The sequence below is a fragment of the Sinohyriopsis cumingii genome, unplaced genomic scaffold, assembly GCF_028554795.1.
Source record: "Sinohyriopsis cumingii isolate HCF-2022 unplaced genomic scaffold, ASM2855479v2 utg002156l, whole genome shotgun sequence".
NCBI classification, from domain to species: Eukaryota; Metazoa; Mollusca; class Bivalvia; order Unionida; family Unionidae; genus Sinohyriopsis; species Sinohyriopsis cumingii.
The window spans coordinates 702,479-842,500 of record NW_028316142.1 but is presented as its reverse complement, the minus strand read 5'-3'; the positions used below and the strand labels follow the sequence as shown (position 1 = coordinate 842,500).

Sequence of the window (140,022 nt, the reverse complement as noted above, 5' to 3'; positions counted from 1 at the left end):
GAAGGTAGTATGAAATTTCACATCAGGGCCAACGCATCGGCTCACATTGTCAATTTTTCCATTTCCATGTCTTTACTGGCGCAAGTTCTTCATCATCTTCAATTTCTTCTTCTTCTGAATCCCTCTTCTATGTTTCGTCTTGTTTCTGTTTCTTCTCTTTTCTCGTAGGGCACTCCGAATTCCAGTGTCCTTTCTCCTGACAACGATATTAGGTATCTTGACTTTTGTCTCTCTTTCTTAGACGAAGCAGGTATTTTGGAGACAAATACCCATTTACCTTTGCAGATATAGCAAACTTCATTAGCACACACTTTCGTATGACTCTCATCAAATCAACGACCAAAAGAGTAAGTTTTGTTGCCACTTTCGCCTGTGAATTATGCTTTCGTATGACTTTTAGCAAATATTTGACCAGCAGGTCGATCTGTGCTGACTCTTCCATCTTCTTGATCGTTTGAGAGTGGGATGAATACTCTGACGCTCAGACACTCTCCTTATATACAGGGACCTGCTGCGTATGAAACCTAGTCAAATGTAATTTTGCAATAAGATGAAACGATTTCATTGAGGAAGTAAAAGGCAATGATGTACCGTATCGCCTCACACAAAACCTGAAGTGTTAGCTCAGATCCGTGTCAGCGATTTCGAAGACGACATAACTGAGCTTTCATCAATGCTCTCCATTTATGCAACAAAACCACGAGTCCTGATTCACGCCAAAAGAAATTTCGTTCGGTCCATAAAAAATAGTATCACATCTGAGAAACGCAAAAACGAACTTCCAGAAAACTGAGAACGACGGCTTACACCTACAATGTGAAATGTATGAGTTCAAGTAGTGCGTAAAACTTAGTCAAATTAAATTTTTATAGTCAAGACGAAACGATCTCTTTTCGAAGAAGAAAGCAGACACCAAGCGACAATGGCGATCTGTGTCACACAACACTTTTCAAAATGTATATGATCAGAGGTTTGTTCTAGCGATCTGCACGGTTAAATTAAATGTTGATGTATTTTGTAATAAGACGGACACAATTTCCATGGGATCGCCCATGGAACCATTGTTCGTGCATTAGTTTAATTTTTTAAAATATAAATCGCCTATAGGATAGACCCAGTAAAGCATGGCCATTCTCGTCACTGTGTGAATAGCTACTCAAGTCAATTCGAAGTGAACGCGGTAAGAAAATAAGTATAGCCAATGAAATGGCTTACAACGGGTGATGCATTGTTTTGTTCTAGGACTGTGGCATAATAATCCCTATGTTCTTGCGTTGTTACCATTACAGTGCAGACAGACTGAAATGTGAACTTACAAGCCCTCTTTGTGTGTGTTGTACCATTTCTTCTTACCACATCAGAATACTGAGCGTCACAGTATTGGTTCGCGTTTTCAAGCTGACCATTTTTTTATATCTCACTTAAACATTTTAACATAAACACTCACACTCACATCGGTAGAGTCAGAACAGACGTGTTACAGTACTGAGGGGCATGTTATCTTCTTTTTTTTTTTGTTTGTTTGTTTTTGTTTTTTTTAAACTAATAAATTTGGGGTTTGTATGAAGTAAAGAACCGAAAGTACAGTGAAACTCAAGGATGATGACCCAATCTGTCTGTCTATTGATGCGTGTATTTACTTAAGAAGAAATATGACCTCTAAAACACAAAGAGATACGGCAAGCATGATTAGAATGAACACAACGATGTTTTCCTTCACGCCCGTGTAATTTAGAGCTTCAATCCTCTTTGAAGACAAACTTGGTCTCCTTTTGTAGGGCTTGAAATAATAAAAAAACCTGAAAAAATCTTAAGCACTTTGCTATAGATAATTTCATCAACAGACTAAACAACATAAATACCGTTACAACACTAGAAAGCCTTAAATCTTCTATCAAAAAGAAATGCTTGAAAAAGTTAAAGATTAACGATAACTAACCAATGAAACCGAATTTAACAAAGGCAATGACATGTGAAGAAATGGCTCTCACTTTGGAAAGGTAGGCGAATATACTCTGTCATGCACCATCAACTTGAAAAAAAAAATTATAAACAGAGAGAAACCTGAATTCAAAATTCAGTTGTTTTTTTTTTTAAAATTATATCGTTTCTTTTTTTCTTTTTTGTTTGGAACAAATCTAAGCACTAATATAGAGTGGAAAAGGGAAAATGCACATACAAGCTTTGATATTTCTGAAAAAATGAGGGGATATTCCTAACGTTCATAACCACCTATGGACTTGTCTGTGACTTATCCACAAAACAAGATGTACATATTTCTGGTCCAGCTGCAAGTGTGTGCGTGTTTTTGAAAATGGTAAAAATTGGATATACAATTTTCTCGTGACACTTATAAAGTGCAGAGTCTGTGCAAGTGTCAAAAGCCAAAGTCATATAAGTTTTGTATTTTGTACGGCTTGTAAAGATTTCCACTTTAGAAAATGTGAAGTATCACAAGTTATTATCACAAACAGAAGTGGAACATAGGGGCTTGCAAGAAAGAAAATAACCCAGACAGTTGGTGTCATCAAGAGTGCTAGAGACGGTACCCGAACTTGCTTGCTTGCTTACTTGAATTAAAGTGATTTTCGCTCTAATGGAGCATATATTACTGGTTTAATAACGCACCGCGTGATTTTTAATTACTCCTGGGGAAGGAAAGAGAGCCTCATCCCCCAGGCTTTTATGTACTCACAGACTACTTTTAAATTTAGCCACTCAGGTGTAGGACTAACTAGTCCTTAACAACCTGACTGAAAGGCTTTAAACATGAGTGGGAATAGTCTCACCACACACTCATTTTTCTGTCCGAGCGTGGTAAAGGAGGAGAAAGGTGCTCAAAAAGACAGCCATGGGTGTTAAGTACTCAACAAAACGCTAGCCCGTACTTATTTCAAATCAAGTCGTGTCACCAAAAAAAAACGACGTGTACGACATCAAAGGCATTGTCAAACGCAGAAACCGTAAAGTGGGCAAACGACGTGTCAAAGAAGTCAAAGTACGTTGGAAAGGATATCCACCCAGTTTTGATTCTTGCATCGACGCTTCGCACTATAAAAAGAAGTGACCATCATGCCCTTTCACACAGATTCAGCTACTGCGATCACTCCTTCACCCAATTCTTCTCTGCAAGATTTACAAACACAAGCCTTGTGGGTGTGGTATGGAAAACGTGTGCCTAAAGCGCAAATCGTCTTTTTCTGCCAAACCTTCGTGGTGTATTGTGTCATCGGTGCATCCATTGCCAATTTGAGTTTGCAACAAGGAGACAAACACGTGTGAACCATTGTACTGAGCAGTTACATCGGTTACCTGCTTCCTAATCCCTCCCTGAAATTCTCCTCGAACGGGAACCACGGGAACCTAGTGTCCAGTGCCAGTGCCAGTCACCAGTCGAACAACAACAACCACAACAACAACAACAACCCCATTTTGGGCGGAGACACTCCTCTAACTTCCAGTATCGCCTCGGAGAGCCACAAAACTCTGGAATTATGAGCAATAACAACCAATTTTACTTAACCTTACCCAGTGACAGTTCCATGGAGGTGTTTCCCAACAACACGTTGTGCTGTTACACGGTCAAATTACCTCAGGCCATCCAGTTAGATCACGAAGCCCATTGGGAAGTGGCTTTAGTGGAAATCATTCACCCAACACAAATCAAAAACATCACCGAAAAGCAAAACACTTTCGAGGTGGAAATCCTGAATGCCCAATTGGAGGAAGAAATCAACAAAATCGGGTTTTTAGGGGACACAAGACCAGCCAGCAATCCAGCCTTCATTATCTACACCTTGAAAATTCCTTCAGGTTATTATTTTAGTGGTGAACATTTGGTGGACACTATTGCGGACAGGTTCAACTTAGCCTTTGGCAAAGCACTGAACAGAGCCAAAAAAAGTGTGAAGATTGAGTACCATAAAGTGGCTCATCGTCTCGTGATCAAATTTCAAGATACGGACACATTGTCCCTCAGGTTCAATGGTAGTTTGTTTGAAATTTTGGGTGGACATGCAGAAATGGTCGCAAACAATATGAGCCCCAAGATCAAAAGTAATATGGATTTTTACAGAGCTTTTGCAAACCCGGTAGAACTGAACCAAGGACTTAATTTGATCTTTGTGTATTCCGATGTGGTGGAGTACAACGTGGTGGGACACACCTCTGTTCCGTTACTGCGTGTCATTCCTTTCAAAGTGGATAGTACCACAAACAATGACCAGGAAGGTGCAAACACCTATCACGTACACCGTGAATTTGTACATCCTCACTATATGCCCGTCAGTAAGTCGTATTTAGACACTGTCAACATTGCTATAAAAGGAGATCTGGGACAAAATATTCCATTCTCCAAAGGGAAAGTTACAGTGAAACTCCATTTTCGAAAACGGTTCTCTAACGAATTGTAAGTCAAGACAGCGAGGAGGGACATTTTCACCCTATAAAATCCGGCCAGATGCGTGTGGAATTTCAGTTTGCAGAAAATCTACGCGCAGATAATACGGTGAACGTCATCCTCATTTATCGTGTTGAATTTGACTGGGATGATCGTTATGACATCCACAGCAACCTTTCTTGATCAATTCCTTAATTTTTTTCTGTCAAGACTATAGCATAACAGGAAACTAAATGTGATTCTTGTTCTGACCATCTAGACTTCATCATGATGACTTCTTCGTCTTTGTCTTGGGGTTCTCCTTCCTCAGGATCTTCACATTCCATGTCCAAAGTATCCCTACTATACAAACATTGATAAAAGTCTTCCATGACTTCTAATAGTCTAGAATGACTTCTCTCAAACTGTTGGTTTATATCGTATTGTCCAATTCAGCATACAGGATGACGTTCACCGCATTATCTGCGCGTAGATTTTCTGCAAACTGAAATTCCACACGCATCTGGCCGGATTTTATAGGGTGAAAATGTCCCTCCTCGCTGTCTTGACTTACAATTCGTTAGAGAACCGTTTTCGAAAATGGAGTTTCACTGTAACTTTCCCTTTGGAGAATGGAATATTTTGTCCCAGATCTCCTTTTATAGCAATGTTGACAGTGTCTAAATACGACTTACTGACGGGCATATAGTGAGGATGTACAAATTCACGGTGTACGTGATAGGTGTTTGCACCTTCCTGGTCATTGTTTGTGGTACTATCCACTTTGAAAGGAATGACACGCAGTAACGGAACAGAGGTGTGTCCCACCACGTTGTACTCCACCACATCGGAATACACAAAGATCAAATTAAGTCCTTGGTTCAGTTCTACCGGGTTTGCAAAAGCTCTGTAAAAATCCATATTACTTTTGATCTTGGGGCTCATATTGTTTGCGACCATTTCTGCATGTCCACCCAAAATTTCAAACAAACTACCATTGAACCTGAGGGACAATGTGTCCGTATCTTGAAATTTGATCACGAGACGATGAGCCACTTTATGGTACTCAATCTTCACACTTTTTTTGGCTCTGTTCAGTGCTTTGCCAAAGGCTAAGTTGAACCTGTCCGCAATAGTGTCCACCAAATGTTCACCACTAAAATAATAACCTGAAGGAATTTTCAAGGTGTAGATAATGAAGGCTGGATTGCTGGCTGGTCTTGTGTCCCCTAAAAACCCGATTTTGTTGATTTCTTCCTCCAATTGGGCATTCAGGATTTCCACCTCGAAAGTGTTTTGCTTTTCGGTGATGTTTTTGATTTGTGTTGGGTGAATGATTTCCACTAAAGCCACTTCCCAATGGGCTTCGTGATCTAACTGGATGGCCTGAGGTAATTTGACCGTGTAACAGCACAACGTGTTGTTGGGAAACACCTCCATGGAACTGTCACTGGGTAAGGTTAAGTAAAATTGGTTGTTATTGCTCATAATTCCAGAGTTTTGTGGCTCTCCGAGGCGATACTGGAAGTTAGAGGAGTGTCTCCGCCCAAAATGGGGTTGTTGTTGTTGTTGTGGTTGTTGTTGTTCGACTGGTGACTGGCACTGGCACTGGACACTAGGTTCCCGTGGTTCCCGTTCGAGGAGAATTTCAGGGAGGGATTAGGAAGCAGGTAACCGATGTAACTGCTCAGTACAATGGTTCACACGTGTTTGTCTCCTTGTTGCAAACTCAAATTGGCAATGGATGCACCGATGACACAATACACCACGAAGGTTTGGCAGAAAAAGACGATTTGCGCTTTAGGCACACGTTTTCCATACCACACCCACAAGGCTTGTGTTTGTAAATCTTGCAGAGAAGAATTGGGTGAAGGAGTGATCGCAGTAGCTGAATCTGTGTGAAAGGGCATGATGGTCACTTCTTTTTATAATGCGAAGCGTCGATGCAAGAATCAAAACTGGGTGGATATCCTTTCCAACGTACTTTGACTTCTTTGACACGTCGTTTGCCCACTTTACGGTTTCTGCGTTTGACATGCCTTTGATGTCGTACACGTCGTTTTTTTTTGGTGACACGACTTGATTTGAAATAAGTACGGGCTAGCGTTTTGTTGAGTACTTAACACCCATGGCTGTCTTTTTGAGCACCTTTCTCCTCCTTTACCACGCTCGGACAGAAAAATGAGTGTGTGGTGAGACTATTCCCACTCATGTTTAAAGCCTTTCAGTCAGGTTGTTAAGGACTAGTTAGTCCTACACCTGAGTGGCTAAATTTAAAAGTAGTCTGTGAGTACATAAAAGCCTGGGGGATGAGGCTCTCTTTCCTTCCCCAGGAGTAATTAAAAATCACGCGGTGCGTTATTAAACCAGTAATATATGCTCCATTAGAGCGAAAATCACTTTAATTCAAGTAAGCAAGCAAGCAAGTTCGGGTACCGTCTCTAGCACTCTTGATGACACCAACTGTCTGGGTTATTTTCTTTCTTGCAAGCCCCTATGTTCCACTTCTGTTTGTGATAATAACTTGTGATACTTCACATTTTCTAAAGTGGAAATCTTTACAAGCCGTACAAAATACAAAACTTATATGACTTTGGCTTTTGACACTTGCACAGACTCTGCACTTTATAAGTGTCACGAGAAAATTGTATATCCAATTTTTACCATTTTCAAAAACACGCACACACTTGCAGCTGGACCAGAAATATGTACATCTTGTTTTGTGGATAAGTCACAGACAAGTCCATAGGTGGTTATGAACGTTAGGAATATCCCCTCATTTTTTCAGAAATATCAAAGCTTGTATGTGCATTTTCCCTTTTCCACTCTATATTAGTGCTTAGATTTGTTCCAAAAAAAAAAAGAAAAAAAGAAACGAAATAATTTAAAAAAAACAAAAAAAACATGAATTTTGAATTCAGGTTTCTTTTTGTTTACAATTTTTTTTTCAAGTTGATGGTGCATGACAGACTACATTCGCCTACCTTTCCAAAGTGAGAGCAATTTCTTCACATGTCATTGCCTTTGTTAAATTCGGTTTCATTGGTTAGTTATCGTTAATCTTTAACTTTTTCATGCATTTCTTTTTGATAGAAGATTTAAGGCTTTCTAGTGTTGTAACGGTATTTATGTTGTTTAGTCTGTTGATGAAATTATCTATAGCAAAGTGCTTAAGATTTTTTCAGGTTTTTTTTATTATTTCAAGCCCTACAAAAGGAGACCAAGTTTGTCTTCAAAGAGGATTGAAGCTCTAAATTACACGGGCGTGAAGGAAAACATCGTTGTGTTCATTCTAATCATGCTTGCCGTATCTCTTTGTGTTTTAGAGGTCATATTTCTTCTTAAGTAAATACACGCATCAATAGACAGACAGATTGGGTCATCATCCTTGAGTTTCACTGTACTTTCGGTTCTTTACTTCATACAAACCCCAAATTTATTAGTTTAAAAAAAAAAAAACAAACAAACAAAAAAAAAAAAAGATAACATGCCCCTCAGTACTGTAACACGTCTGTTCTGACTCTACCGATGTGAGTGTGAGTGTTTATGTTAAAATGTTTAAGTGAGATATAAAAAAATGGTCAGCTTGAAAACGCGAACCAATACTGTGACGCTCAGTATTCTGATGTGGTAAGAAGAAATGGTACAACATACACAAAGAGGGCTTGTAAGTTTACATTTCAGTCTGTCTGCACTGTAATGGTAACAACGCAAGAACATAGGGATTATTATGCCACAGTCCTAGAACAAAACAATGCATCACCCGTTGTAAGCCATTTCATTGGCTATACTTATTTTCTTACCGCGCTCACTTCGAATTGACTTGAGTAGCTATTCACACAGTGACGAGAATGGCCATGCTTTACTGGGTCTATCCTATAGGCGATTTATATTAAAAAAAATATTTTAAAAAATTAAACTAATGCACGAACAATGGATCCATGGGCGATCCCATGGAAATTGTGTCCGTCTTATTACAAAATACATCAACATTTAATTTAACCGTGCAGATCGCTAGAACAAACCTCTGATCATATACATTTTGAAAAGTGTTGTGTGACACAGATCGCCATTGTCGCTTGGTGTCTGCTTTCTTCTTCGAAAAGAGATCGTTTCGTCTTGACTATAAAAATTTAATTTGACTAAGTTTTACGCACTACTTGAACTCATACATTTCACATTGTAGGTGTAAGCCGTCGTTCTCAGTTTTCTGGAAGTTCGTTTTTGCGTTTCTCAGATGTGATACTATTTTTTATGGACCGAACGAAATTTCTTTTGGCGTGAATCAGGACTCGTGGTTTTGTTGCATAAATGGAGAGCATTGATGAAAGCTCAGTTATGTCGTCTTCGAAATCGCTGACACGGATCTGAGCTAACACTTCAGGTTTTGTGTGAGGCGATACGGTACATCATTGCCTTTTACTTCCTCAATGAAATCGTTTCATCTTATTGCAAAATTACATTTGACTAGGTTTCATACGCAGCAGGTCCCTGTATATAAGGAGAGTGTCTGAGCGTCAGAGTATTCATCCCACTCTCAAACGATCAAGAAGATGGAAGAGTCAGCACAGATCGACCTGCTGGTCAAATATTTGCTAAAAGTCATACGAAAGCATAATTCACAGGCGAAAGTGGCAACAAAACTTACTCTTTTGGTCGTTGATTTGATGAGAGTCATACGAAAGTGTGTGCTAATGAAGTTTGCTATATCTGCAAAGGTAAATGGGTATTTGTCTCCAAAATACCTGCTTCGTCTAAGAAAGAGAGACAAAAGTCAAGATACCTAATATCGTTGTCAGGAGAAAGGACACTGGAATTCGGAGTGCCCTACGAGAAAAGAGAAGAAACAGAAACAAGACGAAACATAGAAGAGGGATTCAGAAGAAGAAGAAATTGAAGATGATGAAGAACTTGCGCCAGTAAAGACATGGAAATGGAAAAATTGACAATGTGAGCCGATGCGTTGGCCCTGATGTGAAATTTCATACTACCTTCTAAAAGAGAATAAACCAGAAAGAAAACGTAAGTGTCTCTTGGTCTTGACATTGTATAATAAGGATGGCGTGTTTTGTTTTTACTCACACTTTATGAAATTGTGCTCTTTCACCTTTCTCTATCCCTCTGGATCATGTTTTAGTTAGAATTGAAATGGAAGGATGTTTTCCTTCATGCACGCTCTTTAGGCATGCAAGTCCGTAAACAATAGTCAGTCTATTCGTCCATCATTTTGTGTCTTCATGTTTCCTAAAGCACACACTGATGCCATAAAATAACGGGTTAAATGGGTTTTGTAGTGTTGGGAGTGGGGGTGGGGTGGGGTGTAGGTGTTTGGCAGAGTTGGTCATTGCAGGTGAGGGCTTAGGTGCTTTCAAAAAACTTTTTCTTCTTCCCTCTGTGGTGTGCGTGTGTGTGTGTGTGTGTGTGTGTGTGTGTGTGTGTGTGTGTGTATTAGCGTAAGTTGTGTAGATCGTATATTTGGTTGTTTTTTTGTTTTTTTTTCTTCCTCCCGAGTGTGGATAGTATATTTGGGGTTTGTATGCGTTAGCGAGGTTGTGTGGATAGTATATTTGGGGTTTGCATGCGTTCCCGTACGTTTGTGTGGATAGTTCATTTGGTGTTTGTATTATCTTCCCTCTGTGTTGATAGTGTATTTGGGGTTTGTTTTCTTCCTCTTCCCTGTGTGTGTGTGTGTGTGTGTGTGTGTGTGTGTGTATTGGTCTCTGTTTGTCCCTATAAAACTCACTTTATCCCTATCAGATACACTCTACCTACCTACCTGCAGTAGCGTGCATTCAGGTCAGCCACTTGCAACACTGTTGATATTTATCCCTAGTGTTCAGTACAGTGACGTCACTGACGCTGGAAATTTCGAGACTATAAATATCGACTTGGGGATTTCCACATTTTGTAGCTATACATATATACTAGAATTCATAAACAGGAACGTCACTCAAGCTGAGGCTATAAAAAGATAGTGGGATTTTCCAAAGGAAAAACCCACAAGTTGGAGCTATAAATAGATAGTGGGATTTCATAGGAATTTCAGCTGATTATATATACATAGGTATTTATCCACGATCGTCACAGAAGTTGATATTGTAAGTAGTTACTAATTTTATCCATTTTATAGTGTGTGTGTGTGTGTGTGTGTGTTCGCGTACGTTGTGTAGATCGTATATTTGGTTGTTTTTTTTTCTCCCGAGTGTGGATAGTATATTTGGGGTTTGTTTTTTCCTCTTCCCTCTGTGTGTGTGTGTGTGTGTCTGTGAGTGTGTCTGCGCGCGTATGTTGTGTGTGTGTGTGTGTGTGTGTATTGGTCTCTGTTTGTCCCTATAAAACTCACTTTATCCCTATCAGATACACTTTACCTACCTACCTACAGTAGCGCGTATTCAGGTCAGCCTCTTGCAACACTGTTGCCATTTATCCCCTAGTGTTCAGTACAGTGACGTCACTGACGCTGGAAATTTTGAGACTATAAATATCGACTTGGGGATTTCCACATTTTGTAGCTATACATATATACTAGAATTCATAAACAGGAACGTCACTCAAGCTGAGGCTATGAAAAGATAGTGGGATTTTCCAAAGGAAAAACCCACAAGTTGGAGCTATAAATAGATAGTGGGATTTCATAGGAATTTCAGCTGATTATAGATACATAGGTATTTATCCACGATCGTCACAGAAGTTGATATTGTAAGTAGTTACTAATTTTATTCATTTTATAGTGTGTGTGTGTGTGTGTGTGTGTGTGTGTGTTCGCGTACGTTGTGTAGATCGTATATTTGGTTGTTTTTTTTCTCCCGAGTGTGGATAGTATATTTGGGGTTTGTTTTTTCCTCTTCCCTCTGTGTGTGTGTGTGTGTGTGTGTGTGTGTGTGTGAGTGTGTCTGCGCGCGTATGTTGTGTGTGTGTGTGTGTGTGTGTATTGGTCTCTGTTTGTCCCTATAAAACTCACTTTATCCCTATCAGATACACTCTACCTACCTACCTACAGTAGCGCGTATTCAGGTCAGCCACTTGCAACACTGTTGCCATTTATACCTTAGTGTTCAGTACAGTGACGTCACTGACGCTGGAAATTTTGAGACTATAAATATCGACTTGGGGATTTCCACATTTTGTAGCTATACATATATACTAGAATTCATAAACAGGAACGTCATTCAAGCTGAGGCTATAAAAAGATAGTGGGATTTTCCAAAGGAAAAACCCACAAGTTGGAGCTATAAATAGATAGTGGGATTTCATAGGAATTTCAGCTGATTATAGATACATAGGTATTTATCCACGATCGTCACAGAAGTTGATATTGTAAGTAGTTACTAATTTTATCCATTTTAGTCTAAACCATTGTAACTTAATTTTCGGGAATATGTTTATTTTCCTTTAAATTCTGGGACAATTTCGTCATTTTAACGTTACTTTTAGTCACATCCATTTTGTCGTTGAGCATTTCCTTGATTATAGCTATTTATAGCATCATTACAATTATGCAAATTTTTGAACACCCCAGCAAGATTTCAGGTCTTGGTAATGCTTTATATATAAATCCCACGCTTGTACTAGTGTATGTATGTTTCTGTCTCTGTTATGTTTGACCCTCTACCATCATTGTCCCTAGACAATCCCACCATGTTCAATTCCCCTTGACGCTATACAGATCCACCATGTTCAATTTCCATATGTTAAATTCCCTTGAGGCTATATCCCTCAGGGGTTTCCGTAATGTTAAATTTCCCATTGTCCCTAGACAGTCCCACGATCTATTCCCCATGTTAAATTTCCCATTGTCCCTAGACAGTCCCACGACCTATTCCCATTGTCCCTAGACAGACCCAAACTCTATGTTAAATTCCCATTGTCCCTAAAGTGGCCCAGCGTTTCTCTCCATGTTAAATTTCCATTGTCCCTAAAGTGGCCCAGGGGTGTTTTTAATGCTAAGTCCCATTGTCCCTAATGTGGCCCCATTTACTACTATTATATTTCCAGAGCAAATCATATGTTTGGTGACTTGTATATCCACGTATTTCGCTTCAGAGCCTTGGATATTGTCAGTTCTGACAAAACATCCCAATGTTTAGGTAAATGAGGAGAGAGTACTCTTCTTTTATCCCTCGTTTTGGAGGAAGGTTGTTTCTTGGGACGAGGAGGAGGGTGGTTTTCACTTCTTAGGTGACATCTTTGTTTATAGGAGTAAAACACAAAAGAGAAACGGATCTGGCACTTCCTTTCATACTGGAATTCGCCTCCACAGATTGTCGGCATGTTGTATCCACTTGACTATGGACACAAGTTGACGAGGTGTTTTCAATTGACTTAATCGTGACAGTTCTTGTTTGGATAATCTAGTAAACTGTGCAACACACCTGTTCAATTTGATATTTTTGCCCTAGGAGAGACCACCTTTTAAGCTGCACCTGCCCTCGCTAAAACAGTGGAAGATCCTGTCGCCGCCGTCAGAAAAGTATATGTTCCTTTACAAATGGGGTTCCCATTTTTGTATCAAATTAGAAACATTGAACTTAAATTATATAGAGCAGGCTTCATCACGAAAGAAAAAGAAGTAGAAATGGCAGGAAATAATGCCAGAGAGAGAGAGAGAGAGAGAGAGAGAGATTTTCTGGAGTGCATGAACAATACCTCTCTTTCCGCAGGAGAGGTTTCTTTCCTTGTGAATTTTCCTTATTAAGGATTTTCTTTTTCTTAGAGAACTGGCTTTCTGTCAAAAATAAACCATCGTAACATTTCTTTAAGCCTCGCTACAAATGAGCATGGACTTGTTCATTTGTTTCGTAGATGATGACATCAGTACGCGACTCAGTTGGGCAGGAAAATGAGATTGAAAAGATGTCATGATGAATACCTTTGCATACCGACCCCAAAGGTGATGTGTAAATGACAGAAACTCCTTCTTGGAAAACAAACGTGAAACAAATTTGTACGAAATCTCACCTAATCGGGAGTGGTAAATATTAAATCGATGAGCAAATACGCATGGTGTGTTTGAGTAGCATTGTTATGCGTACAATTGAGTCAATGCATTCCTAACTGTTGGCTAACACTTTAACTTGAAATTTCAAATTATTTTTAAATCACACCATTGATATTTTTGGTGTGACATGCTTTACTTTATTGAACAAATTTTATGTAAATGATATTAACATTACTGGTCTTTTTCATGTAAACCAAAATTTTATTTCTTTTTCGTCTTCTAATATGTCACGCAGGACACGCTGTGTATGATTCAATTCAGACACGATCCCATTGTCTTCGCGAGGAATGTCTTTTACAAATGAAATGGAGTATCTTTGGCTTTCTTGGAGTAATGTGGAAGCAAAATGAAACACTTTGAAACACCACACGATACGTTGTGGTGGATGATCAAACAATTGGGGTTTATGTTCAAAGAGACGATAGACAAATTCAATTTCGCGAAGACTATTCGTTCCAGCAATCAAAATGTTAAAAGTGAAGATACAATGTCTTCCAACTTTGGTGATCTAATATTTTGCCAATCGCTTTGAGAATGGAGGAGGATGTAATAATAACAATAGTCTTGAGAATTCAGAGATTAACGACATGAGAAATGGTATACATTTTATACACGTTTAATATTTTTCTCTTGTCATGGCAAATACAAAATTCTGTGTGCATTTCATATTCAGTGTCCAAAAGTAAAATCAGGAAAAACATAAGGCCTAAATGATTCTGTATACCAATATGGCACAAATTGAAATCAATGCAGCTACATATGAACAATAAAGTGTACAACATTCTCGATTTAGCAAACTTTACAATAGTATCTTCTAGGTGATCATCCGTTCTTAAACGGTCGTCTTCAATGTCTGATACAGCGAATTTCGTCCATCGATATTACTTTTCTGTTTCCTCTACCCTAGAAGATGAAACGTATATCACGTGAATACTGTATTTTCCATTGGTCATGCTAAACTCATCATCGGATTGTTGGAAGTGTTTAATATTGTCGAATTTTTGGACACTTAATTCTGCCGGTGTACTAATAAACTCGATGAAACGTAATCCGTTCCTTTCTCTGGTGGCATTTAAAACTTTTAGTCTCACCGTGTGCGTGTCGTTCTAACATTTCTAGAAGTGGTCTCTCGAATGTAAAGATAATCTTCGTGAGCTACAGAAAGATTTTGAGATACACTTGTGCTAACAATTCACTTAGTGTATGAGATGACAACGAAAGTCGTCAGTGACACCTGTTTATATATATCATTATATATATATATATATATATATATATATATATATATATATATATATATATATATATATATATATATATATATATATATGGAGAGAGAGAGAGATTCTCACTCTAAGATAATATATTTATAAGCATCCAGCTTAGCTTGTGAAGATGATGAGAGTCAAACAGATCGCCTTTCTCGTACGAGATTCACAGAGGGTCACTCGAAAGTATACTTCCAACAGAACTACGGATCATTTCACACAAGATAAAAGTCAAGATACTTGCTATACTACACTCGTGATAAAGTCAAGATACTTGCTGTGTCTGTCAACAGAAACGACATTAGGCTCCAGAATGTCCACATCCTCAAAGAAAACGAAATACAGGAGAAAGATACAAGTTATCGTTGCCAGGAAAGAGAACACTGGTCTCCAGAGTCTCCCAAGAAAAAGAGAGCAAGGGGACAGTGAAGATTCCTTCAGAAACAGAAAGAGAACCCATACTCATTAAGAATTTTAAGAAGGCAAGGTAACGGGAAGACAGTGAAGAGGAAGAACACATTCTACTTTTACCATTGTAGCATACACAGAGATATTGAAAAGAAGAAATGAAAGAGAGAGTAAGAAACTGGTCTTACTCCACGGATTGGCCTTGAGTCGAAGTTTGAAAAGAATAAGACCAGTGCCCCCCCCCCCCCCGTCCCATAAGTATAAATCTATGGGTTAATGTTAATTGCTCCTTATCCATCAGGTCTTTCATGCAACTACTGATGTTTCTAAGGTGCAGATTTTATGTTCTGTCTTTGCATGCGACGGTTGAGAGGCTTATTGAAACTGGGGCCTGATCATTTCCTCCATCCAGTATATACTTTTTTGTCGTTCAAAGACATTTAGGATTATATCACTGTGATACATAAAAACATCAAAGACTATTGAAATTCATTTGGAACATTCTTATGAAAGAACATTTAGATTTATTTGGTATTTAATTCACAATTCTGTAAGTTCCTCTTAAATATTCACTTTATAACTTAGAGAATTTAATAAGTTCTTAGTTCTACAAAGCTTGTTGATTTTGTTTCTTTATGTTACATAGTTTAAGACTACAGAACTGTAACAATACCTTTACATCAATAACAGCCCAAGAGACCGCTGTGTAAGTAGTAAAAAGGGGCGATCTAGGGACAATGGGACTTACCATTAAAAACAGGGTCCCGGCACTCTGGGGACTATGTAAATTTAACATGGGAAATATTGTCGCGGCACTCTAGGGACAAGGGGAATTTAACATGGGAATAGAGTGTGGGTCTGTCTAGGGACAAGGGGAATGGAACATGGAACTATAGTTTGGGTCTGTCTAGGGACAAGGGGAATTTAACATGGAATTGTTTTTTTTAAAAAAATAAAAAAATAAAGAAAGGGTAGGCAATTGAAAGTCAATCTCTTTTCGAGAAATGTGGGTGGCCCTGAAAAGGGCCTTTGGGTTTCTTCTTCTTCTTCTTCTAACTCCTCCACTTCTTTATCCATCCCCTTATTTTTTCCATCATTCCTTTCTTCTTCTTCTTTTCATTTTCCGGTATCCAGTCCGGGTGACCCATGGCTCGGAACTTCTGTTGGATTTTTATCCAGTTAGCGTTCAGTTTCTCTAGTTCTTCCTTTTTCTTTCTATTTTCTTCTTCTTTTCTATCTTTTGCCCACCTGTCCTTTATTTTCTCCACTTCTTCATCTATCACCTTTCTCATCTTTTCTTCCCCTTTTTTCAATCTTTCAACACTAGTTTTGACAAAGGGCCACTCTGACCTTTTTTCTATCTCTTCCAAAAACCGTCTTACTTCTTCTACCTTCTCCAGGGCCTCTTTTAATGTCCCCACTCTGACATAAGGGGGATTTATTAGCCCTCTCAGTCTCTTCACTTCTTCTTCAATTAATCCTTCTATCATCTCCCTGGCTAATTTTAGTTCGTTCACGTAGTGCGCACTGGTTCTTAACCTCCAATCTCTTTCAATCCTTTCAACTCCATATTCACCATCCACCATCCAAAAATAAACATGCCTTAAATCATTGAACAGTTGGGACACTTCCATCTTCTTTTTTATTCCTTAGAATGGTGCGAACGACGAATACTGTGGGTTCTTATAGTGAAAGCACGGACGTGATGGAAAACATCCCCTAAAACAAAATTGATCTTACCTAGATCATTACTTAAAACGCGCGTACGTGAGGGAAAACATCCCCTACTTTTCTCATTTCATATCATCTACTATTCACATACGCTAACCAACAATAAACTAACCCAAAATCTACCATCCACACACCCAAATCATTAAAATCAAATCCCAATAATCTACTATCCACACTAACCTATGCTAGCGCTTATTAACACACAATCATATACATAAACTTATACACTCACACTAGGAAAAAGAGTCCGTGTTTATATTTACACTACTCTACATTCACACATTGGCAAATCGATTACTATTTCTTTTCTAGAGTATTGGGTAGCCCTGAAAAGGGCTGTTTGTTTTTGAACTCAAGTGACACCTGGTTAATGATGGCACCTTCCAGGCCTGGCACAAAACACACATCTTCTTCCCCAGTCTCCTTTTACCTTTTTTCTTGGGAGTGCAGAGGTGGGATAAGTGGCTTCAGAATCCCAATTTTCTGTCTCTGGGATTCTGAAATTTCCTCTCTCCTTTTCCTCCTCTTCTTTTTTTCTTGTTTCCTCCTCCTCTTTCATCCTTCCCTTTTCGACAATGGCCTCCGCGGCCAGTTCATTTAGTATGCGCCTGGCATATTCCAGGTGCATCTGGAATTCTAGAAGCTTTACAATTCTGGTATTCATTGTCTTGTTAACGAATGAACAGGGTAGCTAGACTGCCGAGTGATTTTTAATTTATACTGAAAGCGCGGACGTGATGGAAAACATCCCCTAAACAAAATTGATCTTACCTAGATCATAACCAAACAACGCGCGGACCTAAAAGAAACACTCACTCACTTTTTATACTGCCCATCACTATTCTAAACATTTTATTAAACAAATAATATGCTATTCACATACTCAAAGCAATCCAATCAAACCCCAAATCTACTCTCCCCACACCTCAAACAGCACAAAAATATGATCTTAATCTACTATCCACACAAACGTACGTGAGCACTTACAAACACACACAATCATATACACAAACACATACACTCACACTATAAAAAAGAGTCAGTGTTTATATTCACACTACTCTACATACACACATTGGCAAATCGATTGTTATTTCTTTTCTAGAGTATTGGGTAGCCCTGAAAAGGGCTGTTTTTTTGTTTGCTATGGCAATCTTTTAGTTTCTAAGAATGCGACGTCCTCTGAGGATAGACTTTCTGACGATAGGTCTGCTTCTTCGGAAAGAGAAGAAGAACTCTTTGGTGTCGATACGACAATCGACAAAGCCTCTGTCAGGTTCAGGTTGCTGCTGCTGCTGCTGATGCTGTTGTTGTTGCTGTTGCTGCTGTCTCTGAAGTCTGTACTTCTCTGTCCATTCTTCTTTCTCCCTGTTCACTTCTTCTCTGAAGAGCTCTTCTATCAGGTCTTCAGTGACTTTTAACATTCTCACATTCTCTATCTCTTCTGGCTTCGGTATCAGACTGTGTCTGACCCTATGCAAATTCACGTAGGCTTCGTTTAGCTTAGCTAGTTTGGAGCACATCTTCGTAGGAGGATGAGTCGACAATTGATGGTTAAACTGGAAACTACCCCGGTTCTTAAAGTCAAAGCGCGGACGTGAAGGAAAACATCCCTCTACGGTTTTCGAGCCGCAACGTTCAATGAGTGTCTTGAGAGGGATAGAGAGAAGTCAAAGAGCATGAATCAACATTCTTATAGCCAAACAAAAGACAAAGGCATTGTTTTCAAAACACAACATTTTTTTTATTCAAAATCACTTAACACTAACCAACAACTCTAACATTTTTAACAATAATCCAACAATATAACATCAAACATTTTTTTCAAATCACAAACATTTTTTTTTCAATTTACACATTATTTTGGACAGGGCCGACAACGTTGTGAATGAAATTGTGATTTCCACTGTTGGAAGTCATTAGGCCATTGATGGACACTACGTTTCCTAGCTTGAGACAAAAGATAAACATAATGGTCACAGAACCATCGATCTACTTTCACATCGTTTCTTGAAGAAGAACGTGGATCAAAATGAGTCACTAAATGTTCTAAGGAATAGCCCAGGCTGCGATGATGCAGAAAATACACACAGTACTGTCCACACACCAAGGAATCTGTGCCTTGTAATTTCACATTATTGAATCGGGTGGTCTGAGCATTTCTTCTCATAAAGTCAATGATATCGTCTTCCAAAGGTGGCAATCCGTACGAATCGAAATATTCCACACATCCTTCTTGAGGAAAGTAGACGGCTACCCAGTGGGTTCCTGGGAGATGACTATCGTCCGTGTTGATCACATAAGCTAGATGGTCTTGAGGTTTGCGATGAGGGAGTTCATCTTTAGCACAGACGACAGGATTCCAAGAAGCCGTATACGAACTGTGATTCAAAAGGTAATAAAGTTCCCAGGTATCCATGTTTTTTTCTTCTTCACAGGTAATGATAAGTCATCAATTCGATCCTGACCTTTTGCTTGAAAATGTCTAACAAGTAAAAGGCGTTTGGCTCCGACTTCTTATTCTGGTCAAAGAGAGATTCGATGCGACGGCGCTCCAGAGACGTTAATGGAGTAGAAGAATGTTTATCCAAGCCTTTATACCACTCGTTCAACACGAATTCTATCTCGATGACGCCCATGCTTTGTCCAGATATTCGTCCAATTTTTCTTCTTGGCTCAACATCAGACATTTGTCGTGTTGAATTTGACTGGGATGATCGTTGTGACATCCATAGCACTCTTCCTTGATCAATTCTTTCATTACATCTGTCAGGAATGTAGCAAAACAGGAGACTAAATGGGCTTCTTGTTCTGGCCATCTTGACTTCATCATGATAACTTCTTCGTCTTGGGATTCTTCTTCTTCTTCTTCTTCTTCTTCTTCTTCTTCTTCCATGGTCTCCTCACATTTCATGTCCAAAGTTTCTTCACTAGGTAAAGAGGGATAAAAGTCTTCCATAGCTTCTAATAATTTAGAATGACTTCTCTCAAACTGTTGATTTCTATGGTATTATCGAATTCTACATACAGGAGGACGTTCACAGTCTCTGTTAGATTTGTAGTAAACTGAATTTCCACACAAATCTGGCCGGATTTTACAGGGTGGAAATGTCCCTCGTCGCTGCCTTGGTCTGGAGTGAAATCGAAAGCCCACAAAGCATAGCCTCCTGCGTAATCCTCGTACGAAATACCGTGACTGGTGTTGGTTCCTAACTGTCCGGTGGCTTCGTATAGGGACAAGTACGATCTCAAGTAATTCTTCTTGTCAAAGTTAGGTTCGAAAGGTCGGGTACACAAGGTCTTGCCATCGCGACTGACTTCGATCTTGGACACGTCAAAGTGTTTAAAGTGGAAAGGATTTTTAGCCAAAGCTCCGTTGAAGGCTGCATTCTCGACGATACCAATGATCAAACGTTTGGGTAACTGTCCTTGGAACAGATGATCTTCGATCATGGATCGCAGCCCCGTAGGAATGGTGAAGGTTTTCACTTCCACGCGTCGTATGGGATACTTGGCGGTCGTTCTGCTCAACGTCTGACTGATGTCGTTACCCACTTTAGGTAACACTTCCCCGCGTCGTACGTAGAGCCTGGCTTCCTCGATGACAGTTTTGCAAGCACTAGTACCTATCAAATGGAAAGCGGCACTACCACGATTCAGTCTCAGGCGGAGATTCACTCCGTTCAGCAAATACTTTTCTTGTAACCACATGTCCAAATGCAAACGATCCATCAGTTCTAAACTATCTCCACTTTTGATTCTGTCTCTTCGTTCTACAAATCCCGCATTGTGTTCTTTGGTTGTATTAATTTCGAATTCTTCAAACTGGCCTGCATCATCAGCTTCCCATACCACACAGGCATTGAGATGAGTGTTCTTGGCGTCTATTCCGTACGTCAAGAGATTTTCCAGGTACGCTCGATAAGGGTAAGTATCCATGCTGCTACTGACTAGTTTGTTATTCAAGTACAAGTCCACTCCACCGAACAAGGAATGCATGAAATTGTTGACGGGAGCTATTACCTCATCACCATCTAGGGGCGTATTATCCTCATCGACAACTTTGACTTTCAGGTACAAGTAACTGCTATTCAGATCGATGTAATCTTCGGGCTGTCCTTTGATTTCAAACTCGATGGGAGCTGAGGCTGTCAAAGAGGAGACGGGGTGAAATTGCACCCACTGGGATTCTTGCATGGTCATCATGGTGGGTGGCATGGCAAACAGATCCAGTTCCGACTTGGAACAAGCGCAAGATTCTCGGTGCATCATTTTTTGTTCTTTCTCAACAATCGAAAACGTCTAGGTCTCGAACGGTTTTTCTTTTCTTTGCCTTTCTAGAAGTGTGAAGTCTGGTGAAACGGTGTTTTCTTCGTCGTCTCTTTCTACCTTGTCCTTGCTGAATGCCTGACTCGGTAGCGTGCAGGGCATTTATAGGTGTTTCTCGTCGGCCCAAAAGGTCTTTACCCGTTTGCAACAAGACATTTTTGCCTGCCCTCAGGAAAGCTTCTTTGGGGTTTTGTTTGTCTTGATGACATTTTGGAGAAATTCTTTACCGTGTGTCAGTGCTGCATCTTTCAAGGCGTGCAATCCGCGTGTCACCATCGGTTTCAACACGGGGGCCACCGAACGAAAGGCTGATTTTAACATATCTCCTAAACCGTGTCCTCGCTGTCGAGCAACCCCTCGGTACACTGGATACATGACTTACGAATCGTGAGAGAACCGTTTTCGAAAATGGAGTTTCACCGTGACTTTTCCTTTGGTGAATGGAATATTTTGTCCCAAATCTCCTTTTATAGCAATGTTGACCGTGTCCAAATACGACTTGCTGACCGGCAAATAGTGAGGATGTACAAATTCGCGGTGGACGTGGTAAGTGTTTCCACCTTCCTCGTCAGCGACAGTGGCAGAATCCACTTTGAAAGGAATGACACGCAGTAACGGTACGGAGGTGTGTCCCACCACGTTATACTCCACCACATCGGAGTACACAAACATCAAATTCAGTCCTTGGTTCAGTTCTACCGAGGCACGAAAAAACTTGCTAAAAGAATCGTTGTCGTAAATAACTGCTGATTCGCCTTTTTGTTGTTCTACTTTCTTCCTCAGTTCCATGTCTCCGCCCAACATGTCAAACAATTCAGGACAAAATAAAATGGACACGATTTTACTCCCGTCAAATTTCATCAAGAAGCGACGAGCTGCTTTGTGGTATTCCATAGTGACACTTTTTCTGACACTTTCCAAAGCTTTCAGAAACACGACATTAAACCTGGAGGCAATGGTGCTCACCAAATGTTGACCACTAAAATAATAGCCTGGGGGAATGAACAAGTGATAGGTGGTCCACTTTTGATTTTTTGTGCTAGGGGTTTTCTTGTCATATTTGACATGGGTATCCAAGTACTGTTGCAATGAATCGTCATGAACTTCCACCGTAAAAAAAATTTTGATTGGGAAGGACATTGAGGACTTGGGTTGGGTGAATGATTTCTACTAAGCCACTTCCCAATGGGCTTCGTGATCTAATGGGATGGTCTGAGGTAATTTGGCCGTGTAACAGCACAACGTGTTGTTGGGAAACACCTCCATGGAACTGTCACTGGGTAAGGTTAAGTAAAATTGGTTTTGGTGACTCATAATTCCAGAGTTCTGTGGCTGTCCGAGGGGTTACTGGACGTCAGAGGCGTGTCTCCGCCCAAAATAGGGTTGTTGTTGTTGGAGTGGTGACTGACACTGGCACTGGACGCAAGGTTCCCGTTGTTCCCGTTCGAGGTGAATTTCAGGGAGGGATTAGGAAGCAGGTAACCGATGCAACTGCTCAATAAAATGGTCCACAATTGTTTGTCTCCTTGTTGCAAACTCAAATTGGCAATGGCTGCCCCGATGACACAATACGCCACGAAGATTTGGCAGAAAAAGACGATTTGCGTTTTAGGCACACGTTCTCCGCAGCACACCCACAAAGGTTGTTTTTGTAAATCTTGCAGAGAAGAACTGGGTGAAGGAGTGGTCGACGTAGCTGTGTCTGTGTAAAATGGCATGATGGTCACTTCTTTTTATAGTCGATGACTTGCGAAGCGTCGATACAAGAATCAAAACTGGGTGGATATCCTTTCCAACGTACTTTGACTTCTTTGACACGTCGTTTGCCCACTTTTCGGGTTCTGCGTTCGAGAATGCTTTCGATGTCGTACACGTCGTCTTCTTTTTTGGTGACACGTTGTAACTCGGGCAAATAAAACGTTCCTTTGAGCACTTCTCCGTTCATGCCTTCCAATTTATAGACGGCAGGATGACGGCCATGCACTCGTCCAGTGACACGAAACGATTCGGTCGTCCAGTTAGGTAAGTAACCTTTGTCGAAAGTGCGATTGGTTTTGCCAATGCGCACCCAATCTCCTACGGTCAACTCTCCACTTTTCTTGGGGACAGCCCTCGTCGGGGACGTACCAAACAGGTGCTCAAACACCAGCACTTCGTTGTTGGGAGTCACTTCTTGCGGTGCACGTCCAATGCTTCGATGGTAAGATTGGTTGTACGCTTGCACCAGGTGCGGTAAGATGTCGATGCACTTCAGAGTGTGGTGATGCGTAAAATATTTCCACATGCGTTCTTTCAAAGTGCGTTGAAAACGTTCCACGATGCTAGCTTTGGTTTCGGGATTCTCGCTGGTAAAAAAATGAATGTCACGTTTCTTTAATTCTTTTTGGAAAGCTTGGTTCAGAAATTCGGTACCTTTGTCCGTTTGCTATCGAAGAGGGTGACGACCGCTTTGTTTCAACACTCGTTGCAGGGCTCGCACTAATTCCTCGCACTAATTCGTTGCTGGATTTGGAAGTCAAGGGCACGACCCAGGCAAATTTGGAAAAGACGTCGATGACACAAAACAAATATTTGTAGCCACGATTGTAGCTGGCCAAATGAGAGACATCGGCTAAATCGGCTTGCCATTGATGATCGATGCCTTCCACTCGGGTGCGACTTCTGGCAAACTTGCGTCGAATGGGTTTGTGTAAAGTGTAGGTAGCTTGTTCTTGTAACCATCGTTGCACTTGAGGTAAACGGAGACTTTTCAGTCGAGTTTTGGCAGCACGATACAATTTTTAAACTCCTGCGTAACCTGCAGGATGGGAGGGATCGTAGTAAATGCTGGCTAAGATTTTTTTCCATTTTTTGTGTTTGTTTGTGTGTTAATAAGTCACCCGCTCTTCGGTGATGCTACTTTGGGTGGGTCGAAAGGGTGGTTTAGAAACGGATTTACGTGTAATATGGGCTACGGGAGTAGAAGTCGAAGGTAGTGGTAGTGGAGGTGGCAATGGAATGGCTTTGGTCTTCTTTTCTTTTTTCACTTCTGGTTTCCCTTCTTTCTTTTTCACTTCTGTCGAAGGAGGAGTGGACATCATCTTTTTAACCCAAGCTTTCATTTCTTCTCGTTGGGGTGTGGGGGACGGGGTCAACAAGGATGCTGCAGTCTTACTCGAAATGGGAGCTGCTGACGGTGTTTGAAACACTTCTCCCATCTCTTCTTCCTCAGGTCTTCGTGGGGTAGCATCTCTGGTGACCCCTGGGGATGGTAGTAGTGGTGGTGGTGGTAGTGATGATGGTGCTGGACTTTTCATCAAGGTCTTAAAATCTTTCAGAGTGGGTAGAGCTGTTTCGTCTAAAGCTTTCTGGTGAAAGAGTTGCAGTCGTTGCAAGAATTGACCTACTTTTGCGATTTTTCTGTTTCGGACAAATCTTGGCGATCCATCAAGGACTGCAATTCGTGTTGTAACTGGGACATCTCGCTCAAATGGGGATTAGGAGGTAAATGCGGGGTGCGTTGTTCTTGCCAACGATGGTATTCCATGCATCGTTTGTAAGGCACTAAAGCTAGTTTTCGTCCTTCCATGGGGTTGTCAGGGGTCGATTCTGAGATCTTGGGACTTCAGAGGACCTTTTAAACTTGCTCCCACCTGTCCTCCCAACATGGTTCCCAAGACTCCTTTCAGTAAGGGGCCTAACAAGAGGGTAAAATGCCTCCACGTTGGACCAACATCTTCTTCTTTTGACGAATGGGAATTTTCTTTTGAACCATTTGGCGAAGAACGTGACGATGTTTGCCTAAGCATTGTTTCTGGTGTTTGGACAAAGGGATCGTGCCTTTCAAGACCTTCAAACAACATTCGCACACGGTATCGATGACCTCTTTGGAGGCTGATTGAATTAGTTTTTTTCGTAGAGGTGGAGAAGCTTTGGACAGGACAGATAACATGTCCCTATGTTTGACTAAACGAGGAGGCAGTCCTTTTCTTTTCTTTCCTTGGGGCTGTTTAGAAGAGGGATGTTTTCTGAAGGGTGACATCTCTGAGTCTTCAGCACCAAAAACACTGATGCCCCGACTTGGTCACAGGCCTTTTTTATACTGGAACGCGTCGCCACTGATTGTCTTTACGTCGTATCAACTTCAGGACAGGCATGACACGTCGTGCAGGGGTACGCAACGGACTAAATCGAGCCAGTTCTTGCTTGGACAAATCCAGTAAACTTTGTAACATGCCCGATCTTTCTTGGACTTTGATTTTGGGAGAAGGTACTTTGTGAGCAGCAGCCACTGCCACTAAATTGGAGGGTCCTGCCACTGGGGAAGTTCTTGGGGTCATCAACGGAGAAGTTCTTGGTGTGATCAACGTCTCCAAGTACTCTTCAGTTCTTGGTGTCATCAACGGAGAAGTGGATGAACGTGAGGCTGCCGGAGACGCAGTTACCGTCGTGGCAGGTCGTGGTTTGCGAGTGTAAGGTTGCGTCCTGGCCGAAGTGCCTCTCTTGCGACTAGTTTTCTTCTGTGGACTTTTCTTTTTCTGGGGACTTTTTCTCTGTTTCTTTTTCTGGGGGCTTCTTTTCTTTTTCCGGGGTGGTGTCTGGTAAGAGGAGGGTCCCGCCACTGGAGAAGTTCTCCTTGGGGACCTGGTCTTTTTCCTCTTCTTGGAGCTTCGTCTGACTTTTTTCTTGGGGAGAAGTTTGGGGGCATTAGGATCCCATCTTAAGAGAGAGCGAATGATGACCCCTCCTAGAGTACCGCTCCCTCCAGGTTTCAAAATGATTTGTTTTTTGGTTTGAGTGTCGATGCGGGGATCGGCCAGTTGGGTCAAAGCGACTTTGTTTCGATCAAAAAAGCGTTTGGTTTGATGAGGAATCTGAATGATCCCTTGGAGTAATTGACGTGCTGTCACCGTGAACCATCGTAAGACTTCTTTGAGACTAGCTTCTAAGACACGAGCTCGTATTTGTGGATTTTTTTCTCGACTGATGCCATACAAGGCACGAATCGATTTGACGGGAAGATGCGACTGAAGGGACGTCATGTTGACGTTGTGTGAGACAGATGAAAAGGGTCTGAGGTTTTTATAGATTTTTTTGTGGAGTGAAATTAAGTCGAGGACGGAGACGTGTACAGGACAGGCCCTCCGTCTTGGCACCAGTGGTGAAACAAGTGGGTACGAAATCGCAAATCCTCGGGGGTCGTAGGTTTCAAATCGACGAGTAAATAGGCGTGTGGAGTTTGAGTGGCATCGTCGTACGCCTGAGTCAGCCAAGGCGTTCCTAACTGTTTGGCTAAGACTTGCACTTGCGATTTATCTCGAGGGCTTTTAAACAAGACTACGTAATGCGCATTGAGACTGATGGTGCGATGGGCTTTACTTTGTTGAAACAAATTTTGGGTGATGTAAACGACACTGGCATTACGGTGATGCCCTTAACGTGTGAACCACAGTTTAATTTCTTCTTCGTCTTCTCCTAACATGTCGTCAAAATTGACCAAATGGGTTTGACGGGAGTCAGAGACGATGCCGTCGTCTTCTTTAGGAATGCCTTCCACAAACACGATGGAATCGCCTTGACTTTCTCGCAAGAGGCTGTACGCCAATTGCCACTCTTTGTAACACCACACGATCCGCTGAGGTGGTCGATCGATCAAATGATGTTTATGTTCGATCAAACGTTTGACGAATTCGGTTTTGCCTGAACCGCTAGGTCCAGCAATGAGCATGTTAAAGGGATGGCGAAGATACAAAGCCTCCCAACTGGTACGATCTAAGTGTTCGTCGATGACTTTGACAGTGGAGGAAGAGGGAGCAGAGACAGCAGAAGTAGCCATAGTGTCAGGAATGTCACTTGTGACACGAAAACAAACAAGACTAGAATTTATATACTTTTTTTCAGAACACGTTTATTGAATGTTTTAAACATGAATACGAAAGACAAAAATACATAAAAGCCGAAAGCTTAAGTACAACGATAAAAGGCACATGAAAATCATTAACGTGCAATAAACACAAGTGTCTGTACAACATGTTTTGGGTAATGTTCTGACCAGTTCTATAGGGGGTAAGGTCACACAAGTGTCCTCCCGAAAGGGTCTTTCAGGGATGTCCACGACAGTCCTGTCCTGGGTGACGGGTTCTTCTGGCACCGTCACTAACACAGGTTGAAAAGTGACTTTTTTCCTTGAACAACTCTCGTGCATACTGGGCCACTTCTTGGGTCCAAGTCTCAAAATTCCATTTTTTTCCAGGCACGGACATCTGTCCAATGGGGGTGTAAGTCACAAGCTACACACACATCGTCATACACGTCTTCGGTAGCTAAATGTTGACGAATCTTTTTTTCCCGTAGAGGTCGAGAAGTATCCAGATGAAAACGTAAGGCTTTGAGCAAAAGGAGTCTCTCGTGAACATTTAAAGGCACCACTTTCATGTTGAATGGGGTGGTAAATACTGTTCGTAAAGAGTCCACAAGGAATCGGCTGGTAAACGAAATCCCAGAAAACAAGTCACTAAGACACACACCACTTGTCGACCCAAATTGAATGGATACAGTTCTTGTAATAATCGATGGTAATGATCCACGGTTTGAATATGGTCATTGAGTTCCTTCCACGGAATCTGTTCAATTACATGCGACATAAGTCGTGGCATGGCAGCCTGTTTTTATAGTCTCTTTGTTTCGGAAACAATACACGTACTTTCTAGCCAGAGATCTTCGTTCTCCAGTGGGGAATCTAAATCTTGCATACTGTAACCTAAACTTCAGAGTTTGTTTAGGAGTTTCCTCTTCCACTAAGTAGATTCCACGTAAAATATGTTGGTAATCCTTTAACTTGTCTTCCTCAATGCGTTGCACTAGGTGAATCTCGAAGTAACCAAAATGATCAATACGTGGATCATCGGGGCCCTGGATGTATTGAACAAGGTCTGACCACTGAAACAATTTCTGACGAATCAGTTCTCTTATACCATTCAGGTACCAGTGGTTCAAACACCGGTGACGTAACGGATGCAACTGTTCCTTACGTTTGACTTGTATTTTGACCAGCTCTCGGTAAATGCGTTCTCTCAACTCCACAGGCAATGCACGAATGTTCTCTTGTAAAGTATCCATGAATAGGTCAGTCCGTACAATTCACAATCTTCTCCTAGAGCAAAAATTAATCCACATAGTGAGTAATTTCTGACCACTGCCATTCAGGGTAACGTCCAAGAATGTCACTGAACTCTTTTGATGTAAACGGTCTAGAGTAATATAATAGGACGAATGCACGCTTGGCCCAAAGAAATCTAACACACTGGTTGACTTTTTTCACTTTCCTCTTGTGAATTTCTCGGCACAAAAGTTCTACAGTGACCCATTGAGATTTCACTCTGGCAAGTCCCTGCCAAACTTCTTTGTAAATCTTCTCTTGCAGTTCTTTAGGTAATGATTCAATATCGTTTTTGAAATGAAGTTTAAATACTGGTCTTGGTGATGTCCAACATTTGACTCATAGCCAATCTGGTTTCTTCTTCTTCGTCAACGACATGGTAAGTTACTTCAATGTCTCGGTCCCAGTAAGGGTAAGTAATGACAATTCGGTGACCAACGAGCATGTTCTAGGTAGGCCGAATCTTGTGGTTCCCAGTGGTGAAGTGACACACCGCAACTGAAGCACTTGACTTTATCTCCTTCTCCCAAGTAGAACAATCCGGCTCTGGCTAATTCTTCGGGGGTCGGTCCTCCCAGATACTTAGGCCATTTTCCTTTGAACGATTGAAGACGATTTTCAAAGTCGCAGTATTCCTACAAACGCACAGGAAACGAATATTCGTCTTTCACAGGTTCGTTTCGATGAGGGTTGGGTGACATGGACAGGAGTTTGCTCAGGGCTGGATGACATCCGTAGCGGGGTAGACGTGAAGGTGAACATTCACCTTTAAAACGAAATCCAGTAAAATGTCCAAGAGGACGAGCGGCATCGCTTTCGCATCCCTCAGGTTTGACACGCACAGCATCACTTTCCATGATAGGGGTAGTGAGAACAAAGTTCCCATGATGCTTTACGGCATCGCTAAGGTCACAGCGTGCAGCATCGTTCCCATCGCAAGGCTCACAATCGCATTCCACTTCAGAAGCCCCACACTTGAAATGTGCCTTTCTAAACTTGTTTTATGTTTCTCTGAAAGTATTCATCTTGTTCACTTGGTCCTGGTAGTCACAATGAACTATCGATCTTGCCTAGGGTTCCTTTTTATATACTGACCAATACCTACGTGTCCATATGGTAAAGTGAAATGATTGGGAAGTCGCACTCGCTTCTGGTACACGATTTGATAGACTTTTTCCAAGGGTCGACTGACGATGTGGTGAGTGGGTAAACGTACAATCTTGTTCGGTTGATAGGTGGTCACTTTAAAGTGTTGATCTTTTCCAGACTGCAAGGCTTCTTTCAGTATCCCGAAGTTGACAACTCGACTGGTACGATAATTCAGAGTCAATCCTTTCACTTTGCACTGCGTGTGCACTTCTCCTCGTTTGTCCCGGTATTCGTAACCGTAATTTTTAGGACCACCACTCGCGAAACTTAGAATCTTTCGTCGGGATGCTCGTCTGTCCAGGCTCCTAAACGGTCTCCTTCGATGTCAGGGTGCTGTTGACTCGGATGATGGATGTAAATGCAACTGTCCGTGTCAAGGTACAGGACGCGTTCCCCTAACAGTTCTAAAGCTTCGTACAATTTTAAGCGAGCATGGGCTGTCACGTAAGCCGCAATGATGACATTTCCAAAGGGGTCGTCTTGTACAAAGTCCAGATCTTCTTCGTAATTGACCAAGATCAAATTCTCTCGAACGACGTCCACGTGTTTCATGTATTTGGTTTTGTCGTGAATCATCTGGAAGTAGCGGGAAGGTTCTGTCAAATATTCCGTCTTGGGTAAACACGGTCGTTGTGCCATTTTACCCCACAAGCAATTTAACATCACTTTGGCAAACGATCGCCTGCCTTCGTTTTTCTCGATGTGGTCTAAAGTGATGCCTTCTTGTGCCCGGTATTTCTCTTTGAATGTCTTTTCGTCATCGGGAGTGTGACATCAGGAAGGATAGCCGCTGGCTTCTTGTTTCAGTTTCAAAAAGGCGTCCACGTAGTCTGCGAAAATGCCTTTCTGCGTGGGGTCACCCTTGTGGTTTTGTTGTGTCTTGGGAAGGTGACAAATTTCGGACACTTCTAACAGTTGGTATCCCATGTCCAGAGCTTTGAACAATTCTACGCTGACCCAGGTTCCCGTCAAGGCCCGTTCTTCCTGGGTGTGCTGGCAAGGTTGGTCTTGGTTGCACGTTTCGGCACAAGTACGGCACAAAGGAAACATCAGTTTGCCTTGGCAATGGTGAGGTAACACGGGATGGTACAAGTCCGTGGGAGGCAAAACTTTACACTTGATCAGACCTTCGTATTGTCGAATGTTTTTCAGGTCGATGTGTTCCGTGAACAATTGTGGGTGCCCTACAGGAAAGCGACAATATTTGCACACGTAGGGATACAGCGAACACACGTCCAAGTATTTGATTTCTTCTCCTTTCTCTTCGTCGGCTTGGTACAGCAAACAGGTGGCATTGGTCCTTCCTCCGTACAAACTATCCCTCGGGTTCAGCGGGTCCATGAACTGGTAACTTTCCACAAGGCGTTTAAACTCGGGATCGGTTTTCAAACGGTGATCGTACTCGTGTTCCCACATTTCCACCACTTGGTATTCTTCCTGTTCTAACTTTAGGCGTCGCTGACAAGTGGCCTGGTACAAGTCTTCCATGGTTCGTTGTAAAAACTGATTTTTAGTGTCGCGGTCAGGGTAACAGACGGGACATCCGTGAAATAAGCAACCGTTAAACTCGTACACAATCTTGGGGTTTTCTAAGTCCCAGCCATCGACCGAATGCGTTCCGATGGTCTTTTCACCTCCTCCGTTGCGGGCATGCTGAATCCATTTGTCTTCCTTGTCGCACAAGTAATGTAACCAGCGTAGGGCTTTGACCGAGTATTGACGTTTGACATAGTTGGTCGTTTGAGGACTGGTGACAGCCACGGTTTTTTCGGGCATCAATCGTTGCCTGTACACTAAGGAACGCGCTTTGGCAATGGTGCAAGCTTCTTTCAAAGGATCGACCCCTCCGTGTTCCATGAACAGTTCTCGAAATTTTCCACAGCATCGCCGTAAAATGTCCACGTCGGAACGACAATACTTTAGCATTTCTTCCTGAAAGTCGAAAGGGTCGGATGCGTGAGCCTGGTACCAAGCGTAGAAAGCTTCTCGTTGTTCGGTACGCATGTTGTCGGGGTTGTAACAGTGAGCCTCAGGCAAATGGGGTAGAACGGCGTGTTGATTGGCTTCCGTATTGAAAAAGTGTGGAAAGTACCCTTTAGCCATTTATGTCATTCCAAACGTTTTAGGCATTCGGCTCAAAGGCATGGCCAAGTAACTCATCGAATCTTTAAACTGTACTTGTCCCACTTGCATGAAATGATTTTGGCTCCGTTCAAAGTGACATTAGGACGCTCGGTGCCATGTTCCGTATAGTATCTGAAAAGAAACTGTCCATCGTATCCGGAAAAATTGTGAGCCATCACCGTGGCATAACGATGACAATCTCCGTAACGTTCGATGTCCTCTTGGCTCCACGTCTTGTCGATGGGGTCTAAGACCATCGGGCGAAATCGGCTAGCGTGTTCGGTCCTGGAAAGATTTTTTCACGCCCTCCAGGAATCTTGCTGCAGTGAGGGCAATGACTGAAGATAGGTTCTTGAATGCACTTCTCGCACGCTCGATGAGCCACGCAGAAATTAGGAATGTGAATGCCGGTCACTTGCATGCATTCGAAATGGAAAAAGATGAAATTGCCTTTCTTCTTGTGTCCATCCTCTTTCTCTGGTGGGGGTTGGTATTTTTGTACGTAGCATTCGTGTTCCAAGTCCACGATGTGGTGACAAATGTGACATTTTTTCTTTCCTGAACATACGTGTCCCTTGGCACTATTGGTACATAGGCCTTGTCCACACGTGGGGCACAATCACAGCAGTTGACAAAGCGCATTTCTTCTGTGAACCTTGCGTCTTCAAATGCTGTTGGTAACAGGCAGGGCTGACAAACGTGCGCAGACAAGTGAAACAGTGCACTGGTTTTTGTCCTTCGCTCTGACAGGGTGGAGAGGCCAAACATCCTGAGCATTTCGATCCGCAATGCTTGTGTTGCTCTCGATTGTTATAGCCATAGTCACATTTCTCACAGTAATAACTGTATCCCAGGAATCCAGTGATAGTGGTAATGGTATCGAAATGGTCATCGTGATGATAGACATAAATGTATTTTCCGTCCTTAAAGTCTTTCCCTCGAAACAACAGAGGTCCGCGCACTTCTTGAGGATGCACTTTCAAGGTGTAGAATGGAGCTAGGACATCTTGCAATTTTTGCATTTCAGGAATGCCGCAGGGTGTGTCTTTGGACAGGCCGGCTTGTTGCAACAGGAGTTCTGCTTCACTTCGTTGTTTGGCTCGGTTCGATTTTCGAATGTTCTCCCAGTCTCTTTTCCATTCTGCCGTGTCGTTCTTGTCGGCATAGGTTCGTCCGACCACGATGGCTCGGGCTAAACACATCTGGTCTTGAGAATTGTGAATTTGGACGAGACTCGTTTTGGTGCTGCGAAGGTCGTTCACCAATAACACCTTATTGCGTTGTCCGGTCCCTTGAGGAGGAGAGACGTGGGTCATGTCGAGTGTGGCTTTTCCATCGGTGATGTCAAACTGGTCATTGGATTGTTGCACGTGTTGAATCTTGTCCATGACTTTGGAAGCGGTCAATTCTGCAGGGGTGCTAAACTCGATCCAAACAGGGGATTTCAAACCGTCGTGTTGTATGGAGAGTCTCAAGCGACCGTCTTCTTTGGGTTGACATTGTCGCTTGAGTGTGGTGAGCAAAGAATCCCACACCCCAGTGATGAACCCTTCTGCTTTCTCTAACGGTACTTCGGACTTGAAATCTTTAAACTTCACCGTGTACTTGTAAGCCATGGTTCTAAATTTTCTAGAGGAGCGCTTTTCCGTCTCTCGAATGGAATAGTACTTTTCAGGGTTGACTAAGGGTAGTGAACTTGGTTTAGAGGGTTCGGATTCTGGTTCACTCATGTCCTCTTCAAAATCACTGGCATGAATTTGTGCCAAGACTTCAGCCCTGGTACGAGGCGATAGATCACGTTTCTGCCTCTTACTTTCTTCTTCTTTCTTCTCAAATGAATTGAATCGTTTCATCTTGAGTGAAAAACGTCAAATGACTCAAGTTTAAACAGCATGGACTAATTTATAGTCATGGCAAACCAGCGTATATAAAAGGGTGTGTGTCTTGTCCTTTCACTATTCATTTCACTCTCTAACCGAGCACAACGATGGAAGAGACTAACCAGATGGAACGTTTCATCAGAGCTTTGCGAGGGGTCATTAGAAAATTCTCTTCAGACCAGCCGACGGACTACTCTTCTTCCTTTCGAGATAAAAGTGAAGATACTTGCTATATCTGTCAGAAGAAAGGGCACTGGTCTTCAGACTGTCGAGACCGTCAAAAAAGAAAAACAGGGGTTAAAAGAGACAAAAGTCAAGATACCTGTTATTATTGTCAAGAAAAAGGACATTGGTCTCCAGATTGCCCAAAAAAGAAACAAGAGGAGTCAGAAGAAAAGAGGGATTCTTCAGAAGAAGAGAGGGATTCTTCAGAGGAAGAAAGCAGCCAGGTGAAGAAAAAGAAACAGGAGAAGAAAAGAAGAAGGGAAGAAAGTGAGGAGAAAGAGGAGGAGGAAAAGACTGTGACGGTGAAGAAATTTAAAAAACAGAGAGCGTAAAAAAAAAACAGAAGAAGTGAATGTACTTTTTAAAGTGCTCTGTCGTGAATTGTGAATTGGATTGTAACTATTGAGAAAAGAATAAATTAGGTATAAAAAAGGTAAGTGTCGTTGGGTTTTGATTTTAAAATAAGAACGTACACTCACGCACTCATATACACCTAATATAGGGGTAAAATGGTTTTTTTTTTTTTTTTTTTTTTTTTTTTTTTGAGTTATTGGCAATTGAAACGTGTATCTCTTTTCGAGAGACGTGGGTGGCCCTGAAAAGAGCCTTTTTTGGTGTAGGGGTGAGTTTAAGCAATCAACTTTAACTGTCTTAAGCCTTTGCCACGGCCGAGGCCTACTTCTGATGATGATGATTTGGTTGAAATCACTAAGGGTGGTACGGTAGGCTTAGTCACAGGGTTGGCGTGTTTAGCTCGGGAAGGTCGTATTCTCTTCGGTTGAGATAAAGAAGTCTGATACATTTGTTTCAGACTTCTTAACTCCGCTAAAATGTCCAACAGTACCGTGACGGTTTGACTTTCACCCTCTTGTTTCTTTGCTGCTACTTCTTGTTTTTGTTGTTTTTTTCTTACCTCTTCTTCTTGCTGCTGTTGCTGTAGGAGAAAAGCTTGTTCCGTTTCCTTTTGTCGTTGTATAAATTTCTCCAATTCTTCTTTCTGTCTCTGTCTACAATTCTACACTTGCGGTAATGAAGAAGGAGACGAAGGTTCCGGAACAAATTCTTGCGAGGTAAGAAAATCCACAAAATCCCAGTTTACCTCTTCTGAAAGTAAGTCCGGGTTCCCTTGGGTGGTCTCCACTACTGGTGCACCCCAATGGATCGTTTTCTGAGTTTCCGTCATGTTGAAAAACTGTCGCATGGATTGACTACACACAGGCGCTAGCGAATCTATATAGACCACGTGACGTCACAGACTGCTCTCTTCCGATTGGACGTGGGCTGACTGAATTTTGTAACGCGTATTTGGATTGGTCAATGAATTCAATCGGTTTCAATCCTTCCTCTACCTATAAATAAACGCAGTTCACTGCATTGATTCACCTGTTCTCGGCGCCTCAGGATGTGTACCGATGTGCAATCTTCTACGCTTGTGTCTTCAATGATGTTCCGGACGGACATACCCATGTATGTCCGGTCCAAGTGGACAGTTGTCCACAGGACAGACACCAGTCTGTGGATACGTAGGATCTACGTAGAAAGACAAGGATGCCTCAAAAGAGTCCTGATTTACGGTCCTACAGTGAGACGTAGCCTAAGGACAAGAAGAAGACCAATGCGGTGCCCTTTATGTTAATGGATACATTAACATAAACCCAAAAGCCCTTTTCAGGGCCACTCATAGGTCTCGAAAAGAGACTGACTTTCAATTGCCTACCCTTTTTTAAAATTTTTTTAAAAAAAATTCCATGTTAAATTCCCCTTGTCCCTAGACAGACCCAGACTATAGTTCCATGTTCCATTCCCCTTGTCCCTAGACAGACCCACACTCTATTCCCATGTTAAATTCCCCTTGCCCCTAGAGTGCCGCGACAATATTTCCATGTTAAATTCCCCTTGTCCCTAGAGTGCCGAGACAATTTTTCCCATGTTAAATTTACATAGTCCCCAGAGTGCCGGGACCCTGTTTTTAATGGTAAGTCCCATTGTCCCTAGATCGCCCCTATATACTACTTGTGTAGTAGTCTAATGCAAAACAGTGCAAAATAAATAAATAAATAAATAAATTAAAAAAATATATAAAAAATGCATAAAAGATATCAATATAAAAACAAATTGATCTTTGGTAAAAACTCCAATGCTCGTCATACATGCATTGAATAGCTAATTTTAACAACTTTACGTTGCCAAAAAGGATGAGATATATGGATGTTGTTTGTCGTTATGGATAGAGGAAATATCAAGATATTTGTGTACAAAGCCATTGACTTCAACAAAAAAATAATAGCAATAAGGACACAGTCATAATAATGTCATATAGCAGTCTTATTGTGTGCCCTACTTAGGCTGTTTGGGGTTCCCATGAATATTCATCCAGAAAAGCGAGTTCATCCCAAAATTTGGAATATTAATATCTTTGCCAAAGAGATAAAGACAGAGTTCATGGGAGGTAAAAGGAGAAATGTACGGGAGGTCTTCCTAGCCGTGGAATAACAGATTTTGTTTTTATCATGCATGATATCATTCACATATACACCCCCACCCCCACATATGATATATATACACATATAAATATATATTCAACACACACACACACACACACACACACACACACACACACATATATATATATATATATATATATATATATATATATATATATATATATATATATATATATATATATATATATATATATATCTATTTTGGTATGAAACTTAAAAACGTTATTTTATTTTAAACGTGAAATAAGGATCAACATGTTACCCAGAAATCTCTCTCTCTCTCTCTCTCTCACAGGGTGGCAGAAGCAGAGTACATGATCGAGACAAGTGGGGGGAACTGGTCAGATGTTCAGCAGCACAGCGTCTCGACGGCCACACCTGGTCAAGAGACTGATGATGATGATGATATTATATATATATATATATATATATATATATATATATATATATATATATATACACACACACAAACTATAGAGGATGTCCTTTGATATTACCCTCACAGTAAAAGTAGTAATTTCCACTCCCTCAACATTAGGTGTTGTATGTATCATCATATTCGGAAAACAATTTTTCAAAGATATCCGGGTGTTCCACTAAGCATTTAATTTTTTAATTAATCATATTTTTGTTTTGTTCAATCGTTATTTTGTCCTTTGTAATGGAAGCTTGAATGAAGTATCAGCAAGGTACAATTTATAATGGCTAGAGTCAATGAAAAAATTAAGAAGACGAATAAGGAAGTAGAGATGCTGATGACAATGACTATGACGACGATGATTTGTTTTGTTTTCCGTATTATTTCCTTGCAGTCAAACATTGCTGATACTTAATTCAGTTGGAACGTCTGATAAAATATAATCTAGTGCGTTATGGGAAGATGGCAGCGCTCTGTGAATTGATTTCCGCTGGATTGATAGGTGATTTTTGTCGCGATAAAGTTTGCTTGTTGAACGTTTATATTGTAATATCTGAATCTTTACAAATATTTGCTAACAGTACAATTTCACCAGTGACGTCTGGACCCTGCGTCTTGAGTAGTTCGTTCAAAAACTTACGTTAGTGGGAAAGGCAATAATAGATAGGTGACGCCCATCATTTTTAGACTAGCCCGGCAGTCGTAGTTTATTGTTATAGAAATAAAGCAAAAACGAAACAAAGCAAAACAAAACACACAGACTCCCCCACATAACAACAAACAAACGTAAAATGTAAAGTAAGAAGAAATGAAAACGTTTAATAAACTCTCTTGATCGATCGAATGGTAGCATTTCTATTATTGGAAAACGGATTCCTCTATTCCCAAAATTTTTAGTTCTGTTTTCCCATAAACTTTTTCTATGGTCTTAAACTAAGCAACAGAAATGAGTGTTAACTAACAGTTTAGTAAAATTCAGTAAGTAATTTATTTCTATAGAATACAAAGCAAAATTAAAAAGAGTTTAATGTATTGTGAATTAAATCCCAGATAATCATAAAAAGTGCTATCAAAATCCTAAAGTATGGGGGATTCTGATTGAATTCCAGTAGTGTTCTGAATGAAATTAGCCTTGAATGTAGTAGTGTGACAATAGCCATGATGAATTACAAAGATACAACGAATTCACAATAATTTTCAAAATATTAATTTAGTCCCAAAGTCAAAAAGAAATTTATAATTCCAGGGAATAAATCAAATAAATAAATCCTCTGCCAGGTATTTTTGTTTAAATTTTAAAAGAAGGTCAGACCTTTTTTCTTAAATTTTAGAAGCTACATGGGAAAGGGCAATTAGACCATGTTTTTCCCAGGCGAATACCATAGTCCTTAATTAAGATACAGGTAAACATGTTTCCCATCAAAATAATAATAATCTTAATACATGATCTAAAGTTATAGTCAAGAATTAGCTATGTAGTATGTTGTTTATAAAAGAAAAAGACATTAGTCATATGTGCCAAATTTCAAAGGTCAGTTACACAATACAAATTAAATATACATAGCATATGGTCATGGATAAAGCCAGCACACAATACAAATTAAATATACATAACATGTCCCTTCATAAAGAAAAAGAAAGATTAATACAATAAAGCTTTCTTTTATATATTAACAAAATATACACATGATACTATAATAATTAAAATTACATAAATGTCTTATGAATGGCACAAATTATACATAAAGCTATAGTCATGTGAAAGTGCATCTGCAATTGGATTATCTTTTCCCGTTTTTGCCTAAAGTCAATATTGTATTCCTGCATCATCAAACTTAACTGTAACAATCCCTCCAAGCCATCAGTATTCACAATACTTTGATTTTGGGATCATAGGGGCAACATTTTTTTCTTGTAACACTCATTTTGGGTAGGTCTTAAACAATTACTACAGCACCATATTAGATTACAATTGGTTCATATTATAATTTTTCCCAGAAACTTTGAGGTGTTTTGGTAAAGGCAGGGTACTCAATAGATTTCAAAACTGTGGTTCATTTGACTCTTGGCACCAAAATCTCAAGAGTCAAAATGAACATGTTGAGAGTAAAAACTGAACTTGCAGATGATTTGTTTTTGGGTCATGATCTCTTAGCTGGAATTGTTTGTTATTCATGGAGCAAACTGATGCTTTAGATTTCTTGTCTCATGTTAAATAAAGGGAAACACTTGTAGGTTATTTTGCCAATGATGCTGAAGATTTCTTACAGCTCTTGGAGATTTATTCTCCTCGTCATAATTGTTACTATCTTTATTTTTCTTTGGAATCTGAGGGTTGAAATGGATGGTCATATCTGAGACTGAGACATTAAAGAAAATATACTTCTGGAGCCATTGTGATTAATTGTATGACAGTTTGATGAAGAAGGAAGAGGTGTACAGTTATCAAGCATATTTAATTTCATTCACCAGATCACTGATTTCATTAATTGTGATTATCAAGTTTCACACTTAACAGGCCCACATTGGTTTTCTAATCCAGATTCCACCTTCAATAACTTTATTTTTGAGAAGAATGGAGAATGTCTTCTCTCTATCAGCATTAGAATGTGGCAATGAAAAAACAACCATGTTTAGCCTGCAAGAAACATCAAACTTCAGTTTTTCTATGGCTGAGTTTTTAAGTTATTGACTGCTCTGCAGTCATCTTCATTAGCCAAGATTCTCATATGTTAACTTATGTACATTGTTTGACATATCCAAACCTTGGCTAGCGTAGATGCTCTCCAGTATTCCTCCAAGTCAAGTTCATCCTAAGGAGAAAGTTTAAGTGTCGAAAAGGACATGAGATGTATGCTCACATTTCATATTCCTTTGCCAGTTTTCTAGTATGCGTATTTGGAGAAATCTTATGGTTTTGGCATTTTGACATGAACTGAACTGAAACTTATATCAGCTTCCCTTAAATATTCGTCTTTAAATGTCTTGAGCAATGCAAGAACAATTCAGCAATACAAAAATCTACGATCAGCAGATTTTTTTTAATTAATGTACTTAAAGGCCATCATGAACCACCTCAGATCCGTTTGTCACTTATAACACCTCACAAGACATCCAGCATTTGGCCTCATCTCTCCTGATTACAAGAGAAAGGTATTCAAGTAAAAGCTTGTTGCATACATGTCAGCATTTGTAACCTCATTACCACACATTTGATTTGCACTGGTATTACGTTTCCAGTTTCCATTAGACTGGTTCCCACTGGTTGTTGTAATGTGGGGATAATACACCTCTCCCTCGATAACTTGCACACAACAGGGTCCACAAACATAGACCGCACTATAAGCGAGGCATGAGTTACCAATGGACCTCCAAAAATTCAAAACAATTGCTTTGACGTCGAGAAAACCATTTGGGGGAGCGGGATAAGGGAACTGGGCTGTTTAATGACTGAATCCTCATTTTACAATCACGTTGATAATAATTTTTAATAATGCGCTTTTTCTAATAAAGTTGTTCATTATTCTGCTTAAATAACATTTTTTTCTCTTTAAATATACAACATATGAAAGATCGTTCCATCTGGTTTGAACAACCATCATGTGTACGTGAAAAATATGTGCATTGTGTCAATGCTTTTTGTTTTCTTGATGAGTCTGGTTCCCGTAGTGGTGTTTAATAGTATCCTGCCAAATTGGGAGTCCACAAGCAGGGAACTAGACTAACTGTTGATACACCACCAAACAAGATTCCTTTTTTTTCTCAAAAACACGCAACATTTATTTCGTGACACATCTACGTCGAAACTCAATTTTTTTTTGTTCAGTTAGTACAGTATTGATGTGATTTCATTGGAAGTAATAATTAAATTTCTTATCATTCCTGAGGATATCTCTAAGTGCCAGTTTTATTTTACGAAGTATTCATTTCGCTTGGCTGCCTTGTTATCTTTGATAACAGTTATGAAAGAGTCGGTTAATTAAGGTAGTTTATGTTACATACACAATAAAGTTTATAACAGCATTCGATTGATCAGATGAGATGAGTTCACCCGACATACGACCGAAACACCTAGATTTTAAGTTAGTAGTAGTTTCGTGCCTTTTAACTTTTCTTTTATTCCACTTCCCTTTTTTTTTGATTCAAAAGACATAATTAACGTGATAATACAAAGGAGGCCAGCTTTTAATTCAGTGCAACAATACAACAAATACTTCCGCAAGTCAGTTATCAAAACACGGTTGGCACTTAATTAGGTTCTCAGAAAAATGCTCGCTAACATAGCTGTTATGGTAGGTTGATGCATTTTACATTTAATTACAAGAGGACACATTGCATTTATGATAATTGCACTTTAAAGGAACTAAAAGATAGAACTAGAACACAGATTTCAGTTGATAAAAAAATTATTTAATTTGTATTTATTTATTAAAGCACTGCCTCCACTTGGCGTAAGTGACATTTTCATTTATCAAAATTTCCTTACATAACATTAATTGTGGTGTACTAGGAATGTCGTTTGGAAAGAAAATTTAAAAAAATTGTATGACCTATTTTTAAATTTGATATTTCATAGTGTTGATTAAATTTCCAGGTCCTATCTACCGTTTTCGACAATAAAATGAGCGATACATCACAGTTTCCATTACCAATTTTGATAGCGATTTTCTTCAAGTTCAACAAAAAGGGATCAATTTTTGGGGTATTTTCTGGTTTAAAAACTGAGATCCACGCCTGAGCCCCACATTATAAGTGGGTTCATGAGTTATCTGGGCACGAGTTATCGAGGGAGTGGTGTATGCACAAATATACTGATATTTTTCTACAAAAATAAATAATCTTTTATTTTTCAAAAGCTATATATTGTAATTAAACAGTATATATGATAGACGGCCTTTGAAATTATATTTCTTATTTTTAAAATCCACAGATTGTAACTAAACAGTATGTGTGATAGATGGCCTTTCAAATTATAATTTTGTCCTACTTCATCTAGTATCACATGCATGTTGATGGTCAGTCAGACAAATGACTATATTTAATTCAAAAGTTAATTGAATCTAGTCATAATTGATTCCTTCTTCCACTATCATCAACATGAAATATAATCTAGAAACAATCTAACCTTGATTCAGGACCAAGTGTGACATCAGTGACCAGTTTTTATTGATTTTGCAAAGGGGTCAATAAGGGGTAAATAGTATTGTTGCAAATGTCAATCACTGGCACATACAGTCAACTTGTTATGGACAGTGTACACTGTAAGAAATTATGCCAGAGATGAATCAAGGGTAGTCAAGAATGGTGCTCCAAAATCAACATGTGTCATAAAAATGCACAGGTTGGAATTTCCATGAATTAGAACTGGGTATAATTTAAATACAGCATGTCAAAACCCGAGGGTACATGTCTATTTAGTACCCTGTAAAGGAATCAGTACTTCAATCCTATTGCCATCAAGAGTTGACATCACCAGTATTATCCATATAAGCATGGTACATGCTTGCAGAAATGGGATCAAGTGTTTATATAAGGACTTAAAACAAATTGCTCTGGTTTTCGTTTATACTCAGCCAGACCCTATTAGTTTGCTGGTCAACCACAACAGTTTTGCTGAGCAATAAATGAAGAATAAAACCCCCAGACAATTTTGGATTTGTTTTAATATTGTGACCAGTCTGGCAATCAGTTTTCATTGGTAATATTATTCAGCACTGTGCAGATTAAGACATTTCTTCCAATATATTTAAGCAATTATTTGACATAGACTAGAGGTCATGATTCATTAATCATTAATGGCTACCTTTGGTTGCTGTTTGCAAATTGTTGTTGGCTTCAAATCTAGAGTAAGTTGTATGACTTGCTTGTCGGTTTGGTTTTTAACAACACTTTAAACACATTCTTGGCTTGATCATACCTTGGAAATGGGAGCTAAGTACTTATTCCAAGGACAACACTGAGGCAGCCAACTTGGACAGGTCTGGGTAAGTATTGAACACATGACTCTTGGATTATGATTTTAATGTTCTACCAACTGAGCTCCCACAAGTTATATTAGACAAATTGTTTGAGTAATTGTACAGAGAGTGCTTGTCTTACTCATGACATCGAGTTGTTGATTATAATGACAAGGTCTTTTGTCAGAACAATAAGGGGGCCCAGGGTGGCTTAGTGGTTTAAAGCACACGACTTTTTATGAAAAAAGCCATCTCATCTCTGGCCATGTGGGTTCCATTCTTGGGCTTGGCCAATATGGGTATGTGAGAAAGCTTGCCAGTTGCTTTGTATGGGTCCGTGGTTCTTACTGTGGTTTTCCTGGGTTTTCTGCCATGTATTGCCTATCAGTCACAGAAAAACAGCTTTATACCAAAAACAACAAAAACAACAAAAACAGCAACAGACGAGTAAAATTACATCATGCAACTGTGGTTTACTTGTTGTAAATGAAGGGAGAAAAAAAAATGATTAAACAAAATAAATTTTATTCCAACTATCTCATCCATTTGCCTTTTTTTCTTCATGCAACCAAAAATGCACATATATGATTTTTGCAGGCCTAATATGAATTGTTTATTACAAATGATCATATAATTCTTAAAATGTAATCCACCTGGTGTCATGGAGCTTGTCAAAAATATGACAGAGCAATGGAATAGTGGCCCCAACATAAATTGTGGTTTAGTTGGGCTGTGAGGGTGAAGTTGGGAGAGTACATCTGACAAAGCTGCAACAGTAACAGTACGTTTTATAGGCCTGTGGAGAAAACCATTCATATTCATCTTATCAATTTTCATATCTATTACAATTTCTTTTATGAAATAAATCAAATAAGACAATACAATTAGATTTTGCAGGTTCCCTTGAAGAAATTACACAGCAATCATTCCATTTTATTATTAGTTTTCAGAACAAATGCTGTTGTAATATTTAATAGAGTTGGATTATGAACATAAGGGGACTTCATAGGGATTTATTTATTGTCATTTTCACTTGAATACAGAAAAAAAGACACTTTAAACTACTATCATCCCTTGCACTCTACTATTCAAAGAGAACAAAAACAGTAAAATGTCCACTTCAGTTTAAGACATTAACTCCTGGTGATGAATTTACATGGCAGGAGGTAATAGCCTACTGCCGAGCTCTGTAGTGTCAAGGTCATGTATGATACACTAAAGTGGGTAGTATTATAGAAAGGTAGACAGATGTAGCTCTACAAAGATACCAAATAATCTGGAATTTCTAGTTGCACTACAAAATACAGAGAGAAAAGCCTCATATTTTGGACCCGATTTTTTTTCTACCCAAAAATTGCCCGTGTTCGGAATCTGATTTTGTGTCTGGATTTTAGACTTTTTGGTCTCAGATCTAAGGCAGACCAGTATGAACTGCAAACAGACAGATGAACCTTTGCTAAAGGTAGGATAAGATGGGCGTTTGGAATAAAGAGTGGTCTTGATACAAAAATAATGGGTCTCTTAAGCAAAAACATAAAACTCCAACGTTTACCCTTCTGCTCATAAACGAGCCAAATAACCAGTGAAAACAATGTTTCTAACACAACTAGTCAGAATGTTATTGGAAGATCACCTGGAAGTTGGTGTTTTAGGATGTATTCAGAAATAGCTTTCATAATGTGTTTCTTACTTGAATTTCAGACAAAAACGGCAAAAACCTCCAAGGGTTAATGTGTTAACTAGGTAACCTGTCTTGAAGGAGGAACTCATTAGCAGGTCTGTGGTATTCTAGGACTAAAAATTTATAGTGAAAATCCCCCCTCTCAGTTTAGAAGAAAGGGGATGAATTTTTTGATTATAGGATGGATTTGATAATGAAATATAATGTGTGAATTTAATGCATTTCATGGCACATTTGTATCTCTACTAGTCATAATTACTTTTCCTTTTGACAGAAAAAGATACAAATGATGATGTACTGTGGACCTGGTCTTATCCTACAGTTTCTGCAGAACAAAGGAGCATGTTTATACAGAGGTGTGGACTCATTTCTCGCCCTGAGACAGCAAGCTGTCCATTTTTATACAGTCAGTGGAACCACACATGGTATTACATTTACACATCTGTTGTCAAGGAAACAGATGCTCTACCCAGGGTAGGTTTTTAACACTGCACTCATAAAGTTACACTAAATTAGATACAGTTTCACAAAACAGCCGAAGTACAAAAGTAAACTTTATGCTTAAGTGTAAGAGATGGTAATTTTCCATAACTTTGGTCATCGCAAATATAGTGTTGCAAAAATTTCAGAATGATCTCAGTTGATTTGTGTTTTTAAATGTTCAGTTGTAATATTGACAGACTCCAAATATCATTGTTAACTTTGGGGTTTTGAGTTGGAGCCCAGTGTTACAACTCTGGTCATAAACTAAGTAACAGAAAGAAGCAAAACCAAGTTTTATAAAACTTAAAAAATAATCAAAGTCATAAAGGAAAATATGAGAGGAACTAACAGTATTATGTAGTGAATCCAAAATGATTCTGACAAAGTTCCATGAAAGTCCAAAAGAATGAAAAGTTTAATGAAAATTTAAAAACTGGAAATGTACTGATCTGCCAAGAATAATGACATTAGAATGGGATCACCCAGAACTCCTTTGAATAATTCATAACAGCTCCAGAAAAATATTATAGTCCAAATAATGAGCACATTCTATTTGCACTGAACAGTCTAAACAAATGTGTTTCCCCTCGAATAATATCCAAAGACATGTTCAGTTTCGTCCTTATGTTCACCTTCTATTACGACTATATCTCACAACATACCCCATGTGACAGATCTTACTTCTCACTTTATCTTGAACTTGCTTATTCATGCAACCTAGCCCAGCCAAATGGAAATTACTAAATTCCTCTAGAACCATCTGAACCCCATCAGTCATTGACAAATGAACCCAAAGTTGCCATTAAATCTTATTAATTTATTAGTAAGTGTCAGTGCATGCATAAGCATCTTTTTATAGATCCTATATGATTTTATAATCTTAGCAGACCCTGTCATGTAGGCACAGTATAACTAAAGATATTTTGTACAATTTACATCCATGAATAAAAAGTATAAAACTTAGATAAAAATCATATACCAGGAGTTGCAAAAAAATATAGATATACATTACATCCACATCAAATCACCATCAAGTTTTTAAGTTGAGTTATATATTTATGGAAGAAAGCAAAATTTCCTGTAGTTAGAGGTTATCCTTCCAGGACCTACAGAGACTTGCAGTTTTTTAAACTGGTTGTGGAGCTTTATCCGAACTGGCTTTAAATTTGTTCAAGAGGAATTGTGGCCCAGGATTTTCTAGTTTAAATTTTATTCGTAGGCATTCTATACATACATTTTGTATGTTAATACTGGGTATGCTTTATTTTGTTGCTTAAAAAAGGGTGATATTTTACAAGTGGCGAAGCATGGTTAAAATATCTCATTTTTGGTGATATAAGATAAAATATATTTGATATTTATGCAGGAAAATTTCTTTCTTTTTGTTATCTATAACCAAAATTGCTCCAGAATCAAAGCTTAGCGGATTAAACTGACTCTTCAGCATAACACCCCCCCATTGTAAATTTATCTTACTTTTACAAGCTGATCATATAGATATCAGTGACTTAAGAGACCTGTTGGCTAGTTATGACCTAATCTCTCACAGTAATTATATTTTTGAAATTTTATAAACTTTTTGATCACATCTGATTGCAAAGTAGGTCCAAATTCAGCAATGCATCACAGTGGGTTTATCATTGTTGTCAAGGAAGGAAGGGAAAATAACTCCATAGACACATGAACAGAGTTGAGTCAGATTTCTTCAGCAAAATTTAATTTTCATGTCTGAAATGTTATGTAGTTTCTTTTTAAAGTGCTTATTTTTTGTTGCTACACGTGTAACTTCCGTAGGCACAAACAATCCAGAATACATGACATGATGGGAAATCTTATATATTTACATTTGAAACGATAAGAATATATTTTTTGCATGTGAAAATATTGGACTGAAAAAAATAAAATAATTTCTCCCCAGTTGGTTTCTATATTTCACTGTCAAGTATATAATTATTTTTAAAAAATTAATTTACATTAATTAAAATCATTCAATATTTTGTTTTAGCCTGTTAGTTATAAAAAATCTGTAAATGTTGCAGATTCTTAGCATAATGAAAGAACAGCTTAAACATTTACATTTCCATCTCTTATGCTTAACTTCATATTTCAGGTGAAGATGTTCTCCATAGTGTTGGTGACAAAGGACTTTAACCCTGAAAAGTATGAAGTTTTATGCAGAGTACTTAGTCAGAATTTTTGTCGGACAGGTTCACCAGCAACCATGTTGGAGACCTACATGTCAGTTGTAACGAGAGGCACATGTGCAATGGAAGAAAATGGAAAATTTTCCACAAGTGATTATGATGTCAAAAAAGCATATGCAAATTCTAGGGTTAAAAGTAAGTAGATGTTTTGGTATTTGATATGTTGCAAAAGCTGATAAATTCATATTTTATGTATTCATTTTACAATACACACATAGTTTATTGACTGTGTTACTTTTGTGCTGGTGTAGGTTTGTACTAAGTATAGTTCAGTGATTTAATGGTTTTGTAGGATACTGCTGAGTGTTGTTCAGTGACATAATGCATGTGTTGGTTACTTCCGAGTGTTGTTCATTGAAATTATGCAAGTGTGTGGTACTGCTGAGTGTTGTTCAGTGACATAGTGCAAGTGTACGGTACTGCTTAGTGTTGTTCAGTGAGTTAATATATGTGTAGGGTACTGTCGAGTGTTGTTCAATGATATAAATGTAAGTGTAGGGTACTGCTGAGTGATGTTCATTGATATATATGTAAGTGTAGGGTACTGCTGAGTGATGTTCATTGAGATATATGTAAGTGTAGGGTACTGCTGAGTGTTGTTCAGTGATATAAATGTAAGTGTAGGGTACTGCTGAGTAATGTTCAGTGATATAAAATTAGTGATGTTCAGTGATGTAAATGTAAGTGTAGGGTACTGCTGAGCGATGTTCAGTGATATAAAATTAGTGATGTTCAGTGATATAAATGTAAGTGTAGGGTACTGCTGAGTGTTGTTCAGTGATATAAATGTAAGTGTAGGGTACTGCTGAGTGTTGTTCAGTGATATAAATGTAAGTGTAGGGTACTGCTGAGTGTTGTTCAGTGATATAAATGTAAGTGTAGGGTACTGCTGAGTGTTGTTCAGTGATATAAATGTAAGTGTAGGGTACTGCTGAGTGTTGGTCAGTGATATAAATGTAAGTAGGGTACTGCTGAGTGATGTTCAGTGATATAAATGTAAGTGTAGGGTACTGCTGAGTGATGTTCAGTGCTATAAATGTAAGTGTAGGGTACTGCTGAGTGATGTTCAGTGATATTAATGTAAGTGTAGGGTACTGCTGAGTAATGTTCAGTGATATAAAATTAGTGATGTTCAGTGATGTAAATGTAAGTGTAGGGTACTGCTGAGTGATGTTCAGTGATATAAAATTAGTGATGTTCAGTGATATAAATGTAAGTGTAGGGTACTGCTGAGTGTTGTTCAGTGATATAAATGTAAGTGTAGGGTACTGCTGAGTGTTGTTCAGTGATATAAATGTAAGTGTAGGGTACTGCTGAGTGTTGTTCAGTGATATAAATGTAAGTGTAGGGTACTGCTGAGTGTTGGTCAGTGATATAAATGTAAGTAGGGTACTGCTGAGTGATGTTCAGTGATATAAATGTAAGTGTAGGGTACTGCTGAGTGATGTTCAGTGCTATAAATGTAAGTGTAGGGTACTGCTGAGTGATGTTCAGTGATATTAATGTAAGTGTAGGGTACTGCTGAGTGATGTTCAGTGATATAAATGTAAGTGTAGGGTACTGCTGAGTGATGTTCAGTGATATAAATGTAAGTGTAGGGTACTGCTGAGTGATATTCAGTGATATAAATTTAAGTGTAGGGTACTGCTGAGTGATGTTCAGTGATATAAATGTAAGTGTAGGGTACTGCTGAGTGATGTTCATTGATATAATTCAGGTGAAGGATGTCACTGAATATAGTGTAATGACAGAAGCCATGGTGACTTAGTGGTTAAAATCTCTGGCTTGTGATTGATGCTGGTAAAAAAAAATTATACCATCATATCTGCCTGTGTTGGCTACCATGGTGTGCCATTGAGCAATGCACTTTACTAATTACCTGAGAACTAAATAACCTACCTGTGGTATTGTGCTGTAAAATATCAAGCCAAACCAAATCAAATTGCTGGTGAAATTCTGGCACTTGTAATTCTATACTCTCTTTGGTGTAAATTTTCCTCAACATACTATATTTTGTCCCTAAAGGCAGTAGCTCCGTGTGTTACAGGTCAGTCAAGTCTATTGCCCCCACAGCCTTGATTTGGCTTCATCTTTAATACTTGGATGTTATACATCACATCATAGTAATTTAGTCCAAAATCATCTCTAGAGAAGTAACGTTTACATGTATAAATAATTTGGATTATTTGAACTGCATGTAAACATGACAAAATCAGTAACCTTGTAAACAGACCTGCATGTAGCTGTCATTGATGCTGGAACTACCTGTTTCAATTAAATTATGATTTACACATCTCTGCTTTAGAGGTCTGATTAGAAGATTATTCTGTTACATCATTTCTACATCAAACAAAAAAAATAATATATATACATTTTTTTTAATAGACAAAGGGAAACAACTCTTTCATGTTTGCTCCACCTTCTACCCACTAGGTGGCCACTTGTACCAGGATCTGCCATTTTTTTAACCTTCGCTACCATGTGTCAAAATGTCCTCCTGACAATCTAGTTAAATTCTGTAAAATTTATGTTAATCATCCACATTTCTTTTTCAGTTTACAGTAAGTCAAAATGTTGTTTTACATAGTGGATACATTTTTGAAAAACTGCACCGGTGGCTTAGTGGTTAGAGCATCCGCCTTGGAAGCAGAAGTTCGTGGGTTCGATCCCCGGCCGAGTCATACCAAAGACTTACAAAAATGATACTAACAGCTGCCTCACTTGGCGCTCAGCATTAAGAGGTCAGTGTTAGGACTGGTCAGCCTGGTGTCAGGATAATGTGACTGGGTGGGACATGATGCTACATGTCTGCAACATGATGCCCCAGTGCTAGACATCACTATAAACTGTCACACTGCAGTCATTGTAGCAATATGACTGAAAAATTGTTAAACCTACATTAAATATCCAAATCACACACACACATATTTTTGAAAAAATCCAGTGAATTTTGTTAATATTTTTGCCATCATATTATTGTTCATTATTATTCACATGATTTTAATCAATAACATCCAGTTTTAAACAATAGACTCAGTACTTAATAACTATTATCACATAGCTGGTACACTTTACATGTGGTATGTGCAGTTTAAAACTTTGATATGACACTTTAACATATCACTTTATGTGATTCTTATTAGTCCAAGTCAAAGTCATGCACATTATTCTCATTACGGATTGGCTGCAATTCACCACCTTCTGGAACTTTTTGTTTTTACTATTACTGTCAACATATTGGCTGCCATTTTTCAAATTGATTTGTCCATGGAGAATTGGGAAAAAAGGTCACGTCTGTCTGAATATGGCCAGTTCCCCCACAGGGGCTCATTACACCATGTACAAGCCTAGGACCCTGCTAGTAAGATGTGATGGTTTACAAACAAATATGACCACATCCATGAAGCGGGATGGCTTGCAGTCTTTCACAACATCAGTGAACAAAAATACAAGCCAGACATGAAGATTTGCAACTCGACTTGTATGGGTCAGATGGACAGTCTGTGTTGACCATATGATACCACTTGATGAGATTGAAGAAACATGTCTTCTTTGGTATGCCATTCGGACTGCCAATCGACTGGTTCAACACTATGTATACAATTACAGTGGTCAGGAGTCCGATTGGTGAGCTGTCTGTTTAGACAGACTGCATAAATGGGCAGCCATACCAACCATACTGCACCAGCTGGACACACAGCAAGGCATATGCCATCTTTGGTATGCCATTCCAACTACTGACCAACTGGTCCAGCCATAAGAACAAAATATATGTTTACGTTTGTCATCACGGACTGACAGGCTGGCTGACCAATCGACCACACTGATGATTCCTATGAAATTTCTAGCAAACTTGCATAACTTATGAAGCCATCCAACAAATCCAAATTGGCCACACTGGATTAGCATTCCATAATGCAATCACTACTGATGGCACATTAAAAACCCCAAACAGAAATTGGGTAAAAGATGATGCACACTGATGATACTTTATCATTTCCCATTGATGAAAGTGATGACACGGAAATTCCAGAACATGCTGATCCAACAATGGAACAAATGGACTTTAATTCATGGCAGCAATAGGGGAAATCTATAGGATTTTGTCTCTGTTGGAATGCCATCCTCCACATTCAGTTTATTCCGTATATAAGGTCATTGCCTTGGAAGATATAGATGATGATGATGATGATGAAATTTCATCATACAGAACCTTGACACATTGGTTAAAGATTGCAAAAGTTACCAGGCATCTCTTGGAGCAAGAGCTTCTTTATGGTGAATCAGTGGCTTGTAACTTTCCTACTTCATTGGTAAAATGTCATGTACAGAGATATTTTCTCTATATCTGCCTTGTCTGTATTTTAATAACATGCACAGACAATGTCACATCAAAATTAGGAATGTTGTGTTGACTTCCATCATACTTGACCTTTTTTTTGTATGGCCAAAGAGGATGCTAATGATCATTGCTGTTTTCCTAAGCAGCCCCTCACTTTTCGTTCTCAAATTATCGAGTTAAGAGGCACAAGAGTTGTCCTTAACATTCACTGTGATCTACTATCTCTGCAGGACCCTGTTAGAGAACGTACATGAGAAGGAGCAAAAGTCACAAGAGAATTCGTAGTGGCAGTTCTTGGTCAGTTGGGCACATTTTTGCAGACAGACAGAGAGGGGAGACAGGAACACAGTTTCTTCATCCCCAGGCCTTCTGTCAGTCATCAGTGATACAACATAACTGATGCCCTCTGGTGACACCATAACCGATAACCTCTGGTGACCTACCTGAGACACCAGCTAGTCCTTTTTCATCAGATTTGGACCAACCATTGTCAGAGAATCTCCATATTTCATTGTCTGAACCCCTCCACTTTCATCATCCTACTTTCATGAAGGAACTCCCAAGCAATCCTATGAAGGAAATGTTGTTACATAAAAAAATCTAGTTTTTCTGCTTGTAAAGGGCAGTGTAGATAATACAAAAACTGCAAAACAGGGCTTCTACTCCAGAACATTTTTGGCTATGAAGTCAGATGGCAGTTGCCACCAGCAATAGAGATGCAAGTATGTGATCAGTCTTGGCTTGTCCAATGTGTACTTACATATTACTGATTCATGTGGCCCCAGTCAAAGCCCTTAAAAGTCTTTACCATGAGTTCAGGATTTTTGCCACAGCAATGGTGACACTCTTGCACACCACACCACAGAAACATTTGGTAAGTTTGGTGTTTGGTTCACGACATGAACAACCTTACTTCCCTCATTGTGTGGTGATAAGCAATGCAGAGAAGTTGGACCTTGTCTCTTCTCAACATTTTGTTTTTTTTTGGTTCATGACATGAACAACCTTACTTCCCTCATTGTGTGGTGATAAGCAATGCAGAGAAGTTGGACCTTGTCTCTTCTCAACATTTTGGTCCACCTATTTATGGAACTCTTAAAACCTATCAACTTGGCGTCTTTTTCCCAAACACATCAAAACAAAATTGTTGATGCATTCGAGAAGATGTCAACAAAGACTTTGGAGTTGCACCTTCTAGAAGATGTTACACCAAGTCATATCCCAGTTAAGGAATTCCTCCAAAGAGAAGGTGGGCAGTCTTGGATGATACATTACCATATCATTCGGTTATTATAGTGTTTGGTTTATATCACGAACAGCCACACTTCCTCACTTGCAGTTCAGGGTGGATAATCACTGTAGAGAAGTCTGACCATATCCTTTCTCAACATTTTGGCCATCTAGATATGGAACTTTTCACACATACTAACTTTGCATGTTTCTTCCAAACACATAAGAAGTATGGCTTTTGTTTTGGAGAAAGCATCAAGCAATACATTTTGTGTAGGCAAGGAAGTTTCTTACAGCTCATCAGCCTACTCAGTGTGGAAGTGGACCTGTTACAATGCCAGTTGTTTACTACTGGAATGGCAATGGTTGGTGGCTTATGGATTCTTTTAAGAGAACATTGTTCATATCAGCCTCTTGGAAATGAAAGCAAATCTCAGTGCCTTCCACACATAGGTAGAACATATCCATGGATAAACAATCCTGATAATAATGGACAATTCACATGTGATTACATACCTTTGCTTCATGGTATGGGAACATCTTCATGGGTGCTCCCAGTATTAGGTAGTGTTCGAGTCTGACACATTACCAGCCAACTGAATGTCCTGGCTGGCTCATTATCAAGGGAGGACAGCTGCTTCCTACAGAGTTATCTGTCTGTTGCTTGACATTTTATTTTTTATTTTTCCTTGACCCCAGAAGCATGGGCTGCACCTGCTCTTTTAATCATCTGGGAGGTAAGAATGTGGGCATACACCTTTCCTCCAGGAATTGGCCACTTTCGATGAATTCATCTGGGAAACTTTTGATGATGAGACAAGGATGTCTCACCCATAAGTATAAACAAGTATAAACAATTGTCTCATCTTATGCTAAACTAACATTAGAAGTTCATCCTTTTATTAGAGTAATCACTGGGTGACATAGTAGAGGTAGAATGCTTGTGATTCCCTACTTTATTAGCAATTGAGTTAATATAATTTGGTCATGTAATGTATTTGGTGAAAGATCTTTTTTCTGTAAATTATGTTTTTTTCTGATAATACTGACCTGATTGCATTAGAGATCACCTGATTGCATTAGAGATCAACCCTTCCACTCTCCCCTTCAGTACAATGTGATGTGATGTGATGTGATTTGGATTTTTAATGTAGCTTTAACAATTTTTCAGTCATATCGCTATGATGTCTGCAGTGTGGCAGTTTATAGTGATGTCTAGCACTGGGGCATCATGCCGCAGACATGTAGCATGATGTCCCACCCAGTCACATTATCCTGACACCAGGCCGACCAGTCCTAACACTAACCTCTTAATGCAAAGAGCCAAGCGAGGCAGCTGTTAGTACCATTTTTGTAAGTCTTTGGTATGACTTGGCCGGGGATCGAACCCACGACCTCTCGCTTCTGAGGCGGACGCTCTAACCACTAGGCCACTGGAGCGGTACCCTTCAGTACAAGCATCCTTTGAGGTTTAACTCATGTAAAGAAATAAACTGGCACATATGGGTATAACGGTGGCCACTTCATGGGTAGAAAGGGGAGTTAACCTATAAAAGTTGTTTGTCTTTTGGGGAGGGCTGCATTTGGAGGTAGCAGAAAGTTATCCTAACATAATGTGACAAAGTTATTATCAGATAAGCATAATCAAATTTTAAAAAATTGCTTTCTTAAAAGCATGGATGATTTTAAAATCGAATGTGGCATCACTAGGATAAAGTTAAATGGGTTGTATTTCACATTATATAACATTAAACATTAAGTTGATTTAGTGATACCGGTAATGCTAAAAAAATTTGTTCAGACTACATTATTTACCTTTGGAAAACATCTTCGTTAACAGAACCATTGATGAGTAACATTTTATTGTGGAAAAACAGTTTCAAGTTTGTAAGCCGCTGCAGGTTCTTAGCATCATTGTAGATCGTCATGTGTTCATCTCCAGACAGTACATCTTATTGTAATATCGATTTTCATCATGTGCAAATATGTAACAGTTTGAACAGAATACAGGATGCACACTGACAATGGATTTCATATAAACATTTGTCATCTCTAAGTCAGATGTGCAGATTACTGGAAACATGAGTATTCCATGTATAATTAGGTCATGATGGGGGGTATTTGTGTTCCATATATACTTAAGTCTTGATGGGGCTGTATTTGTTTCATATATACTTAGGTCATGATGAGGGGATATTTGTGTTCCATTTATACTTAGGTCATGATGGGGAGGGGTATTTGTGTTCCATATATACTTAGGTCATGATAGTGGGTATTTGTGTTCCATATATATTTAGGTCATGATGGGAGGGTATTTGTGTTCCATACATACTTTGGTCATGATGTGGAGGTATTTGTGTTCCATATATACGTAGGTCACGATGTGGGGGTATTAGTGTTCCATATATATTTAGGTCATGATGGGGGGTATTTGTGTTTCATATATACTTATGTCATGATGGGGGGTATTTGTTTTCCATACATACTTTGGTCATGATTTGGGGGTATTTGTGTTCCATATATGCTTAGGTCATGATGTGGGGGTATTTGTGTTCCATATATATTTAGGTCATGATGAGGGGGTATTTGTGTTCCATATACACTTAGGTCATGATGTGGGGATATTTGTGTTCCATATATACTTACGTCATGATGTGGGGGTATTTGTGTTCCATATATGCTTTGGTCATGATTTGGGGGTATTTGTGTTCCATATTTACTTAGGTCATGATGGGGAGGGGTATTTGTGTTCCATATATACTTAGGTCATGATAGTGGGTATTTGTGTTCCATATATGCTTAGGTCATGATTTGGGGTATTTGTGTTCCATATATGCTTAGGTCATGATTTGGGGGTATTTATGTTCCATATATATTTAGGTCATGATAGTGGGTATTTATGTTCCATATATATTTAGGTCATGATGTGGGGGTATTTGTGTTCCATATATACCTAGGTCATGATGAGGCGGTATTTGTGTTACATACATACTTAGGTCATGATGTGGGGGTATTTGTGTTCCATATATACCTAGGTCATGATGAGGTGGTATTTGTGTTACATACATACTTAGGTCATGATGTGGGGGTATTTGTGTTCCATATATACCTAGGTCATGATGAGGCAGTATTTGTGTTACATACATACTTAGGTCATGATGGGGGGTATTTGTGTTCCATATATACCTAGGTCATGATGAGGCGGTATTTGTGTTACATACATACTTAGGTCATGATGTGGGGGTATTTGTGTTCCATATATACTTAGGTCACGATAGTGTGTATTTGTGTTCCATATATACTTAGGTCATGATGCGGGGATATTTGTGTTCCATATATGCTTATGTCATCATGGGGGGTATTTGTGTTCCGTATCTACTTAGGTCATGATGTGAGGGTATTTGTGTTCCATATATACTTAGGTCATGATGCAGGGGTATTTGTGTTCCATATATACTTAGGTCATGAAGTGGGGATATTCGTGTTCCATATATGCTTAGGTCATGATGTTGGGGTATTTGTTTTCCATATCTACTTAGGTCATGATGTGGGGGTGGTATTTGTGTTCCATATATACATAGGTCATGATGTGGGGGTATTTGTGTTCTGTGCATGCTTAGGTCATGATGGGGGGGGTATTTGTGTTCCATACATACTTAGGTCGTGATGTGGGGGTATTTGTGTTCCATACGTACTTAGGTCATGATGTGGGGGTATTTGTGTTTTATGCATGCTTAGGTCATGTTGGGGGGAGGGGTATTTGTGTTCCATACATACTTAGGTCATGATGGGGGGTATTTGTGTTCCATACATACTTAGGTCATGATGTGGGGGTATTTGTGTTCCATATATAGATAGGTCATGATGTGGGGGTATTTGTGTTCCATATATAGATAGGTCATGATGGGGGGTATTTGTGTTCCATACATACTTAGGTCATGATGTGGGGGTATTTGTGTTCCATATATAGATAGGTCATGATGTGGGGGTATTTGTGTTCCATATATAGATAGGTCATGATGTGGGGGTATTTGTGTTCCATATATAGATAGGTCATGATGTGGGGGTATTTGTGTTCCATATATAGATAGGTCATGATGTGGGGGTATTTGTGTTCCATACATACTTAGGTCATGATGTGGGGGTATTTGTGTTCCATATATAGATAGGTCATGATGTGGGGGTATTTGTGTACCATATATACCTAGGTCATGATATGGGGGTATTTGTGTTCTGTGCATGCTTAGGTCATAATGGGTGGGGGGGGGGTATTTGTGTTCCATACATACTTAGGTCATGATGTGGGGGTGTTTGTGTTCCATACGTACTTAGGTCATGATGTGGGGGTATTTGTGTTCCATATATACTTAGATGATGATGTGGGTTATTTGTGTTCCATATATACTTAAGTCATGATGGGGGGTATTTGTATTCTGTATATACTTAGGTGATGATGTGTGGATATTTTTGTGTTCCATTTACACTTAAGTCATGATGGGGGGTATTTGTGTTTCATATCTCCTTAGGTCATCTTTTTATATTGGTTAGATGTAAAGTACTTAAAAGCTGTTTTCCTGATTTGTGACTACAGTCAAGCCTGTCAAAAGTGATTACTCATGGATAAGACAAAACTAGCTGTTGTACACAGGTGACCACTGTACCCAGCTTCATCCTTAAAAAATTATTTTTTATCAAATACCAAGCACTGAATATTGTTCTTGTTGATATTATTATTATTGTTGTTGTTGTTATTATTATGATTTTTGTTGTTGTTTTTACTATTATTATTGTTGTTGTTATTGTTGCTTTATTGGCACTATACAACAAAATCATAATTGCAGGTATATGTTGTTCTCTGTCAAATTCATGTTCCACACAATATTACATTACTTCAGTCCATCTGTGATTTAAAAATATATACTGATCTTTGTTTGTTTTGGCTGTAAAGCAATATCTAAATTAGTCCATTGCTCAACCTGCCAAGATCGAATACAGCCAGCTTATGTGAGAAACGTTTGATGAACAAAAAAATCCAAAGAAGCCATATATGGTTATTTGTTGCGACCTGAGAACTGAAACTTTACCTGCCTTCACAGACACATTTATATTTATTCTTAATACAATTTTTTCTTCCTTGAGATATTAAATGTTACTTCTAATAAGACTTTTGTTTTGCCAGGCATTATAGAGACGTTTGGAGTAGAAACAATCCGGTTATATACTGCCCTCCTTCTAAAGAAAAGGATAGTGATTTATTATCCCACTCATTCCTTACAAGAGTTACTGACTTTTACGAGGTGAGATGATTTGTACCTTTTTCACTAGCTTGTGGTCCAAATTATGATCAGGAATAGTATAATGTGCTGTCCTGCAGCCTGGAACGAGTTAAGCATTTTGTTGGTCAGGTTAAATGTTGTCACTTTCCCAGAATTTATATAGATTATGAAGCTATTTCCATGCTGTGTAAAGTAAATTTTGCCATGAGGGTTAGTACATAGGTCATTTTTTTATTTCCTCAGCCCTGACATATTTTTACATCATTATCTTTTCCACATATAATTCTGACATCAAATTTAATGATTTTGTTTCACTTTGAAAAATTATTAAGTGCAATATTTTGGCAGATGAAGTTGTCTTGCAAAATTGACCCTCCCCCAAATATGCTTGTGAACATTTATTACGTTTCTTTAAGGGCTTAAGTCTTTGCTTATAATTGTTTTAAAAATTAGCAAACATATCAAAAGGAACCAGTCATACATTTTAACAATCATCTAAAATACACTCAAAACATATCACAGACAAATTTCTTAGGTTTCATAAAATATTCTTGTTGGGTGAAAATCTATTGTATAATTTTCTGAACAAAAAACTCATTAAATGAGCAGTTTGAGAGAAAACCAGTCAAGTATTGAAGAATTGCTCCAAAAATGAAGCAGCAGCAAGTCTGATCCCCAAAATGGCATGCTACATTTAATAAACAGGTATACATTTTTTCTACTGGAACTTAAAATGGCAAAATGTCAGGTACATTTATTAACTAAGTACAAACCATGTCTTCTATTTTGTTATAACTTGATATACCTCCTCTGAACGATGTTATATTAAATTTCACAAAACTTTCCCACAATGATAATTTTCAGGAAGAACTGTAAAGCAGGAGCCATTTAAATTTCAGGCTTATCGATATAAATATATATGTGCTTTTCAGTCTATCTATCTACAGTGTATCTTTATATCTGTCCATCAGTCTTTCTTTCTCTTTGTCTTTATATCCCTGATGTGTGCTACATATACATAGATTTTTAAGAAATATCAAATTAGAGGTTAAATTTCAAAATTATGTCATGTCCAACCTATGTCAGAAATACAAGATTGACTTTTTATTAAATTAAATTTTAACTAAGCTTTTAGTTAAATATTTAGCATTAGTATTTTTTTGTTTTTCCAGCATTTAATTTGTTTCCCTCTTTGTTAATTTTTAGATTTATCAAAGTTATGGTCATTTTAGCTAAATGTGATGACTAATGTAATCATCATATGGGTTATTCAATTTGTGATACTATTTGCCATTTTTCCTGGCGTGACATTTTTTTGGTAATGTTTGAGTTTGCTACATACCACAGATCTAAAAATGTAGCAAACCTTAATCCTTCATTGGAAACAAAAGGACTAGACTGTGTCCCAAATCCATGAAGTTAGGTACCGGTATGGGCAAAAAAGTCATTTTTTGAAAACCATGAAAATTGATGTTCTCATATATTAACACATATTTTTTGTTCTTACATTCTTTCCTAGATCTCTTCCTGCACTGGTGTGGCATCGCCAGAACTGGGACATAGTGTACTCATATATGGAACTGAATGATACTGGGATAGATCAACTTCGGTCTTGTAATACCTACGTTGCTGGCTTTACTGATGCTACTGTGGAAAGCAGGTTGTTGTTTAAATATTGACTAATCTATTGCTTTATTGTAAATTAACACTACCAGTTGAAAGGACATGTGAAAATGACTAAAAGTAATAGAAGTTACTGAATTTATCCCTGAGCTTTAGCAGTAAATGTGGGAAGATTATGATATCCTCCAAATGTCTTACTGTCCATTACCATATCTCTCCTAAAATGTGTGGAAATCCATAAAACTTGTAGTAATCTTGTGCATAATTCATAATACACCATAATTGTTTGGAAGGATGTGGGTCTGAGGTCACATGCACAATACTGTCAAACACAGCAACTTGTACATAAAGTTGTTCATCAGCCGAGTTTTTTATGACCCTTGGGTCACAGTCCTGCTGCATCAGTAAGGACAGAATGGGAAAGGAGGTGGAGGTTGGGTGGAGTGCAGGATTGAATGGGGAGGAGGAATATGTAACAACAGCATATTGATTCCCCATAGTGAGTTTTGAAAAGAGTTCTCATCGTAAGTTTGATTTTGAATGACAGCTGATGTACCTTATTAATATCAAATAACTTGTACCAGCCCACAAGTTAGAATAATTTAAAGCTTGCAGTGAGTGCTCTGCTGTGTGGTGTCATAGATTGTATTTCTAGTGAACTAATTTTAGGTCTATTTGTTATCAACTTCCCATGATCTTCGATTACACAATGAAGTTGTGATATTATGTGGGTAGATGTCATAATGGAATGTGTAATTTTCAGATCTACTTGTTACAGACTAGAAGAGCTTATGGGATGGTCATTCATCCATTGTCCATGTGTCTGTTTGCACAATTTTGTTATTGGTAATCCTAAAATGTCTGGAGGATTGCCATGAAACTTTACACATAAACTCAATGGTCTGGTTGTTCCAGAATGAAAATGGTATCACTCATATCCAGTACAGAAATCTTGAAAAACTTTTTATTACTACTTCTCCTGAATGAATGGTCATATCAAGATATAATTTTCAGTAAAAGTCTTCTTATGATGTCTGTCACTTCTTCTCCTAAATGGAAAGTTGTATTGAGATGATGTTTTCACCAGAAGATTTCTCATGAAGGTACTAAATGAAAATGGTGTCAGTCTGGTGTCTAATATGGCTGCCACAGTGTCCAGATCGAAAGGCATGTTATCACTACTTTTCCTGAATAAATACCGATATCAGGATGGGGCTTTCACAAAAAGACCTCTCATAATGTTGATAATAAATTAAAATGGTGCCGATCTGACATCTAGAATATGACCATCTTGAAAATAATGTTTTTACTATTTTTAAACAGAAAATCATTTTGATATGGGCTTTTCATCACCATTCTTATGGTGTCTGGTTGGTCTTTAATGAATATGACTAGTCTGCAATATGTCCAACATGGTGGCCATCTTGAAACTATTGTTATCTCTACTCCTCCCAAATGGATGATAAATCAACACAGGGTTTTCTCACTTGACTTCTTATGATACCGGGTTGGTCCTAATAAAAATGGTGACACAACCAATAAGGCTGCCATAAAAACTGTTTTAAAAATCTTGTTATCACTACTCCCTCTGAATGGATGATCACTCTGACATGGTGTATTCACTATAACACTTCTAATTATGTCAGCTTTGTCCTAAATGAAAATGGTGCCAAGCTGACGTCCATAAAGTACACCACAGCAGATAATTTGTAAATCTTGTTATTGCTGAAGGATATTAGTGCTGGTTTCAATACTCAGCATTTAAGGAAGAAATTATTTTATCTTGGAAATTTTGTTTGTCTTGTAGAGCATCAGTCCCTTCGAGGGACTCATGTTGTGATGTAAGAATCTCTCAGTTGATGAATGTTAATGTTATGCAATATATTTTTGAGACAGATGTGGCACATTGTAAGCTGAATGTAGAAGCCTTTTCATGTATTTAAGCGAGATACATTGTTGAAGACAATTACCATATTTACTGTATATTTTTGGACACAGTATTTCTTGTGACACCATAAGTTAATTTTTAAAGTAATTTTTTTTATGCACTGTATGTTCTGGGACACATAGGTTGTTTTTTTAGTCGTAAGTTGTGTGACATCTTTGAAATCATTTAAAAATACATGTTAGAAAATAACTTAAACTTTATTAAAAAATATTGAACAGTGTACTTGAGATAAATTCTTTAATCAAGTGCAGCATCACTTCATTAATCCAAACTGTTTTCAGCACACCTGTAGTCCATTGTGTTCAAACATGAAAATGAGGAATAAATGATAATAATACAAAGTTAGTTTCTTCTATTTTATTATCATATAAGCATTTTATTTATCTCTTTTAGTGTAACATGCAGTGTGTTGAGGTAGGGGTGCAAATTCAACTCAGTCATTTTTTATCTTTATTCTTGGGACATGTAACCTGGGTAAAAAAAAGTTCCAACATACCTTCTGGGACAGGAACAAATTATTTAATTTTATTGTGTCCCAAGATATATGGTAAATGTGGTAGGAATTTAGCAAGCTGAATATGTAGTAAGCAATTTTATTTTTTTAATTGGGTTATTGATGTGAACATATTATATATGTAATGAGCTAAATGTAAAAGCATTCTGATTTGTTTAACTAAGATGGAATAACCAAACTCAGTATTTATGGTACAAGTCACATGGGTCATGTATGTGTATTTACTCATTTTAAATCAAATATAAATTGTACTTTAAAAAATTTAACACTAATTTTCATTAAAAAGTCTATTCAATCCTGATTATTGAATGCTCTGCGCCTTGACTGTCATCAAAAAACTTCCAGATGAAAATGATTCATTGCTATGGACTTTTACAATGGTGGCCATGTACTAAACTTGGTTCAAAATAAAAGCGGGTCACGTGGAATCATCACAATCGAGGGTAGTACGATTTGTTTATCAACATGCATTGCTTTCAAAGCGCATGACATTCAATCCGGATTGTACTGGATCACACCTTTAGGTTCATTTCGTCCAGAGCTGTGTCTTAGTACTTTAACATTGATTTTGCCATATGTACCAAATGAGGCATCTAAATAATGACCTTCCAAAGAAATATGGATTAATACGAATCCAAAGGAAGTGAATACTTGCCACTTGAAGGTCTGTGGAATAATATTCAAAAAATTGACACCTATTACTGAAATAATCAGCATTGAATGTCTACATGACCCATGTGACTTGTACTATAAACATGAATTAGTCATGCCTTTCCTTGATATAGACAATTGTTGTTGTTGTTGTAGGGTTTAACACCATTTTTCAGCACACGATAGGCTATACATGGCAGCCAGTAATAATGGTGGAGGAAGAACCCGGGAAATCCCCGGAAAGAACCACCGACCCACGAGAAGCTACTGGCAAGCTTTCTCACTTCAGACCACTCGGCCACTCGGGGCCCCTGATATAGACAATGTTTTCAAGTTTGTGGTTGCATTATTATTTTTATGCACACTGTCAGATGGATTTTATAAACTAGATTTTCCATACTTAAACTTTGTATAGTGATTTTTGGAACAGATTTACATGTCTATCTTTACAATCATTATTCATATTAAATTTGTATATATTACTTTGTATCTACACTGTATATCTATTATGTCAGCAAACAAAGATTGTTATTTTTTTTAGGGAAGACCTGTATGATTTATTTGTAAATGGGTCAGCAGTACAAATCAGTGTGGCTTCCCATGCCAAAGGTAATATCACATCTCCATAAATTAACTCTATCAAGTTTATGAAAATATAAATTGGAAGTGGCATTTATGTCACAGATTTAAAACAGTAGCAGGAAACTAGTAGTGCTTAATATTAGAATTTTGCATTAGTTTGTAATTAGAAATGTTTATCTTCACCAGATGAGACAGTACCTGTAGTCTGAAATTGAAATTTATCAACACACCTGTAGGATGTGAAGGTTTTGTCTGACAAATAATGCATGGTGAACAGGGTGTTATTGTAATTTATGGTCAGTGTTAGCTGCACGTATAAATTTGTTGTTTCATGCTTAGTATGTGTTTATACAGTTGTCGGGTGAGAATCTTAATAAGGGCCCATAACAGTGGGTAAGAATTGTGTCACATGCAATTTCAGTTAATGTGATACAAAGTCAAGGGCTCTACAAATTTGTAATTTGTTATTTTCACACACACTTCAGTTTTCACAAGTTCTTGATGTCTGTTCCTTCATATTCATTCCTCAGTCTTTGATTATAGGTTGTTGTCCTTGTTTCAGAGTCTCTGGCTATGGGAAAGTTACATAAAGACATAGCTGTGTTCATGGTACAATGTGTGGAAAATGGAAATATGTCTGATTACCAAATTATAAAGGTAAATTTGATTAAAAGATATATTATTAATATTTGATTATCAGTTAATATGCAAGGTCATGAGAGAGTGCAGATCACTCAAAAATTGTATGAATTTGTGCACTTGGAAACTGTGTGAAACTCACCCTAAAAAATCCAGCTAGCTGACCTAACCAGTGACCTGAAAATGCTAAAGACCCTCTCCATAACCAACGGGTTCTGTATTTCGTGTTATAAGAAGACTGAATGGTAAATACAAATAGACAGGTTAAAAAATGATAAAATTAAAAAATAACGTACAACACAAAATAAGATATTTATTTCAGATATAAAATTCAATGAATTTTATCAAATTCTTAATGGCATGACTACCGTTTATTAAGACCAAATGCTGCTAACTGTTCAATGAATTTTATCAAATTCTTAATTGCATGACTATCGTTTATTGACTAAGACCATGCTGCTAACTGTTCAGTGAATTTTATCAAATTCTTAATGGCATGACTACCATTTATTGACTAAGACCATGCTGCTAACTGTTCAGTGAATTTATCAAATTCTTAATGGCATGACTACTGTTTATTAAGACCAAATGCTGCTAACTGTTCAGTGAATTTTATCAAATTCTTAATGGCATGACTACCGTTTATTGACTAAGACCAAATGCTGCTAACTGTTCAGTGAATTTTATCAAATTCTTAATGGCATGACTACTGTTTATTAAGACCAAATGCTGCTAACTGTTCAATGAATTTTATCAAATTCTTAATTGCATGACTACTTTTTATTGACTAAGACCATGCTGCTAACTGTTCAGATGATTAAGATCCCAATATACTTCATCTAGAGGCTGGGCATCCTAAGCTGGGCATCCATGCTGCTAACTGTTCAATGAATTTTATCAAATTCTTAATGGCATGACTACTTTTTATTGACTAAGACCATGCTGCTAACTGTTCAGTGAATTTTATCAAATTCTTAATGGCATGACTACCATTTATTGACTAAGACCATGCTGCTAACTGTTCAGTGAATTTATCAAATTCTTAATGGCATGACTACTGTTTATTAAGACCAAATGCTGCTAACTGTTCAGTGAATTTTATCAAATTCTTAATGGCATGACTACCGTTTATTGACTAAGACCAAATGCTGCTAACTGTTCAGTGAATTTTATCAAATTCTTAATGGCATGACTACTGTTTATTAAGACCAAATGCTGCTAACTGTTCAATGAATTTTATCAAATTCTTAATTGCATGACTACTTTTTATTGACTAAGACCATGCTGCTAACTGTTCAGATGATTAAGATCCCAATATACTTCATCTAGAGGCTGGGCATCCTAAGCTGGGCATCCATGCTGCTAACTGTTCAATGAATTTTATCAAATTCTTAATGGCATGACTACTTTTTATTGACTAAGACCATGCTGCTAACTGTTCAGTGAATTTTATCAAATTCTTAATGGCATGACTACCGTTTATCGACTAAGACCAAATGCTGCTAACTGTTCAGTGAATTTTATCAAGTTCTTAATTGCATGACTACTGTTTATTGACTAAGACCATGCTGCTAACTGTTCAGATGATTAAGATCCCAACATACTTCATCTAGAGGCTGGGCATCCTAAGCTGATGATATCATGATGACCAGTCGGGATCATAGAATGAAAATCAGGATCCTCATCCATTAACTGGTCATCAATGACAGATTCTCATCCACTGATTTATCATCATTGACAGATCCTCATTTATTGACTTGTCACCAATGACAGCATCAGAACTTAGGTATAGCCCCCAATGATGACGGTATGGTATTCAAAGCACTGCTGCCAATGAAGATAGGTCAGTGTACAAATGAGTTGTAGCTGTAGATTGCTGGAATTGGATCATATACATCCACATCATCAAAATGCAGCTGAACAATTAACAACATTATTTTAGTCTTAGTGTGCATCTTCCTTCCTTTTTTGTGTGCTTCATTTGCTAATTTGAGAGAACCCTGTCTCATGGCACTGTTCACTAGTATAAAAAAGATTAGATCTACAAAACTTCGAAGTATCCAATGCCGACACATGTAGATATTGGGAATCCAAAATAGCATGGGTCATCAGACATCAGATAGATGCTAAAGAGTGTTTACCTGGAGTTGCAAGTATCTATTGTACACATTTTATATGTGAGTTATTTCCCTCTTCATCTTATCCAGAATATAAGATTGTTATGCTCTAGACTCATGCGTGGAACCTCATCCATTAACTTGTCATCAATGACATATTCTCATTAAATGATTTGCATCATTGATAGATTCTCATCCATTGACTTGTCATCAGTGACAGCATCAGAACTTGGGCGCAGCCAACAATGATGAGGCTATTGTATTTAAAGCACTTCTGCCAATGAAATTAGGTCTGTGGACAAATGAGTTGTAGCTGTAGATTGCTGGAATTGGATCATATACATCCACATCATCAAAATGCATCTAAACAATTAACAACATTATTGTGGTCTTAGTGTGCATCTTACTTCTATATTTCTGTTTCATTTGCTCATTTGAGAGAAGCCTGTCTCATGGCACTATTGGCTGGTATAGAAAATATTAGATCCATAAAACTTCGAAGTATCCAAATGCCAACACCTGTAGATATTGGGGATCTGAAATAGCACGTGTCATGATCAGACATCACATAGATGCTTAAGAATGTTTACCTGGAGTTGCAATTATCTATTGTACACAGTTTATATGTGAGTTATTTCCCTTCCCAGAATACAAGATTGTTATGCTCTAGATCCATGTGTGGTCATCAGAAACAAGTTGCTATTATTTATCTTTCACATTTTTTCTGTTATTTCTTTCAATATGGTAAGGTATACTTGATAAATCTGAAGACGTAAGTGGTCAGATGGAGTAGCTACTCATCTTTTGCACCAGTACACCATTACATTTGCTGGTGTTTGGCTTGACTGGTAGCAATTTTTCATGCTGCTTGGAAAACAGTGATGCATAAAACTGCAGACAAATTAGTTCAAATATTTGCATATAAAAATACACTTTGTGCAGTATAAAATTTTAATGTTACTGTTAAAATGAACTGAATAAATGAGAACCTGAATACAAATTAAATAGTAAAGAGACTTATTGGATCAAAATACCTCCATGCAGATGTAGGTTTATACCAAAGGATACAAGAAAATCCTGCTAATTATTTATAAAAGAAAAATGTGTTTACCAGAGGGATCTGCAGTTCATGCCCTTTTCTCACAGACTTTGGTCCATTTGCAGAAGGTGAGTTTATAGACAGTGGCTGGGCAGAAAATTTCTGATTCTTTTCAGCTTCAAGAAAAGGCTGGTGCAGGTGTACAAAGTGAATGTCAGAATGAACAAAGTGGAGGATGAAGTGGAGTTTCTTGACAATAATTCTAAAACGATGTTAGATGCTGTGTTAAATGAACCAGCAAAGAACAAGAAAAATATATGATGCAGAGTTTCAGAAATTTTAGAAATCTTGACTGTTACATTACATATGGTTACACAACATTATTGGAGGCATAATTATGTAATATATGGGAAAAATAAGCCTTTTGTGTCAGAAATCAGCATTTAAATTTAGGACATCAACTCTTATGACATACCAAGTCACTACATCACATGCATTTTGGAGCAGAGATATCCATGAGACAGTACATTCCATCACTGGAAAATGTTACTTAATAACAATAAGAACAATTTCACAAGTTGCTGAAGCTGGATTAGCTAGTGATATATATATATTCCCCATCAGAAAGCAGACTGTGGACAGGGTTCTCAGTACAGAACACTATTCATATACAGATACGGAATCAGTTTACTTCCGCAAACAGTCAGAAGATGAATGCTTATACAGCCAGAGGGGAATCTTATGAAAATTTTGATTTCAGTAGAGATCCAATATTGTGGAGCAGGATGTAAGCGAGAGAGATGTTTAAGTGTTGGGTAAATAATGAACTTTGGTGATTTTGTCCTCCCACCCCTTTTATTCAGCACCCATTTTCTTACGGTGTCAAGTGAGGAGATCCCTGTTATGTTTAAAAAGCAGTGCTGTATGGTAATATAGACTTTCTGATTGCTGAATCAGCATCTTATAGATCTGAGATAAGGCTGACAGATAAGGTGCTAGATGTAGGTCTGACAAGCAAAGGAGTTATAGTTTGTATGCTATGGAATAAACATGTTTGTAGAAACAGGTCTTTTCCTCTCTCATGACAAAACCCAAACATTACTATGGCAACGAGGTTGGGATATAGCTGAAAAGCTGAGGATAACAAGGAATGAATAAGGACAGGGAATTATTACTGACTACTGCTGTGTTGTAGTGAAAGTCTATATTTCTGATAATGGCAGCAAGTTTACCCATTTTCCCACCATTCTCAGTCCATGAAAATGCGCCTGACGTTCGATGGAAGAATTGGATGACTTGATAACCATCTGATTGGAATGGACATCAGAGACACAAAATGTTGATGTACATTGCTTTTACATTATACAGGAGATGAAGTAAACAAGATTTTTGAAACCCTTCAAGAGACAGGAGAAGATTATCCAACCACTGTAGAAAAGTTGACAGCTATTTTGCACCAAGGAAGAAGCACAAATATGAGATTTAGAAATTTTGGCAAGAAAAACAACAAAGAGGACAATAGATTGATGATTTCCACACCAAGCTGAGGCATTTTTCAGCAATGTGCGAATTCAGTGATGTCGACAAAGAATTAAAATCACAAATAATTCAAGGATGTTTGTCAACACGTCTTAGATGTCATGCATTTCGGGAAGAGATGGACCTAACACATCTTACACTTGTCCATGCCATGGAACTCTCTGACAGACAAGCAACAGAAATAGAAAATTCCAATAGAGAGAATGCCATTGTCATCATAAAACGGACACTTAGTTGCCACAGAAACATGACACATTTCATGAAGAAAGCTAAAGGCAGCAGCAAACAACAATACAGAAACCAAACATGCAGAAATTATGGTAGCAAATATCGCCACAAAGATAGGCAGTGTCCTGTAAAAGGGAGACAATGCAATTTCTGCAAGAAGAAAAACCATTTTGCTAAAGTCTGTAGATCAAGACTCATGGCAGAAAACAAAGTTAATCAAGTAGAAAGCCAGCAAGATAGAGGCAGTACATCTGAGAGCTCAAGATAGAGGCAGTACATCTGAGAGCTCAAGATAGAGGAAGTAAACCTGAGAGCTCAGATGAAGAATACACCTTTGGCCAGTACTCTAAAACCAAAAGAACCGCACACAATGGTAGAAGGAGATGGAACAAAAACAGAGAAACTGATTCATACAGGATCAAGCATTAATGTCATGGAGGAATATACATTTTCAAATCTGAAACCTGAGCCTTAACTGCAGGAAACAGACACAAATATATCTGCCTATGGATCGGAAATGACATTACACAGAGTTGGCAGATTTCAAGCCAAGATTGAAACAAAATATAGGATCACTACAGCTCCATTCTATGTTACCAAAGGAAATTTTGGAAACCTACTGAGTTATGAAACAAGTATAGAGTGGAAGCAATTAAAAGTGCCAATATTCCGTCAAACATATCACAAGTACGCAGTTTTCTTGGCATGACAAACTATGTGGGATGATTTATCCCAAATTATGCAACAATCGATGAGCCTCTTTGAGCCTTAATCAAGCAAAATAAACCATGGGCATGGACTTAAAAACATGAGAAAGCATTTGAAAAACTCAAACAAGACCTAGCTAGTGACACAATAATAGCGTATTTCGATCCTGATAAGGAAACACAATTAGTTGTAGATGCGAGTCCTGTCAGTCTAGGCTCCTTATTAGCTCAGAATGGAAAGGTTATTGCCTATGCCAGTTAAGGAATTTCAGATGTGGAAAAATGATATTCACAGATGGAACATGAAGCAATAGTAGTTTGTATGCTGTGGAATAAACATGTATTATATAGAAACATGTCTTTTTCCTCTCTCATTACAAAACCCATAATTACACTGGCAACGAGGATGGAGTTGTGAGCACTTCCATCTGTTAAACATTACAATTCCCTTTAATATAAAATCCTGGCTGCATCTCTACATGACATCCTACAGACCAATTAGAAAATAAAGAGTTCAGAGGATTTTCCAACAATAGACAAGGTGTTCTGTGCATCAACTGTCTGAGTAATGTTCTGATTGAAAATAGAGTATTCTGAATATTAACACAATGTTCTGGTTGACAGTAGACTGTGTTTTGCACATTAATCAACAATGGTCATTCATAGATATTCACTGTCACCATTTGACCAGTCTGCTTTAAACTTGTCATAAATGGGACAAGAAAAGTATGTTTTAATGGCCAAAACTAGAGGAAGAGATAAATAAAGTATGTTTTGGTCAGAATGGTATATTAAAGGCTATTTTCGTTAAAATAAATGAACTCAACCATGTAATAAATCATTCTAATTATAACTTCATTTCAGCAAAATAGATGGATATATTGATGTTAGATGAAGGACAATATAAGTACTTTTTACTTTATTTTTAAATCTTGATTTGGCCCACAACATGTATGTATGGAATGGAAACATGGGTGTCTATGTGTGGTTTTGGTCATTGACTGATTGAGTAATTGATTGGCATGTAATGGCACTTCAGCACATTAAAGACTAATTAGTGCTGGGACAAAGGGAGTAATGTGCCCAGATACACACCATTGTGGCTGACTAGCTGGTTTGGGCAGAATTCAGACCTGCAGTCTAATGCTTGTGCGTTCGACATGCTTATTCATGAGCTCCTATGTGATGGAGTTTGAGGATAGTATTTTAGCTCATGTCTGGTATACTCATATATAACGATGAAAAGTCTGTGAAATTATCAAGGTCTGCTCAGGGTCACACCTGCAGTGTTTACAATTTTCCCATAACTGTATATAATACAAGTACAGTTGGATATCATATTGATGTTGGTATAATTTGTGTAGTTAAAGTGCCATCAGTCATTGAAGTGTTACACAACAGACATTTTTGCCAGTTGCAAAAATCTCATTGAAAATAAGCAAAATCTGCCCCATCATTTTGGAAATTAAATGTTTGGTGTCCTTGTGTATGGTAGTATTTTGTTTCTTGCAGGAGATAGCAAACAAGACCAAAGAGTTGCTGAACAACCTGAAGTCACTCGCTGTGATGGGGGATGATGGCAAGTCATACATCACCTTGGAGTGTCTAAAAGATAGAAAGATGCCTCCAGCTTCAGAAAATTTCCTTTTCAGTCTGGCAGCTTGTGAGGGTCTTGTGCCCATGTAACCCTGGGGTTTTGAATAGGTATGGTGGGGTGCTCAGATTAGGACCTGTGAGAAATTATTGTACTCCACTGATGATATTTGGAGAGGCAATTTGATCCTAGAAAAGAGAGAAGAAGAAAAATCAATCTTGAATTATGGACATGGATGCCCACTATTCTTAAGTAATTCAAAAGTCACACCTTCAATTTTCTAGATGCTATATTTTCAAAAAAATTAATGTTTTTAAATTGTGCAAAAATTATTCCAACACTGAATATGTTTATTATTGTTTTCCAGCCAACCAGTTTATTGTTTTAGGATGGAAGATAAACTCAGGAATGTTTTATCAGCACTCAAAAGATGGTCATTGAAAGGTTAACACTTGGGCAGTGAAACCACTTTGATTACCCTAGTTAGCAAATGAATTAACTTAAGGCTTGGTCAGTACGTAGCTGTAAAAACATCTGACACACTCCACAAATTGTAATCAAGCAGATCCCAAAATACTGCAAGCAATGAACTTGTTAAACATATCAATAAAGGAAAAGCAACCTTTCCTCTTGAGACATTTGGATGAATTAATTACTGAATCAGTTTGTTAACAGAAATAACATTGTAATCAAGCTGACGTGATTGCAGGGTTTGTTTATATTTACAGCTGGAGAGTGTATAAAAGTAAACAAAACAGTCATTCATTGTAATTCCTATTCTCACTAAAGTGGATTAACTTGTATGACATAACGTGTTTAAATACTATGCTGAATATTATTTCCTGTTCCCATTTCCAGTAAACAAAGCTAAGTTTACATTTATATTTGATACAGTAGTCTCCGTTTCTGACGTGAGTTTCTCAACTTCTTGTACTCTCAGTTTTATTCACTGGCGTATTTCCCCTTGCCAACCTCATTTTGGATATAGTTAGTTGGATATAGTTAGTTTAGTCTTTTGGCCAGTAATAGGGTTCAAATAATGGTATTCTCGATTTAAATTCCTGAACCAGTCTAAGCGATTTAACTCCATTATATATTAAGGCAATGATTGACATATTGGGAGTTTTGGTTTCAAAATCACTTTAAACATTTCTGACGGAAAGTATGGGTCTTTTAGATTTTCAGTATGAATTGATGTACATTTTTTAGTAATACATAGTGTTAAAGACACCTTTTATATTATGAAACAATATCTGTTAGAACTGGGTAAAATTTGCAGACAAAGTTTCCACTCAGACTTGTCACCAATGACTGTACATGTCCATGATGAATAGACTGTCAAAGTTTTACAAACAAAATAAAAAACAAATGCTGGATATGAAACTAGAATTTTCTCTTTCTAATAGAACTTTGAAACATTATCATGCCAATGTTCTTTATTGGTAAGCAATGATATAATGCAACCAGGTTTACCTACTTAGATATTGTATTTGCTGTCCACACATCTGCATACAATCATAAAAATACATATATTAATTTTCTGCTCAGTCTTTAGAAAAAGGTATAATTTTTATTAATACACGAATTACAGTGTTACCCCGCTGTAGCGCACTCCGTTATAACTCGAATTCAGATATAACGACGTCGTGACATGGCTCCCGAAATTTCATATACATATATTTTACTTGTGCACAAAAATAATTCTTAAAAAGTACGAAAAAAATGTAAAAAGTTGCTTATCATTTTGGGGAAGAGATCACGTATGAATAATACAAGACGATCGTGGCCTGGCTTCTGAAATTTTATATGTATTTTTCTCGCACACGAGAAAGTACTTTTTTTCTTCTTCTTCTTAAAAGTAAAAAGAAGGAAAAAAAACACATAAAAAGTTAATTCTGGGATCGCGTAGGTCTTTGCCAATGTCGCAGACTTGGATTGTTTTTCCTTATTGGATTCAAAACATACCATGTGGCTTTTTTTATTTGTTGGTGACATTGTTGGCTGTTTTAAATTTTATATACAACCATTTGGTTTGGAGTGCAGAAATTCAGAGGCCTGATAAAAAGAAGCCGCAAACTGGATATAAAATGCACTGAAATTTATCTGTTGTTGCATAAACAAATTCTTTGTCCATACTGACAAAATCATCTAAACAGTGCATTGTTATAGCATAATCTGCTTATCCTGACATCTAGCATGAGTTCTGTATGTTGTGAAATATCCACTTTTTTGTTGTTGACATTTCTGGTAACGGAGATCAATCGGACGAGGCATTGTCTCGTAATCTATCTTTCATCAGATTTTTGGCTGCTTGCTAGTAATTAATATATTTACAAAGACTGACATTTGTATGTGGATGGTAAGTAAAATTCCTCTTCGTTTTACTCAGAATTAAATCCTTCAGAACGCTTATGTTTTCTGCAATAATCCCTGTCATCAGAACACTTGCGTCTCTATCGTCCGTTGACCCTTTGTTAATTTTCAGATGCATGCGTGGAAGGCAGCATCACGCTACTACCACAAATGTAAAAATTTATTTGAAAAAATACATCTTGCTTATTGGTTTATTCAGTAGGCGTGGAGGGTCAGTAACTAGAATAGTCTAAACGACGGCCAATTCCTTTTTAAAAATGTACCCAGATAATATAGTTTGCTGAAATTTCAAAGGAAACAAAATTACCTTTGAAGCACTGACTTTTATGAAAATGTACTCAGCAAAAGGAAAAAATACCAGTCTCAATCATGCAATACAGTTATTTGATGTTGCCACCACAAAAGAAATGGGCATTAGTTTGGTTCTCCAAAGCTGTCCTTTAGCGGTGACTTCAATAGCGCATGCACCCTTCATCACCCTACAATCTTTCAATAACGGCAAAGAACTTTTCTTCAAGGGAAGTTAGTACCAAACTTAAATAAAAGTGATGGAATCTGATGGATTTTTGCATTTTCTAACATGACTGGAACACGTTAACTGTGCTGTGAAAGTTTTCTTTTTGTAGGGAAAAAGTTTTAACGGCGGCTTAAAACGCAAACTAACTTTTACTGACTTGGAACGTACTTTAAAGTAAATGTGCATCGTCATTCGGTACATGATGGTGCTATGTTTTTCCACAGAATTCAGACCAATATAACCTGTTACAAAATTAATGAATATTTTAAAGCTGTGTGTGCATATTTTCGATGGAATCAGTTGTATTGTGGATTCAGTGTATATGATGAGGTTCGCAGGTGAGTACACGGTGTTGTTACTCAATTCATGCTATACATTAGACATTTATATATATTCAGGATTCACGTATATGTACCAATTCATGGTTCTCTGAATAAAGTAAACTATTTTATTATGTCTTCTCTGTTTTCACTACAGTGTATTTCTCATTTAATATGCATCAAGTCATAATGGTACCTGTGCCGACGAAGCACATATTTTACCGCCCGCATTTATTACCCCACCCCACAATTGTTTTTTTGTGGGGGGGGTATATTTTCTTCAGCTAACTGACTTGGTTGCATATTACACGGTTCGGTATATGACGCGGTTGGGTTATATTGCTCCCAACTACAGTGTTATAGCGGGGTCACACTGTATTTGGACAGAGAAAAAAGTAATTGCTTTTACTGAATGGATATTTGGATTTTTTCTTTAAGACTAAGAGCATTAAAAAGGGATCAGATTTTCATATGCTGAGTAAATATTTGTTTACATAAAAGAAAGTTTTTCCAAAATGATATCTTATTGGCTTGTTATTATTGGAATCTACCTAATAGCAATTGACATGTAAAGCTTGACAGTTAATTAATCAACTACGGTACAGTGTCATTTAGTTATATAGTTGACACCTAACTAATAAGATATTTTGAAAGTATTTTTTGACTTTGGTGGCAAACTAATTAGCTGACAACTCCCTACATAGTGTGACGAACCAAGAAATATTACATTTTAATAACAACACCTTAATAGAGGTCGGGGAATATAGCAATCCTTTTATCCATGCATCCATCCTTGTGTGTATCCTTCTGTCCAGTACACAAATTCAACAGTGATACTAGTCCTATGGGTTGTTAGTTTTGTAGGAATCTGCCATGAAACTTGTTAAATATTATGACCATCACCTGACGAAGCAGATCCCACAAAGTTTATATGAGTTATTGACTTTTATGTATTGCAGCACTGTATGACACAAGCTAGTTCCACAGGTTTTGCTGGGTTGCCATGAAACTTGGTAACAGTTATATCTTCACCTGAAGATGTCCATGTAGACAAACTACTTTAGCCTCTCTACTTTTTGTTTTAGTTATTTGTCATTTTAAATATTTGATTGGTTGGATTTTTGTTTAGTTGCATGCTGTAACAGTAATTTGAAGTGAAATGTAGGTTTTGTTGTGCAGCATTCAGATTTAAGCCATTATTGTTAACAGAAAATGTTCTGTTTTTTCTCTTTTTTATTACTTGTGGAAGAAAGGTGCAGAAAATTTAAATGAATCATTTAAACACTCTATAATTGGGAGGTATCATTAAGAGTTATGCATGCTTTTTGTAAATATTCTTCTAAGCAATTTAAAAACAGAAAATTACACAAAACAATTACAGAAAAATTCTTATAAATTCTGAAAAGGACTTTACACATAGAGGAAGTAACTAAAACCCTTAAAGCACAATTCTTTTTTTTCAGCTTTTGCTTCATTGATTTATGTCAGAGAATAAGCAGGTCCCTCCAGTATTCTAAGTAAAGTGCCTGTTGAGCTTGCCAAAAAATCTAAGTTGCTGAGAAACTTTGATATGCTGATGAAATGTGGAAAATTTATTTTCAGGATGGATCTTGTTGAGAGACTAGTAAATTATTAATATTTATCCTCATTTATTCCCGTTTTGAAGATTGTGTACTTATCTTTTTTGTACTGAAAGGTGCAAACTTTGTGTTCAAAGTGAAGTACATGATTTATAAATGTGGAACAGATTGTCTGGGTTAATGTGGAACAGATTGTCTGGTTTATTGTAATGCATGCTCACATGACTTTAACATAAAATACCATTTTTGATATTCATATGCTGGAAACCAGCTATATTAAAAATCCAAATCACACACACAGACACACACACACACAGACACACACACACACACTTAATTTCTTTGTTCTATAGAGATATATCAAGGGACTCCTGCGTCAACTTAAGTAAAGATAACACTTTCAAATGCAATTGATTGTAAACTTGCAGCATAAGTTTCTAACAACAACAACTATTGTGTTTACAAGTGTGGAAGACTACAAAAAAGCTTAACTGATACTTCTTTATTGGACTTCTAAAGATGTTTGTGTCACATATTACAAGAGGCAATATGCAATTATATTTCAAAATGTGCACCAACAAGTCTACTAGGTTACCCATTTTGCTGAATAATATATTCATTACAAATGAATTGTTGCAAATATGTCTAATTCTCTTGCTTTTTTTAATATATTGCTGAAAGTATTCAACGACAATACATAAGGACCAAGATTACAAAAGAAGGTATGAATAGGACCTTTATTACACCAGTGTAGCTTTTTATTTCTATGAGATGTGGACACAGATTTGGAGAAATTTTAATTGGTATGTTTTTGTACTTTGAAAGAGAGCCAAAGCAGCCAATAGGAGATTTCAATCATAATCCAATATTTTGATATGAAAATAGATTTACTTGTATTTATATGTATACATGACATGTATTACATGTCAGGGAATGATTAATTCAGTTAATGTGTATTTAATCAGCTCATTAACTGTCTTTTTATTTGTAATATTTGTTGATTTTGGATTATTGCTGTTAACACGCCCATGCATTTGCACTTTATTCATGGCCTTAATGAATGGGAATTTATCATGAGAGATTATAATACGTTTAACTAAAGTATAAATTTATTCCATGGACATGTATATTGATTTAAATTTTGGTCTCTTAGTGTTATGTGTGTGGTCTATTTATATTGTAGTTTTGAAGATGATTAATATTAATCACCTCCATTTCAGTGAACAAGATTTCCATGTGCTTTACGTGAAAAAAATCTCATATATCAAGAAGAAAAAAATGATGACATAACATAAATGTATGATTATGTAGTTATGGTCAGCTTAGTAATTATTTTTGATATAGCTACATTATTTACAGTGTAGATGATTAAAAATATGAAAATAAAAATTATGATTAATGAATTTTAGTTTGAAAAATTGTGTGAATCGAAAGAACCCAAGCTTCTGGTAGTGACTCAATCTTTATGTCAGTCAGGCAGGTGGAAAAAAACATGCGCATTTCAAACTAAGCACAAAAACACCATCATGATTATTATTATGAATTTGTGACTGCTAACTTGTGTCAATAAAATATAAAATCAAGACAGTGAAAAATCTGAAGGAAGAAGCTATTTGAAAAAGCCTAAAATATCTAATAAAATCTTTGCAATGCAGATATGACTTACATCTTCCTCTTCCAACTCTACCTCCTCTCAAAGTCATTGACGAGACTTTAAAATTTCAAAGATGTGGAACTATCTTTGTCATTATTTTAGCAGGTTGATTGCTGGAACTAGTGGTTTTACAATGAGTGGCAACATATTTATACCTACCTCAAGAAAAAGAGTATTTGTTGAAGGCATTGCTCGCGAATACGAAGGGATCATTTCTGACTTCAGTCAAACACATCTCGTTGTCATTGATGACATGTTTGAAGACGAATAAATTAAACCTTGGTTTACAAACAAAGAGCATCATCTTAATGCCAGTATTCATTACGTTTCACAAACTTTGTTTCAACAAAATAAAACACATTGTAACACCAGTCTCAATGGCTATTTTGTGGTCTTGTTTAAAAATCACTGAAAGAAATATCAAGTGTAATTGTCAACCAAAGAGTTAAGAACTCCTTGGCTGACATATACGTAGGATAACGATGCCTACCAAACACCTTATGTACATTTACTCGTCGATTTAAAACCCAGTATTCCTGATTATATGAAATTTTGTACCCATTTCTTTCACCAGTGGTGCCAAGATGAAGAGCTATCATTTACACGTCCTCATTGGCGTGAATAAACTACAGGAACCTCCAATAATTCTTTTTCTGTCTCCCAGTCGTAGATACAGCTTCATTTCACTCTAATCGTCCAGCAAAATTGATTCGTGACCCTGCGGCTTCAGTTGCGAACAAAATGAACAAGAATAAGCCCATGTATTAGAAGCCATTATAAAAATAATCTTACGATGATTTACACTCGCAACAAGTCAGTAACATCAATGGATCATCCACATATGTCATCAAACCCAAGACTCTTTTGTAAAGCATTAAGTTACCTTAACGCTACTGCCACATCTGATGATTGATACTCGGAGCAAAAACCAAATCATTTTGAAACCGTTAGACTGTCATTATGTATTCACAAGACACCGAAAGAAACTAAACAAAGGGGACTGACTCCTTGTTTAGACAAAATTCGAAGTGTGTTGTCGGTGCTCATTAAAGCCAATCCACCCACATGAAAACAACTCGTTTAAATAGTCCCTAAAGAAATCATTGATATTGTGTTTGAATGTGTTTTTGAATGTCTTGAAAAGAACAGCACAATTGTCCAAGCACCAGAAGAAATGCTTAGAAACATATCTAAACCTTTTATGCCAAATGGTAAAAAATAAAATATTCATCAGTCAAAAGAAAGAGATGATGGTTCAACGCGGAGGATTTCCCTCCTGGTAATTGGATTCTCTATGAAAATGCCTGAACCGTTCTTATGATCGATTACTGTGCCGATTCCCACTCGTCTACTACTCTAAATTCTCGAGACGTTTACAAAAAGGTTGAAGATGAAGAGAATAAAGTTGGTATAGCGCATCTGATTAGTGTGGCAATCATGTAGTGAGAAGCCTGTGGTTGGACACCAACAACCACACCAGCGGTTGACAGTACCAAATACAGAAGTCTGAGCACTGGAGCGGATGCAATATCATTTAGTACTACATGATCCAAAGTAACATCCACAAGAACAGTATCGATGAGCAAGTGACACAATATTCAGAGTCCATCAAATGGAGGATTCGGACTCCAATGTAGGTCAGGCCCCCTTAACATTTCCAATGCTTGGGGTCGTAGATGGAGTCAATGATATGTGTGGCACTCTGCTTAGGAGGTGTGGACACTAGGTGCACTAAAGATAACAAAAGGTTTTCTTCATAACAGGTTTCTAGAAACGAGACTAATTGGTTTGCAATGAGTGTTCTTGCTTGTGTATGTTTTTGTTGTTCAAATAAGTTCCCTTTCTCTTCCCCAACGTATGTTTGTATATGAGGCTTTAGTGGTATTTATAAACACATACTATCCTTGCTGGTGTGATGGTCTGTGTGTGTGTGTGTGTGAGAGTGTGTATTCATGTGTGTGTAAGTGTTTGTGTATGTATGTATTTGTCTGTGCTTTTAGGACCTAAAACAAAACTTCTCTTATCAAAGGTGTGTGTATGTATGTCCTACAATCTGTTTGTTTGTCAATTGACAGTTTCTTTACATCAGCGCAATATCTTTTTTAATATTTTTGTCTTGCACGTGATATGTATTTTGTGTGACTAATGTTTTCCTTCAAGTTATAAAACAAAATAAATATTACCTAGAAAGCAAAAATATTGTATCAAAAAAAATATCGAAGATTCCGCAAAAAGGTCCACCACAGACCAACTCATGCCCTTAGAATCAACGTAAGATTAGCTCTAATGATAAACGCAAATGTGACAGAAAATTGATAGCATTGTTCTTTGATATTGAAAAAGCATATGATCTCAAATGCATACCGGATTGATGTCGAAACTTAACTACTACGGTATGAACAAATGGATATAAAATTATTTTCTAACCAGAGCTCTGATAGTACTCCACATGGTAGTGTACCGAGTCCCACACTCTTTAACACACTGATCAATGGTCTGAAACAGGTGGAGGACCTATCACATCTAGATCTGTCTCAGTTTGCCAATGACAGTAGAGTCTGGAAGGTGGGTAACCAATCCAGTGAAACTTTAATGGGCAGAATGCAGAGGCTGGTCGAGAAATGGGCTGACAGATAAGGTCTCAAATTAACTCCTGGAAGAACTACCGGAGTACTGTTTATAGCCTACCCCCCGAAACGAAACCCGTTTAAGGCTCCTTAAATTATATGTAAATAAGAAATTAATTGTGAAAAATCAGACAAATTCCTGTGTATGATACTTGATGAGCAAATAAGATGTGGGGAAACATGTCGCTGTGCTAGGGATAAGTTGTTAAACCTTAACCTCTTTTTGAATCTGAAAGGCACATGCTGAGGGGCGGGAGCGATCAGGACATACTTCACACATCACACAGGACGTTATACCGATCCAAATCGACTACGTATACACGGGATATTCCTCGGTAAGTCCAATGGTATTAAAAATACTCGATCGAATCCAATACCAAGCTCTACCTATTTGCAACGACGCTGTCACGAGTACTTCAGGTGAGGAACTGCAGTTAATAGCTGAAGAAGCACACCAAGGGTTAAGACGACATGAAGCTCTTCTGAAGTATGCAGCAAAGATATGTATCCACGAACTGTTGCATCTACACAGAACTGTCATAGAGATATGCAACAAGCTCTTCAGATATACATTAATAAAAACATTAGTGGTTGGGGTGGGATGGAAGAACAATGTCCTGCAAAAGAACTGAACCTTAAGGATATACAGGCAGATATTGTCAAATATCCTGACTCTGACCCATAAAACATCAACAATAAAGTTTAAGGCATTAGGTCGTGAACCCCAAATAGATCTAATATCGGATGTAAGGGCTAAGATTACCTCGCAAATAGAAAATAATCACTAGAGATGCACTTCAAATTATAAAACGTTGTTCAAAATCCCAAAATCCAGGATGTACAACAGCAGCTGTTGTGATACTGGGGGGAGTATCATGATGAGAGAGAAGCTGCCTGATTACTCCTCTATTTATACCGTAGAGTTCTGGGCAATAATGCAAGACGTTAGATGTGTATATCACACCCAAAACTCAAAAGCAGTGGTAATTAAAGTCTCCCTCAGAGTGTTGTGCTTGTTGGAATCGGGCAACTCGTCTTCCAGAGAAAACTTAAAGTATAAGAACAGAAGAAATACACCAAAGCATCATTGTCTTCAAATCAGAGACAGAAATAAAGGAAAAATATAAAGTTCCTATTTGAAAATCAATGAGTTTCAGATTATTAACTAGTCCAAAACGTTAAAACTTTCTCATAAAATAAGAGCTATTTCATATAAGGTAGATCTATGCACAATAAACTTATTAATATTTAATTATCCAAAGAGGCAACACCACAAGTAATCATGGAGCATAAGGAGTCAACTCCAGGGAATGACGGACATCCCATTAGTCGGTTGCATCGCCCCGTCATACTCTCCTAACTCCCGGTGAGGCGATCTCCTTGTAGCTCTTTAATGTAGACTGAAAGGAATGACTCAATCTGGTATAGTTATTCCAATTTTAACAATAACAAAATAATCACTCAATAAAAGAAGTAATAAAAAATAACAAAGCAAGCAGCAAATATTTTCAATAACTGACTTAAAATTGCTCTTTCTACCCTCAACATCTCTATCTAAACATCAATTGTCCTAAATAAGCTGGTTCAAAATTATGAATTATGAGGTAGTCAATAGCACAGGTCAACAGCTCCAGCTGTACGAGGTAGCAAAATATTAATTAATATAAAGATACAACCCCGTACAGAAGAATTCAACTATTATACCCATGAGGTGCTACAAAGCCCATAAGATCCGGCTCCACTGCACAACATGGCATATTTAGATTGGTAACTTAAGGGAATTTAGGTTTAGCATAACTGACACTAACATTAGAAATCATGAAATGGTACAAGTCCATCCCATACAGCCCAACTGCACAAGGTGGTACATATACTTAAATTAGCTGAAACACCATTGTATCTATACGATCATGACCCCTTGTTACAAATTAGCAGATATAAGCTGGTTAATCCACCAAGCATGGGACACGGTCATACAAGGTGACAACGATTGAACTTAACTTATGTATACACTACTTAAAGAGATGCAAACTAAAACTTAAATTTAGGGGCATGAACAAATACTATGTCATGTTCTTTAACTTATATCAACTTCCAAAAACACGAACGCTATATATTAAACATTCAGTGCAATGTGATACCTTTAGACCTATGAATCCGATATTTAACATCGCAATCCTTGTTGATCCAGACCCTCCTCAGCTACTTCCAGGAATGAGCATAAAGGTAGGTTGTCCAATTCCCACTAATATTATCAACCAGAGTCCCCGAAGTGCGTGCTTTCACGGATAGTGGCTGTATTCCAACTAAACGACAACTTAGTAAGCATACTGTGTGTGCAACAATGTGTTGGATAGCAGCACTGGCTTGCTTATTACCGATTACAAGCTAAATAGTTTGCTTTGCAGTAAATTATTGTTTTCTGAACACGACGTTACTTAAACAGACATATATATTCGTACCATTCATTGTCAATCAGACAAGAATGACCTCTGATCATCCATGTAAAGTGGGCAGGCTGCATGAAGCTGTAGACGTCATCATGGTGGACAATGAGCAGCTGCTAGAGTAAGTAGAGACTCGGTGATTCACATTAAGACATATTCATCAGAAAGTTGCTGTACTTCAAAGAATCAAGGTTCTCATTAAAGCCATATTCATCGGGACGTGGCTGGACGTCAGTGGCTTATGAAAGAAGTGATTGCTGAGGCAGTTGAGAACATCAAGGCTACCTGGATTATGCAGATAAATGAAAATGAGGAGATGCAGAAAAAAAGAAGACCTCCACCACCTGAATGAGAACTGATTCCAGTTTTACGAGAATTTTAGGAAGATGGGCCATTTCGACTGTGTCCCTGATGAATTAACACATATCAAAAGAGAAATTCATAGACTTTATAAAGTGATGATAGTATGCCTGGAAATCAGGGAGGAATAATTGCAAATAGAACAACATATAGCCAATTTCAGGGCCACTCACATGTCACGAAAATATACTAATCTATGACTGCCCTAGGTATCTTGTCAGTGTGTGTCTGTATTTCCTTATATATATGTTGACAAGTAAAACATAAAACTATTACCCGTTAATTAAAACCCTATAAACAATTTGATCCCTACGTTCAACCTGCATATTAAGCCTATGGACACATTTAACATTTCTCATACATACACCTATTGTGGTCAGTTCGAAAACTGAGTCAACCTAGTTGGCCCCTTTTAATATCATTTGACCTCATAAACACTTTTGACACCATAAATTCATTCCGATGATAAGCCAACGGGTGACTTGGACATTTGATTTATTGTATGACCACAAAGGTTCATTTTTGACTTCGTTGCTTTCATATATAACTAGTGTAGTTGTAGTAGTAGTACAACTGCCATAGCGATCTATGAATCGTATAATAATCGCAATCCCATAAAAAAGTTTTCAGATAAGTAGAAAAAACAATATGATAACCAGAAAATAAAACACAATACAGTAAGTAACACAAGGATAAACCTAAATTTCAAAGAAATTTATTATTATAACAAAACCTTTCTAAGATAGATAATAATAATAATAATAATAATCATAATAATAATGATAATAATAATAATAATAAATGTATGTGGTATAACTACTACAAATAAATGAACAAAAGAAGGATCCACACTGGCCCACATCGTAACGTCAGTTGCTGTTATGAAAACATGTTTCAAAAGCTCAGAGACCTCAACAATCAATATTATGTGTTCTTGTTCTGAAGTATCATTAATGTCTTTCAGATTTAAACTAACATGTTGCTGGCGAATTGTGTATTATATATTCCAGCATGGTATTATTATTATTATTATTGTTAACAGTTAATTTTATTAAGTTCCAATTAAGCAAAGGTTTTTTGTATGCATTAATTAAGATATCAGTAGTAGTTATTCTCTTACAAAAATATAGAAGTATTCATAGTAGTTGTAGTATTAGTAAGAAATTCTACCCCTCAACAAGACAAATGACAATGTTACAGAATCATGTGGTTGAGGTCTAATGACAATGTGGTAGGATTATGTGAGTGAAATCTAATGAGAATGTGGTAAGAATGTGTGCATGCAATTTAATTACAATGTGGTAGGTTTATGTCATTTAAGAATCCTCGTTATGAGAGTTTGGTTCTTTTCTTATTGTTATTGTTGCATCAGAGATATTAAGTAAGCGAGCAAGTAGGTAAGTAAGTAAGTAAATAAATAAGAAGCCATTAATTGATATAAATGCAAGTTTCTTTAACAACCATAGCTAGATGTGGTATTAGGAAATAGTCTTTTATAAATTCAGTGCCCCGCTGTCCGTTTTCGGTCATCGCATTGTTTTCCCTGAAATCCCAGAATGATTTTTGTATGGGGATCCGAGTTGTTAATAGTCATAAATAATTGTGGCAGTTGTATTACTAATACTACTACTCCTAATGCTACTACCAATACTAATAATTTTAATAGTACTCAACGTATCACCAACAAAAGATAAAAGGACAAACAGGTTGAATTTGCCTTTTAGATTTAGCATGGCAGATGCTATAACAACTAGTCCAATTCAAATACTTCCAGGTCCGTCTTTTATTACTGGTAACGGACACACATCCTAACAAGATTCCGAGTAGGTAGAATGACTTAATGATTCATTTTGTTCTCAAATTTCGCTTTCTTGTTACCAGCTTCATTTATAGAAAATTTAAGGTTTTGAATGATAATCATGAACGGAAACGTGGAATCGCGTCAGCATTATTTGTTTGATTCAAGGTCAACATATACTTATTTTAAGGTGAAATGTAACATATTTTCACAATAAGTAAAGAAACGCGGTGAAACCTATGCATTTACTTTGTTTTGCCATTATTTTACATCATACTTCATTATATATATTCTCGCAAATATAATACTAAAAGAAAAAATGCGACACATGGGTATTTATTATTCAAAGATCTTGACCGTTCAATTTTATGATGCCAAACATTACGCAATCGAAATTCACAAATGTATATGTGAATGAAATATTTATTTGTTGCAGTGCATATGAGATGAGCCGTATTCGTCATAAATAACCTTCTGTTGTACTTAAGAAGTGTTCATGGTCTTGTACAGTGGAACGGATTAAAATGTAACTTGTTTGTCAGAAGTATAAAGCAGTCATTTACCTGGAAAAGCTATAACAGTTGATTCATTTATAATTTCGAAAGATTAGAAAAGTTCATTTATGGAAAATAAGCTTCGTGAAGTTTTACATTTGTCCACGAGTCATGATTATTTGAATGCACTTTCAGATGATATACCTTAATATGCGATTCAAGTTTTTCTTCTAATAGAACCTCTAAAGACTAAAATATTTCACAACCAAAATTAATTTGAACAGTTATATTTATATTTCAGACACAGTTAATAACTTCCTGGGGTATTTGAGATAGGCCATAGGTGCAGTGTTGGATTTTTGATCACCTACCTGAATATAACATCAATGAGTTGCAAAGTGGAAATGTGTTTCCCGAATTCCTAAATTCATTACATTATTCTATATGTCATCAAAATGCATGTCAGTAATATTTTTTGCGTTTTGCTTAACAGCAAATTTTCTTTCCTTACCCATCTTGTATCTTTGCATTGTCATTCCTGTATGTATTCTTCTCTCCGGTCCGGACATGAAATCTACCCAGATACTCTTTGTTTCACGTTACACAGAATCTAACATACAGATAAATCTAGAGACAGACTTCGAGTGTTAGTTTTTTTATATCTACTTTCTAGTATCAAACTACGATTCTATTTATCTCTATTTACTTTTGTTCGTCGCTATACTAAATAAAAACTAAATAAACCTTTCGCCCGATACCAGTTTTGAAATGTTCAGGCTTTTCTTACCAGCTTAAGTTTAATCCTGCCATACGTTTATTACAGCAACAGTATTTACTCGCTTGTTTAATCACTCACAAATGATTTATGTTAAGGTTATAATGCTTCCAAATTTTGTTTCCGAATAACAACCAGAATGTTTCTATTATTGCGTCTGTCCCAGCGGCTCTTTGTTTTTACCCCTGACGATACCATGGTTGGTGCATGTATTTGCTTACATACAAGCACTTTCCCATACTGAGTTTAAGAAAAATATTTAAAACAAAAGCCTTTTCAATACCAACAGCCAAACCCACAGAGCAATACATATAACTTCTAAATAAATATTACAATTAAATTTGACAACTGACACAAAAATCCATCAGTATCAAAAGCAGAAGACAACTCTTTTTCTGAGAATCTAGAAAAAGACAAATATTATAAAATAAAATATCAAAGAGACATACACAACAAAACAATTTTTTTAGTAATTATAATTGATATAACGATATATGAGCCTTACATAACTCAGAACACCATACATTTTCGAGAGATTAGTGAAGGCGAAATAATACAAAACAAGTAACCAAACTCTGCCACACACACACACACACAGCGACAAACTTTATCAAGGAAAATAAACTCGTTATTATCTTATCATTATTTCTAAAACTCCTACAGCGATCTACGATTCTTTGATAATCGGAATTCTATCAAAAAAGTTTAAATACAGATAAACAAAATGCCAACACACTAACTCTAAACACGGCGGAAAACTTCACGTAACACCTTGCAAAAAGACAAAGAAAAGATTCCTTAGTGCATTCCTGTTCTATGTCTGCCGCAACAAAAACAGAAAAAGCATTAATAATGAGGATTCTTTAAAAAAAAGTCACAGAAACTGACAATCTTATTAAAGTGTGGGATAAATTTAGTTACTATCTGCATTACTATTACAGCAACTACTACTACATTTAATATTAAACTATACTAACTTTTAGCTACTACCACCCATAACTAAATCCATAACTAAAATGAGATTTTATAATACAAACTAATTAATGAAACACGCAGAAAGTAAACTAATGCTGTTAAATAATAAATGGAAAATAACAAATAAAAAGTTTGATCTATTAGGAATTTTGTTCGGTAGGAGAAAAACAGTATTTATTGGCAACGACAACACTAGCATTTGATATTTGTTTCTATGTATCTGCTTATCTCAACCAACTGACCAGCTGACTAGAGATGTTCAGTGGAAAACTTAAATTACAAAGAGAACATTATTATTGTTATTATTATTGCAACTTACATAACAAAATATATTTGCTGACAAAGAGAATCCAATAATCAGTTTGTTTGTAGTTTCACTGTTTGTGTCCTTTTGTTTCTCTACGGCATTTGCCCTGATCTATCTTCTTAGAAAATGATTGTCATTTGGATTCCAACTTTTCTGTACGACTTATAGATTTTTGACAAATTCTTTTAATTTCTAATTTGAGACTGCGTGTTTTTATTATAAGTTTGTCACTGTTATGGTTTCTATTTATTGTTAAGGGAATACACTTATTATTCATTGTGTTACAGCTGGACTAATGAGCTAGGTCTAATTGTTTAGACGCAAGCAAGTATTTATACAGTGTTATGGTTAGTGCAACATCTGCAATAATATACGTAGGCAGGCAAATTAATGACAAACTAAAGCCTTTATTGTGGTGATGGCGACAACAAATTGCATTTAGTAATACTACTTTTAACATTTGTTTCAGTACTAATTGCATTGCTACCATTATTTTTGCACTGTTATAACTTCGACGAGTGTAACATATTTAAAGCTCTTACTTGCAGACTTACTTTTGATGCTGCCATAATGCATCTACCCCACCCGTGTTCCCTTACTTTCGTACTGATTCAAAAATGATTACTATAAGCATATAAGCTTACTATATTTTGTTTTCGTCTTTGTTCCAGGATACCTATATTATTGCAGCTGTTACAACAGTGGTCATGTAAAGGGCTGATGAAAGTTCAACCTCATGACGGTAATTCCAGGAGAGTTAAAAACAAACACTTAAAGGTAATTGCCAAGGCCTCATATTTCTCTAGTTCATTTCCTTCTACTTTCACTGATTCTTTTTTCTAACATGCTTCATTATCATGGTTCTTCTTCCTCTGTGACATCTTTTTGTGGTGTGGATTTCTTGATATAGCAAGTCCCTTCACTTTTATCCCTCTCGAGGACTGTTCCGTTTATTCTCTGAAGTATATTTTCGTATAACTCTCCTTAAGGTCGTGACCAAAGAGGTAAGCTGGTTCTGCTCTTCCATCTTAAATGTCGGTGGGCTGAAAGCATAGATGCAGACTCTTAGGGTGTGACAGTAGTCCTATATATGTTTGCTCAAATCCATGCTAGAGATATGGAAAATAATATGAGCGAGTCTGAATCAAGACCCTGAACGTCTACCAAAAGATGAAGAGAGTCTACCCCAAACGCATTAGCGACACAAAAGCACACATCCAAAAGATTTTGACCCAAAACTTACACCTACACAATAAAATTGAAAGAGTTCAAATATGATGTGCCGCCCTAGATAGAAGATTTCATCACCGATTTGTGGCATTACTTCTTAGAGACACTGAAACGACAATATTGATCCAAAGAGGACAATCCAACGACGCTTTTCACACCACTGATGGAAAAGCTACACTTTACCTGACTCATGTTTTCCCACGAAGCGGGCTACATAGGAAAGCATTACACGTTAAAAATGCATATTTAAGTGTTTCATGAACAGCAGCAGAGAGACTGAGCCCACCAACTATTTCGTCCAACAGGACCATCTATCGAAAACATTTCTGATAGAAGTTCTTATTTCACAAAAATAACCCTTCTAGCCAGAAACTATGATGACTAAATCCTCTTTTCTGGCTAGAAGGGATTATTTCGACAGCGATAACTCACTATAAAAAATATTTCTTCGCGGGGGTGACGTCGACGAACTTCTCGACGGGCTCAGTCTCTCTGCTGCTATGTTGTAAAATATTTTAGGATTTTTAGTTAAAAAATGTATCTAACCCAACTCGGTATCGTGTCCGAGGATCATGTAAATTTATCGTCACAAACCCGTGTGGTTTTCGTTGAGCATGACTAAAGAAATTTCTGAATTTATTGAGGTCCATGTCACCACTGCACCAAGTCTGATGAATATTTCTCAGCGTGTGTGCGTCAACTCCGTTAAACACTGCAAGAACGTTACAATTATCTCTGATCACTTTTGGAATTTGTGTATACCGCTGAGTCACATAAATGACATCAGTGTTTTTGTGTCGACCACGGGAGAATATTCTGGCTGTTATTTTTTGTTTATCCAACATTACATCATCGTACACAACTAAGTTGTTAATTGATCCATCAATGTCGTCGACGGATGGAGCTTCTTCGATGTCAGTTATAAAATCAATAACATCTTCGTGAAAATCACTTTGATTTTCCATTATCGATTTTGCACTTTCGTTAAAATCTTTTAGCACTTGATAACACCGCTGATCGTCCACAGACGGGGATATCAAATATAATTTATCCCATTTCATCCACTTCATTATTAAATTAAGTAACAACTGTGTCTTACCCGACCCAGATGGACCTATGATAGTCATTCGGATAGAATTTGGTAGCACTGAGTTATGCTTGATTGGCTCTTGTCGCTTTGTCGCGGAAAAGTCAGTGATTTCCATTAGATATATCATAAAATAATATGGATTTATATTGTGTGAAATGCCGAGCACGTACCCCAACTACGGATACGACAACAATTACAACAAAAAATAATCGACAAGCGCTCACGGGTAAGTGTGAACGATGTGGCACAAAAAAATTTAGATTTATTAAAAAAAAGCGGAGGTGATATCGCAGCCAAGTTAACAAAGTTACCAGGAGCTCCGTGGGCTAAATATCCAGGAGAAAAACATCTTCCAGGATATAATTACTGTGGTCCAGGAACCCGACTTGATATCAGACTTGATGCTCAGGATCAACCCAAACCAGGTGAGTATCCGATAAACGCTATCGATGCAGCGTGCCATGCTCATGATGTAGCTTACCGAAGCAAGGATTTACAACAGCGCCATCTCGCGGACGTGAAATTAATTCACGCGTTAAATGCCATCCCTGATAAATCTTTCAAAGAAAAGTTAACATCCTGGTTGATAAAATCCGCAATGAAAGGTAAATTAGCGTTAGGTACTGGTATATAATGAAGTCGATTTATTATTCCCCAAGCGGATACTGGAGAGGTAACGCAGCAATTGATAAACTTGCCAGCGCGGCATCAGTAACACGCGCGGTTGCCAAAAATTGGTTATCCCGACAGGCAATATGGCAAATTTATCTACCGCGCCCTAAACAAATTCACTTTGCGCATTTCGATGTTAGTGTGCCAAATGAGGTTCATCAGGCTAATATATTATTTCTGCCACATGATACTATCCGAAGACGCACATACAAGTACGCGTTAACCATAGTTGATGTTGCCAGTAGATACAAAGATGCGGAACCGTTAACAACTAAAACAGCATCTGAGGTTGCTTCTGCGTTTGAAAGAATTTATCGGCGAGGACCTCTGCGATGGCCAAATTTATTACAAGTTGATCCTGGCAAAGAATTTCAAGGTGCAGTATCATCGTTGATGAAACAACATAACGTCACCATACGACGAGGACACACTGAAATTCACCGTGATCAGGCAATTGTTGAGCGATTCAATCGAACACTTGCTGAGCGGTTATTTGGATATCAATACGCGAGGGAATTCATTCAGGATACGAGATCGCGCGAATGGGTTGCAAGATTACCAAGCGTGATAACTGCGCTAAATAATGAAATAACTCGAACAACCAACATGAAACCTTCCATCGCGATCACAAAACACAAGGTGTTTTTCAAAAAAATACACCCGTACGACGTGATTCTTCAGCGCAGCCGATACTGGGTAATGTTTCTGTAAGATATTTATATGAACCAGGTGAACTTGAAGGTGGCAAACGAAGAGCGACTGATCCCATTTGGAGTGTTACCACACATAGCATATCCACCGTGACAAGATCTACTGGCAGACCAGCAATCTACAAGTTAGATTCAACTGCTCCTCAACGCGGATTTACACGTGAACAACTTCAGGTAATTCCCGAGGATACATAATTGCCGCCAAAATCACTGAAGTGACTTAACTAGCGCTGGCACCCCGACGTCGATTCTGCTCGCACAGTGATTATTCTGCTGTTGTTTCAGCGCAACAACGAAGTCATCGTCAAGATCAAAATCGCGATTATTTTTTTTGTCACTCTGTTTGTAACCAGGGAGTTTTTTTCTTATTATGTTGCTGTTGTTTTCATTGTTTTTATCAGCGTTTGATTCATTCAAGACAATTCTTCGCAGTTGAGATATTCTTCTGACTCTGGACACCGCCAAGTAGACTAAGTTTGACCATTCGATTCGATCATCAATGATCCAGACAGTTGTATCTGAAATAGTCAGTCCTTGAGAACAATGAATGGTCATTGCGTATCCTAGCGTCCACGGGGATTTATTCATCGCTAGTGCATCCTCAACAGCATCGATGTCAACTAGCACAATATCATTCAATACTAAATTCTGTTTCTCTGTCTTTCCTGGAATATCAACATATATATTTTGTAACCGCGTATCAGTTGGTCTATAACATAACGGCGTTGGCAGCATTGGAAACTTTATTTTTTGTAACCGAAATAGCTGTTGTTGAAGTGTGTCTCTGACTATCTTTCTACTCGTCACCATCAAATCGTCTGGTTTCCACACGCGTAAAAAGTCGCTCATCGAAGTTTCAGGAATCATCTCGCGCATGATTTCACATTGAATTTTATTCGGTTGTAGCCTGATTAGTGTTTTAAATTCTTTCAGCGTTTCATCAAGTGCTCGGTAATCATCAGACACTTCTTCATGATAATCAACAAAATTCCTCAGCCAATCATGCGGAGATGCGCCGACAAACGGAGGTGGTTGACCGTGATCTCCGCACATAACGACTGCAGTATTTTTCGTTAACAGCCAATCAAGAAATGTTTTTAACGTTTCCAGTGGCACCGTACATATCTCATCCCAAATTATTATATCATTGATATATTTTGTACCCATTCGATCTGGCGTCCACACACCGCCGCTGTATTTGAAAAAGCTGTGATAAGTACAAGAATTGACTCCTCGCTGTTTCATCTCTCTGGCAAGTCTGTGTGTGTGTGGTAGCACAATCATATCTGAATTTCGAAATAATTCAATCGCTCGAGTTGTTTTACCAGACCCGCCCAGCCCGTTCAAATAAACAGTTTTATGTCTGGTGATTGGATCATCCACAGACGGTGCGGAAGATATTTCTGGCATCGATGATTTATAATAATCATCCTCTGTTGCAACATCAGCGGATTCACAATACTCGTGTAACATCTTTTATTCTCCACGAACTCCATTCATCTCCGCCGCATAATTTCATTATACCGGTCAGTGATTCTGAATATTTCTTGTCGATGTAAAATGAATCCGTGGCAACTCTGACTGCGTTACCAGGAAATCGATTTACCATCGATAACAAATTTATAGAAACATAAGCCAGCATTGAAGATCTCAAATGTGTGTATTGAGGCGATTCTCCGTCGATATAACTTACAATTGTGCCCAGCTTTTTCCCGTCGGACAAGAACACATCCTCCCTGTTACAAAATATGTCTCTGGCAACCGCGTCGGCGATTATAAAATCCAATTCAGCTTCATCGATAATCAACCGCGAGTGATGCATTTTATGGTCAAATGCTGCACCCTGAGTAAATTTACCGATTATTCTTCGTCCAAGATCTTTCGCTGTGCTTTCACTGTTTTTGAGTTTGATCTTAAGAATTTTAGGAGCCTCACTGACGATGACATCTATCGGGGTATTTGGATACTCTCGTGCATACTCGCCTATAACTTCTTCAAGGGTAACACGCTCGGGTGTTGGTAACCAAACTGATGTCTGCGGTCGATAACATATGATTGCTTCACTGACAGTCAACGATACCAGTATGCCGCTGTCAAGCATGTATCGCAATAACACTATTGGTACCCAGCGTTTTTCGACGAAGTGTCTGCCAAACCAAACATAACAAATCGGATGAAGTCCCGTGGCGAATTCAAACGAAGTCACACGAGCAAATCCTGTCAGGTCAGCGTCGGGTTAAACGCCGTTTACGGCGACTCGTGTCATCGAGTTCGTGGGGTGTCCAAACCGCACAAAGTATTCGCGGTACTCGCCGTTCCCGAGAAATCTTCCTGGGTAGCAGGCAATCATATCCACGGAAATCATATCCCGGTAGTCATACCGGGTATTCCACAACCCGCCATGACCATACTCGACACAACTTAACTGTATATCTGAAAGAAACTGACTTCGGGTTGGTCTCCACGAATTTCTTTCTCTGGCGGCGTGAGCGGCAACACTTGGAACTGTAAAACAATTAACCAATAACTGCTCATCGCTAGCATTTCTCATATACGTTTTTGCGAGTTTTTTCATTTGTTGTTGCAACGATTCTGTTCTGTATAATTCTCCGTTGGGTCTCACAAATTGATCATAGTCGCCATCTTCAGAGCTCCTAAATAACCACACCGACACAGGGTCGGTTTTACTCAGCGCGTAAATAACCTCGTATATGTTTCCAGAATAAAACTTGACAACACGGTCTCGTGGAAATATTGTAACCGCATCAGTCCACGCGTGCGAATTATGATCAATAATTTCAATCGGTGTTCCTGACTTTTTATAATGCTTCGAACTGTATAATATTTCCCCGGTTAGTGTTTTTACTGTTATTGAGCATTTTAATTTACTTGATAGCGCAGCAACATCATTTATTGTTGCCCCGGTATTCTTAACCGAATCGCCCCAGGCTGTTATTTTTTCACGTCGCAGATCGGTTAAACCGTTTCCTCGTTTTGCGTTTTTAAAATGTTCCATTACTCGCTACACAATTCAACACCAACGACGTAGTCGTCGACGCAGTCATTCGCATCGGAGCGAGTTTATCAATTTTTGGTTTTTTTACAGGATATATTCCATAAATGACTGCGGTTACAGGATACTCTCGAGCGTAATATGGTATATCAATCCCGGTCAGCATTCCTGGTTTACAATTGCTGCTTAACAGAGCGGTCTTTCCGTTAGCAAGAACAGGGTCGAGTTTGTCACGGATAATCCACGTATTGTCTTCAACGTTGACAATAAATTTTATTCTGAAAAAATATTTCTTTTTACCCTGATGAAAATCAATATAATCAATAATTGTTTTTGCTCGGGCATCAGTCATTGTAGCATCGATGATGTCCTCATCGATGACATCGTCAACGTCGCGGATAATTTTAAATGACGACCATGCATGAGATGCGCCGTCGTCGCTGAATTATTTTTTACCCTCGTTGATAATATCGAACAGATCAGTTAGATGCCGTCGTCGTGGATCCGGGTTTAGCCTGTCAAGATCGAATCTCCCAGCGCCAACTGCGGATAACCTCGAAAACTCCTCCATGTTATATTTAAGACAAATATTTAAATAAGAAAATATTATATATACAAATGAACAACTGCAGATGGTTAAAAGTTGGATCTGTAACAGTCTGTGGTAAGCCCTGTAGGAAGGAATTCTGCGGTGAACATATACAGAGCATCAAACGAGGAAGCACAGGACCTATTCGTTGCCTGCGATGTGGCATTGGTGTCAGAGGTAAAACACAATTATGTGCGGGGTGTGGGGGGAAACGATACCGTGAACTCAAGCCATATTACAATAAAAAAAAATAACGGAGACGCGCTAAAATCCGAGAGTGATTATATAACTAGGTTTTCAGACAAATTATAAATTAGACAAATACATTATTATATAAATGAGCCAAGAATTTGTCTCACATCCAACCATTAAAAATTATGAAGCATCACGACAGGGAATAGTGAGACACTGTAGGCGGAAAAAAACAGTTGGTGTTGTTAATAATGCTGGTTATCTCCAATTTAAGGTTGCTGGGGGTAAAAACTATTATATTCACAGGTTTGTGTTTGAGGTATTTAACGGAGAGATCAAAAAAGGTCTTGTAATTGATCACAAAGATAATAATAAACCTAATAACTCTCTTCAGAATCTGCAAGCCATTACTCAGAATGAGAATTCTGCATGAGGTGGCACTGGTAAATTTGCAAAAATTCCAAGAGCTGTCAGATCTCTCAACAAAAATACTAACAAAGAAAATATATTTCGCTCAATGTACTCAGCTGCGAAGTATTTTGGTATTGAACCGCGTTCGGTTCAACGTGTCGCAGAGAATATTATCAAATCAACTTTTTCAAATAGGTTTGATAGCTGGATTATATTTTATTATGTAGATAACTCTGCAGCGACTGCGTGAAAAGTCATTGATACAATTATTTCCCCGTTGTCACCGACAGGTACGAGCAGACGATTTTCTGCACAAGGAAGTAAATAACTTCCCTTGTTTTTCCCCTTGACAAGTCAAGGTGACAGCGCAAGAATGATTTTATCTTCCGGATTTTATCAGGCAAACGGGTATTTATCTTTTTTTTCACAGACAATATCGCTATTTTATTACACTTGTTCGGGTTTATGGCTCATCTGTAGTTTCCACACGATAATATTTAAGAAAATACGTTTTAAACAAATCACGCTGAGCTATTTCTGAACTTTTGGGTATCAGTCAGTTTATATACAATATCGTCCTGATATCATATTGGGGTTTCGAAACCCAACGAAGTTGCACAACTTTCTCCGTTATCGCCCCGTTTCGGGGTAACCTTTTACCCCAAAACAGGGTTGATTTCAGGGATACGTGTGCAACTTGTTGGATGTAGAATTATAACCCCGCATTGTGTTTGTACCGTCCTAGGATAAGTTATATGTTTGTGCCGTCTTAAAATAAGTTAGAATTAAGTTCTACTACTGTGTAAGCTTGCTAAAATGCGGTGGCAATTTAGAAGCTTTACAGATGTAAATACTATGTGTTTGTGCCGTCTTAAGATAAGTTAGAATTAAGTTATACTACTGTGTAAGCTTGCTAAAATGCGGTGGCAATTTAGAAGCTTTACAGATGTAAATACTACATGTTATGTGTTGTCCCTATATGAGCCTTGCTAGCATATCAAATGGTAAGCTAGGAGGTTCACAAATGGGGAATGTCTCGTCGTTTCGCAAACGCACCCTCTGGGCTTTCTAGACTGTTATTTGGCAGTTTAGGAGCTCAATCGGGGGTAGTGTTTCCGCTCCCTCCTGAGTTTGGTAGGATGTCATAAGACACCCTAGAGACTCAAGGAGATGTGATGTTTTTTTATTTTAAATATTTAAAAAAATATATAAATATGAATCAAGAAAATATCAATAATGTGATTGATGCTATTCAAAAATTAGAAAAACAAGGATTTAATGTATTACTAAATGTTGAAACTATTCTGTCAGATTTTGAATCATTATACGAAGCTAAACGCGCAGGGCGTTATATTCTTCCTGCTCAATATCGATTCATAAAGATGATCCAAAATAATTTGTATAAATCGCTAGCCAGCGTAGCGGAGACACAAATAAATGAATTTGTTCCACTGTCTCGTGCAATCGAAAAGATCAGGCTGGCACTGGCAGCCGAGTATGAAACAAAGAAGATAATTAACAATCGGGTCCGGAAATTAAAGCATTGTATGTCTGCTGACTTCGTCAAGGATGACAGCGTCAAGGATGAAAATCCAGAGAATTTTGAAGTCAATGATAGCTTCGTCACGGATGACGAAGTCATTCACGAAGTCAAACGGAAGTAAATACCTCACCTTGACTTCGTCAGATACCTTGATAAAATCAAGGAAGTGAAATCGGGTACCTAGAAGTGAAATCGAAAGTAAAAAAAAAGTAATATTTTTTTTTTACTGTGTAAATTATGCAACTGTCCGATTTCGTTGGTTTTCATAGCAAAATACCCCACAAAATTCGTGACTTTGGTCTGTTTTGCTAAATTTCACCGGCAAATACCGTTATGAATCTGTGACTTTGGTCTGTTTTGTTGATTTTTACTAGCAAATATCGTTATGAATCTGTGACTTTGGTCTGTTTTGTTAAATTTTACCAGCAAATACCCCATCAAATCCGTGACTTTGGTCAGTGGTAAAAAAAATATATATAAAGTAAAATATTTTTGAAATTCTTCGAATTTCAGGATGGAAATGTCTTTGACATTTTTAAAAATCCTTTGGATGGAAATGTCTTTGACATTTCTACTGCAGGATCTTATCGAGATGATCCCGTGAAATGCACGAGTGAGCAACATTGAGGATTTGGTCTGCATCACAAGTAATCATCGTGATATTGTTTTCGCGGAGTTGCTTCAGCTGAAAATCTGTCAGTAAAAAGTCATCATTGCCGTACTTATCGATGATTATTTTAACAATGCCCGGGGGATGATTTCCGGTAAATATTTTTCGGATGAATTCTTCAAGCGCGCTTTTGTCAACGATGGAACATTTCACGTGTTGATACATACTATTATTTTCGCGTTCATTTAATATAATTTATTATGACAGTGCTGTCGCTGATGGTGATGTCGTTGGCTATCATCGGAATCACTTTGTGATTCACAATCACGCTGTGTTTCACTGTCACTGTTAGTGGAAATGTCGGACACATTTTCATCTTCATCACTGACAACAAAATCACTGTCAGAACTGTCAGAGAGATCTTCATCGGAATCATACTATTGGTAATTCGAAGATTTTTTGGACATTATTATGATAGCGATATCGCTAATTGAAAGTCTTAAGATAGAAATCGTTTCACGATTTCACCAGCAAGTTTATACTAACAGTCTCCCCACGCAGGTCCAAAAGTCTACCCTGCTGGTCAGTGACTTTAAAATTTATCCTTGTCAGCGTAGGGTTATGACACCGCAGAAATACAGGATTGATGGGCTCTTGCACAATCAAAAATCCAGGTGGTTCTCTAGGAGTAAATGAATACAGTATAAACCCTTGCTGGCCTTGATTTGATATTGTTGTGTCTATGTAGTAGCTGCCATCGATTACGTCACATACAAGATTGACCGCGACGACATCAGTGATATTTACGATTCCCGGAGAAATATGTCTGCCATCACCGCTGGAGGAATTATTGTGTGTTAAGATAGTTGGCGGTGGCAATATTCGTTTGTATTGTGCAAGTATGTCATCGAAGTGCTCATCGACGATATCAGTGACGTATTTTCGTAGGATGACCGGGGAAACGTATCCTGGTATTTTAAAATTCGGTAGTGCAGCTTCGCTCAACGAGTACTTATCCAAAAATTGTTGTTTAATGATGGAGCTACTGTTAGTTACTACCTGAATCATTCGTTGGTTAATATATTCCATATCTGCGGCAGTCTGATTTAATATTTCGATTTGCTTAATAATTTCTCCACGTGAACCTGTTACATCGGAAATGTGTACATTTCCAAGATGTTCTTGGAAGCGTTGCCGTAGATGCGCTAGTTGCGCGCGGTGCTCCACATTAATAGTTTTAAAAAATTCAGTAATTTCGCTCAGATAAACAGGAAATCCTAATCCTCTCACCCCCGTTGAATATGTTGCACGAGTAAAAGTCCACACAATATCGCCGCCATCGCTAAGAGGCGGGATCCACCTATCCACCGTTGCGCTTTTATATCATCCAGACGCGGCCTATAAACCGGTGTAATTCCGTGATATGACTTCGCGTCAGTGATATACTCGGATTTTTCGGGTGCAGGGGGTGGTATCGGTGGTACCGGTGGTGGATTTTTAGGCCATCCTAATACTGTTCTGATTGAACTGTTATAGATATCAACGGCGTAACCCGGTGTTGAAATTTGGATGATCGTGGACAGCGTTGGCTCGTGTGCAGTGATTGATATTTTTGCTTCTTTTCCGGTGATACGTTTTATTTGACGCTGTATTTCTTTGTTGATTTCCTCTATCTGATAACTCCCAGTGGGAAGTGTAATAGTATTCCAATCTGGTGTGCCATCAGCGCTATTCTGATATGAAAATACAAATGAATTATCTGGCAACTGTCCGTGAAATGATGTCGACCTGATATTGGGCCAACTGTGATATACTCGTAATTGTGTCAGTGCTATTTCGGTGACTGGAATTGCAGTTGGAAAATTAATATCGAATTCAGGTTACGTCGAGGACACTGATATCATTGTGGTCCTTACCGGAGCTGTATTTGCGGCTATGTCGAGCAGCGCTCGATGCTGAAGTATCTCCGTCATTATTTATCTTCATCGTTTTCAAATGAAAACCGTTTGCGGTTTCAGTATTCGCTGCGCGCTCGTAATCGTTGTATATACCGGACATCAACGTGAATTCAGAATCTGATATTTTGTTGTCGTCTACGCTGGATGATATCAACGAGGATAATTTCGAATATGCGCTGTTGGCCGCGTTGGCTATCCGCGTATACTCGTGTATTTTTGTTATCGCGCACGAAGATATTTTTTTTGCAATTATATTAGCAACTCCTGCGATTGTCGTTGATGCTGAAATTGTGATTGTGATCGCGATTGCGGTCGTTACCGGAGTTAACGCAGACAATAGCACACCCGTGGAGGCAACTACCGCGGATACCGAATACACTGTTATGTCCAGCACAGTTACGCGGCGTTTATATTTTTTTATTTTTGTTGCGCATCTGTCAATGGTGTTTTTCAACGTTGACTGCCATTCGCGTACCTGATCATATCGATATTGCTGAGCGTCTAATGTTGTCGTTGATGCTGATTTCATTATTCAATTACGCGGTAACCAATTGAGGCGTTTCTGCGACGAATTCCAAACACCACCAGTAAGATGTTGCGGTTAATTTCTTGTCTGCGGCTTCAAGTATAAATATTTCTTCGGTTCCGCTGTTCCATATTACAGTTACAAACCCGGAAAACCTGTCGGTGGAATGACGCCATGGAAACGTTGTGAAGATTTCAAATTTAGCGGCTGAAAACACAGACAACCTGTACACGCCAGTGGCTGTTGCTGTGTATTTGATAGTATTATTTTGTCGGGACCATGTTGCAAATCCCGATGATACCGTGTATACGATGTTGGTGATATGCCCGGGAGTAACTCCAGTGGGGACTTTAATCAGACTGGTTTTGTTAACAATATCAGGAATACCCGATACGATATCTTGCTGTGTTTGTTTGATCGTGTCAATGTTGGTCTTGATATCAACGAGTTTCACATCGACGACTGGAGGAGCCCCAAAGAACTTATCCACGGCCTCGTCGGTTTTTTGATAATTTCTACGAAATCTTGCAAACGCGCCCACGTGAACATCATACTCTGCCCGCAACGTGGCTAGCTTACCGTCAATGGTGTCTACGTATTGTTTGTTTGCGGCATCTTCGGGACCTTCCGGATTTTTTAGAACGGTTATTTTGTTGCCGTTCATGCTGAGTTCACCTGTCATTGTATCACCGGTCTTCGCTACACGCTCCGTTGCGACTTTTCGTGCATCATCTCGCAGCATCGCAATTGATATCGACGAATCTCTGATTCTGCCGCTGTCAGTGAATACAACGATGTTGTCCGTGACAGCTCCAATAACCCTGCGAATTATGTCATTCCACTTAATGTTACTGGTTCTTAGCTTGCCGTGCCTGTCCTGAAAAATAACAACCTCATCTGGGTCTATCCCGGTCAGATTTAAAAGATCATCAATTTCATCTTTGGTCGCATACGCTGATAAATCGATATCTTTTTTTTCTTCCTTGGTTCTGCTTGATCTTCCGTAAATATCAACCATTATCTGTTATGAGGTTGTTTAAATTTGGAAATCATTGATTGAAAAAATCATTGATGATTTTTCAACGTGTATTCATGCACGACTTTGTGAGGAGGAATCGCTGGATGTTTTGTTATCGCGGAGAGAACATTCAAAACCTCTTGACCACATATCGGAGGATCAATTAATGTTTGTGTTGGTAACGTTGACTGCCAAACTGGAATGTTAGAAAATCTCGCTATGTACCTGAGAAATTCAACTGGCGGTGCTAACCCATACGAATCGAAATAGATAATTCCGCGTGGATCGATCGCGTAAGCAACCCAGTGAGTTCCAGGGCCTTCCTTGTTGTCGAGATTAATAATTCCTGTTTCTGGATTATTCGGTGTTGCTGGTAATTCATCTCGCATAAATACACCTCTGAAGGATTTTATACGTAACCGTGAGGCAGCATCAAGTAAATCAAAATTGCTCAACGGAGACTGCGTCGTTGGAAGTGTTTTCAAAACCTTTTTGGGTACCATGACTCCGGAGTTCCCGGTAGTCTTAGACCGGATCCCTTTTTTTTGTATCCTTTCCCGGTGGCTTTCTTTAGTGCCATTCCAGCTGCGGTTCCAACAGCTCCTAACGCGGCTGCCTTTGCGATTGCGGGAGCAGCAGCAGCTATCAGTGCTGGTATCGCTGCGAGAAGAGGAAATATGCCGCCGGTTTTAACCATATCTTTGACCGCGGCCGGAGAGAGATCAAGTCGAACTCCAGTCGTTGCTTGCTTCGCTTTATTGAAATGTTTTAGCTGAGTTTTAGTCAATGACAGTTTGTTTGAACCACCCGCTAGCTGATCGTGTTTTAGTGTTATTGATGTCCCACATGTGCTCGCGTTCTTCGATTGTAATTTCTTCACCTGACCAGGAGTCAGTGTGACATTAACATGACTGTATGACATTTTATTTAATACGATGTTGATCTAATTGCGCTATTAAAACAATGTTACAAGTTTTTGGAAAACCTACAGGTTTTCCACTGGTGCATCAATGACTCTCATTCGGCCGCCAGCACCTTCAAGTAACATTGCTTTATCGGAAAGTATGACCGCGATTGCTCTAGCACCTCCAGGAAGTGGCGGTGCCGCAGCTGGTACTCGAGCCAGGCGAGCCCGAATGACTATATCAACGACAGATTTTCTGAATAAATCCAAATGTTCCAACGAAAAGTAATAGATCGGATACAACGTTGTAAAATCACGCTGAGATATCTGCAGCCCAGTGTCAACGTTTTGATCACGCCCATCATAAGACATCAATTTATAATATGCCCGTGCAACATCATTTTGTTCAAAATTTAGATTGATATCCTCGGCGGGTTCTTGATGTCCGTTTATTCTTAATGAAACTTCAGAAACTCCAAGTGTGTCAAATATCATTGGATTTGCTTCCTGGTTATTTATTCTAGAATTTGCCTGAAACGCGATAAATATATGTCGCGCTGCTGATACTCCCTGTTGTGATCCCAATTGCCACGTGAACAGTCCAGGAGCGTTGATAGAAGTACTATCTGTTGTCATTGCTAACCATGATAACAACGATTTTCCACCTTGATCCATAAAAGAAAGTAATTTTGGTTCTTCAGCGATTGATGGAGTCATTGTTGGCATCCACAGAGATAGTTTTCTTAACACTGCTTGACCAACTTCAACTCCAGCAGCTCGCCATATTGTATCATTATCAGAGTTTTTTCTGACAAGCGTTACTGTGTGTTTGGCACCAAATATAACCTTTCGGACATTTCTACAAAATCCAAAAATATGAGATAACGGAATTGCACAGGAAAACTCTTCGTCGCCGTTCAGCATTGCTCGACGCGCGGCAAAACCCAAGTTGAAATTTTCGTTCATGGCTGCAACTGCATCCCCGGCCCCGTTCATCGTTACATTTCTATTTTCGGGATGATCAGATGTGTCCTTTACAAACATCATTGTTGGACCGGCTGATCTTGTGTAATCATCGGAATATCTTGCAAGACCAAGTATTGTCGTGGCAACATCAACATTATCCAAACACGACTCAATATCTTTTCCGTCAATCGAGTATGTCGCTTTGCTAAATAACGCCATCACACCATTATTAACAAAACCAACACGATCGCCTATTGCGTATCCAGTACCATCCTCTTTTAAGATTCTACCTGTGACTTCAATAAAAGCCTCACAAGGCAGAAAATATCTACTTGTGTCATGAATTTGAAACTCAATTCTCCCCTTCATGTTAGGTGTTTTTGCATCATAAGAATAAAATTGATAATCGCGCAAGGATTCATCCTTTCTGACTGGTTTAACCATATCAAGTGCTACGTTGGATATGCGTTGAAACATCTTATTGTAATACATTATTATCTAAAACGAAGACCACTTCCCGCTACTAAACTTGAAGCTATATTTTTTTCTATTTCTTTGGAAGGTATCAGTGACGCTAGTTTTTGATTCGCAGTTTCATTTATTATTTTGCTAACATTCGCAGGCATATCCGCGGTGCTTGGTAATTTTACCGGCGGAGGCTTTCTGCGTATTAATCGTGCTAGTCTGTCCTTGATCGCCGTGAACACTTTGCCGGCAGCATCACCGATTACACCAGAAGCTTTGTCTTTGATAACATCAATAGCTTTTGACGATAATTGTTTTGCAATTGGTCCCGCCTTTGGAGCTATTCTTGTAAACAATCCTTGAATAACATTTCCAAGTCCATCTCCATAATATGCACTGTAAACAGGATATCGCGAATTTACCACTCTCTCTCGTCGGGTCATATGATGAGAGTCATGTATGATCATTTTATTTAATTAGTTATTTCTCTAATCGACTTTCAATCGCTGTCCACGAGTTCATCAATAAGTTCTCGATAGATGTGAGTATCCATGATGCCGCCGCGAAATAGTCGCTGACAGATATCAGCCGCTTCATTAATTATTTCCGGAGAGTTATTTCCAGCTCGTTTTCCTCCGATGAGAACTTCTAGCCGTGATACATCATTGAGAACATTATCAGGACAAACAGCTAGACCAGATCCGGTTTTTGATTGTTGTTCTACAATTCTTGGGGCTAAAACATTTTGCGGTAAACTTTCAGGAGATGTTGTTAAACCAATTATCGGCGACCTAGTTGGCTCGGATTTTTGACGACGTGGACTTTGTTCAGATGCAACCTCATATTCACTTAACGGGACTAGGTCAGTATCTTTTATCCTCCGCCGTTGTTGTTGTAAAGGTGCAGAAGGTTTCTGCTGGGAGGATTCTAGTTGTTTTACCTGTTCGTTATAAACTCTTTTTACTTCTTCAAGGAGACCTCTGTATTCTAAATCATCGTCTCTGGCTTGTTTTTTGTTTTTATATATACGATATATCCATTTAATAAAATTATCATCATTCACGTTTTCAAAACCGGGTTTTAAGATACTAGATTTATTAAACATACCAATTAATATTTTTCTGGGCAATTCTTCTCTTGTAGTATTTCTAATATCTTCAGCAAATCCCTCCCTAAATTTTGCAATCAGTCCAGTATTTTCCTTTATTGGTTTGGACGCGAGTTCAGTACGAATTTGCCCAATACCTTCAAGTATTTCTTTGACGGTGGATGGAGGTTGAGCTGTTGGATCTCGTAAAATCTTTTTGTTTGTTTGGTTCTTCTAGCAATCTTTTCAGTCCGCTCAGCAGTTTGTTTTAGCATTGGAAGAATACCCCTTCTTCGTTCCTCTTCTTGTTCCTTTCTTCTCCGCTCCCGATCTCCACATCCACCACCTCTTCATAATTCTTAGGCTCTCCCAGTATAGCTCTTTCAGTAACCATCGCAGCTTTTTCAGCAGCTTTTTCAGTAGCTGTTGTAACGGGTTTAAATAATTCTTCTGCACCTGTTGCAAATTCAACTTGTGCTAGCTGCCGTGCTTGTAATTTTTCTCTGACACAGGAAGAAATTTTTTTATTGCTTCTAATCGCTCTCGAGCTAGTCTAGCGGAATATGCCTCTCCAATGTTGGCCATTATTGTTAACTTAAATTTGTAATTGCACCGATAAACTTTTTAGTTAAAAATATCTCCCGTTCTCGCTGAGAGAGAGCAGCAGAGAGACTGAGCCCGTCGAGAAGTTCGTCGACGTCACCCCCGCGAAGAAATATTTTTTATAGTGAGTTATCGCTGTCGAAATAATCCCTTCTAGCCAGAAAAGAGGATTTAGTCATCATAGTTTCTGGCTAGAAGGGTTATTTTTGTGAAATAAGAACTTCTATCAGAAATGTTTTCGATAGATGGTCCTGTTGGACGAAATAGTTGGTGGGCTCAGTCTCTCTGCTGCTTGAACCTCAGCCGTTTCGATTGCTTGACTTTCCAAAAGGAAATATAGTCATGTATATCATTGTAAAGAACAATTCGATGTTATTACTAGTATGACCGGCCTTATTTAATCCGGATACTAATTTATAAAATGTGAAAAAAAATGGTTTTCAAACGGACAGAAACGCATTAATGGCTGAGAAAGACGTCAGTGTTGCTTAGCGCTTAAAGCCTGCAAATTTGAAGGAAAAGATCGAATTAATTGTTCATCCAAGAACAAGCGCACATTTTCCGGTACGACTTCCAACGAGCAACATTGCATAACACCAGTTCAAAACTAGAAACGTACTGTCCAATAGTCGTGATTGTGCTCTAACTATATAAATCTCATTTGCAATAATAACACCAAGGGACGCTTTTGTTAAGGAAGTAAATTATTCCGGATTTGTCAATCAAAATCATCGAGTTTGAAAATTGATTTTACAAAAAAAAATACAACTATCATCTGGATTAAAACAACAAGGACGAAAAGTAGAAAAAAAAAAACACAAGTGTATTTCATAGGTTTTATTTCGAAAGTTTTGCAAGAGCTCGGGATTCACATGCCTAATTTCTTTATCGTTTTCCAAACTAGCAAGATTATAGGAGGACGCAAGAAAACATTTCAAAGCCCCACCATTCCTGGTTTTGCCCAATGAATGATAGTCCCTATCGACGACTCTTGGAGCGAAGATGACATTCAACGACACGCAGACTACCATAACAGTGCTACGATGATGTCTGGAATGTATATATATATATATATATATATATATATATATATATATATATATATATATATATATATATATATATATATATATATATATATATATATATATATATATATATATATAACATGTGTAACTGACACTTTTAAAAACAAATTATGTCTGTATAATCTAGTTATTATCTATAGCTTGATCTAGTGCACGTGATGATGACATCTTGTAAGATATTAGGAGCGTAAATATTACATAGTACCTATAAATATATGTTTACTTATGTTGTTCACAGTTAATGCTAATCTTAACACTAAGACCTATGACGTCTCAGGTTGTTTCCGGTTGAACATGTTTGAAATGCGAGTGCCCAGAAGATTTAAGTTATTTCCCATTTGATGGGTTAGATCGTTGATACTAAACAAGATTCCCATTCTTATTTCTTGCATTTTCAGGGTATCATAAACTCTGCAATCAGTTTTCTGTTTTATATGGGTATAATATGAGAGATAAAATATTAGTTTGGATTATTCAGTGGAAATAGAAAGTACTCATTGTACTACAATGCTTTTAGGGAAATGTCGCGAATTATTCAAATGTCTTCTGCATGACAGCTCAATTTTGACATGTCATCATTGAGAAATGACCTGTACATTTGGAAATCTGAACTTTATTCTGAACATTCTTTTAAACATTAATATAATGTTTTGAATTGGATTCATAATATTGTAAGATCCTCTTAAAATATGTCATTTTATAATATGATAATTAAAATGTCTGTTAAGTTTTACAAAACGAGTTGGTTTTGTTTATTTCTGTTATTTAGTTTATTACCATAGAGTCGTAACGTGTCTCAATATTATAAGATGGAACAGTTTCTTCTGAAATACTTTTTAGAAGAAAGCATCGAATGAACCAAAGTCACCATGAACAGAGCTAAAACCATCTACATATAAGTGGGACAAATACAGTTTTAAAATTAAATGATCTATTTGTGCATTCCTTTGAGCTGAATGTCGCAACGATTGGAATGACTGAAATGTCCAAAGCCTAGTTTCCACACTATTTCAATACCGAATCAGAATCAACACCATGTCCTCCTGCAACTGCCTGATGGCCATTATTACGAGCTGTACACGTATGAAAAGAAACCCTATACGCTTGGTAGAAACTAGAACTGCTTCCATCACCTTTGACTACCCGGAAGAAGTGCCAAAGGATTGCCTTTCTGATATGTCTATTTCAAACCGATGTTGAGGAAAATGTTGGCAAGTATTTCTGAGAGCCTATGAATCGATTCTTGCAAAGAAGCATCGTCTATCGCCTGCTTCCTTTACCGTCACACATTTATGCACCAGAACACACTAGCCATCATAACCTCTCAAACTTCTCAGTTCATGAGCTGTCGATACTCTGCCAATGGTCTCCGTTGGTATTATTATTTGTGCGAAAGGGAACAAAAATTTATCGAAGATGCCACAAAACGTGCGAAGAGAAAATTTGGAAATCTTTCGATGGATGGATGGGAGTTTGAAGATCCCAAGATCTTATGTGAATTTCTTGGAGGCTTATTTCACGGATGCCCAACCTAATATCCTCAACGATACATGAAAAATCAATTATTGGAGTACATCATGGGACGATTGTACGAACATACCTACAAACGGCACGTGCAGTTAGAACAATAAGGACACCAAGTGGTATAAATGTGGTTGCACGAGCACACCATCACTTCAAAGTTCAGACGTATTGCCGAAAGTTAGAACGTAGTGAACGTCTAACCTGTAGACATATGCGACGCTTTATTTGGAGGACAAACGAATACCACACGCTTTTTCCACGACGTGAATGAATCACAATGATCGTCTCAAATAAATCGACGTATATTTTGTAGTATCATTGAGTGTACACATTTGTCATGTAATGGCTTGATCAAATGCAAAGTCTTTACCTTCCACCCACTTGTATCGTTCCGTCTTACCAAACCGTGGTCAAGAAAAAAATGAGTGTCCATTCTGCCCTACATGTGCCTAAATCTGTAAGAAAGATAAACCTTGTTATCGCACGCTGGAAGAGCGTTCTTTACCAAGAACGTGTGCAAGCGTGGAATTGTTTCATGCTTTGGATATCTAGCAAAAGGTCGATATCTGAATTGTACAGTTCTATCAAAGTTATTACTTAAGACCAAGCAGAAAAGAACGAAGGAACGCACTCATTTGCAAAGACATCCTCAATTAGTTGTGGGGAGAATTAGCGCACGTACATACGACGGAACATTTGGCAGACCCATACCGCTAATTTGAGCAAGTGGATGACAAAGAAACACGGAAACACGTTAATGTTCTTCGTGAAGATTTGTTATAGGTCACTTAACATTGTTTCACACATATCAACAAGATGTTTGCAGTGTGGTAGTTTGTTCCACTTAGTCTTATTATCCTGAAATAAGGACGAGCAGTCTTAGCAGGAAACGCTTAATGATGTGCGCTTATAGAGACAGCTACTATACTATTTTTCTAGTCGCTTTATATGACTCGGCCTGGTTCGAATCCGCGACCAACCGCATCCGAGACAGACGCTCTAACAACTAGGTCACAGAGCGGAATATGCAGAAACAGAGTATGCTCTTCCCGACAAGTTTGGTGATGCCATTATTGTAGCCTATGTCTGCAGCTCAGGTTAGCCAATGGTCGCTTAAAATTGTTCGAAGCCGTATCACTTGTAGGAGATCGCTTCCAATACTTTGACACGGACAGTTGCATCTACAGCACATTGATAGCCATGACCCAGACATCGATATGGACTGTTTATGTGCATATACGGAAGAGCACCCTGAAGAAAAGATTTAGAGTTGTACTAGAGGCGGTCTAAAAATTACGGGTACCATTATAGATACGGACGGGGAGAAATACATGGCAACTACAAAGTCAAAGGACTGTCACTGAACTTTGACGTGCTGAATGAAGCTCTTTAATTCGGAAAGGATACGTAATATTGCACGACCATGATACAGCTGCACAAATGTTTACGGTTACAAACCCACCAAATCGCCAGACTCACTCTGGAAAATTCTATCAGACTGTGTATCAGAAATGAGTGCGGCTTCCAGAAAGCAATAGTTTACGAAAGGGAGCTTAAATACTCGGCTTACCTAGAACATGGTAGATGATCTCTGTGCTGTTATTATCTCTTTATTTGATGAAACATTATAAGTAAGCTCATCTTCATTAATACTCTACAAGAGAAAATTCGCTGTTTGCCTTTGCATCTAATAGAACAAACTTAGAATTCGTCAAGTTACACGTAAAACGCACGCAATAATTGTATCCTTTGAGATAGGGCAATTTAATCACCGGTTCCTGAGTGCTGTAAGAGATTTGATTCTTTGAAATTTTAAATGGACAGACACTGACTGACCAACCGAGTATTAATACTTAGACTTCTACTTACAAAGTGGCAATGGCACATACAATTCCAGTATACACAACAAACTTGGACGTTAGAAGAAAAGAAAATTTGCAAGAAGGAGTGTCACTTAAAAAGACACTTCTTTGCCACTCATGGTGTGTAACGTAATAACTGAGATGACCTTGTGCGATTTAATACCCAATACTAATTTAAAAATGCACACCGCTTACCTCTAAAAGAATGACATTTATGCGACTAACGACATTTAGAAGTTGTCTTACGTGGATATAAAAAGGTACCAAGCCAAGCATTTATGAGCAATTTTGGAACATAATCCATGGAAAGAAGTCAATGACAGTATTCAGACCTTGGCATACTTTCAATACCTTTAGTACAGTTTGTTCCTAATGAGCTTGGGACACCATGTCATGTGTGTGTTAGGAACTATATTACAAGGAATTCATTTGTAAACAGATTTATTATGTACTATTTACCAAAAGTACCTGGAAATACATTATGGCCGCTTCATTCACATTAAATACACACCAGAGAAGATTTATGATCGATACTTCTCCAGCTCTGGGTAAAGGAAAGACTTGTGACTTTTCATCGACCATTCATGTTTACCAAGACGTGTTTGCCGCTTGTGACGTACACGAACACTTAAAAGATGTACTCGACAAGAACCTTTTGGCTTCGATGCTTAGACGCAAGATGTGGGTAACTATACTAAACATATTTGTCAATACTCCAATAAAATTGTTGACCCAAAACCAAAGTCAACGTGACACTCACATGCAAAACCATTCTAGGAGGATAACTTAGAGACTATAAAGTTTTTAAAGATTTAAACACCTTTTTAGTGTGTACCTATTAATCCTCGTTGACACATTGATAGCATGGATTTTCTATATCTTCTTTTGTATTTTATTGATGTATTGAACTATTTGGGTCTAAAGGGGCCAATCAGTTAGTATGTACTTTTAAGAGAGTGACTATGTAAGATGTAGTTGTTTGCATTTTAAACATGCAAATATGAGAGAATGTTGACATATCTATAGGCTACTAGTATGTAATTTGGCTAACATTTCTTTGGATATTGCACACTGCTAACTAAAATGACTGCTCCCATGTGATCACAAAAATGAGCCCGAATTAGTCGAAGGTACACCGTACTTAGCGGTTATTAAAATAAGGAAAATAAATTTTTCCAAACTACACAATACTAGCTTCTGAAAGTGCAATAAATGAATTATTAAACATGTAAAATGTAAACAAGTTATTGGCTCTTTTTGCATACAATTTACCTCTGAAGTTCAGAAAGTAAAATGATCAAGTGGAGTTAGCACATTGTTGAAAGATGCACATCTGGGGTCATTCCAAACTATAACTATATAAACCATATTATACCCATAAATCATACATACATCAACATAAAGGGAATTAAAGTTTCTTTAAACTATACTTAAGATATACAGTTTTTTTAAATTAAAAAACCTAGTATAACCTATGAGGAAATCCGAAGAAATTCTTTTTCTTTAAAATTCTAACCCTATGCAAAATACGAAACTGTAGAGACCGCACTATGTTTTTATTTATAAAAAAAACTCAGTCATAAGCTTTGACTTTGAACACACAACAAACGTGCCTGGAAAGGATCAAATCTAGTGTGTTATTCTCAGAAATCTAAACATCTCAGCTATGGCTACATACTCATCTTCCTCCCATACCTCTGTTCTCAAAGTCATTGCGAAAGTTTAGAACATCAATGATGGGAGTCACGTTATCTTCGCCATCTTATTAACATGATGATTGATGGTGCTAGTGATGTTACAAAGAGTAGCAATAGGTAGCAATAGGTACTTACTCTAATTCAAGAAGTTCAATGAGAATACATTGTCTTTATCGAAGGGATCATATCTGACTCGAGTCCAGCAGATCTGGTCATCGTCGATGACATATGAGAAGGCGAAGAAGAAATTAAACGTTGGTTTACACACAAAGGGCATCATCGTAATTGCAGTATAATTAACATTACACAAAATTTGTTTCAACAAAGTAAAGCACATCGTACCATCAGCTTGAATACTTATTATGTGGTCTTGTTTAAAATTCCCATAATGAAATATTAAGTGCAAGTGTTAGCTAAACAGTTATAAACCCCATTGGCTGATATAAGCGTGGGTCAACGACACCACTAAAGCTCATCATGCACATTTACTCGTCGATTTGAAACCCACGACTCCAAATTATTTGAGATGTCGTACACATTTGTTATACCACTGGCGCGGAGAAGGAGGGCGGTTAATTTAGACATCTATTTCGGCGTGAAAAAACTACAAAACCTGGGATGCTTAATTTTTTCTCACAGTCGTAGATATGGCTCCATTTCACTTTCATCTTCCAGTAAAAGTAATTCATTTGCGTACCTCATCTGTCCGGAACAAAATGTACAAGGCCATGCCCATGTATTAGAATCCAGTATCAAAGAAGTCTTAAAATATTTTACACTCAGAGCATGTCAGTTAATTCAAGGAATCATCCACATCCCTCACTGAGCGAAACACCTTTTTGAAAAACATAACGTGGCCTTGTCACTACTGCTACATCTGATAATTGATACTCAAACAAAAAACCAAATCATTTTGAAACCTGTCTGCAGCGGTTCTCTAGACGGTATCATAATTCGTTCCCAAGACACCCAACAAAGAAAAAAGAATAGAACTGCCTCCTCGTGTATCCAACCGTTGGGGGTGGGGGGTGGGGGTTGGTCGGTGCTGACGATATCAAATCTAACCTTGCGAAATCAACACTTTCAAAGAGCCCCTAAAGAAATCAGAGATCCGGATTTGAATGTTTTTTGAATATCTTAAAAGGAACATTACCTTTGTCCAAGCATGAGTAGGAATGCCTAGGTAAACGTTGGAATATTTTACAACAAATGGCCACAAAATTGGTCTTCTGATAAAAATTGTTGGTCGTTTGTTAACATTGATTGATATGACACTTTTAGGGCGAATCTTAAGAAGAAAACAAGAAACCATTTCTGGAAAGACCTCGTTCGTGAAATGGAATTCCATCGTTGGCACAAAGAAAGATCTATTTATTTACTTATTAATCCTAATCCTGGATGACACAGTTACAACAAAATTATAATTATTGATGGATCGCACCGAATTCGCAGGAAAATAAAAATAGCAACAGTACGTCGAAATCTTGCAACGTTTCAACTTTCTCACCTCAGAGCTTCAAGGTGATGATGAAAAGCCAACCACCCCACATGACCTAGACAGACGCAGCCACAAGGATCCAAGATGAAGAAGAGGACACATGAAAAATGTTTCAATGTCTGCTCTCGTCCACACTCTGGTGACACCAGCATCCTTGTTGAAACTTTTCACCACTTGCCACCGAGAACAATTCAATCTTGGGTGAAAGGGATGATAGTGGCAGATGCAAATAAGAACGAACGGAAACCATAAGTGAATCAAATGCAAGAAAAAGTAACCCTTTTTACAATAACCACTATCACTTCAAATACCAAAGTGAATATATTTGAACTACTGTTTTGGATATCCCGTTTTGACCCAAGAAAGAGGAAGTGTAAACAATTGGAGATTGTTCTTGCATTTAGAAAAACCCAAACGTAACTTCGACTAAGGTTATTTTCCTAACTGGACCAGATATATTTTTCGTGTACTTTGACTAATGTGTGGCCGTCATCGTCCCATCTATAAATTGGAAAACTTGAACAGTGACGTGTTCGTAAGGAACTTTATACTTGCCCGAGTTACATGGAGTGACCAACAAGACGACAATGTGATCGATATATCGAAATCATTCTCGATCGAAGAACAGGTAAGGTAAGCATACGCCGACTAGAAAGAGTGAACGCCCATTGGAACGAATATTAATCGAGTTTTTGTTCTTCGAATGCTGTTTTTGCAAGTCATGTACTATAAAAAGAAGTAGTGACCAACAGTCTGATAAACACAGCATCGTCTTTTCCATCGCACAGATGCTGTTTTCATGATATAATACAGACACCCTTGTTGGTGTCCTGTGGAAAACGTATGACATATCTTTGTGGTAAAGTGTGTCATCGGAGCGCCATCACCAATTTGAGTTTGTAACAACGAGACAAATAATTATGAAACATTTCACTCAGCAATTGTATCGGTTATTTTCATTCCAGTCCTTCCTTTAAGTATTCTACGGGAAGTAACAACGGTGGCCTCGTGAACAAAACATGTTCCCACCAGAACGATAGTAACAGCCTGCTTTCGGAACGTTTGGAAACTCCTCTGATATCGAATGGTGAGTCAGAAAGCAGAACCATCAACTTATGAATATCCATTTTTTAAATCTTTAAACAGTGACAGTTGTATGGACGTGTTTCCCAACAACACCTTATGTTGTTTCAAGGTCAGATTACCTCAGCTGTACACTTTGATCTCGAAGCGCATTGTGAAATCGCTTTGGTAATGATCTTCGCATCGCACGCAAATCCTGAACACTGGTCAAAATAGAAACGCTTTCGTGGTCCATATCATAAGCCATCAATCGTTGGCACATATTCCATTCTCGAAAGGAAGAGTCAAGGACAAACTGGATTTACGAAAACTATTCTCTAGCAAATTGTAAGTCATATATATTGTGTACCATTGAGTTAGGATATATGTTCGAATCCGTTTTCCGCTTTTAAAACCGATGGTGACATGCGAATTGCACGTTTGAAAGATTCCGATTTGACGCAAAGGATGTAATCATTCACAAAATCCCAAAGAAGTCTTTCTGAGATAAGGTAGATATGAGTTGCTTTAAACTGGAAAAGGTATTTTTGCCGCCGAGAAACCCTTATAAATACGCTGCATGTTTGAATTAATATAAATAATACCTCTTTTTGCTTGTAGTTTCATTTTGTTACAGTGAGTGTCCTGTGTTTGCTTTAGAGCATTCCGGTTGTTCTATTTTGTCAGAAAACGCCTGCCCTTGGAATTTAATTTCTTTGTACGAATGATAGATTTGTAAGTTATAGTAAGATAATCGAATTCGGTTAGTTTGTAATTTAAAATTTCCCCCGTGTGATTGTATTACTCGTTTGCTACTGTAATGGATTTATTCCTTCTTCGGAGAATATACTTATTAATTGCAGTGATAAAGTTTAGAAAGAGATAGAAGGATGAATAGGAGAGTTTCTTTCACAAAAGCAGAAAGAAACAAAACAAACATATATGATTCAACAAAAGCAAGAAGATGAAAAAAGAAAACAATAGAAAAAGAAGAGAACACGCGAAGGAGCAGGAAAAAAGAATGACGGTGAAAATCAAACGTTGTGTATGGTATAGTACCTTTCAAAAGAGTTAATTTATCTGAGATATTTATCGGAGATCTTTCACTCGTAACAACCAAGATAAATACATCTTCACGTGCCATGCACTCGTACACAATCAGCACGAATGCCGAGATGCCATCATCAGCATTGACTGCATTAGCATCATCAGAACAGGAGAAGAAACAAGACTTCTCACTGGTAGGGAGAGCAGTTAATTCAAGCTAATTAAATCAGTTTCATGAGTTTGTCAAAACAAAAATAAAAAACACCGACGGGCTTATCAATTCACATCAGTAGTAAAAGGTATTACGTCATATTATTACTTATCGATCATTAGAAAAGGTATCGTACTCAAAGATTACCGAATAAATTAAACCTTCAATCCTTTTCCTCCGTAATCGAATGCTGTTCGTGTGTCTTCATTCACATTATACAAAATCAAGATAAAGTGACATTAACATTTTCTTTGTTATTTTCTCACTTTTAATCACAATGAAATTTTCGTAAGACATTACAAGGGTCTATTTTCTTCTACCTTTACTGTCTCATTTTAAATTTCTTCGCTGACAATATGTCTTACTCTTTTTCGCCTTCTTCTAGTGGTATGGATGTCTTGCCTTTGTTGACGGGAATAGGATTTTAATTTTCAGAAGTCCTCTTCTATTCTTCCTCTAGCTTCGTTTGGTTGTTATATTTCCTAAAGGAATTTGAAAGACCAATGTCATGTCTCCTGACAGTGCTAGAAGGTATATTGGCTTCTGTCCCTCTGTTCTCAAGGTTTTCCTTTTCTTTGACGTTGTGGGCTTTCTGAATCCCATTGTCCTTTCTTCTGACAGATATATCAATTACCTCACTTTTACCTCTCGACGAGGAGTGGTCCGTCGTCTTCTCTGAATCTTATATTCGTTTGACTCTCCTCAAAGGCCTGAGCAGAAGATTAAGTTGTGTTTAATCTTCTATCTTAACTGTTTGAGGGTTGAATGAATACTCAAAGACACTCGTCCTATATAAGTATGGACCCGCTGTGTATAATATCTAGTCAAGCGAAATGTTGCAATCAAGATGAAACAAGTGCAATATTTCAGTTAGAAAGCATAGTAAAGTAAGACGCAACGACCAGACGTGTCGCCTGACACACGAGATGAGGTGTCTGCTCATATCCATTAGAGCGATTTCGAAGACAACATGATTGAGCATGAATCAACAATCTGCCAACGTCTACCCAAAGACCAAGAGAGTGTACCCCAAACGAAACTCGGTCAGTAGCTCCTCGAAAAGTATTACCACATTCGGGAGACGCGAACGCGTTCATCCAGAAAATGTATGACCCAGCCTTACACCTACACGGTGAACTTTAAAGAGTTCAGTTCTGAAGTGCCGCCTCAGATATGAGGTTAAATCTGTAGGATTCCTTAATAGAGATAGAGACACTGAAACGACGATGCCAAGCCTAAGACAATGGTTTCAGACTTTCCATTGATCATGATAGTTTGAAATCACCCTTCTGTATGGAGTTTACCACCCCTGTAGAACTGACACTCTCCAATCAAACGCAACACGTTCAGCAACCCTATGTCGTGTTACTCACCACCGATGGAAAATCTACACTTTACATGTCCTACGTTTCCCTACCGAAAGGGAGCGATTTACATAGAAAACTTTTATTACTGGACATAATTAGCAACACTAAATACATCATCGTCCAAATTAGCAATCCTATGACAAAATGTTTCTTCTGTATCCATGCCATCATAATTGGTTGAAAGTATTCCAATAAGAACGCAATAGTAGAATGGAAAATAGCCTAGAAAAGCATTTGACAGTCTGACGTAGCCACACAACAAAAAGAAGCAGAACTGTTGTAACAGCTGGAAGACATATAGAAGAGAGACTGCGTGTATTATTCCTGAAATGTAAACACTTCAAGACTTATGTCCTCTACGCTAAAATGTGGTTTGCACGGAAAATGCATTCAAGTGTATCTTCATCAAGAACATTTCGAAATCATTACTACTTGTCCGGATTTCTTGGACACGGATACTACTGTAAGAAATATGACCAAATATTTTCAATCGGGAACAAAACATTCTTTGAATTGAGAGATAGGTCATGCTAGTGTCGCTAAGTCGCTAAGTACCTAAAGCATGCAGTTCCCAAACATAAGAAGCAACCTTTGACAGTCATACGTACTACGAACATCACCTCATGACACAAGGTCAGCAGCAGATAATACAAACATTAACTATTGGAAGACATTAAGGATGAAAAGTAGAATAAGACACAAGTTGCTTGGATCTTTTTGATTTGAATGTTTTGCAAGTGGTCCGCATTCACATCCCTCATTTTTCTCGCTCATACTTCCGTTGTCCCCACTGTAGCAATACTATAAGAGGACTTGAAATAATCTTTCCAGTCTCCACCACTCTTTCTGGTTTTGCCCAGTGGATGACAGATTCATCAGTATGACACTGTTACTGTTGTTTATGTTGTTGTCATTATTAACGTTGCATTAGAAATAATAGGTAAGTAAGTACATAGCTTTTGTTGATTATATGCCGAATTTGTTGAACAATCAAATACATACACCTACAAGCGGAAACCCAATTGGGTAGTATTACAAGCTTAGATTCAATCATTTATAGGTGAGTAAATAAGTGAGTAAATAATGTTCTTATAACCTAATGGGAGGATTAAAATTAACCTGGTAAGAAAAGCCTTAAATATTACAAAACTGGTATCGGGCACAACTTCATTCAGTTTGGTGATAGGTACAATAACGTAATGAATTTAGGAGTTGGGAATTATTGTTTAGTGCTTGCAAATAACATGGTTAAGAATATTCCAGAAACAAATCAGAACATAAATATTATTGAGGTTCCAGATGAGTTTGATAGGACACAGCCACATCATTTTGGCTCAATTAACCTAGTGATACATGCACAGAACAAGAGCCGAATGGTATAAATATGCAAAATATTCCATTCAATTTTCAAAACAATTTGCTGGGGTTAGTCAAGGAAATGAACAGATAGTTTAATTTTGGAATCACTAAAACAATTTAATCTGTTATCTAACTAATGGGCAGCGTCAGAGTTGAATTGTGCTTACTTCCTCAGAAACTTATTTATTGTGGTGTTTAACAGTTTAATTAAACCAAAACAAGTAGCTCTGTGAAATGTTTAATGATTATGAGTGAGACAACATAGAGACAAGAAAAGCTATAGAGAATATCTGGTCTTTTGTAAGTTTCAATAACAAGAGCCAAATAAGACAATGGTAAAATTGAAATAACATTTATTTTTGTATTGAAATACAAATATCCAAAATAAGCACAGAACACCATTAATCATTCATTAAATCTGAATTCTTGAAGAATGACTTGTTATCATGAGGTATCGGCACGTAAATAGCAGCTTGCCCAGTGACTAAACATGTAATCACATGTCAAACGTACGAGGAAGCCTAAACATATTAGGACATGACATATTTATTTTTAGAGTGAAAATGGGATTGAAGAATAAGAGCTAATATTTTTATTTTCTAGCAAAATAATAACCCCGTATCTTATCTGATTACTTTAACGTGTAACAGTTGGCACCACATGTTATCAAATCTCGAAAATCTAGTAAAGGATAACATATTAGCAAAAAAACTCTCATTTATTGTTGTATTTTGTGGGATTTATACAGAGTGAAAGTTCAAAATTAAATCTACCTATACCTCTAAAACATTCACTCTCTACAGACAAAAAGTCATAAACATATAAGTCCTTTCTCTATACTGGAACGGGATTTAGAGAAAAATTAGAGTGTGCCAGGAAAGTTGAGAAAAATGTTTCAGAAATATAAATTATGAAGTTGACGAAAAAATCACTATTCTGTGCGGTATTTAATTCCATTATATGCAACGTATTCGTCTTCGTATTCTCTCTGTAATGAGTCTAAGTTGTTACTTACTACTTTATTTACCATAGTTGTTTTGGACTCAAGATCAAAGCTGATCTAACTTTTAAAAATAATATATACATTCTATTTAGTTGCTTGTATTTCAGTTGTGAAAGAGTTTATTGGTCAAGTTATCTCCTTTTAAATTCAACTGGCTATGCTAATTTTCAATATTGTTTGCACTCACCAGTCTCTGACGAGCATTATTAAGAGATACGTTTAATGTTCCAAATTTATAATTAGCCAAATCATGTATGAAAACTATTGGACGATATAACGTTTAAGAGCTTGATCTCAGAACTCACGAGGATAAACAGGAAACTGCAGTAATCGAGAGATGCGAGCGCATTAGCCCTCTTGTCCACTAGAGCCCCCTTGAGTAAAGTTAAGTACTGATATTTCAAATATGTATATGTAGCGTTCCAATTTCAAAACCATATCAATATAGAAGAGAATGATTTCGTCCCAGTGATTGCATAATTAGATCTGGCTTTCGAATCGGAAACATGTATCTTAATATCTTGAATATTAATTGTACTTAAACAGAAATTTTGTTAGCTTAATATTAACCACTCTATTGGCGTTTTATCTGAATCTTGTACAGTTGTATTATAGTAATTTAAAGGAGCATTGTTAAAATCTTGAGTGAGAGTATAAAAGTCATTTAAATTCACTATAATGCTCTGAGTTAATCTTTTAATTCCTTCTTGTGTTAATCATTTTCAATAGAGTATTAAACAAATATATGCAACCATACTCTTCTTCGTAAGGTGAATCCCCAAAAATCTGTACTTGTACATCCTTTACAAGTACCAAAACGTCTATAAATAAAAAGCGAGATTTGGGATGACTTTGGAGGAATAAAATACAGTTAAGTGCAAAGAAAAAAAACAAGTATATTTAGTTAAAACAGGAAAAATGTTTCATCCAAAAAGGACATGTGCCTGAAAATAAAGGAATTAAAGGAAACAAGAGCAATGAAAATAGAGTGAAAATAGAGAAGATAATGTTTTCTTGCCTTTCTTTAGACAAATACGTGCAGGCAGTGCCCCATCTATGCAAGGTGAATCCCTAGGAATATGTAGTTCTATGTCATACACAAGTAGGAAACTTTCAGGCGAAGTATTTTGCAACAGATTCTGAAAACATGGTAAAAAAATTAAATTAGACTCATTAAATTTATATTGGTTGATTAGGCTATGCAAGAACACAAACCAAAAGCATGCAATACACATTAAAACTTTGTCATGACGATTTATTAAATTTGTTGGACTTATGTTCACATTAGTATTTCGGACTATTATAAAATTTGACAATTAATCGTCTAATTGTCATTAGGAAGCACTGGAAATATACAATTTGTTCTTGAAATATCAGATATGATGGAAGGGAGGTATACCTCAATAAAATGTATAACGTGTGATTTTGTTGGTTCCTCTCACATACCATCCGTGTAATATAAATTAGATCTAGGAGACATGGACTAACATATATGCATCTAAAATATCCTAAAATATTCCAAACAAAATATTGATAAAGTGAGTACCGAAGTCAGAATTCTATCAGAAACCTTGGAAAAGTTTTATTTTTTTGTTCTCAAAGATGTTGAGGATGTTACATACCATACGATTAATGTCCACCAGAATGATGCCAGAATTCTTCCATGAATATGCAGATATGTTCACAATTGATTTGAATTTATGCAATGGAACCCAACGTTAAAAGTAATTCTGTACAAACGAATGTCAAGAACTTATAATTATACGGTGTATGCGATTTCAAAAGAAGCATGAGTAACACAATGAACAATTGCTACATAAAATTGAGAAGATAGCGAGAATAAGAAGAAGAAAAAGAAGAGGAGGATAATCAATTGTCTCAACCATGCGGCAGAGAAATCTTACTTTTCGTATCTCAGTCTAGTCATCTTAGACCAATCATCTCACTCAAGGTGTCCACGCGCTACGGACCACTTTATCAAGGGACGCATCCATTGTTGTCTTATACTTTGGGACATTTAACAAAATAATATTTTTGAAGTAGAGAGAACAAATAACTTACAAAAAGAAGATTTAGAAAGAAAACGATAAAGATAAGACTACAAACTAGGAAACATCTTGACTCTTATAGGTAGGAGAGCAAAAATCGTAAATGTTTACCACCAACTGGGTACGTATTCTATGTATACAGTAAACTTTTTGGACTATGGAAATTTCGCCAATTATGCTAAACATGAACTTGTGATTTCAGAATATTCACCAAAGCATGAATCAGATGATCTTTCCTTTCTTTTTGATGGCTGGGAAACATATGAAATAAATGTGTTTCTGAATCCGAAAGAACTTTCGTCGGAGAAAATAACACACTCAGGAGTGGAAATAAAAACACTGAAACGGTCAAAAAGAGCAGATTGACAGAAGTGGACGAACGATTTGTCACACATTTTGATTTAGTGTATGAAATAGTGAACACCAAACGCTAGACATTGAGAAACATACAACTACTGGAAGAATATCTTGAGAAAAACAAAAGACACGCCCTATACATCAAGTGTCGGCACCTGCCCTGATCAGCATTCTCTCAAGATTTTTCCTTTCAATTCGTCAGAATGATGGAAGTACATGCGAGCCGACAACATTGAGAGGTAAAAAGGCATACATACTGACTGATAACACACATCTGAATTTGAAGAATAATGTATGAGCAAATAAAATCATGCATATCGCAACTGATAAACATTCAATTTGTTAACACAAATGAATTATTGAATGAGCGCAAGAATGAATAACTAATTACCCCAACATATTATGTAATGAGCCAGAATTGTATTCATAGTTTAAAAAGGTAAATTACCTTATAAATTAAAGCACTTGACTGATAAAGCAATAGATACCCTCGCCAAAATGGACGACAAATGATAAACAACAGAGAGAGAGAGAGAGAGAGAGAGAGAGAGAGAGAGAGAGAGATGTGTTACCCTAGGTACATGGCTTTTTATAATTGATTAATATTTATTTGTTCGATATGATGGGACGTTTTAAACGACATCTGAGACGAAACAGATACAATTGCAGTTTGGTTTATGGCCCTGAATTTTATCAAGCAAGAGAGTCATTAGGAAAAATTAAACATACAGATTTTAAGAAGAAAGGAAAAGGAAACAAACCCAAAACTGCTGATGCCGTAACTGTTGATGACATAAAAAAAAGTCTGTATGAATACTCGCTTTTGGGCCTCAGCACACCGTCAAGTTTACTGAAGGGAAAAGCCGAGCATGAACTCTAACCCTCTATTTCCAGATAGATATCCGTTAACTACCTACAAATGTGTCATGAACAAACTTCCAAGTGATTTTTGTAACCCTGACCATCCTTTTTACCTTGCCTATGTAACTTACGTGCATGCATCTGGGCCAAATGAGCAATGTTTTTTACGTGCAGCAATTGGTTCCCGAAATTTTAAATCGCTAATGAAACAAATGGCGTTAAAACTAAATTTGCCCGATTTGGCTTCTAAATGCATTACAAACTCTAGCATGAGAGTTATATACGATAGTGACTTGGAGCTCTAATTACCCATGAATAACTCATACGCGGAAACTCATGATACATATAACCTTTCGTTATAACAATAGAGGTGTGGGCCCAATGTCGTTTCATTCTACACAATATAATTTTCTAAATTGTAACATTTTATTGTATTAATATGAACTATGTTTTGTTAATTTCATATAACATCCATATAGTAAATGTGATAATGCATCAATACTATATCATTTTTTATGTTAGTTTTTGGGCTCACGCATAGAAACGATGCACTTTGGATTACACGGTCACGCCACATTCTTGATTAGCATATTTGTATTAATGCTCCGCATGTAAACATTTGCGGACGAGCTACATTGAACAAGTGAGACGTTCATTATTACTTTAAAGGAAATTATTTGGCGAGAAAAAGAACCTAAGTTGGGGCTTGCACCGAGACAAAGAATATCCCAGTCGCGGGGTTACTTTATATGTCTCCCCTTCGAGGGGAGACAAATAATATAACCCATTGACTGGGATTTCTTTGTCTCGGTGCAAACCCCAACATAGATTATATTATCCTAAGCGTACTTACGCGTGCATATAGTACATGCATATTAATGGTGAGAGGTCTTAATCACACCACTCTTTAAATTTCTACCACACGTCGTTTGAACTAGTCCAAACCACACTCACACTAGAAGACAGGTCAGTCCATTTTTTCTGCCTATACCTCCTTCCTCCTAGTAGAACAAACAAGCTGACTCAATCTCGTTTTGGAGCAGTTTCCTAATCTTCTGGAGTATGGAAATTCGATAGGTGGCAAACTGATTATTCTTGGAGATCTGTCCCGGAAACCCAAACACGTAAAAACTCCTAGATTCCATTAATGTTTTCAACCTCAAACAGTCAGTCAAACAAATCACCCATAAACATGGTCACATTTTAGACTGGATTCTTCATAGACCTGATGATAATATTCTACGGTCATATCTGGTATCAGACTAACGCGCATCACATCTCCCATGAATTATATGCCATCTTGACGTATCAGTCCCTAATCCTATCTTTTTATTTGTTACTAAGAGAAACCTCCGTATGATAAATATAACCAAACAAATGCACGCCATCCAAGCAAACCTAAGAACTTGCTTACTTCCTACAGCAGAACAACTCGATAACTGCCTGTGTTCTTTGCTCGACAAACATGCCCCACCCACCAAGTGCAGAGTATCAATTCAAAAGTGTTCTCCATGGTATACCAATGTCAGGGACCAGCTTCACACTGTTAAAAGAGACCGCCGTAAAGCTGAGAGGCTTTAGCATTCCACCGACTCACTATTCATAAGAAAAAATCTATGACGCGGCTAAGAAGAACGTCACAAACATAGTCCATGCAGCGAAATCAGCCAACTACAAAACTAAGATCATGAAAAGTTCCAGCTGCAAAGAGCTCTTCGAGATTACTAACAAACTAATGTTAAGGAAGAAATGTACACCACTCACAACTACCTACAAACCATTAGAGATAAGCTAGACAACACAATTTCAATTTACTCGTCGTCACCATAAGTTGGGATACATAACTTTAGCGGCAACCATTAACAGCGTTTGAACCTTTTCTATGGATTTAGTACGTACAGTCGTGATAAAGAGTGCACCAAAGTCATTTGAACTTGATCCAATTCCAACAATACTGCTGCTTGAGTGCTTAGATCCAATATTGCCTTCACTCACTGCTGTTATTAATACCTTTATCTCATCCGGGGAAGTCACATCATTTTTCAAAACTGCCATTGTAAAACCTCTGCTGTAGAAACCAACACTAGACCATAACGATTTAAAGAACTACCACACAGTTTCTAAACTCCCATTCATAAAAAAAATCTTAGAAAAGGTTGTTCTATCCCAGCTTGTATCTCACCTGAATTCAAGCAGTATATTTTACCAATGTACAGTCTGCATATCGTTCTTGCTACAATACTGAATCTACTTTTCTTTCTGCTTTGGATAGCGGAAAGATTACAGTCCTCACACTTCTTGATTTGTCTGCAGCATTTGAAACAATATACCATGATATATTACTTCATCGTCTCCAGCATGTTTGTGACATTCAAGATACAGCCTTACTGTGGTTCACGTCCTACTTGGTCAACATGGCACAAATTGTATCTGCAAATGTAATACACTCCAGCCCAGTTAATCTATGTTGTGGTGTTCCAAACGGGTCTGTTCTTGGACCTGTTCTCTTCATTATATACACTCAGCCGCTCTCAAGTGTCATAGATCATCATCCAACGTCTCGCTGACGACAACCAAATATACAAATCTAGCCACCCAAGTGAAATTGATGACACTATCCAAGATGTAGAGATGCACATTTCTGATGAATGATACTACAACTGAGGCCATTCTGATCACAACACAAAGACTTTCTCAGTCACATCCTTTACCTCAAACAATAAATATCAGCAACACCAACATTAAATTCACACAGTCAGTATGAAACCCATGTGCTACTCTGGACAGTACTCTCACATTGCACCAATATGTCATGAACATGTGCAAGGCTGCATCTCTTAAGCTAAGACGCATCAGCTCCATTTTCAAATATCTTACAGTTGATGCCATTACAACACTTGTGTGTTGATTATTACTTTCAAGACTGGACAATTTAACCCAATTATATCTGGTTCATCTCAAAATCTACTCCAAAAACTTAAAAAGTTTAAACACATCTGGTCGGTTCATACTTAGAGTATCCGGACCAGAGCCCCCCACCATTGATAGGTACCCTACACTGGCTATCCTTTGGATCCAGAATCAAATACAAAATGTGTTCTCTGTGCTACGTTTCACTGACGTATTCCAGTCCAACATACTTATCTGACCTCTCTCATGTGTACGTATCAGCAAGATACTTACGCTCCTCTTCTGACAATCGTATACTCATTATTTCCGCTTTGAAAACTTCGTCATATGGACAACGTTCATTGCATAAAAGGGCCCAGCAACGTGGATTGAATTGTAAATTGAGCGTAGGCACAGAAACACAGTGATCCCATTCAAGCGTGCTCTTAAAACTCACTTATTTTGACTCCAAGAACAAACTTAAAGACCTAATAATGCTTCCTGCCTTAAATATTTTCAGCATGTTTTTATGTTTTCTCATTTCACTGTGTTTTTGTTTTTTTGTAATCATATCATTTTAAGGTGATTTTATGTTATACGATTTATCTAATGTTGTAAAGCGCTTAGAACTTGTATATATTAGAAGCTATACAAAGTCCTCATTATTATTATTATTATTATTATTATTATTATTATTATTATTATTATTATTATTATTGTATGAGACAGGCTGAAAAAGTGTTATACATGCTTAAACATGGCCTCAATCTTGACGCATGCAATTATGTCCTAGACTTAGATGGTTACTGTTGATACATGTTTTGTGATAACAAACATGTGAAATGTCTAAATTCTGGCCAAAATGATTGATGTTAAATAATTCATTTTAAAATGATTTATTGTATTGGCACTGTCACTGATTAGATGCCCTGCAACCACAGAATCTCTGCAATGCCTATATGTTCCCTAACGCACATTCACAGAGAATATATGTTAGTTTCTGAAGATTATCCACATGACAGCCGCTCTAGCCTTAGCCATAAATGTTTAATGTCGGTTTTTTCCAATCGGTATATTACTGTCCTATCTTTTTTACAGCCCGCAATTTTTAGTGTAATAAATAGAACTTCTACCCCCGATTATCATACAGTGTCACATAAGGCAAGATAAATATTGACATAACACGTGAGAGGATAACTTCATTAGATTTGGAAACGTAGCAAAGTTATCCTGTCACAAGAGATACATTTTCACAGATAACAAATTATGCTAAATGCGAAACATGATCTAAAATATATTAACATAGTCTGATATGTAGCCATGTAACTCTATTCCAACATGCAGCGCCTTTTTAGTAGTCTCTCGGCGGCAAAAATATCTTTTCCAGTTGAAAGCAACTCATATCTGCCTGCTCACATGAAGGCTTCTTCGGCATTTTGTAGATGATTACACTTTAGAGGAATTCTTTCTTTACGTCAAAGAGGCATCTGTCAGAGCGTCCAATCCTCGTGTCACCATCGGTTTTCCAGCGGAAAATCGGATTAGAGGATATCTCTTATCCTTATTGTATATATATATTTATATATATACTATTATTATTATTGTAAAGGTAGTCAGTTTAGGGTTCGCGGATGATGGTGTTTTGAATTCATAAACCACACACAAGGATAATACAAACATACATCGATGCATTTGATTTTGTCTCCTAGCGATTCATTCACGTCGTTGCGCAAGCGTTTGGCATTCTTTTGTTTTCCAAATAAGGCGTCACACAGGCCTAGGGGTTTGGAGTTCACCACGTTCTAACTTTCGGCAAAGCGTCTTAACTTCTTTTTGAAGTGTCGATTGTGCTCGTGCTCCCACATTTCTACCACTCGATATCCTTGTTTTCTAACTTCAGACGCCGTTAGTAGGTTTTCTCGTACAATCGTTCCATGATGTACTGTAAAAATTAACTTTACATGTATCGTTGAAGGTATTAGGTTGGGCATCCGTACAAAAAGCCTCCCTGAAATTCACATACGACCATGGGATCTTCCAAATCACATCCATCCATCGAATGATTGTCACATTTTCTCTTCGCCTCCGCTTCTGACTTCTTCGATCATTTATTTTCCATTCCGCGCAGATATTATAACCAAAGCAGAACATTGGCAGAGTATCGACGGCTGATGTACTGCGAAGTTTGAGAGGTTATGATGGCTAGTGTGTTGTCGTACGGAAATTTGTTACGGTAAAAGTCGTAGGCGATAGATGAGCTTCCTTGTAAGGATTGATACATTGGTGCTGCAGAAATTCTTGCCACAGCATCGGCTTAAAATAAACATATCAGATAGACACTCTTTTGACATTTATTCCGGAATGTCAAAGGTGATGGCGTACGAAGGGTACCAATCGTAGAATGTTTCTCATTGTTCGTGAACATGTCGTAATTTTGACCATTAGTCAGATACAAGACGACCGGCTGTTGATTCGGTTTCGGTATTGAAAGAGTATGGAAAATACCCTTTGGTCATTTCTGTTATTCCGAAAGTTGGAGGCATTCAGCTCAACGGAATGGCCAAATAGCTGATGAAATCTATAGCTTGTATTTGTCGTACATATAGGTATATGAGTTGCCTCTGTTCATGGTGACCTTGGGATATACGATCCCTTTCTCTGAAAGGTTTTTCAGACGACAAAGTACAATTGCAACAAGGGATAATATGGGACATGTTACGACTCTATGGTAATAAACTTAACAACAGAAAGAAACAAAACCAAGACGTTAAAACTTACAAACATTTTAATTATCAATATTTTACAGTAACATATTTAGAAGGATCTTAGTGTAGTATGAATTGAATCCAAACATTTTATTAATGTCCAAAATAATGTTCAGTATAACGTGAAGATTTCCGAATGTAGTGGTTCTTTTTCTATCATGTTTGTCAAATGTAAGCTGTCAAGCATAACTCATGTGGATAATTAGCAACAGTACCATAATGCATTGCAATCGAATGAGCACTTTCTATTTCCACTGAATAATGCAAACTAATATTTTCCCTCTCAAAGAATACCCATATACAACAGAAAACTGGTTTGCACACTTAATGACGCTATGAACGTGCAAAAACTAAGAACGAGCATCGTGTTTATTATCAACGATCTAACCATCCAATGGGAAATAGCTTAAATCTTCTGAGTACCCTCCATTCAGACCTGTTCAACCGAAAACAATCTGGGGCATCAGATGTCTTATCGTTAAGATTATCACTAACTGAAGACAACATACGCAAGTATCTATATATATATATATATATATATATATATATATATATATATATATATATATATATATATATACTATGTACTATTTACGCTCTCAATACCTTAAAAGAGGCTATAATCACGTACACTAGATCTAGATGTATGTAATAACTTTAATATACAGTGATGAAAAAAATTAATATTTTAATTCTGATTAGTATTTACAAAAATATTGATATACATTACAGACGTCGCTGTAGCATTGCTATGGCAGTGTGCGCAACGTTGAATGTCCTCTTCGCTCCACCAGTCGTCAATACAGACTGTCCTTCATTGGCCAAAATCAGGAAGAGAGGTGGGGCCTCGAAACGGTTTTTTACGTCCTCCTTTAATTTTGCTACAGTTGGGACAACGAAAAAGATGAGTGGTGCAGACATTATCAATGTGAATCCGAAGCTCTTGCAGGACATTCGAAATAAAATGGATGAAATACACTTGTGCCTTTTTCTCCTTGTCATCTTTGTTGACTTAATCCAGTTGATAGTTTTAGTTTTAAGCGTAAAATCGATTTTGAAATTCGCCGATTGTCGTTGACAAATATGTGATCATATCCGGTTAGAACACTTGCGTTCCTTGACGTTATAACTTCTTCTTTTCTTCCTTGTTGTTTCAGTCAAATTGACAGTTGTAATGTTGAGTGTTCAATAGATTTTCAATTTCGACTATTTTTGTTTACAAATACGGCATTGTTTCCTTCCAGAACAAATGTGTCGCTTCGCGTTATTAATGTGAATGATATTTCCATAGGTTGAGGACAATCACAGTTATTGGAAAGCACGTTTCTGCTGTTGAACTTGTGTTGCAATACATGCATATTCGCTATCAGTTTTTATACCCTGCTGTTTGTTATAACTGTAAAATGGACCATGCTCTCTTTACCTTTTTATATCCCGTTGTTTGTTATAACTGTGCGCTGTCTATGATCTCTTTAATTTTTAATATCCTGCTGTTTCTTGTATCGGTATGCTGGTCTATGATATCTTTACTTTTTAATATCATGATGTTTGCTATAACTGTATGCTAGTCTATCATCTTATTGTTTAATATCCCGCTGTTTCTTATAAATGTACGCTGCCTATGATCTCTTTACTTTTTAATATACTGCTGTTTGTTATATCTGTATGCTGCCTATGATCTCTTTACTTTTTAATAACCCGCTGTTACTTATAAATATACGCTATATATGATCTCTTTACGTTTTAATATCCTTCTGTTTTTTGTATGCTGGTCTATGTTCTCTTTATTATTTTATATCCTGCTCTTTGTTATAACTGTACGCCGCCTATGATCTCTTTACTTTTTAATCTACTGCTGTTTTTATATTTGTACGATGCCTATGATCTCTACTTTTTAATATAATGATGTCTGTTATAACTGTACGCAGGCCTATGATCTCTACTATTTTATCCTCTTAAAGAGGTTTGTTACGCTTCAATATATTTTCTGAAGTGTATCCCTTCCTCCTTCCATATAGTATCTCCTTATACTCGGTAACGTATTAATTTCAACTATTGATGAGTAGATTCATTGTCACTCATTGCCTTTTTACCATGTCATCGATTTCGTTTAGCTAACGTTAGCGTTCATCATATGTTAAAACTGTGTTCAATTATATCTTGTCTTTAAATGTTTTAGCAGGGAACTCAATCAAAGTTGTACAGCGTACTATATGATATAATGATTATAATATTTGCATTTTCTATATTAACAGCTGCAACAGGCGTCCCATCAAAATATGTTCCCTTGCTAAGTTATATTCAATTTAAAAGCATGTTCTGTTATTTAACTTGTTTTCTAACGTTTCTGTATATTTCAAAATATTGCTCAATTCATTCATAATTTTATTATCGCTATCGACTTGAAGTTTATTCCATTGTCGGTAGTTGGCAATGCTGGATGCGATAATGGTACAGTTGTCATTTTCTATCTATACAGATGTAAGATACAGACATATGATATAAAAATTGTATCAGATTTATCAGATACATTTTTGTGTTATTTAGATTTGCTCATAAACATGTTTTCTTTCCTTAGTTTGCTCTCTAACATTGAAATTTAACAAGACGTCTTTGAGCTAGTAAGTTATCCCTAGATATTGGATCTAATTTCGGAATGCATCGGCAGTGCTCATTCTAAGGGATTGAATTTTCCGTACTCACACAACACAATTATCTGTCATGAGCTTGAACTGTGATATAATGGTCCGGAAACTGCATACGTAATAACGTCATGGGTAAATTTTGCCAGAGGAAAATTCCAATGAATAGCTTTGATAGCAATCAAGACTGAGAACAGAAGCAAGCACTGGATACGTAATGAACATTAGTTTCATGTTTCTGTCACTACAAGAATTTATATTTCATAAAAAATACGTTAAACAGTACCGTTGTAAGTTGTAGATGTTATGTAGTTAAAGGTTATAGTCGTTGCTTTAATAGCATGTGTATCGCACGTAAGATATGTGAATATATTTTTTCAAATGTGTTGACATGGAAAACTGTTAGACGCAAGAGTTTTGTAATTCTCAAAAACATGCGTAAGAAGTTAGCAGCAGAGGATCAACTGGATTCAGGGCCTGATATATTGATTTTATCTGAAATGCCTGTGTAGGGATACGATGACATAGGTATGTCAGTTATGATCTGGAACACAGTAGTATATATTGTTTTATTATATACTGCTGCTATTTTTGTGCTTTATTGATTACTTTCCTTTAAATTGGCACCGCTGCCACAGTGACGACTGACAAATAAATAACAACAATAGGATGTGGTAAAATACACGCTACTATTGTGCTTTTTAGGTTAAGTTTCAATTGTCAAACAATAAGCAATTGATCAAGACATTTCAAATTATATTATAGAGCTTTTTACGTTGCACATAACTGAGCAAGCATATTTCAAAATGAAAAGCGTCTATACGATAGTAATTAATTGCAGTAGGTTTAAAAACATAGTTTCTACAGTACAATTTACTTTTGATTTGGAATGAACGTATCATTGATTTCCGTTCCTCAATATACGAAATAGTATTGGTCTATAACATCCGGTGATCATTACTTCTTACATATCGGATACAATGTGTCTTAGACAGAGATCAGATTTCTAAGACAATGCGACTGATTAGAACTAAGATAAATGGCGCTCATCAATTGTTACAAATAGCTTGGGAATCTGTACTGTCTGGATACTGGAACAAGTTGCTGAATTACTACTACATAGTGTCATCATGTTTCTTCGGCAGCGTGTGGTTCTAAATTCAGCAGATTTGAAATAAATCTTCATTGTGATTTTACAGAATGGTCTAATAAACAGATTCATTACGTTAATACTTATTTAGAATAGTTCCGGAAACAAATTATAGTATGCATGTGCAAAGTTTCTTTATTTTAGAAAAAAATATTTATTTCGGTCGTAGTGGGGACAGACGTCACTACCCCACTACCCGCCAATTTGAATCAGCAGCAAGTAGATGTATTCATTTTCAATGAGTTTGACAACAAAGTGTTTCACCCGTCTAATGACGCTGTCGAAAGCGACAAACAGTGTGGCTGCCTTAGCAATACCGACAAAGGACCGAGCTAGCTCTTAAATTGCGTCAAGGAGGTTTCAACTAATTCCATCTGCAAAAATTCTTTCAGTGGATTACATGCTTCTGCTACCTTAAAACTAAATTTTAATAAGGACTCTGCATCGTCCTCAATCATTGTTACCGATAATAGAATAGTCTCTGAATATAATATCACTGTTTTTAGCTTATCACAACGGTTGTCTGCGTCCTTTAATGCCTAATTCCTATCTAAATAGTGAAATATTTTTTATAACTACAATTTTCTTGTATTTGTTCCACATAGCTCTGAAAATGACTGGATTTGGTCCGTTGTGAAGTGCCGGAAAGACATGAACGCCACACAGTTGCCGGAAGTTATTCAAATTATTCTTTATCGCAAAAGCAGATATGGCGTATAACCTCATATTTGTCAATATAATTAAATAATTTTGTTGTTTACACAGTTGATTCTGACACGTATTTTCGAGATAATGCATGCAGTCCCACGTTCTACTCATGTGTATCAATGGAATATCTGAAAATAATAGCGGTTATACATGACTGATAATTACTTTTTAATTTATATAATTTGATTGAATTTTGGGAGATTATTGGATCGTTTGATTCGAATATTTCCAGACTAAACATTAAGATTTTGTGTATATTTCTAATTGACACAAACAATCGGCGATAATGATATAAAAAGAGATCATGGGCCATCGCACAGTTATAACAAACCGCAGGATATAAAAGGTAATGGAGAATCTGCATGTATTGGTTGTTCAGATGTTAACTGTTTTATTCTAAGTTGTTTAATGGGAAAGTTAAATTACCTTATAAGTTCAAACTCGTGAAGAAATTAATTAAATAATCGAAGTGATATAAAGATGCTAAGTTATTCAGTATATTGGGGTGAATAAATTTTATATCAGGATATAACAATACTCCTTGAATGAGACGATTGCATATGTTGACAGGTTTTTGCACCTTTTAACGCCACAGGAGCCAGATTGACAAGGGTGGTTTCGATTACTGATTAGCTTCGTCCTGACCAGGATGTCCTTGAGCTCTTTTGGTCTCCGGTAGTCTCCTACAGGTTTGTTCAGGAGTATTAACTTTTACACGTCCGACGATTCCACGATGGGCTGTGTTTCTCAATGATTTTATATACTTTGGGGTTGTCTGGATGGTAGGTCAGGATAAATGGTATCCTTATCAACGTTTTCCTTCTTTCCATATTTTAGTAGGTCATCGTGGTTTGTTTGTTTCTCCATTTGTGTTTCCTCCGCAAACAGTTCATTGTCGTGGCCTCGGTAAATTAAATGTTTAGGTCTTCAGAACTGTCTAGGAATGTTTCATCAAGGAATCGTCGGAAGTTAAGTATCCCGAACAAACCTGTAGTATCCTATCGGAGATAGCAAAAAACCTTAAGGACATCCTTGTCACTACACCAGGACCTAAAGGCCGATACCCAATACCATTGGGGTGACGAGTACCCGCTTATTTACTATATGGCAACACACACTTCTGTTCCATGTCTATCTTTGAGCTATTTGTTATGCAACACCCGGTTTTAATATTCAGATCGCCTATGGAGTAACTAACCGTCAGTTATCAACTATCCAACACCAACACTTAATATGAACACTCTGTTTTGAATGACCATCACGCATCTATATACCATCCAGCACAACATGCATACTATACAACATAATGTGGTACTGATCAGCACCATGTGATCTAGGTTCAATATCTCACACTTTCTACTCCTCCACCGGAGTGATCAAAACTACTCATCGTTTATAAAATAGATTTTCTCAGTTACTACCAAAAATATCTTTCAGGCAGCTAACACCTGGCCATCTACATTTCATTACCATTAACTTGCTTAATACAAAGGTAACTTATATATTTCAAGGTAATGCATACTTATTTCAAAGTGAAATGGTACACATGTTCACAAATAAAAATGTCAGTGAAAGCTAGGACTTGATTTTGCTATTATTGTACATCATACGACATTATATATGTTCTATAAAGTGTGATAATGAAAGGAAAACAAACAACAAATGGGTAATTAGCATTCAGAGAAACAGTTTCAAATGAAACTTGCTTGCCGTAAGTCAATATCTGTCATTTACTTGAGAAAGCTAAAACAGTTGACTCATTTGTAATTCTAAACTATGAAGTTACATATTTATGTCGATGTAAATAGCATACTGAGAATGCAGTTATATGTGTACATTCTAATCAACCACATTATCTTGCACATCTTTAAAGTGTAACAAAAAGATCTCGTTCTAAAAATTATTGAGACAATAAACGCCCCAAGTGTTGTTACTGTGACACGTGAAGGTACTGTCACCATAATTTTCTTCACAGCTTGCGTTCCCTTTTACTGCTGCCATCTCTCCGTCAGACAACCAACCGCATCCGCATGAGTCGTCCCCAAGATCCATTGCTTTCTTTATATTTGTCGCTGAAGCAATATTAGAACGATCATTTGTGCATGTTTGTGCGGCATTATCAAAGGAAAATGTGGTCTCTGTGGTCACTGCAGGAACAAATCGAATCATCTTTCCTGTAAAAGAAAAAAAAAGATTCTCACTGCCAAGAGGTATTGCATCTTTAGATGGAGAATATGTTTAAATCGTACATTATTATATGTGCATGTGTAGTGAAGAAAGCATAGGAAAGAAAAAGATCAAAAGATCATAACTGGTCACAGAAAGTTAATTCAATTCGTAACAATAATGCTTTATCAAATTTACTATACTTTTCTGGTAAGACTAGCAAAATGCGCTTACATTAATTTTGCAATAGGAAAATTTTAAATGAGTTCATTTTCGATAAAATATCTTAAGTAGGTTCAGCTATAAAAGCTATGTTTGCCAAATCTCCTGTAGTACTTATTTTACAATAGCGACAAAACGAAAACCATGTTAGGTTCAAGAGTACCTCTTTAGACAATTTTTTCCTGGGCAACTCTTTTGAAGATATCGAGAAATCTTGTTGTACTTATGATAAATTAACATTTGCTCTGTAACGTACTACAATATCTACTATATTACATTTATTGTGCGTTTTTGGAAAAATATATGCAAAGTCATTCAATATGCTGTTACGTTACACAATCAGTAGGAATTGTCTTCCTTCCATTATAAGGGACGTTAGATTAATATGTTAGTTTTCAGTATCTTTGAGTCTTCCAGCTTCCTTTATTATAAGGGACGTTAGATAAAGATGTCAGTTTTCAGTATCTTTGAGTCTTCCAGCTTCCTTTATTATAACGGACGTTAGATAAAGATGTTAGTTTTCATTATCTTTGAGTCTTCCAGCTTCCTTTATTATAAGGGACGTTAGATAAATATGTTAGTTCACAGTATCTTTGAGTCTCCCAGCTTCCTTCCATTATAAGGGACGTTAGATAAATATGTTAGTTTTCAGTATCTTTGAGTCTCCCAGCTTCCTTCCATTATAAGGGACGTTAGATAAATATGTTAGTTTTCAGTATCTTTGAGTCTCCCAGCTTCCTTCCATTATAAGGGACGTTAGATAAAGATGTTAGTTTTCAGTATCTTTGAGTCTCCCAGCTTCTTTCCATTATAAGGGACGTTAGATAAAGATGTTAGTTTTCAGTATCTTTGAGTCTTCCAGCTTCCTTTATTATAACGGACGTTAGATAAATATGTTAGTTTTCAGTATCTTTGAGTCTTCCAGCTTCCTTCCATTATAAGGGACGTTAGATAAAGATGTTAGTTTACAGTATCTTTGAGTCTCCCAGCTTCCTTCCATTATAAGGGACGTTAGATAAAGATGTTAGTTTTCAGCATCTTTGAGTCTCCCAGCTTCCTTCCATTATAAGGGACGTTAGATAAAGATGTTAGTTTTCAGTATCTTTGAGTCTTCCAGCTTCCTTCCATTATAAGGGACGTTAGATAAAGATGTTAGTTTACAGTATCTTTGAGTCTTCCTGCTTCCTTCCATTATAAGGGACGTTAGATAAAAATGTTAGTTTTCAGTATCTTTGAGTCTCCCAGCTTCCTTCCATTATAAGGGACGTTAGACAATGATGTTAGTTTACAGTATCTTTGAGTTTCCCAGCTACCTTCCTTTTATTATAAGGGACGTTAGATAAAGATGTTAGTTTTCAGTATCTTTGAGTCTTCCAGCTTCCTTTATTATAAGGGACGTTAGATAAAGATGTTAGTTTTCAGTATCTTTGAGTCTCCCAGCTTCCTTCCATTATAAGGGACGTTAGATAAAGAAAGATGTTAGTTTACAATATCTTTGAGTCTCTCAGCTTCCTTCCATTATGAGGGACGTTAGATAAAGATGTTAGTTTTCAGTATCTTTGAGTCTCTCAGCTGCCTTCCATTATAAGGGACGTTAGATAAAGATGTTAGTTTTCAGTTTCTTTGAGTCTCCCAGCTTCCTTCCATTATAAGGGACGTTAGATAAATATGTTAGTTTTCAGCATCTTTGAGTCTCCCAGAAATCTATTTCGGCATCAATGATATCTGAAATTTAAACTTTTGTCAAGTATCACATGGAGAAGTTTCCCCAACCAATTGTTTTATTTATTATAGATTAGGCCAATAGGTACAAATTAGAGGGGAGAATAGCAAAAGTAATTATCATAAGTTAATCTCTAATTTACAGAAGATATCTTGCATAAGAGAGAGTATGGTCGGACCGTTTTTGTTGTTCGTGCTAGATGTACCCCGTTTGACCAAAAAAGTAAACATATACTCATAGAAAGACTTTGTCAAAAACTATTCTTTTCTCATGCATGACCTTTGCTAATTGAAAACATACATGTTAATAAATACAAATATCAGTCATTGCATTGATCAAATACGTTGACACCTATATCAGTTGAGATGATTTTTTTAGAAATCCCTGCTTTGATTATATCTATTAAGCTATATCAGTTACTGAACTATGCACGCATCAGTAAGGTATATGTTGTAGTTTAGTGTATGTAAGATGGAATGAAGGGTGCTAGCTAGGGTGAAATAGATTCAATCATAATTACTTTTACATTTTCACTAAACATTATATTCCGTATTTACCATCACTGTTCTTGTTACACATAAATCCAACGCTATATCATCCTGTTTTAATGGTGCCAGAAGTAAGGTTCGATTAAACGGAAGGGCATCATAATTTGATATAGGCCTTTATCTATTTCAGATTTAGCTACTTCATGTTGTGGCCTTCATGACTAAGGGGTAATGTAAGTTAGTTATGGAGTGGGAGTGGATATCTCGATTGGATTATGGTTTGTGAGTTATTCCCATCAATATATATTTCAAATGGTAGAGCACTTAAAATGTATGATCTTAACATTGACATTATTCATGTTATTGTCACTTAAAGACGTTATTGGGATGAGAGAGCAGTTTGTTTTTGCAGCGAAAATCTCTTCTAAACTTTGCACAGAACGAACAACAATGGGAGATAAAAAGAAACGAATATACAAATCGAAAAGTTCGAAATAGAGTGACAGTACAGGAGCAAACGTATTTTGAGAAAGAGAATACATATTCAAAACAGGAAGCTGCTAGGAAAGAAGTTAGAATTAGCAACGTTAGCCAAACCGAATGTCTGAAACAAAATAAATTTGTTTCACGAATAACGTTTAATAATATTGACACTAAATTATACTTCTCCGCCATGTACTACAATTCCGCGGTGTGTGTTTTAATCGGTCGCGATAGTTTTCAGCTGAACATCACTTTTCTTTTTCTAATGGCGATGGTACTGCCAGCTTCTAATACCATCAAAAGTCAAAGAGTGAACATCTTACGTAATGCTTGATGTACGTGTATCGTGCTGATGCTATATAGAGATGCGATAATGATTCCTTATTAATTCCTGTGCATGTTAGTATATCAGACGATTTGATTGCACTCCCGTTCAGATAATACAAAATATGATGTCGAGTGGCTCGGTGTCTACAGTCACATAGACTACTTAATAGTTGGAAATGTCGAGGGCTCCAGACTAATACATATGTAAGATTTTTGTTGCTCAGACGAAAACGTGGAAACAATACTCCTCAGCTTAAACGTTCCAAAAGCTGTGACCGATATCTCGATTGAGGACTTTATGTGAGAGCGAAAACAGGACGCGTAGTTCAATTCGACCGGGTAGAAAATTGTGCCTGGTACCGAGAAACATTGTAAAGATGGCGGAAGTTCGAAATTCTTTCACACGAAAGGGTTAATATACGAGGTATGCAATTCGGAGGATGGTATAAAATTCTTCTAACTAGATGCTTTCAAGAAATACAAAACCAATGTGCTTATGCCCCTTATGCTGAAAAAAATAACCGATATGGATTTGGCCAAATTATTCTGGATGGCGTAATAGTTGACTGCTTGAGTCAGTCGATCGTGTGACGTTTGTCAGAAGACCCGGCCATAGACAGAATAGACAGATTACTAGTAGACCAAATACATTGTATTCAGATCACAGTATAAACGGTAGATGTCAATATTGTGGGACCGATATTTCAAGCTATTGATAGAAAACTATATTATCACATTTGTGCATTAACGTAAATAAATAACAGTTTCCTTAGAATTGTGAAATATATCAATGGAACCTATGACCGATGTACTTGATGACATGTTGGTTAAGTTATGATTACGTGACAAAGTTCATATTAAGGTTGGGCAGGGGCACTTTATTTTGGAAACTATGGCTGAAGTTAGTAAGCTGTTGAGCACAAAATCGTATCACGTCATGTGTAAGGGTTTGGTCAGAATGCAAAATGTTACAATCGTGGAATGTGATGCTAGAAAGGTGAAATATGTGCTTCTCTGTACTTGTAGGAAGAAGCTATTTGTCAAAAGGAACGAACACTAAGAAGAGAAGCCGGTCAAGGGTGAAATGGAGTACAGTGCATATATGTAGTGTAGGTTAAAAATATTTGATGCAAATGGGTTCAAATGATATGCATAGATGTGAAGACAAACTATGGATGAAATGTATTGAACGTAGTATATACTGTAATCATCTAAAACGGATCGGGTGACGAGATTTAAGCCAATCAGAGTCAGTCAAAATTAAGTGCTACCCAATCCCAGTTAATACACGATGGACTATAAAAGTGGAAAGAATCTTTCCACTTTTATAGTCCATCGTGTTTTGCGTTTTATAATGGTGGAACGTTCAATACCCCCGTATTTGTACCCTTGTGTTGCTAGTAATAATGTAGAATAATGTTACCGTGCACGATGCAGAACCAATGCGATATATCGAGAGTTTGTTTTTGAAGTTATCAATATTTCGAAACCGACGTTAGACCGTACCAAAACATTAAAAGGTGCACATTGCTAAAGCCGCCTAAGGTCTGAGTGTTAACAAGAGTTGCAACCCCATAAAAAGCAAGCAAATAAAACTGATGACGGCAAAAGGCAAACAATGTAAACTTTAAATTAGCAATTTTAAGGTGTGCTTGTGCGTGCTTCTACTTTAATGTAACTTTGTTACCTTTCAATTGTATTTACATTTCTTTTGAGGGGCTTATTTTCCTTTTCAAAGATTATATTTAATTGGGACTATATAATCAGCGTTTGATGCAGAGCCTTTAAAGAAGACCCATGCATACATACATGCATACATTTATACATACATACGGGGCCCCGAGTGGCCCAGTAGTCTCCGTTACGGATCACTGCCATCTCACCTCTGTCTGCATGGGTTCGAGTATCGGATTCGGCCAATGTGGGTATGTGAGAAAGCTTGTCAGTAGCTTCTCGTGGGTCAGTGGTTCTTTCCGGGGATTTCCCGGGTTCTTCCTCCACCATTAATACTTGCCGTCATGTATAGTATATCGTGTGCTGAAAATGGCGTTAAATCCTAGAACATACATACATACATACATATACATCCATACATACATACATACATACAATGCTTTTCACATATTTTTCATTATATGGAAGTCTATTTGCTTGAAAGAGACTAAGACTAAATTGAACAACCATAACCTTACTTACAATCCAACGTTGTAGTAAAATAAATGCATACCACAAAAAAGTCCTTTATATTTGGACACAGTGCCCGATGGGCAATCAGTACAGGCGTCTTCTGATTCATTATAATACTGGTTCGATTGACAGCATCGGTTCTTTGGCTTAAGATCTGATTCTTCCCGACGCTGTCTATGTTCGATGGGATAGATACGCCTGCAAAAATAAATGCGTAATTTTCACCTATTTTTAGTGAACATATAAATCAAAGCATATTTCATCTTAATTGTAATGTTATGATATTGATACTCTGATTACAAAATCGATTCAGTAAAGTGCCACTTTACTCCTAATGTTCAACAATATAGAGTATTTCTTTGTATATTATGGTTTGAGTCAAAAGGTATGTACTTGTGTCATACAATTAAGAAAATCTAAGAGAGTAAGGTGACTTGAAGAATGATGAAAGTTATGACATACTTTGAAGTTTCATAATTAAAATCCTTTCGCTGTTTCCACGCATCTTTTGACGCAGAATGCGAACAGAATAATATTCTAGCCACGAGAGGTATATCTGTAGAAGGTACA

The 140,022-nt window shown here is 37.5% G+C and overlaps 1 protein-coding gene across 1 annotated transcript; it reads left to right on the top strand.

Annotated features, from left to right (window-relative positions):
- The first annotated feature begins 36,983 nt into the window (after nt 1–36,983).
- LOC149770988 (DENN domain-containing protein 10-like) lies at nt 36,984–77,097 on the top strand. Its single transcript, XM_089948922.1, has 8 exons — nt 36,984–37,052; nt 44,463–44,662; nt 46,782–47,010; nt 57,627–57,744; nt 59,243–59,383; nt 63,001–63,068; nt 63,604–63,698; nt 70,823–77,097. Exons 1-8 carry the CDS (start codon nt 37,013–37,015, stop codon nt 70,994–70,996), a joined length of 1,065 nt encoding a protein of 354 aa, XP_089805048.1. The 5' UTR covers nt 36,984–37,012; the 3' UTR covers nt 70,997–77,097.
- Nucleotides 77,098–140,022: the final 62,925 nt, after the last annotated feature.

What these genes read in the sequence shown, in the direction of transcription:
- LOC149770988 (XM_089948922.1), top strand. Translation starts at nt 37,013, where the DNA reads ATGGCAGCGCTCTGTGAATTGATTTCCGCTGGATTGATAG. An exon ending in AAACAGATGCTCTACCCAGG is followed by an intron (nt 44,663 to 46,781) that starts GTAGGTTTTTAA and finishes TTCATATTTCAG; the next exon opens with GTGAAGATGTTCTCCATAGT. An exon ending in TGTGGCTTCCCATGCCAAAG is followed by an intron (nt 63,069 to 63,603) that starts GTAATATCACAT and finishes TCCTTGTTTCAG; the next exon opens with AGTCTCTGGCTATGGGAAAG.